Consider the following 144,179-nt stretch of genomic DNA (forward strand, 5'->3'; position numbering starts at 1 on the left):
CAGAGGAGGCCAGTAGCCACCATGTTGGTAAACTGACGTCACCATACCTGTTTTTGACTGACCGCAGCTCATTCAGCCATAGAACAGGTAATTTCAGGCTGCAATTCGCCTGCGGCTTGCAGACAGATTGCTAGGGTTCAGCGCCTGGGGGCTTCTTAAAATCTGATCTTATCGGAGTGAACACCGAGCGCGGGGCGGCCGAGTTCCGGCTCCCGGAACCGTCCCGGAACCGCCCTGGCTCAGGGCTGCGGAGTCTGCAGAGGCTGCTTCTTGGACCCTGCTACTATCAGAGCAAACACCAAGCACTAAGAAGCCGAATTCCAGCTCCCGGAACTGAGCCCGCGGGGACTGCTTCTTGGAGCTTACACTTATAGGAGCTTACACCGAGCACGGAGCGGCCGAGTTCCGGCTCCCGGAACTTCCCTGGACCGGGGCTAGGAGCCCGCGGAAACTGCGTCTCGGTCCGGGTCCTGCTGAGGGCCGGTCAGGACTCACCCGTTGCTTGGGTTGCCCGGCAAGGGGAACGAAATGCTGCCATTCGCATAGGATACCAACATGGCAGAGATCTGATGTCAGCAGAAAGCGGTGGAGGAGAGATCTTCATCAATACCAGCGGTGACATAAGCAGTTGGTCTCCTGGTAAGGGGGGTGAGGCTCAGTCACCCGAGTCTCCTCAATTTGTCCTCGAGCCAGAGGGAAGGAGCCGGGCCGCCACCAGCCCCCGGAGCAGGCCCAGGGGCTCGCCAGTGTGGTGACCGCGTGACCCCAATTGGAGAAGGGGCGGAGCGGAGCCGCCACCCACACCCGCCAGGTGGGCAGACCCACGACCCAGTAGTACATGGGCGTGGTAGGAGGGGCAGGGCAGAGCCGCCCTTCGCGCTTGCAAGGTAAACAGACCTGTGACAGCCTGGTGGGTCAGGCCCAGTGGCCTGCCAGTGTGGTACACACGTCACCCCAACTCGAGTAGGGGCAGAGCAGATCCTTCTCCCACGCCCGGATCAGGCCCTGCCGGTGTGGTGGTCACGTGACCCCAGTTGGAGTGGGGGCGGAGCGGAACCGCCACCCGTGCCCGCAGGGTGAGCAGACCAGTGATCAACCTGCAGATCAGGCCCAGGGGTCCGCAGGCGTGGTAGGAGGGGCAGGGCAGATCCGCCGCCCACGCCTTCAAGGTAGGCAGACCTACAACAGACGGGCGGATCAGGCCCAGGAGCCTGCCGGCATGGTACAAACACCACCCTAATTGGAGTAGTGACAGAGCAGAGTCGCCTCCCTTGCCAGGAACAGGCCCAGCGTCCTGCAGGCGGGGTAGTCACGACACCCCAATTGGAGTAGGGGCAGAGCAGAGCCTCCACCCGTGCCCGAAAGGTGGGCAGATCTGCGACCGACCAGCGGGACAGGCCCAGTGGCCTGCTGGTACGACAGACACGTCACCCCATTTGGAGTAGGGGCAGAGTAGAGCTGCCGCCCGTGCCTGCAGGGTAGGCAAACCTGCAACCGACCGGCGGATCAGGCCCGGTGGCCTGCCGGCGTGGTACACTCGTCACCCCAATTGGAGTAGGGGCAGAACAGAGCCGCCACCAGCTCCCAGAACAGGCCCAGTGACCTGCTGGCGTGGTAGCCACGACACCCCAATTGGAATAAGGAGAGAGCAGAGCCGCCGCCCGCACCTGCAGGAAAGATATGCAAGCAGTATGAAAAGACAAGGAAAGAAAGGACCACAAGCAATGCAGGTCAACGCAACTTTAGAAGAGGTAACAGCTGCAGCAGATGGAATGTCAGATAAAGAATTCAGGATATACATGCTTCAGATGATCTGGAGTATCAAGGAAGACATTAAACAGCAAAATCAGACAATGAAAGATCACTTCGACAACGAATTACGCAAACAAATCCAGGAAGCAAAGGATCAACTATACAGGGAGATAGAGGTTATAAAAAACAAGCAATCAGAAATCCTAGAAATGCAGGAAGCAATAAACCAACTTAAAAACTCAATGGAGAATACTACCAGCAGAGTAGAACACTTAGAAGATAGAACATCAGACAATGAAGACAAAGTATTTCAACTGGAAAAGAACATAGACAGCTCAGCAAGACTGTTAAGAAACCATGAGCAGAACATCCAAGAAATATGGGATAACATTAAGAGACCAAACTTAAGAGTCATTGGGATACAGGAAGGTACAGAGCTCCAAACCAAAGGAATGAGCAGTCTATTCAATGAAATAATACAAGAAAACTTCCCAGACTTGAAGAATGAGACAGAATCCCAAATCCTAGAAGCCTACAGGACGCCGAATGTGCAAAATCATAAGAGATCCACACCTAGACACATTATAATGAAGATGCCCAACATACAGAATAAGGAGAGAATTTTAAAAGCTACAGGAGAAAGGAAGCAGATTACATTTAGGGGTAAGCCAATCAGGATAACAGCTGATCTTTCAACACAGACTCTGAAAGCTAGAAGATCCTGGAATAACATATTTCAAACACTGAAAGAAAATGGGTTCCAACCAAGAATTGTGTATCCAGCGAAATTAAGCTTCAGGATGGAGAATGAAATTAAAACCTTCCACGATAAACAAAAGTTTAAAGAATTCGCAGCTAGAAAACCATCTCTTCAAAACATCCTTGCCAAAGCATTACAGGAAGAGGAAATGGAAAATAACAATGAAAACCAACAGTGGGAGGTAGGACAGTAAAGGGGGGGGAAATAATCAAAGAGGAAAACAAACAATGTTTAGTAACAGAAATAAACAAATATGGCTGGAAGAACAACCCATATCTCAATAATAACCCTAAATGCTAATGGCTTAAACTCACCAATTAAGAGACACAGGCTAGTAGAATGGATCACAAAACAAGACCCAACAATATGCTGCCTACAGGAGACGCATTTGATAGGAAAAGACATACATAGGCTGAAGGTGAAAGGTTGGGAAAAATCATATCACTCATATGGACTTCGGAAACAAGCAGGCGTGTCCATACTCATATCAAATAAAATAGATTTCAAGCCAAAGTTAATCAAAAGAGATAAAGAGGGACACTACATACTGCTTAAGGGAACCATACACCAACAAGACATAACAATCATAAATATTTATGCCCCAAACAATGGTGCAGCTATGTTCGTCAAACAAACTCTTCTCAAGTTCAAGAGTCTAATAGACCACCACACCATAATCATGGGAGACTTCAACACACCTCTCTCGCCACTGGACAGATCTTCCAAACAAAAGTTGAATAAGGAAACTATAGAACTCAATAACACTATTAATAACCTAGACCTAATTGACATATATAGAGTATACCACCCAACATCAAGCAGTTACACTTTTTTCTCAGCAGCACATGGATCCTTCTCAAAAATAGATCATATATTATGTCACAGGGCAACTCTTAGACAATATAAAGGAGTAGAGATAATACCATGCATCTTATCTGATCATAATGGAATGAAACTGAAAATCAACGATAAAAGAAGGAAGGAAAAAGCATACATCAATTGGAGAATGAACAATAGGTTACTGAATGATCAATGGGTTATAGAAGACATCAAGGAGGAAATTAAAAAATTCTTAGAGATAAATGAAAACACAGACACAACATATCGGAATCTATGGGACACATTGAAAGCAGTTCTAAGAGGAAAATTCATTGCTTGGAGTTCATTCCTTAAAAAAAGAAAAAACCAACAAATAAATGATCTCATACTTCATCTCAAAATCCTTGAAAAAGAAGAGCAAAACAACAGCAAAAGAAGTAGAAGGCAAGAAATAATTAAAATCAGAGCTGAAATTAATGAAATCGAAACAAAAGAAACAATTGAAAAAATTGACAAAACTAAAATTTGGTTCTTTGAAAAAATAAACAAAATCGACAGACCCTTAGCGATGCTAGCGAAGAGAAGAAGAGAGAGAACTCAAATTACTAGCATACGGGATGAAAAAGGCAATATCACAACAGACACTTCAGAAATACAGAAGATAATCAAAAACTATTTTGAATCCTTATACTCCAATAAATTAGAAGATAGTGAAGGCATCGATAAATTTCTGAAGTCGTATGATCTGCCCAGATTGAGTCAGGAGGATATAGACAACCTAAACAGACCAATATCAATTGAGGAAATTGAAGAAACCATAAAAAGACTACCAACTAAGAAAAGCCCAGGTCCGGATGGGTATACAGCAGAATTTTACAAAACCTTTAAAGAAGAACTAATACCAATACTTTTCAAGCTACTTCAGGAAATAGAAAAGGAGGGAGAACTTCCAAATTCATTCTATGAGGCCAACATCACCCTGATACCTAAACCAGACAAAGACACTTCAAAGAAAGAAAACTACAGACCAATATCTCTAATGAACCTAGATGCAAAAATCCTCAATAAAATTCTGGCGAATCGGATACAAAAACATATCAAAAAAATTGTACACCATGATCAAGTAGGATTCATCCCTGGGATGCAAGGCTGGTTCAATATACGGAAATCAATAAATGTTATTCACCACATCAATAGACTTAAAAATAAGAACCATATGATCATCTCGATAGATGCGGAAAAAGCATTCGACAAAGTACAGCATCCCTTTATATTCAAAACTCTAGAAAAACTAGGGATAACAGGAACATACCTCAATATTGTAAAAGCAATCTATGCTAAGCCTCAGGCTAGCATCATTCTGAATGGAGAAAAACTGAAGGCATTCCCTCTAAAATCTGGAACAAGACAGGGATGCCCTCTCTCTCCACTTCTCTTCAACATAGTTCTCGAAACACTGGCCAGAGCAATTAGACAGACGAAAGAAATTAAAGGCATAAAAATAGGAAAAGAAGAAATTAAATTATCACTATTTGCAGATGATATGATTCTATATCTAGCAGACCCAAAAGGCTCTACAAAGAAACTATTGGAGCTAATAAATGAATTCAGCAAAGTGGCAGGATTTAAAATCAACACGCATAAATCAAAGGCATTCCTGTATATCAGCGACAAATCCTCTGAAATGGAAATGAGGACAACCACTCCATTCAAAATATCTTCAAAAAAAATAAAATACTTGGGAATCAACCTAACAAAAGAGGTGAAAGACTTATACAATGAAAACTACAGAACCCTAAAGAGAGAAATAGAAGAAGATCTTAGAAGATGGAAAAATATACCCTGTTCATGGATAGGCAGAACTAACATCATCAAAATGGCGATGTTACCAAAAGTTCTCTATAGGTTTAATGCAATGCCAATCAAAATCCCAATGGCATTTCTTGTAGAAATAGAGAAAGCAATCATGAAATTCATATGGAAAAATAAAAGACCCAGAATAGCAAAAACAATGCTAAGCAAGAAGTGTGAATCAGGCGGTATAGCGATACCAGACTTCAAACTATACTACAGAGCAATAGTAACAAAAACAGCATGGTACTGGTACCAAAACAGGCGGGTGGACCAATGGTACAGAATAGAGGACACAGAAACCAATCCACAAAACTACAACTATCTTATATTTGATAAAGGGGCTAAAAGCATGCAATGGAGGAAGGATAGCATCTTCATCAAATGGTGCTGGGAAAACTGGAAATCCATATGCAACAAAATGAAACTGAATCCCTTTCTCTCGCCATGCACAAAAGTTAATTCAAAATGGATCAAGGAGCTTGATATCAAATCAGAGACACGCCGTCTGATAGAAGAAAAAGTTGGCTACGATCTACATTCGGTGGGGTCGGGCTCCAAATTCCTCAATAGGACACCCATAGCACAAAAGTTAATAACTAGAATCAACAAATGGGACTTACTCAAACTAAAAAGTTTTTTCTCAGCAAAAGAAACAATAAGAGAGGTAAATAGGGAGCCTACATCCTGGGAACAAATCTTTACTCCTCACACTTCAGATAGAGCCCTAATATCCAGAGTATACAAAGAACTCAAAAAATTAGACAATAAGAGAACAAACAACCCAATCAACAAATGGGCCAAGGACCTGAACAGACACTTCTCAGAGGAGGACATACAGTCAATCAACAAGTACATGAAAAAATGCTCAACATCTCTAGCTGTCAGAGAAATGCAAATCAAAACCACCCTAAGATACCATCTCACTCCAGTAAGATTGGCAGCCATTAGGAAGTCAAACAACAACAAGTGCTGGCGAGGATGTGGGGAAAAGGGTACACTTGTACATTGCTGGTGGGACTGCAGATTGGTGCAGCCAATTTGGAAAGCAGTATGGAGATTTCTTGGAAAGCTGGGAATGGAGCCACCATTTGACCCAGCTATTCCCCTTCTTGGTCTATTCCCTAAAGACCTAAAAAGAGCATGCTACAGGGACACTGCTACATCGATGTTCATAGCAGCACAGTTCACAATAGCAAGACTGTGGAACCAACCTAGATGCCCTTCAATAGACGAATGGATAAAAAAAATGTGGCATTTATACACAATGGAGTATTACTCTGCATTAAAAAATGACAAAATCATAGAATTTACAGGGAAATGGATGGCATTAGAGCAGATTATGCTAAGTGAAGCTAGCCAATCCCTAAAAAACAAATGCCAAATGTCTTCTTTGATATAAGGAAAGTAACTAAGAACAGAGTAGGGACGAAGAACAGGAGAAGAAGATTAACATTTAACAGGGATGAGAGGTGGGAGGGAAAGGGAGAGAGAAGGGAAATTGCATGGTAATGGAAGGAGACCCTCAGGGTTATACAGTGGAGGGGGTAGAGAGAGAGGAGGGGAGGGGAGGGGAGAGGTGGGGAGGGGGGAGGGTGGAGGATGGGAAAGGCAGCGGAGCACAACAGACACTAGTATGGCAATTTGTAAATCAATGGATGTGTAACTGATGTGATTCTGCAATCTGTGTATGGGGTGAAGGTGGGAGTTCATAACCCACTTGAATCAAAGTGTGGAATATGATATGTCAAGAAATTTGTAATGTTTTGAACAACCCACAATAAAAAATTTAAAAAAAAAAAAAAAAGAAAGGACCCTCTGACTACACAGCACAAGGAAGGAAAAGATGCACATTGAGACATTTTCACATTGTTCATTTTCAAAATATCAAAGATAGAAGATCCCAACAGCTTCCAGGAATAATAAAAACAGGGTCATACACAAAGGTACACAGTCATGTATGAAAGGTAGAATTTCATTAGACTTCTCAGCGATAATATTGGAAACTGTAAGACAATTTTAAGTTCAAAGGGAAAATGTTTAACTTCAAATTACATATCCAAATTATCATGTTAATCAGTGAAGAGATGGAATAAAGGTATTTTCAGACAATTAGGATCTAAGGAAGGGGCTGGGATTGTGGCTCAGTGGTAGAATGCTTGCCTAGTACCCTAGAATGTGTGAGGCGCTGGGTTTGATCCTCAGCACCAATTTAAAAAATTAATAAATAAATAAAGTTTAAAAAAGCTATGATTTATTTTAAAAAAAGATCTCGGGGAATTTTTTACCATTTGTAAAAGAATATTTTTCTTTAATTGCAGATGGACACAATGACTTTATTTTTATGTGGTGCTTACAGTGGAACCCAGTGCCTCACATGTGCTGGGCAAACGCTCCACCACTGAGCCACAAAACCAGCCCAGTTTTTTACCTTCTTACACATTTTTACAGAAAGCTACTGGAGGATGTGCTCTACCAAAATGAGAGAGGAAAACACATGGAAACCAGTACACAGAGAACTCACACAAGAAGTAAAGAAAATTCCCAGGATGAGGATGAAGGGAAATCCCAGAACAAGAGCTGTGCAGTTGGCTTAATGAGCAAAACAGTCAAGATTGGAATGGGAAAGATATTTCTAAGAAAAAATAAAATAGAAGCTGTACCTGATCAGTTTGAATGCATGGAGATATACAGTTCTGGCAGAGTGTTGGGGGCAAAAATTAACAATGGGTATACAGAAAGCTTAACAAAAATGTGAGATAATAATTAACTTCGGGGAAAAGAAAAAAGTCTAGGAGAGGAAATATAATAACCATATATGACCAGACCTATTTGAAGGTATTTTCAAACTCATTATAATATATATTACAAATTGATTTAACCCCCAGTTGTGCCAACCTGACCTTTTGGAGAGGATGAATGAGTGCATAAAGGGAGAGGAAGGGGACAGAATTGGTGCAACAAAGAGGATACCACACTTAGTGGGAAGGACTCCCCTCCCCTTCATAAAGATGAAGAATATTCACCCCAACTTTTGAGCTCCCTTCAGACCGAGGAAAAACATTGAAAAGGGGCGTCCAGAGGGAAGAGTGGAGGATTGATGGAGAGGTTTCTTTGCAACACGGTTGTCACGTTGTGACCCTTACCCACATTGGAGGAAGGGGCAGAGGTGCTACGCTCAACTCCGAGCCCCCAAAGGGGCTTTGGCATCTCTGTTGCGCAAGCTGGGAAAGCTGAATCCTCGGCGCCCGCCCCACGCAGGAAGAGCCACAAGCCGGTGGCGACCTGGGCCTGAGGCCGGGAGAGGCCGACTCCCTGCTCGTCCAGCTGGACCGGGGCTGCAGGCGCCGAACTGCCACGACGAGGGTGGCTGAGGGCCAGGCAGGGCGCAGTGGGACCCAGGCCGCAGGACAGGCCCGCAGGGACCTCCAAAGCTCCTAGGTGCCCCTGCGTAGGGCGATGCCGGCCTCCATCCACTGCTTGGCCTGAGGCCGCTCAATCCAGCCCCAACCCCGGCTCTTGCCTGGGGCTCCGACCTTGCCCTGGACCCCAGCCCGTGGCCCTCAACCTTGCGGCCCCAGCCTCGCCCAGCGACCACCGTCCTCAGACCCCGAGCTCAGCCCGCAACCCACTAGGAACCTGGGACGAGCCTGGAACCGCCGCACCAGGGGGGTGGCAGCAGCTCAGGCCCGGTAGTTTCACGCTAGTTACCGCAGCACTGCGGTGCGTGTGAGCCAGGGCCTGTTCTACATCTAAGGGGGTGGGGGTGGGGGACCCAGCTCCCCACCTGAGCAGCCGGGCCGACATTCCGCGCCCGGGAATGACATACAAAGGAACAGAAGGAGTGGACCATATAGTGGCGTTCGGGTTGCACCGCGGTTAAGTCTGTGCATCACATTGGTTATACGTGGCATCCAGAAATAGGGAGGTAAATCACCAAAAGTAGTTGAAAAGTCTCCACGTGGTTGCACAGAAAAGTTGCAATTCGAAAGAGGGTAAGGTGGTGGTGTGGTTAGGGCAATATTGTTTTTCTTCACAAGCTTAAGAGTACTCTGGCTTTCAAAAGGATGTAATTTTTTTGTTTTTTTAAACAGTCGCCAGTGACCTTTAGTTGCCCCAATCCTAGATTTCCCAGCAAGCTTCGCACCTATTTGCCCTATGATCATGCTTAAGTTATGTCACCCTTTGGAGCCTGATTTGCTTATCTTTTACATGAGGGTAGCAACACTCACCCACAGAGCTGCTTGAGGATTGGTGGTGACAAGGTAGGCAAAATGCTTTGTCAGAGCCTGTGATGGGCACAGACTAGTGCAAAGAACCTTATGAATGAAGTTATTTTAAATGAATACGGGGGTTTGCAGCCAAAAGCGGCCTCTTACCCACAATACCTGTGTGCTGAAGGGCTAGAGTGGATGAGATCCAATTTGAATGTGGGTTTTTGAGCAGACCAGGGTTGTAAAGGAGAGAGCAATAATAGGGCTGCTTGTGTGAACAACTAGAAGTCTTTTTAAATGTTAATTTGTACCTGGACAGCTCCCAGGTTGTGGAGGCTCAGAGTGAGATGGGGGACAAAAGGGGACAGAATTTTCAAAAGAGACAGAATATGTGGTATTGATTATGTGTATCTTATTTGATCTTATAAAAAATATTCCTTACGTGAAAAAAAAATGGATCACTAGTCCCATTAAGGCAGAATTTCCCCAGTGTTCAAAAACAATGTCTAAAAGAAAAGTTGAGGTAACTTGTAAAATGTCAATCAGAAGTTCAGGTAAAGCAAATTTTCATCTTAACACCCTAACTAACCCTAAAAAGATGGTGGAGGTGAAATTTGACTCTGAGTTTAGTGTTGAAGCCTCTTTTTTAATTTTTCTTTTTGTCTCTATTTAAATGGCTATATGGGCTGGGGATGTGGCTCAAGCAGTAGCGCGCTCGCCTGGCATGCGTGCGGCCCAGGTTCGATCCTCAGCACCACATACAAACAAAGATGTTGTGTATGCCAAAAACTAAAAAATAAATATTAAAAAAAAATTCTCTCTCTCTCTATCTCTCTCTCCCTCTCTCTTTCTAAAATAAATAGATAAATAAATAAATAAATGGCTATTGTTTGTTTTTTGTGGTACTGGGGATTAAACCCAGGAAGGGTTTGCCACTGAACTATATCCCCAGACCTTTATTTTTTATTTTGAAACAGTCTCATTAAGTTGCTGAGGCTGACCTCCTGCCTCAGCCTCCCAAGTCGCTGGGATTATAAGTGTGTACCACCACACCCAGCTTAAAGTGTTTTACTTAAATAAAAATTGCAAAAATAATATGCCTTTGTTATATTACTCAGTTATTTATATTGGTTACCACTATGAATGATTTGGTGAGCAATCCTCCAAAGCATTTTTCCCCCTCAAATACACACATACACAAGCTTAAAATGAATTACACAATGTATTGTTTTGCAACTTGCCTTTTTAAAGTTTAACAATGTATAATAGGCCTAGTTCCACCTCATTATGTATGTATGTATACACTCCTCACTCTTTTTTAATAGTTGCATAGTACACCATTGTATAGATATATTATAATTTATTTAACCACTTTTCTAATATAGAATTCAGGAACTTTCTAATTTTTTGCTATTACAGACATTGCTTTAGTGACCCTCCTTGTACGTTTGTGTACTTTTGTAGGATATCTGTAGGACAGATTTGTAGATGTTGGAATTGTGGGGCTTTAAAGCATCCATGTTTAAAATGTTGGTAGCTAATACCAAACTCTGCTCAAAATGAAGCTGTTAGGTTGGGCGTGGTGGCACTTGCCAGTAATCCCAGCATTTTGGGAGGCTGAGGCAGGAGGATCTCAGTTCAAAGCCAGTCTCAGCAATTTAGTGAAGTCCTAAGCAACTCAGCGAGACTCCAACTCTAAATAAAAAATAAAAAGGGTTGGGGATGTGGTTCAGTGGTCAAGCTCCCCTGGGTTCAATCCCAAAGAAGAAGAAGAAGCAGCAGCAGCTGCTGCTGCTGCTGCTGTTAGTCTTAACTGTATGCCCACCACCTCTCAAGCAAAGTAGTAAATACATTTTAAAATAGCTGGCTTTCTCTGAAGTGATGGCAGCTACTATGTAGACCCCTACTGGTGGGCTATTAACGGAACAGGAAAAAGAAAGACTGTGATCAAGTCTTTGAAGCAAAGTTCTTTGAAGCAGGATTGAACCCAGGGGTGCTTAACTACTGAGCTCTTTTTAAAATATTTTATTTAGAAACAGGGTCTCACTAAATTGCTTAGGGCTTGGCTATATTGCTGAGGCTGACTTTGAATTTGTGTTCCTCCTGCCTCAGCCTCTTGAGCTACTGGGATTATTGGCATACACCACCACACTGGACAGAAAGCCCTTTTTCTTAGGTACTTCATGTTTACCCAAGTCAACAGATTCACTGAAACTTGGCAGGGAACTTTGGGTTTGTGGCTCTACTGGTTAATAAAATCCTCACTATTTAAATTAATACGTAATTTGAATTTCTAACAGTATGCTACTTTTGTAATAACATAAATAACTATATGATTGTTCAAAATGACTAACTAGTAATTTACGCTGTAGATCCAGAGTTTTGAATTTATTTAAAAGCAAGTTACATTTATGCCATAAGTGGATTCTGGCTTGTCAGAGGAGTGTGACTTTAAAGAGAAACCAAATAATTCCAAAGAGAGCATTCCTTCCTGTGTTTCCTAATAAATGTTCAAAGCTCCACAGGACATTTCCCCTAGGCTTTGAAGAACTTCTCAAGTGTGTCATTTAGCAGAAAATATGAAAATAAAATACTCTCATTCTTCTTCATGTGGCAGCAACTATATAAACCAAGAATGTTATTTTAATTTGGGTTTAAGGGTTGTAAAGAACAGGGATGCTCCTTTAATGTACCTCAAGCAAGTTGGTTTTGTTGTAAATTGATGCAAACAACAAGGGAGCATAGAGTTTCAAGAGAATTGGATTCATGGGGCTGGGGATGTGGCTCAAGCGGTAGCGCGCTCGCCTGGCATGCGTGCGGCCAGGGTTCAATCCTCAGCACCACATACAAAACGAAGATGTTGTATCCGCCGATAACTAAAAAATAAATATTAAAAAAATATATTTAAAAAAAAAAAAAAAAGAGAATTGGATTCCAGAAAGCTCCAAATGAAACTTGAACTGCAGGAGTTTGTGGCTCCTCACCCCAGGGTGCTCTTATTAATGTGATTCATTGATTCTCCATTTTCTCAGGTACTGTGTTCTTCCTCTTCCCCTTTACTTTTGTAGATATTTTCTATACTTCACAGTTTCTACTTACTTGTAGCTTTTGCTCCCTTCCCACTTTGTCTCATGAGTCAAAATGGTGGAGCTCACCTGTAGTCCCAGCTTCTCAGGAGATTGAAGTGGGAAGATTATTTTTAAGCCCAGGAGTTTGAGACCAGATAGGCAGGCAACATAGTGAGACCCTATCTTTAAAAAAAAAAAATTAACTTTTCCTGTTAGTCAAAACTCCTATCTCTTAACTTACGGAACTTTTTTTTTTTTTTTTTTTTTGGCTTTCAGTCTCATGTCCCTATCATAATTCCTTTCTACTTTTTAAAGATTTTACAGTATTGGAGATTGAACCCAGGGCTTCATGCTTGCTAGTTGGGTACTCTCCAATTGAGCTACATCCCCAGGCCTATCTAGTTCATAAATCAGAGTCCAAAGAGGGAGAGTTAGTTCATCTTTTTATGCCAAGGTATATTGTAGATTTTGGCTAGCCGACAGATTAGTTGATCTTGAGTCAAGAGCTTACTTTTGGTCTGATCAGTAGCGGCAAACTGCCCAGGATCAAGTGTTAAGAAAAAAATAGATCAGTTTCATTTAGGAAGGGTTTGGGGGCATAATAGACATGTGAGTAACTCTTTAACTGGTGGTATTCATGATGTAGAGTAGTTCTTTTTTTAAAAAAAAATGTTTATTGAATGCCTACCTAATGTTTTACAATACTAGGTACTAGAGAATTCAAAGGAAAGTAAAATACTAGTCTCTCTGTCATAGAAGTCACAATATCATGAAGGGTGGACATATAGATTAAAGATTAATACAGCTAGGCATGATGGCACATGCCTGTAATCTCAGTGGCTCGGGAGACTGAGGCAGGAGGATTACGAGTTCAAAGCCAGCGTCAGCAATTTGGTGAGGCCATAATCAATTCAGTGAGACCCTATCTGTAAATAAAATGCAAAAATGGATTGGGAATATGGTACAGTGGTTGAATGCCCTGGGTTAAATCCCAGTATCAGAAAAAGAAAGAAAGAAAGAAAGAAAGAAAGAAAGAAAAGATCAATACAAACCATATAGTACAGCTATGCAAACACTCATTAATTTATTCAATATGTAATGAGTATTACCGTGCACTTAGCTCTGGAGATTGAGCATCAAATAATTTCAACTCCATGGAGCTTATGTTTCAGTGAATTGTGAAGAGAGAGATAATAATCATGTAGTATGTTGGATACTGATCAGGGATGTGGAGGAGAGAAAAATAAGAATAAAGAATAAGGGAGCTGGTGATGTGGCTCAGTGATAGGGCACTTGCCTGGCATGTACAAGGCCCTGGGTTCAATCCCCAGCCCCACCCATAGAGCAGTAAGGATTGTTGAGAGTAAGGGCTACAATTTTAAATAGGAAAGAACTCCCTGAGAGAGTGACATTTGAGAAAGATCTGAACAAAGTAAGGCAATGAGTCACAAATTTATCTGGGGACAAGATCAGTCAGTGAACAGCCAGTGCAAAGGCCCTGAATAGATATGTTGAAGGGAAACCAAAGAGACTGGTTTATCAGCAGTGGAGAAAACAAGGGGTAAGACTGGAAAATAAGGACAGAGAGGAAAGGGAGAAGTAGGACACCCGGTCATATTGGAACTTATATGCAAGTGAAAAATTTTAGTGATTGCTCTGAGTTAAGAAATATTGGAGGGTTTTAAGCAGGGGGAGATGAAGTCTGACTTTTTTTTTTTTTTTTTGATAGTGGAGATTGATCCCAGGAGCATTCAACCACCAAGCCATATCCGTAGCCCTTTTTAAAAAAATATTTTTATTTTTAAAAAAATATTTAGAGATGGGGTCTTGCTAATCCCATCTCTAAATAAAGGGCCTTACTTAGGCCCTTACTAAGTTGCTGAGGCTGCCCCAGCTCCTGAGCCTCTGGGATTACAGGCATGTGCCACTATGACCTGTGAGGTCTGACTTTTATTTTAACAAAATAATTTGGACTGCTGTGCTAAGAATAGACTCTAGGGCTAGGATTGTGGCTCAGTGGTAGAGTGCTTGCCTGGCATGTGTGAGGCTCTGGGTTTGATTCTCAGCACCACATATAAATAAATGAATAAAATAAAGGTTCATCAATATCTAAAATAATAATAATAATAATAAAAAAGAATAGACTCAAGAGGGCCAGAGTAAAAGCATGGGGCCCCATTGGAGACTACTGTAATAATCCAGAGGAGAGCTATGGTGGCTTGGAACTAGTGGTGGTGAGGACTGGTAATATTTTGGCTACATTTTTTAGATCAAGGAGAATTGCTGATGAATTAGATAAAGAGTTAAGGATAACTTCAAGGTTTTTGTCTGAGAAACTGAAAGAATGGAGTGCCATGAACCGAGATGGGGCAGGATTTTGGGTGAGAGCATCAGAAGCTTGGTTTTAGACATAAATGATTTTTTTTCCCCTACCAATCAAACCCAGGACCTGTGCTTGCTAGGCCAGCATTCTACCACGGAACTATACCTTCAGACCCATTCCAAATGTGATGCTACACATTTGGAAATTAGATAGATCAGTGCTGTGATAACCAAAATCTGAATTAATCAAGGGATATTAAAAATCCATTTTGTCACCAAAATTTAAAAATTCAGTTTCTTAAGCTACATTTCAAGTATTCAATAGACACATGTGGCTAATAACTACCATGTTGGATAGCACATATTTGCGATATTTCCATTATCACAAAAAGTTCAATTGAACAGCACTGATATAGATGACACTGAAGTCATGAGCCTGGGTAATACCATCTAGAGTTAGTGAAAGACAATAAAAACAGACTCAAAGTCTCTTTGTATAAATGTATCTAAGTATACAAATTGGTGGTTGGGGGGGTGGCAGAATGTTAAAGGTGGGCTTCCTTTTAAGTTAAAAATTTTTTTTAATGAATTAAACTTACCAAGTGGATAGTTGGATAAAAGACATTCTAGAGACAGGTAACAGTTTATGTTAAGAGGGTAAAAAATAGGGGTGAGGGCTGTGGCTCAGTGGTAGAGCGCTTGAAGCTTTGGGTTTGATCCTCAGCACCACATAAAAATAAGTAAATAAAGTAAAGGTATTGTCCACCTACAACTAAAAATTTTAAAAATAAAAAAGATAGGGGCTGTGGCTCTAGCTCAGTAGTAGAGCACTTGCCTAGCATGTGTGAGGCATTGGGTTCGATTCTCAGCACCACATAGAAATAAATAAATAATAAGTAAATAAAATAAAGGTCCACCGACAACTAAAAAATATTTTAAAAAAGAGAGATGTATAAAATAATTGCATGGTATGGTTGAGAAACTACAAGAAAGCTGGCATTTTTGGAGCAAGGCCATATTACTTTAGTATAGTTACACACACACACACTTTTACATGCACACCCTCTAAACCTCTTCTTTGCTTCAGCAGTTTGGGACTGAGCATGTGGTGCTAAAGCTAATCAGTCCACGTCTAATTGGAAGGCAGAATGAGACTGGAGAAAAAGAATTTTCCTTGTCACTTGCAAATTGTGAATGGGAACAGATGTAAGAATTAAGATTAGAGAAATAGATAGTACCTCCCAAGTTTCTTTCAATGATCAAAATCAAATGTGGTGTTCATTTTCGATTTTTGGAAGTTTTGTTCCAAAAAGATCTGAAAGTTACTTAAGCTGGAGCTGTATTTCTATCTGGATTTGGGCAAACTGAAAAAAAAATTGATGTAGCTAATCAGCTATGGCTTTGATGAAATGTATTCACACACAGACAATCACCAGGCCCCATCCTGGAAGCCAATCATTTCAGAACATGTTTTTTCAAGATGTCAGTTTGTTTTAATAGTAGGTTGTTATACCCAAACTACCATATTCTTGGCTTGCTTTCTTTCTTTCTTTTTGCTCTCTTTCTTCTTTTTCGTTTGCAAAAAGCAGTAACTTAAACCATAGGGGGAAAAAAAAATCACATAACTGCTTTTCACCATTTAAAAGAAAACCTCTCCATTTACATGTGTTTTGAACTAAAATCTCTTAAAACGTGAAGATTTCATGAGAATAAAAAAAATCTTTAAAAAAAATAGAATCTGTTAGAATCTCACGTTGTCATTCTTATGTTCCTGCAGATAAAGACGATGTCATTATTTCCATTATACTTACCTCTTAATTTTCAGAGCTTATTAGCCCTGCTGTAAAAACTTGTTCCAGTTGAAATTTGGCAAGCTGACAAGGCTGCATGCCAGAAGTAATTTACTATCCAGTATGGTTTGCGAAGTAAAAGAAGCTATAAATAATAGAAAAAGAAATGAAAAGTTACTGGTTCCAAATATTTTAATGTGTGTAATGTGTGTCACCTCAAACTTTTCAGCTTTTGTTGTTGGCAATGGGAGATAACATGAAAGGTTTGAAAAGTACAGATGCTTTGCATTCCCATCAAACTGAGGGCTCTGATGTTCTTAGGCATCAAAGACCAGTCTGTGTCTATCACTTCTGCTCTGACTTTGAAGTATACCAGGGCTCTCTGTGTGGGAGAAGCAGGCAGGGGACTTCGAACAAGGCAGGGGGATGGGATTCCAGGTGCTTTACCACTCATTATTGCTGAAATTAGGTATTTCCCTTTATCAAATAACAATAATAGTGGGGGAAAAAAAGAGAAGCATTTTTTAACTACTGAGCTGTCTGTGAATTTAATCTTCAGATGTGACAATGTGAATATTCCAAGGAAAAGTTCAAGTTTACTTTGAAGTTTATGTTTAAGTACTTTGAAGGCAAGAATGAAGTTTTAACTTGGTTTGCAAACATCTGGTTAGTGTTCCTCTGGCAGACTCCTTAAGAGATTTTCTCAGAGCCCAGGCGTGGTGGCATGCGCCTGTAATCCCAGTGGCTCTGGAGGCTGAGACAGGAGGATCAAAGCCAGCCTCAGTGAGACTGGGTCTCTAGGTAAAATACAAAATAGGGCTGGGGAGGTGGCTCAGTGAGTGCCCCTGATTCAATTCTTGGTACCAAAGAAAAAATTTTTTTAAAAAAGAGAGATTTTCTCAGGACCCTAACTGAGAGCCCTCTGCAGTTTTCCCACTGGCTCATCACATCAGAATGGGGGCCAAGTGTTCCTCTAAGCCTTAGGATGATCAGGATCCAACATATTGGGATTAATCTTACCTGATAATCTGGGGGAAAAAATCATACGAATTTATTTTAAAACAAATACTAATATATTGTGGGTTAGAGCACCAAATTCACGTGAACTCTTTTAGAGAGGGGAAGTACTGCTCATTTATTGCAATATTTCTGACTTTGCCACACACATAAGAATAATAAATTGGAGCTCTTGAAGAGAATGATATATTTAGAGTCTGGTAATTAACTTTTACTTCTTATTTAAGGTATGACTTTCATAAAGTGTACAAATCCTAAGTGTATACCTCAGTGGGTAGATTTTTACACATGTATACATCCATGTGATGGTCACCTAGATCAAGTACAGACCATTCCCAGATGCAGAAAGCTTCCCAGTGCTCCCTCCTGGTCAGTACCACCTTACTAATCTGACATCTTTGCTGAATTTTAAAGATAAAATATAAGACTAAAACAAACAAACAAATTTTCTGAGGGACATCCATTGTGCAAATGGTTTCCTCTGCTGTCTTGGGCTTTCTCTAGCAGGTTGTTTTTTTTTTTTTTTTGAGTGCTGAGGATGGAACCCAGGTCCTAGAGCACACTAAGAACTCTCTACCACTGACCTAGACCAGCAGCCCTTAGTAGGTACTTTTTACTTCTTCATGAGCTCCTTGTGTTGATATTTTAAAATATCTGTGTAATGTGATTAGGAGGGTTAATAAATAAAGAACTTAGAGCACATAGTAGCTAGGCATATAGTAAGCCCTTGAGAAGTGGTAACTATTATTATGAGATGAAGAAGTGAAAAGGAAGTTTGCTATTTCCACTATAATTCTTAGAGCAATATAAACATAAAAGCTAAATTTCAAATAAGGGAGGTGAGTATTTATAGTTAGGTTGGCTTAAAAATCATAGTTAGCCAAGTGCAGTGGCCCACACCTGTAATTCCAGCTACTCAAGAGGCTGAGGCAGGAGAATTGCAAGTTGAAGACCAGTCTCCAAGAGTTAAGCCAGCCTGTCTCAAAATAAAAAATAAGGACTGGGGATGTATGTAGTTCAGTGCTAAGTTGCCCAATACCTTAAACAAAACAAAACATAGTTAACTTCTTAAGGTCGCTATCAAATTTGCCTTGAAATGAAAGATTACAATTTGATAGAGATTGCAATCTTCCTTGCACTTAAAGAAACTTTGTAAGTGCCTTTTCTTATTCTCATACATTTTTTATTTAGTAATTATTATATGCTAGACATTGCTCTATCATTTCCAGTGAGGAAAATAGGGGGAAAATCATTTAACTTACTATGTAGTTTATCCCAACTCCTACTGTTAACAGGGAACCCAGAGATTTTACTATTTCAAAAACATTGCCTCTTGGTCTTTTTAATTTTTTTTTCTTTTAATGGGGACTGCACCCAGGGATACTTTACTGGTGAGCTACCTCCCCATCCCTTTTTATTTTTTGACAAAGCCTCCCTAAATTGTCCAGGCCAGTCTTTTTTTTTTTTTTTAAATAAAGTTGTCAATAGACCTTTATTTTATTTATATGCAGCGCTGAGAATGGAACCCAATGCCTCACTCATGCTAGGCAAGCTTTCTACCATTGTGCTACAACTCCAGCCCTAAGGGCAGGCTTGAACTTGCAATCCTCCCCTCTCAGGGCCTCCCCAGTTGCTGGGATTACAGGTGTGAACCACCTATGGCTGGCTGCATCTTTGTTTTTCACCCATAATTCCTTTAATTTCCCTCAAATATTACAACTGAATTAAGAAACCATGAAGCCCAAGCCAACCTTTGTCTCATTTCTGAGACCAGGGGGTAAAATGTGAAATGAAAAAAAGGAAGGAACCTGGTTAATTGCTAAATCTATTCCCCTTTCATAATTCACATAAGATCAAGGTACTAATGCGAATGTTGAAATAAACAGGTTTAGCAAGAATTCCTGCTTTTTTTTTTTAACATCTTCCAGAACTTAAAAAGAATTAAGCCATGCAGTTATTATTATTATTTTTAGGTTTAGTAATTACACCAACAATATGGCTTCCAAGCTGGGTTGCCTGATAGTTTTCTTAGAAATGCTAAGTTGCTGGGGCGGTGGTGTGAGGCGGGTCTGTGTCTCAATACCAAAACCTCCTTTCCTAAAACAAATTATAGTGTCTGATCTACGCAGGGTCACGTGTTTTAAAAGATCGTGTCTACAGAGCTAAGATATTTAAATAACACATTTCTTTCCTTTTTAATCACCCAGTCGGATTCTAATTGGCACGGGAGAACCCAGTGTAATAACTGTTATCACACTATTTTACAATCTAGCAGAAAGCTAGGACTAAGTCTTTTGGGTGGCGGGGTCAGCCTTAGCAGCCCCTACGATTTCCATGACTGATTTTTTTGAAATGTTTACGTCCTTTACATAATATCTTCCTCTATGAGCTTTTTTTAAAATTATTTTTCAGGACCTCGGTGTTGGGAAGTAGGGCCATGGGACCGGAGCACGTTAAAACCAGACAATATCCTGCACCCGCGGGGCTGTCGCCAGGTAAATCACTCAGACCCGGAGGCGCTTTTTTCAATCCGTGCCGGAGTCTGGCTGCGCGCGCATTGGGTCCCACCTCCAGCCTCGCCCCGCCCCTATGCTTGAGTCCGGCCCAAGACCGCGGGGTCTCTCGCTGCAATTCCACCGTAGGCCACAAGGGGGCGACAGCGGCCGCAAGAGCCGAAGGAGTTTTTCCGACGGCGGAAGCGGAAGAGGCGGGACGTAGGGAGCACGTTTTGTCAGTACGTGCGGGCTTTAAGGTTGGGACTGGAGACTAGAAGGTGGGCGCTTCCTGCGCCTGTTGCCTGCTGAGCTTCTCCTGCGGGGCCGTACGGTGCAGACCTCATGGCGGAGATAATCCAGGAACGCATAGAAGATCGAATCCCGGAATTGGAACAGCTGGAGCGCGTTGGACTATTCAGTCGTGCGGAGATTAAGTGAGCGGGGTGGGAAAGGGAAGGGCTGGAGCGGGCTGAGGGGAGGTTGGGCGTGCGTGTGGCCCCGGCCGGGCTGGAGATGCTTTGGTTGTGTTTATTTTTCCTAACGTGGTATAAACCCAGTGCCGGGCTTTGGGGATGACCAGAATGAAATTCTTATCCTTTACAAGGTGTCCATTTACCCATCGGATATACTGACAGCCCCTCATGGAGCAGGGTTTTGGGGATATAAAGGTGATAAACCGGAATCCCTATCCACCAGGAGCTAACAAGGCACTTTGGATGGTGGGAGAATTTCAGGCAAATTAAACATTTCGGTTACAGTTTAAATCGGTGTGTAGAATGTACTTCTGTAGAGATGTCAGCAGAATGCTGCAAGAGCCCGAGAGTGGAAGACTTGGCAGAGGGGGATCATTTGATTTCGTTTCCTATGTACTCCCAATCCTAGCCACAGCGCCTGACACACAGGTTGGCATTCAATAATCTGTCAATCACTTTTAGTAGTTTTAGTGGTTTTCCGTGACTATTTCTTTGGTGGACAATGACTCTGGATGCAGTCATGTGACTGGGAGTCTAAAAGTATTTGTTAATGAAACAGAATATAGCATTGGGGACTCTTAGTGTTCATTAAATGTTATTATTACTAAACGTAAGTATTCTGCACACCTTGCATTAAATTTTCCTAATATACACATGTTGTACATTTAGTCCTTAACTAAGGAATGGTGATTCTTCTCCCACAGATCCGTAATAGTAATAAGCCTTTTTAGATAGAGACAATACAGGTTTCTAAAAAAATTTTACGCATTGAACATATAGGAATAAGAGAATTTTAGTATAGACATTTGATTATTATAAAAACCTAAGTGTGGAGGGCTAGGATATAGCTTCTTGGCAGAATCCTTGCCTAGCATGTGTAAGCCCCTGGGTTTAATTCTGGTCTGCAAGAAATATACACCTAATAACCTTGATTTAGAGGAAAATAAGTCTTTATTAATACTATATGTAAATAGCATAAAACACTTAACATTAATTTTGCTTGTAGGAATATCAAATACCCTGGCAATCAATTATGATGGCTATCCTGAAAATTTTAAAATATATCCTAATCTTAGAAATACAGAAGTAATTGTGTAAGATATTATTTGCCTGTGAAAGAAAATTATATATGGGAATTATGTTTTGGTTATTATGTGTCTTAAATATATCCAAGGTAATTAAAAAAATTCTTTTAAAGCTAAAGTTACTTAAGTTTTATTTTTTTCAAGTGTTGCAGTTTAAATAATTTTCTCTTCAGGGCTATCATTAAGAAGGCTTCTGATCTAGAATACAAAATACAGCGAAGAGCCCTTTTTAAGGAAGACTTTATCAATTATATTCAAGTAAGTGAATAATTTCCTTATTTTTAAATCTCCTTACAAATTTTAAGTCAATTAGAGAATGGTGAGATTAACATTAGTTTTTTGCCAAATTCCAGAATTGCAATTAGATCCATATTTTTGAACAGGATTAGAGGTGATTATTGGGAATTGTATCATCTACTGAGGCTTTAGTCCTAGTGAAACTGAATTTTTTTTCCTCTCTCTTTCTTTCTATTGAGTTAGTAGATCGAGACAATGTGTATCTGGATTTCAGCAAGAGATCTATCTCTTAGCAGGCAAGACAGGGATGTGAATGTGATGATAGTGGATAGCCAGAAAGTCTAAGTATGTCAATTTGTAAAGAAGTATGCGGCAAGATTCTTTTTTTTTTTTGGTACTTGGGATTGAACCTAGGGGCATTCTACCACTGATGCACATTGCCAGCCCTTTTTATTTTTTATTTTGAGACAGGAACTTCTTCCTTCCCTTCCTCCCTTTCTTTCTTTCTTGGTACCACGAATTGAACTCAGGGACACTTAACCACCTAGAGCTATATTCCAGCCATTTTTTATTTTTTATTTTGAGACAGGGTCTTGCTGAGATGCTGAGGCTGGCTTTGAACTTGTGATCCTCCTGCCTTAGCCTCCTGAGGTATTGGGAATACAGGCATGTGCCACTGTGCCCAGTGATTACTTCCATTTTCTAAATAGGTAGAAAGTTTGAAGATAAGACATATAGGCCAAATCACTTTTTAGATGGGGGAGAATAGCTGTTATGTCAGATGACAGAATCAGGATTCAGAAAGAATAAATAAGACAAAATGTTTATTTTGGTGTAATGGTGAACACCTGGGATCCCAGAAACTCAGGAGGCTGAGGCAGGAGGATCACAAGTTCAAGGCCAGGGCTGGGGATGTGGCTCAAGCGGTAGCGTGCTCGCCTGGCATGCGTGCAGCCCGGGTTCAATCCTCAGCACCACATACAAACAAAGATGTTGTGTCCGCCGAGAACTAGAAAATAAATATTAAAATTCTCTCTCTCTCCCTCTCTCTCTCTCTCCCCTCCCTCTCTCTTTAAAAAAAAAAAAATAAATAAATGAACAAGTTCAAGGCCAGCCTGGGAAATTCAGTGAGACCCTGCCTCAAAATAAATAAAAAAAATAAATGACAAAGAACTGGGGATGTAGCTCAGTGGTAGAGCACTCCTGGGTTCAATCCCCAGAACCACACACAAGAACGATGAAATGTTATAGGACTTAAAAATTTGAGATTGAAGGGCTGGGGTTGTGGCTCAGAGGAAGAGCGCTAGCCTAGCATGCATGCAGCACTGGGTTCAATTCTCTGCACCACATAAAAATAAAATAAAGATATTGTGTCCACCTAAAACTAAAAAATAAATATTAAAAAAAATTGAGATTGATTACAAAAAAACAAATAGTTGAACAAATACTACATGAGACTTAGCTGAGAATGTTGTTTTGTTTTGGAGTGGTCCTAGGGTTTGTAGTACATTGCTAATTCAGAATAAGCCATGGGGGCTGGGAATGTTGCCCAGTAGTAAGTGAATTTGTGTAGCATGCACACAAGGCCCTAGGTTTGATCACTAGTAGTGTCCCCCAAAAAAGTCAAGAGCATATTGTATCAACACTATAACTGAACAAGATTGACAAAAATAGTGTGCTGGGTAAAATTGCAAAGGACATTGGCAGGTAGGCACTGAAAACATGTTGACTTGAAAGATAATGTGTTGTGCTAATCAATCCATATCTGTAGTATTGTATTAGACTCAAGACTACGTTTTTTAAATTATTTTTTATTTTTAAAATATTTGTTTTTTAGCTTTAGGTGGACACAATATCTTTAATTTTATTTTTATGTGGTGCTGAGGATTGAACCCAGTGCCTCACGCATGCCAGGCAAGTGCGCTACTACTTGAGCCATATCCCCAGCCTCAAGACTACATTTTAAGAAGGACTCTTAAAGAGGTTGGTTCAAAGGCAACAAATTTGGAAACCTTGTTATTGGAGCAGTCATTGAAAGCACTAGAGATGCTTGAGGAGATATGTGACAAATGATCTCACTCTTTAAATACTTGAGCTACCTGTGGATTAGTTGGATTAGTTTCAGAGAGTATAACTGAAATAAGCACATTAAAAAGTATACACACATACATATGTACCTACCTGCACATTCTTTTATATATATTTTTTCTTGCCTGCACACAGTTGTATAAATTTGTAAGTGACATTTATTTGTTTTATTTTTTGGTATTGGGGATTGAACCCAGCAATACTTTACCACTGAGCTACATTCCCCCCCTTTTTAAAAAATTTCTAATTGTAGATGGATACAATACCTTTATTTATTTTTATATTTATTTTATTTTTATTTATTTATTTTTATGAGGATTGAACCCAGTGCCTCACCCATGCTAGGTAAACACTCTACCACTGAACCACAAATGCATCCCTTACCCCTTTTATTTTTTGAGACAGGGTCTTGCTATGTTGCTTAGGGCCTCCCTAAATTGTTGAGTTTGGCCTTGAACTTGCAATCCTCCTGCTTTAGCCTCCCAAGTCACTGGGATTACAGGTATGCGCCATTGTGGCTGGTACAAATGGCATTTTTAAATCAATGAAGTTTAAGTTTCAATTAGATCTTGTCTTCACATACCTGAAAATAAATTCCTGATGAATTGAAAGTTTTTTTTTTAAAGAGAGAGAATTTTTAAAATATTTATTTATTTATTTTTTAGTTTTTTGGCGGACACATCTTTATTTGTATGTGGTGCTGAGGATTGAACCCAGATCCGTGCACATGCCAGTGGTAGGCGAGCGCGCTACCACTTGAGCCACATCCTCAGCCCGAATTGAAAGTTTTAATGTGGGAGAAACTTTTAAGTATTTTATAAAATCTATGAAAGAATGAGTTCAGGTAGGGAAAGATAAAATAGAGGAGACTGTGAAAGCACAACTCATTTTCAGAGGAGATGTTAAAAACAATAATAATAGTCTATGCAAAAAATATACCACAATTAATGTGAAAAGGTAAGCCACAAAGTGGGAGAAAATATTCATAAGACATATAGTAAGAATGACATATGTACATGTGAATAACTACAAATCAAGAAGAAAGTAACATGGGCTGGGGCTGTGGCTCAGTGGTAGAGCACTCTCCTAGCATGTGTGAGGTGCTGGTTTTGATCCTCAGCACCACTTAAAAATAAATAAATAGAATAAAGGTATTGTGTCCAACTACAACTAAAGAGAAAAAAAGAGAAAGTAACAAAGGACCACAAAGAAAAGTGGGCAGATCTTGTTAACATGCAATTCCCAAAGGGAGAACATCATTTCATAATTCAACTTAGGAAACAATGCAAGCCTCATTAGTAATCAGGTAAATAAATTAAGACCATGCATAGTCTGCCTTATGTTCATCACAATAGTAAACATTTTAAAAATAATTGGTACAATCCCTTTTGAGTGCAGGTTTTAATGATCCATAAAATTGAAATGCATATACCTGTGATCCAGCAATTTCATTTATTCATTTATAGAGTAGTAAATATTGAGGGCCTGCTATGTACATGGCACTGATCCAGTCCAGTGGTGTACAGGGAATCACTTTAAATGGAGAAAAGTCATTGCCTCATGATTGCATGTTAGTGTTGGTAGATAGTGTATACTCTGGAGAAAAGTTCCTGTATTCATAAGAAGATATGTACAAGAATATAAATAGCAGCTTTTTGTAATAGAGAAAAATTAGAGGGCTGGGGACATAGCTCAGTTGGTAGAGTGCTTACCTTTCATGCACAAGGCCCTGGGTTCAATCCCCAGCACCACAAAAAAAAAAAAAAAAAAAAAAAAAAATTAGAAACAGATTATGGAACAGCAAGAAAAAAGGCAAATTCCACATTGAACATGGAATATTATATAACATGACCTTGAATTTTGGGTTTTTACAAGGATATATCTGAAGTCATTTTGAGGTCTGGTCTCAGTGGTAGACAGCTTGGCTGGATTCTATCTTCACCACATGTTCATGAGCACACACACACATAAGTCATGTTGAAAAAAATATGGAGTGATGAATGTAGCGTAATATCACTTATAGACAATTAAAGCATTATAGCTGGGTGCCATGGCACACACCTGTAATCTCAGTGATTTGGGAGGCTGAGGCAAGAGAATGACAAGTTTGAAACCAGCTTGAGCAACTTAGCAAGACTCTGTATTAAAATAAAAATGGCTGGGAAATACATCATTGGTAAAATGCCTCCAAGTTCAGTTCCTAGTATCCAAAAAAAAAGCATTATAATGAAGTTCAGGATCATTCTTGGAAGTGATAAACTCAGGATAGTTGCTAGTTCTGGAGAGTGAGAATGGAATCAAAGATTAGTACATAGGGGGCTTTATGTTTATTTGAAATGTTCTATTTCTTTTTTGGTACTGGGGATTGAATCCAGGGACCCTTTACCCCTGAGCCACATCCCCAGCCCTTTTTATTTTTTATTTTGAGATAGGGTTTTACTAAGTTGCTTATGGCCTTGCTAAATTGCTGAGACTGGCTTTAAACTTGTGATCCTCCTTCCTCAGCCTCCTGAGCTTTTGGGATTATAGGCATGCACCACTATTCCCAGTTGAAACATTTTATTTTTGAAGAGTACTTGAAGCAAATATAGGCTTTGGTGTTACTTTGTGATAGTTGCATGGGATTTTTTGTGCTTGAAATATTTTTCTCAAAGTTTTTTTTTTCCCCCTCTTTTGGAATTTGAATATAGTGTCTCACTCAGGCTAGGCAAGTGTTCTACCACTGAGCTATATCCCTAGCTCCAGGTAAAACAGTTTTTAAATGAACTTGCAATTTTGTGAGATTTCTGTCTCTAGTATTTTTCCAGTTGTGGCTTAGAGAGTGATTATATAGTAGTGCTTTTCTGAGATCTTTGGGATTTGTAAGTGGTATTTTAGAGGTGGTGGTTGGAGAAGCCCATTAGGCTTGTCACACCTGTTTCAGCTAGTACAACCTCTTTATCTGCTTTACTTATGTGTCAGCTCAGACTTACAAGTGGTTTTTTTTTTTTTTTTGAAGTATTGGGAATTTGCCCAGAGGTGCTAAATGGGCTACATTCTCCAGCTTTTTTAATTTTTTAAATTTTGAGACAGTATCTCACTAAGTTGGTCTCGAACTTGTGATCCTCCCTGTCTCAGCCTCCCAAGTAATTGGGATTACACCACACCTGTGAAGAATTCATTTTAATAAAGTTAAATGAATTTTCAGTGAATTATAGACATTTTATTACAAATTGTTTTCATTGATAGCAAAATTTTTCTATTTTACATTTTCGTATTTGATATTTTATCTTTCATAATTTTAATGTATTTCCTATATTTAAAAGGTTATAATTTTTTTCTCCTTTTTTTGTGTATGTTTTCTTTCCCAGTATGAAATTAATCTTTTGGAATTGATCCAGAGAAGAAGAACAGTAAGTTGATAATTTTTTTGAAATTGGAAAAAATACAGAATTAAGTAGTGTGGCTGCTTAGCTAGAGCTTATGTTTGGGCGACAGGTAATGTTGATAAAATTGTTTAATGTGCCTGGACTAAACTGGATATTTGTAATTATTTGCTTTTTTCACTAATACTGTTAAATGCTCAAGTAGTAATGCTACTTTGTAAATGTGAGTAAACTGAAGCTTTGTTTTTTATGTCCCCTTTCAGCGCATTAAATATTCATTTAAGAAGGATGAGATTGAGCATTCTATTGTTCACCGGATACAAGGTGTCTTCCGACGTGCTTCAGCAAAGTGGAAAGTATGTGATAAATGCATCTGTGACTCTAAGAGCTTTGAAGATGTGTATTATACCTGAGTTGAATATTCCAATGCATTGTTCTCCAGTCTTTACTTGGGTGTCCTTTTTTGCGGGGGAGGTACCAGGGATTGAACCAAGGGGCACTTGGCCACTGAGCCACATCCCCAGCCCTGTTTTGTATTTGATTTAGAGACAAGGTCTCGCTGAGTTGCTTAGCACCTTGCTTTTTGCTAAGGCTGACTTTGAACTCGCCATCCTCCTGTCTCAGCCTTCTGAGCCACTGGGATTACAGGTGTGTGCAACTGTGTCCAACTTAACTTGAGTGTCTTAATATTTATTCTAATGATGGTGGTGGTGGTGGTATTATTATTATTATTATTATTATTATTATTATTATTATTATTTTGTGGTGCTGAGGATTGAACCCAGGGCCTCGTGCTTGTGAGGCAAGCACTATTCAACTGAGCTATATCCCCAGCCCTCTAATGATGGTATTACTGATGGAAGCATTCTCAGCTGGGTGCACTGGCACATGCCTATAATCCCAGTGACTCGGAGTGTAAGACAGGAGGATCACGAGTTCAAAGGCCAGCCTCAGCAATGTAGTGAGGCCCTAAGCAACTCAGCGAGACCCTGTCTCAAAATAAAACATAAAAAAGATCTGGGGACGTGACTCAGTGGTTAAGCACCTCTGGGTTCAATTCCTGGTACCAAAAAATAGGGAAAGAAATTGATCTCTTAAACCTTCTTTTGATACTGGGGATTGAACCCAGGGTCACTTTAAGCTACATCCTTAACCCATTTTATTGTTTATTTTGAGACAGGGTTTTACTAAGTTGCTGAGAGTAGCCTCAACTTGTGGTCCCATCTCTACCTCCTGAGTTGCTGGGGTTATTGGTGTGTGCAACTGTGCGGGTCTTTATACCTTCTTGTTTTTCTTTGAGGAAGGTGCTAAAAACAGTGTTATTTGATACATTAAAAATGATAAAATTACCTGGGAGATGTTTGGATGTATTTCTTAAGTGAAGAGCATTGAAGTCGTGGAGGTGGAAGATAAATGATTAGGTGCTGGCTGGAGCTCAGTAACTTGATATTCTTCAAGTTCGGCCTGGGAATGGGCATGTTTCATTGGAAGTACTTTGGATTCCTGGGAATGATAAACTTTGTATTTCTATACTTGAGGCCATTTCAGAACTGCATGGAACAAATTGGATGGACAACTTGTTTTGTTTTGGAGCATGATGGATGGAAGGGGAGAATCTCACTCAATTATGGTTAAGAAATCCAAGACCTCAGTGAGGGAAGAGTTTCAAGGACTGAAGAATGTGCTTAATACATTGGATCTTCTGAAATTCTCCTGTTTCCAATAAAGTTAATTATCGCAAAAATGTATCATATATAAAGATCAAGGCAGCTTACTGCATTGCTTTTCTTGTAGGATGATGTTCAACTTTGGCTGTCCTATGTTGTGTTTTGTAAGAAATGGGTGAGTAAAGCAAAGTCTTGCTCCTCTTTTACTTTCTATTTGTCTACCTTTTAAACTTCTTACTTATTACTGAACTCCATATTTTCCCCAAAGGTGTAGGATTAACAAATGGGAAAAGAACCCCAGAAGGCTGAAGCTGTACTTCATTGTAACTTTTATATATCTGAATGCCTATTTAATTTGCTTCCATATCAGTTGAAAAAAATAGTTTTTGTGCATATTCACAAAAACCTTAAAACATTATAAATTTAGAATGTGTATGTTTAGTAGTTCAAGAAGAAAATGAATGTGTCTTTACTTATTGATATGTCCCTAGCAAGATCTTGCCCTATTAAATTTATAGTTGGTAAGGGTTCAGCAGATACTGTTTATAGATTAATAGTGATGATATCTCTGTGCAGGAAATAGAAAAATTTCTTCCTCTTTTTACAGGCTACCAAAGCTCAACTTAGCAAGGTATTCTCTGCCATGTTGGCTATTCATTCAAATAAGCCAGGTATGGTGAAGTCCTTCTTGTGTTCTTTTTCTGTATTTTATTTAGACTAAAGTCATTTTGGAACTTACTGTGCTTGATGAACTTAAGAGAAATTATCTTGAGGACTTAAGCTTATTAGGCAATTGGCTGCAGCAGTTTTTATTCCTGAAGCTGCCTCTTAGTTTATCTCTGGCTACTGTGTACTGATAGTTACTATACCAGGTGTTCTATCTGTGGACAGGAAGGATTATGTTTCTTTTTAGTTGATGGAAAATAAAATCTGTACAATCCTTTGAGGGACATTTAATTTGGAGGCAGTGAAATGTGAGGGATTTCAGTTTAAAGGGGAAAATATTAACACAGATTTTAGAATGTTGACTGGCACAGAGTAGGTACTCATGTTTTATAAGAGAAAGACTTTTCTTGTGAGTAAGGAGTGGATGGTGTGTTATTCTGTACTGGAGGTACTCCAGTACCAGTTCTCAGGGTATTAGGCTCAAGCAGACTGCACAATAAGGCTACATTTGTCACCTGCTTGCTCAGAGACAGAAGACAACTTGTGGCATTTTTTTTCAGCAAAGTGCTCTTATCAGTTGGGAGGCCAGTCTCTGGTCCCCAAAGTGAGAGTTCATTTGTAAGGTGAAGAGACCATAGGAGTGGGTAGAAGAACTTCCTAAGTGGAAGTACTAAAGATGAGATCCTAGGACGGTCCATGCTCAATTTCAGGAGTCACATGCTCAAGAAATCTCAAAGCAATGGCTCGCCACCATTTGTGGCCTTCCTACAAAGTCCATATGGATAGCAGCCATGGGTCATTTTTTATCAGGAGCAGCCTTGCTTGGTATGATGGTTAACCTTTATTAAATCTGTAGGGAAATAGTTGGAGTAGTAACTTGGGGTTAATTTCCCATGAAGAAAAACAACATTTTTTAAAAAAAATTATGTTCTATTCTAAATGTAGAGAAGAGTACAAAATATATTAATTTGTTGATTCTAAAATACGAATTTTTTCCCAACTTTTAACACCTTTAAAATTAGTGACTTACAACAATCGTAGCTTTAGAGCTGATTAAATATGGTCATAGGCCCTTATGTATCCCACATCCAGGATGAATATATTAGCATTTACCTCTATTTGCTTAGAATACTTTTTCTAATTTTGTTTAAATATTTATTTTTGCAGTACTTGGGACTGAACTCAAGAGCACGCTACCATTGAGCTATATATTTCCAGTTCTTTTTATTTTCTATTATGAGACAAACTCTTGCAAGGTTGCCCAAGCTGGCTTCTAAATTGTAATCATTCTTCCTCAGTCTCCTGAGTAGCTGGGATTACTGGCATGTGCCATACTGTCTGGCTATTCTTTCTAACTTTAGATAGAACAACAAAACTTTGCAGTTAGAAATTCCCTCTGTTTTTGCCTTTTCCTTTTTGGTAAGATTAAAAAATTTTTTTTCATTTGAGTATTCAGTTTGGAGCACTGGTAGTTTCTTGCCTAACTTGATTAATTCACTGAAATGGAAGTCTGGTGTTTTATCATTTATAGCTTTGTGGATTATGGCGGCCAAATGGGAAATGGAAGATCGCTTATCTTCTGAAAGTGCCAGGCAACTGTTTCTTCGGGCTCTGCGCTTTCATCCAGAGTGTCCAAAACTCTATCAAGAAGTAAGTGTGGGGCTGGGGATGTGGCTCAAGTGGTAGCACGTTTGCCTAGCATGCGTGAGGCACTGGGTTCGATTCTCAGCACCACATTAAAAATAAATAAATAAAGAAAGAAAGAAAGAAAGAAAGATATTGTGTCCACCTAAAACTAAAAAAAGTAAATATTAAAAAAAAAAAAGGTAAATGTGTGTGTACATAGAGTGAGAGTGATGTCTCAACATGACTGATTGAGGGCAAATACTATTTAAAAAAAATGGTACATTTTCTCTTTCATTTTCCCTATTGTTGGGCATTTAGATTGTTCCAGTATTTGCTCTTAACCTTTGTATGTGAAAATACAAAGATTTTTTTCCTTATAATTTTTTTTTTTTGTACCAGGGATTGAACGAACCCAAGGATGCTTAAGCACTGAGCCACATCCCTATCCCTTTTTGTATTTTATTTAGAGACAGGGTCTCACTGAGTTGTCCAGGGCCTCCATAAATTACGAAGGCTGGCTTTGAACTCATGATCCTCCTGCCTCAGCCTCCCTAGCTGCTGGGTTTACAGGCGTGGGCCCCTGTGCCCATCATTTCCTTATGATTTATTCCTAGAAGCAGAATTACTGACTTAAAAGGTTAAACATAATAATTAAAAAAAACCCTTCATTTTTTAATGTCTTATAAAATTTCAAGTATTCAAAAATTGGCACAAATTTTTTTAGTAGATGTTAATCATGCATTAATTTATCTTCATAGACCTATAACGATACCATGACTTTTATAGAGTTTGATATTACATATTTGTCATTGATTTTTTTTTTTTTTTGGTGGTACTAGAGATTGAACCCAGCAGTGCTTTACACTGACCGTTTGTGGTTTTTATTTTGAGATTGGGTCTTGTTAAGTTGCCTAGACTGGCTTTGAATTTGCTGATTGAAGTGGACCTCAAACTTAGCATTCTCCTGCTTTATCCTCCCAAGTTGCTGGGATTATAGGCATGTATCAGTTTACCATTAATTTTGTTTTTTTATGTGTGTGCTGGGGATTGAACCCAGGGTCTTGTGCATGCGAGGCAAGCACTCTACCAACTGAGCTATATCCCCAGCCTATTACCATTAATTTTATTTTGAAATAATTTTAGGTTCACTAGAAGACACAAAGGTAATACAATGATGTACTGTGTACACTTCACCTAATTCCTCCCAGTAGTTACATTTTATAAAACTGTAGTACAACACAAAACTAAGAAATTTGTCCTTTATCATTTTTTCATTTTGTTGATTTGTTTAATTCAGTTTTATTTATTGTTTTGTTTTTAAAATTTCACTTAGGGTATTCTATCTCCTGTTTGAGAAGACCGAGGAACCACATCAGACAGTGTTAGAATTTTTGCTTTATGTATCAAACAACTTAAATATTTGTGATGCTGGGGATTGAACCTGTGACCTTGCACATGCTAGGCAGGCATTTTAACATTGAGCCACGTCCCCATTACATAACCCATATTTTTACTCTTTCCATTTTTCTGTCTTCCTAATGTTCCAGAATCCTTTTTAAGCAATAATTTCTTCTATTTTGAGAGCTTTATGTTTTTTTATGATGGGTCTTCTAACATAGATTCTTAGTTTCACTTTATCTGAGAATGTCTTTTGATCTCTTTTGCTTTTTGTGTGTGTTTGTAGTGGGGATTGAACCCAGAGGCATTCTATCACTGAGTCCTATCCCCAGCCCTTTTTATTTTTTATGTTGAGACTGGGTCTTGCTAAATTACCAAGGCTGGCCTCTAGTTTTATAATTCTTCTGCTTCTGCCTCCCAAGTATGTACATTGTGTGCCCTAATTTTCCCTTTTTCCCCCTTGGTATTGGGCACTGAACCTAGAGGCACTTTACTACTGAATTATGCTATACCCCAGCATAGCCTTTTAAATTTATTTTGAGACAGGGTCTTACTAAATTGCTTAGGGCCTTGCTAGGTTTCTGAGGCTGACTTTGAACTTTTATTCCTCCTGTCTCAGCCTCCCTGGTTGCTGGGATTGTGGGTGTTCTCTACCATGCCTGGCTCTTTTTCCTTCTTCTTTTTTTTTTTTGGTACCAGCATTTATACTCTGACATGATCAAGCACTGAGCCACATCCCCAGCCCTTTTTTACGTTTTATTTAGAGACAGGGTTCTTGCTGAGTTGCTTAGAGCCTTGCTGAATTGCTGAGGCTGGCTCTGAACTCACAATCCTCCTGCCTCAGCCTCCTGAGCTGCTAGGATTACAGGCATGTGCCACTGTACCCAGCTCCCTTCTTTTTTGAATTATATTTTTGCCAGATATTTCTGGGGTAACACATCTTTTCTTGTAGCATTTGAAAATATTGTGTCACTTCTTCCTTTTGGCCTCCTTGTTTTCTGATGAGAAATCTGCCAGCAACTCTAGGATATTTAAGTTTTGTTTAGTAGACCTCTTCTGACACTGTTCTGCTTTTTTACTGTTAGATGATTGTGGAAGTCCAGTTTGAATTGCTTTTCTCTTTTAGGTAGGATGTCATATCTCTCACTGCTTTCAAGTTTTTTCTTTGTCATTATTTTTCATAGGTTTGATTATGGTGGGTTTTATCATGATTTACTTGGGTTCACCAACGGTTCTGTCACCTTCTTGAATCTATAGGTTTATGTTTTTTGCTGAATTTGGAAAATCATGAGGCACTTTTTTCTTTTTCTTATTTGGTGCTGGGGATTGAACACAGGACTCAGTAAAGTTATAACTGATGTTGTGGGATACTGTGCTGCCAGGCAAGTGCTCAACCACTGAGCTAAACCCCCAGCACCAAGTCATAATTAAAATTTTCAGCTTTACTCCTTTTTCTTTCCTCTGTAACTCCAATGACACATACGGGATCATTTATCATTGTCTCACCGGTTTCTGAGGCCCTGTTCATTGTTTTCAACCTATTTTCTCTGTTGTTCAGATTGGGTAATTTTTATAGTTATTTTCAGGATCACTGGTTCTTTCCTCTGTTTTGTTCATGTTGCTATTGAGTCCATTCACTGAGTTATTAGTTTCAGTTCTCAAATTTCTATTTGGTTCTTCTTTATGTTTTCTGTTTGCTGATATTTACTATTGTTTCAAATGTATTTATAATTACTCATTAAAGCATCTTTACTGATTTTAAATCCTTGTTGGATAATTCTAACATCTATGTCATCTCTGTTGTTGGTGTCTTTGGATTGTCTTCATTGAAGTTGTGATATTCCTGGTTTTTTTTATATATATATATATATATATATATATATATATATATATATATATATACACACACACACATATATATATATACACACACACACACATACACATATGTTTATTTGATTTATTTATTTAAATGTGGTTCTGAGGATTAAAACCAGTGCCTCACACATGCAAGGCAAACACCCTAACAACTGAGCTACAACCCTAGCCCCCTTCCTGCTTTTTTTAAAATATTTTTTTAATTGTAGACAGACACAATACCTTTATTTTATTTATTTATTTTTAAATGGTGCTGAGGATTGAACCTAGTGCTTCACGCATGTGAGGTGAGCTCTCTACCACTGAGCCACAACCCCAGCCCCTCCTGGTTCTTTTTATGATTGATTTTAGGCCTTTTGGTTATTTTATGAAACTCTGGGAGTTAAATTTTCTGGCTAGTAGAACTTTTTTCTTCTTGGTACTAGAAATTGAACCCTGGGGCACTTAACCATTGGGCTATATCCCCAGACCTTTTCTATTTTATTTAGAGACAGGGAGGGTCTCAGTGAGTTGCTTAGCACCTTACTTTTTTGCTGAAGCTGGCTTTGAACTCGTGATCCTCCTATCTCAACCTCCTGAGCAGCTGGGATTACAGGCATGTGCCACTGCTCCCGGATAGTAGAACTCTTTTGATACTATTCTGCCTATTTACTGCTAAATAGAGGAGAGGAAGACTGAAGAGGATAGAAGTCCAAATTCCTTACTTGGCTTCTGTTGACACTTTTCATATACATGGATGAAATCATAAGTAAAATTACTCATGGAAACCTTCAATATTAGATTACAAACTTATATTCTTCTCAACTGGTTAAGGACATTGAGTGTGTTTGTTGCTTCTTTTGACAATTTAGGGCTAGACTTTATGGTTTGTTTAATTGTGAAGTGATAACCAAGGATATAAAAGCATTTTTAAAGTTTTTGATTCATACCTCTAGATTGCTTTTAGAATAGCATAAAATAATATTTTCACCTTACCTTGTCAATGTTAGCTAGTTTGTTAACAAAGAAAAATATAATACTCCTTCTAAATTTTCCCACATCTGAAAATTATGCATAAAAACAAGGTGTATTATATATCTTGAATTTAAGAAAGTATCTTTAAAGATTTTCAGGCCATTATTTCTCTTCTGTAGTACTTCAGGATGGAGCTGATGCATGCTGAGAAACTGAGGAAGGAAAAACAAGAATTTGAAAAGGCTGACATGGATATGGTGAGATCCTACTGTATTGTCACTGAGTCTGTTTAAGAGATAGAACACTTGTAATATATTTTTCTTTCTAATTTAATGTTATTTTAAAACTTGAAAATGAATAAAAAGTTGGTTTAATTAAATGGGGTTAGTAATAAAAGAAATAAGATTTTCTGCTTTAAAGATAGATATTTAGGGGCTGAGATTGTGGCTTAGCGGTAGAGCGCTCGCCTAGCACAGGCGGGACCCGGGTTCAATCCTCAGCACCACATAAAATAAATAAATAAAGGCATTGTGTTGTGTAAATATAAAATAAAGATAGATATTTAGAGTAATTGAAGTTATAACTGATGTTATGGTCAAATGCTGTTCTTTAATGCTGTATGATTTTAGTAAGTGGTATATTAATGGGTTTAAGAAGCCTGAGAAAGATTGTGGAATGCGAGGTTTCTAGTTTCTTTTTTCTTTTTTTTTATGGTAGGTACTGGGGATTGAATTCAGGAGTGTACTACCACTTCTTAATTTTTATATTGATCCAAGGTCTAGCCAAGTTGCAGAGGCCAGCCTTGAACTTGCACTCTTCCTGCCTCAACCTCCTGAGTAGCTGGGAATACAGTCATGTGCCACCATGCCTACTTCTTTTTTTTTGCATTACAATTCTTAATACACATATATACCACAATTTTTCATATCTCTGTTTGAATATAAGGTGTGTTGACACCAAATTCAAATCTCTACATGTATTTTGTATAATGATGACTATCACATTCCACCATCCTTGCTAATCCCTTTCCCCCTCCCTTTCCCTCCCGCCCCTCTTCCCTATCTAGAAATAATCTTCCCATGTTCTTCCTCCTTACCCCACTTTGAGTCACCCCCCTTATATCAGAGAAAACATTCGGCATTTGTTTTTTGGGGATTGGCTAACTTCATTTTGCATTATCTTCAGTAACACCATCCATTTACCTGCAAATGCCATGATTTTCTTTTTTTAGTGCTGTATAATATTCTATTGTGTATAAATGCCACATTTTTTAATCCATTCATCCACTGAAGGACATCTAGGTTGGCTCCACAGTTAGCTATTGTGAATTGTGCTGCTATAAACATTGATGTGGCTGTGTCTCTGTAGTATGCTGTTTTTAGGTCCTTTGAGTATAGTCCGAGAAGAGGGATAGTTGGGTCAAAAGGTGGTTCCATTCCCAGATTTCCAAGGAATCTCCATACTGCTTTCCAAATTGGCTGCACCAATTTGCAGTCCCACCAGCAATGTATGAGTTTACCTTTTTTCCCACATCCTTGCCAACACTTATTGTTTGTCTTCATAATAGCTGCCATTCTGACTGGAGTGAGATGGTATCTTAGAGTAGTTTTGATTTGCATTTCTCTGTGCTAGAGATGATGAGCATTTTTTCATATATTTATTGATTGTGATTGTATATCAATCAATAAATACAGTCATGTGCCACCATGCCTACTTCTTCTTCTTTGTTTTTGCATTACAATTCTTAATACACATATATACCACCTCTTAGAAGTGTCTGTTCAGGTCCTTGGCCCATTTATTGATTGGATTATTTGTTTTGGGTTGCTCAGCTTGTTGAGTTCTTTATACCCTAGAGATAGTGCTCTATCTGATGTGTGAGGGGTAAAAATTTGCTCCCAGGATGTAAGCTCCCTTTTCACCTCACAGATTATTTTTTTTGCTGAGAAAAAAACTTTTTAGTTTGAATCCATCCCATTTGTTGATTCTTGGTTTTAATTCTTGCGCTATAGGAGTCTTATTAAGGAAGTTGGGGCCTAGTCCCACGTGATAAAGATCAGGACCTACTTTTTCTTCTATTAGACACAGAGTCTCTGGTTTAATTCCTAGATCCTTGATCCATTTTGAGTTAACTTTTATGCATGTTGAGAGATAGGGATTCAATTTCATTTTGTTACATATGGATTTCCAGTTTTCCCAGCACCATTTGTTGAAGATGCTATCCTTTCTCCAGTGCATGCTTTTGGCACCTTTGTCTAATATAAGATAGTTGTGATTTTGTGGGTTACTCTCTGTGTCTTCTATTCTGTACCATAGGTCTACCAGCCTGTTTTGGTGCCAGTACCATGCTATTTTTGTTACTATTTCTCTGTAGTATAGTTTAAGGTCTGGTATAGCGGTACCACCTGTTTCACTCTTCCTGCTTAGAATTGCTTTACCTATTCTGGGTATTTCCAGATGAATTTTATGATTGTTTTTTCTATTTCTATGAGGAATGCCATTGGGATTTTCATCGGAATTACATTGAACCTGTATAGTGCTTTTGGTAGTATGGTCATTTTAATAATATTAATTCTGCCTATCCATGAACAAGGTAGATCTTTCCATATTCTATGGTCTTCTTTGATTTTTCTCTTTAGGGTTCTATAGTTTTCATTGTATAGATCCTTCACCTCTTTTGTTAAGTTGATTCCCAAGTATCTTATTTTTCTTGAGGATATTGTGAATGGGGCAGTTTCCTCATTTCCTTCTCAGAGGATTTGTCACTGATATACAGAAATCCACTTCTTTTTTTAAAAATATGTTTTTTAGTTATTGATGGACCTTTATTTTATTTATTTGTTTATATGTGATGCTGAGAATTTAACCCAGTGTGACACACATGCCAGGCAAAAGCACTCCCCCAGTAATCTACAACCCCAGCCTCTATGCCTATTTCTTTTACTTTTTATGTGATTTTTTAACATGATAGAATATCTTAAAGAAGATTTAGAATGTTAGAGCTAAAAAAGGAACTTCGCTTTTGTCTGTTATTGTGGTTTCCAACTCAGAACTTTTTTTATCCAAATAAAATCTTAAAACAGAAGGATAATTAGATCTTGTACAACTTGACTTGTTAAAAATAGAGATTGAGGCCTTAAATTGTGTGATCTTCCTACCACTCCAGGATCCTGAGAGAACAGAGCTGGAAGATGAGTGTGATCTTGTTTCAGTTTCCCATTTTACAAGAGAGGGAATTGGTTGAGAATAGGGGAGCGGGGACAGACAGACACACAGAGACATGACTTGTAAAGGTAGTGGCAGTCCAAGACTGTTGATTTTCATCCTAGTGCTTTTTTTTTTTTTTTTTTTTTTTTACATTTACTTACCCTACTTCTTGTGCTTAATGTAACACTTTATAGGGGAGTTTTGATCATTCTGAAGAAATCCTTAATGGCGAGTTGGCTCGGATCATCTACAAAAATTCTATAAGCAAGATTAAAGGTAGGTGTCTTTTGGTGCTGGGGTTGTGGCAAAATGGTAGAGTGCTTGCCTATGGCATGTGAGGCCCTAGGTTTGGTCCTCAGCACCACATAAAAATAAATAAATAAAGTATTGTGTTCAACTACAGCTAAAAAATAAATATTAAAAAATGGTAGGTGTCTTTTGAACATTTATTTGTGGTAGGAAAGTGGAGCATTCTCATATTGAGCTAATTTTGTTAGCTAATTTTGAAAATTTCAACTGTAATATGTATAAAACTCTGATTGTAGGGATAATGTCCTGTATCTTTTATTTTTTAAATACTTTTTTGTCAATGGATGGATCTTTTATTTATTTATTTATATGCAGTGCTGAGGGGTAAACTTAGGGCCTCACACATTCCAGTCAAGCACTCTACCACTGAACTACAACTCCAGCCCAGAGTCCTGTATCTTTTTGAAAATGCTTATTTCTTCTAGACTATAATTGGACATTTTTTAGGAAGTGGTTTTTTTTGATGTTGTTGTTGTTGTTGGGGTACCAGGGATTGAAGTCAGGGCCACTTAATCACTGAGCCTCATCCCCAGCCCTATTTTGTATTTTATTTAGAGACAAGGTCTTGCTGAGTTGCTTAGTGCCTTGCTTTTGTTGAGGCTGGCTTTGAACTCGTGATCCTCCTGCCTCAGCCTCCCCAGCCACTGGGATTACAGGCATGTACAACTGTGCCTGGCTTCAGGAACTATTTTTCAAATACTTAACTTATTTAGATATTGAAAAGAAGTAGAGAACTTAGTTTGTTTCCTTATGCCCTCAAGTTTAGAATGAAAGTTAGAAGTGCTTATGAATATCCCATAATATTAATAATGGCTTTGCTTGTTTATGGGGACTATAGGATCTCCCCCAGCCCATTTTTTTCCTCATTCTCAAAAAGAAAAAAAAAAAAAAAGAAAATCCACAACCAAAATAAGCTTCCTTCAGTTGGAGGGGTGTGTAAGTCTGCAGTAGAGGTGTTTAGCATGTGTGAGTCCCTGGATTCAATCCCCAGACCTCTATCTACCCTGCCACTCCCCACCCCCCCCCCCAAAAAAAAAAAAAAAAAAAAAGAACTAGTATTCAGGTGCAAGTTTGGGACCAGCCCCAGCAACTTGGTGAGACCCTGTCTCAAGGAGGAAAAAAAAAGGGAATGGGAGTGTAGCTCGGTGGTAGAGTGCCCTTTGTGAAGAATTTCTCCTCCCCTGCTTTTTAAATTTTAGGTGCAGAATTTCATGTGTCACTTCTCTCAATTGCACAGCTGTTTGATTTTTCCAAAGATCTACAAAAAGAAATTTATGATGAGTAAGTAAAATGGTAGAAAGGTGAATTATATCTATTTCTGATCATATGATAAAAATTTGAGTTTGGTTGTTTGTAAGGGAGGAAAAAGATACAATACTAGATCCTTGGAAGAAAGGCTAAGTTTTTTTTTTTTCTTTTATTATTGACTTTATAGAAAGGTTAAGTTTTAAGAAAAATGTGTATGCTTTACATATTCAAAGAGTATGTTTTTAGAGAATTCTTTGACCTTATTTATTGACTTCCTTTTGGAAATAATTTGTCTATATTCAATAACAAATATATCCTAAGGCTTATATAAAAATCCTATATCCTGCTGGCATGTGGCACATTCCTGTAAGTCAAGCTGGTCAGGAGGCTGAGGCAGGAGCATCATAAGTTTGAGGCTAGCTGGGGTTGTAGCTCAGTGGTAGAGTTAGACTGTGTGAGTCCCTGGGTTCAATCCTTAGTACCAAAAGAAAAACAAGAAAACCTGTGTTCTGTTGTCCTGGCATGTCTTTTGTTCATAAAACAAGAGTTGTATTCATAACTGTTCTTACTGGAATGTTGCAAGTAATTTTATTCTTCAATGCCTGATTATATTGTCTAAGAATTTTTTATTTGTGCCTACTTTATATGTACTTCCATTCTTAGGTAGCACCCTGTGCTTTTCTAGGGTATAAGATGAAATGTGGATCAGTTTGTCCTTTAGATCTGTAGAGTTTTGGTAGAGGATTAGGTTGTGCTTTTTCTCTGCCTCCATTATAATAACAGGAAATCCAGAGTTAGGATATAAAGCTGTCAAGAGCTCTTGGAGGCTTGTGTGGTTGCAGATAACTGCTGATTTGACTTTATGAGTTAACTTGAATGTTAACATTTGTCAGTGATGTCTGAAATATTATGAGACAATAAATCTGTGACAGCTTTGTTCCACTGATTATATAGTGAGTGAAGGTACTCTGGCTCTTAAGGTACTGCAGTTATAAAGGTGTCTTGTGTACATTTTTAGACCATGTGGAACTGTCTGTTTGGGAATTCCGAGTTCCTTTTTGTGGAACAAATGCCAATAAACTGTATTTTTCAGCCTTCAGGCTATGCACACAGATGACCCTCTCACTTGGGATTATGTGGCACGCCGAGAATTAGAGATCCAGTCACAACCAGGAGATGAGCAGCCTCTGACAAAAAAAGCCAGAGCAGCGGAGGTGGGCCGGAGGGAGGAGAGGTGCTGTGCTGTATATGAAGAGGCAGTGAAGACTCTGCCTACAGGTAAACTTCTTTAAACCGCCATGTCGTGTAGAAGTAACAGTATCCTAGTGTGAGCAGACACTCCCCTTCCCATTACCAAAATTGGCACTGGAAATCTCTTTATAGTACAGTTTGCAATGTGCCTGGCTTTCCAGCTTGTTCTTTCTCTGATGGTGGAAGTTGGAGCTTTTGTATACTTCCTCTATCTTTGCGGTCTTTATGTTCATTTGTTTGGAGGAGTTGATACTTAGGAAATGATAATTCAGAAGATTCTTTAGTTACCTTTTGCTAGAGATTTTACTTCTTTTATAATATTGGAGAATAAAATTGGTGAGGATCTAAAACCTGGATAAAGCTTTTGATTTTGAATTTTATGTTTCTATTATTACTCAGATGCTTTCCCCCAGTATTTGAAATATTTGGCTGTAATTCGAATAACTTTTTTTTTCCCAATATTTTTTTAGTTGTAGATGGACAGAATACCTTTATTTTATTTATTTATTTTTGTGTGGTGCTGAGGATTGAGCCTAGTGCCTCACGTGTGCCAGGCAAGCGCTCTGCCACTGAGCCACAACCTCAGCTCCCGAATAATTTTCCATTAAGCTAGTTAAAACTTTTCTTCAGAGGCTTTTTCCCTTTGAAGAAAACACATGTGATGATTATTGAACTAAGAGAATTGGTGATCTTATCAATGTAATGTGATTTTTTTTCCCAGAGGGCATGTGGAAATGTTACATCAATTTTTGCTTGGAAAGATTTTCTAAGAAGACGAGTAGTGAGTTCCTCAGAGGGAAGGTAAGGGCTTGTATTTCATGGTTACAGTGACTGATTAGAAAGTGCCTATCTTCTAAAAGAAGAACAGAAGCACAGCATTTTGCGGGAGGGTCTGGGCCAGCTTTTGGAACTTCAAGCTTAACCACTTTCTCCTGACAGCCAGGAGGGTGGCCTGTCATTTTCAAGGTCTGATTTGGTTTGCCCTTATACTGTACACCAGGGTAGGAGGGGCCCTCTTCTTACTGGGCTGTGCCCCATACAAGTGATAACCTCCTCTAATGATGAGTGACACCATAATGCAGGAGCAACCAGTCCTTTCTCTGAATTGTTAGAAATATGCAAAATTGTTTTTGTTTATATCAGTGGACAGAGGCCTCTGATGAGATCTTGGTAATAAACTGAGGAATTTTTCTGATTTTAGAGACTGGAAAGAACCATGATTTCATTCAGGAAGGCACACGAACTCAAGCTCCTTTCAGAATCCCAGTACAAGCAGTGGGTAAGAACATTGAGAGCACATTCACTGTCAGTTACATATACTTTATTTTTGTTGTTTTGTGCTGTTGTCAGTGTGTTTTGTATGTATGGACTAATCTATCTTACACAACTGTGGCCATTTGGAAGATGGTATTTACGTGTGGTTGTATTTGGTATACACCAAAATTGAAATCTGTGAAGGGGAAGGTATTATACAGTGGAAAGTACTTGAACAGAGAGTCTGAGTTTGTTTATTCACCCATCCTTTATTTATTTGTGATGCTGGTGATCAAATCCAGGGCCTTGTGCATGCTAGGCAGGTGCTCTTCCTCTGAACCTCACCCCAACCCCATTCATCCATCTTTTAATGAACATTTTTTTCCTGGCCCAGAGTAACCATTAAAGCAATGAAATATGTTCCTGTATTTCAAAAGCCGACATTCTAGTAAGAGGCACATTAACCCTCTATACTTTGAGTTGAGGGTAAAGAAAGTCCAGAATACTATACTGTGGAAATATATAGTTTTAGATCAGGTTTTACTGCATAGTAGCTAGATGACTTAGAAAAACCACTTAACTTTGCTGAGTTTATTTGGTTTTAAAATAGTCATCTTTGTTTTTGCCACCTCACAAAGTCGTTGAGAGCATTGCATAAAGTAGTGAATGTGTTAATATAACTGTTCAGCGGGGGGGGGGAAACAAAAATTTTTATATTTATTGAGTTTTTTATTTATATGACTTCTGCCTCTTTTTTTGTTTTTTTTTTTGGCAGGGGATGGGGCAGCATACCAAGGATTGAACTCAGGGCCACTTAACCACTGAGTCACATCCCCAGTCCTATTTTGTATTTTATTTGGAGACCGGGTCTCACTGAGTTGCTTACTTTGCTGAGACTGGCTTTGAATTCACGATCCTCCTGCCTCAGCTTCCCAAGCCACTGGGATTAAAGGAGTGTGCCAACACACCTAGCTTGCCCCTTTTGATCAATATTATTTTTATGTAATTGTAATGAATGTTTTTTCTATTTTGTATTGTGTTGTATTTTGTATTGTGTTCTATTATTTTTGCATTAATATTTCCCTCAAGATACTAGGTAGTATAACCTGTTATATTATTCCAAGGCTGAGATACGCTTCTCCTTTTAAGGCAACTACTCAGGAAAATCCCAAGGCTGGAGTTATTAAGTGTTGGAAAGTCATTCACAATGCATAAATTCAAGTGGTCTTTGAATATTACCTTGGCAGTCCTGTTCTTCTGTTATCATCTTTCTTATGTTGTTTACAACTCTGGCTATTTCAAACATTCTTACAATACTGAAATCTCTGAAGTTGCCTTTCCTAAGACTACCTTACTTTTAAAGAGAATCCCTTAGCATACTGCCATAAAAGTTAAATGCCCAGCTAATTCTACACCCATCCTTTTTCCAGGTTGTTCTCCACAGAATCTCTACTCTTTAACTTGGCCCCTGCCAGTATTTCCAGACTCATCTTCCAATCCTTTGGTGTGTGTCCTACCCTCCAGTCATACTGAACTTGGATTTCCTTTTATCTGAGCCATCTCTGGCCTCTTGCTAGTTGGGAAAGCCTTCTCTTTTTCTGGAGGTCTTGTGTTCATTTGGTTAGTACGTATTTCTGTTTTAAGTCTTGGCTTAAATGCTCCTTTTCTGAGTCCTCTCTGGTAATTGCCAAAGCTCTAGTTGGTGTTTCTGGTTTGTACTCATGTAGCAGGTGATTCTTTTTGTCATGGCACATGTCAAACTGTCTCTTTTGGTAGGCTGTCTTTTTAGGAAGTCTCTCTGTAGGCAGTAGGAGTATAAATTCAATCTAGCATATAATATGGGTGAACTGTTTATATATTGCCATTTACTCACTTTTTCACACTTCTGTAAAATTGGAATTGTTTTAGGGTTTTTTTTTTTTCTCTCTCTCTTTTTTTGGTATCTGGGATTGATCCTGGGGCATTGAACCTCTGAGCCACATCCCCAGCCCTTTTCTTATATTTTATTTTGAGACAGGGCCTTGCTAAGTTGCTGAGGCTGGTTTTGAACCTGTGATCCTCCTACCTGAGCATTCTGAGCTGCTGGGATTACAGGTGTGTGCCACTGCACTTAGCAGTTTTTTTCCTCTATTAAAACTGTGGACGCTAGGGTGCAGTAGTATATACCTATAATCTCAGCTACTTGGGACAATGAGACAAGACGATCACAAATTTGAGGCCAGCCTGGGCAGTTTAGTGAGACCGTGTCTCAAAATAAGTAAGTGCTAGGAATATAGTGCAGTGGTAGAGCGCCCCTGCTTTCAATCTATGGTACTACAAAAACAAAAATATAGCCAACTAGTGTGGATATAAACCTTTGAACAGATAAGGTTTCCTTCTTTTTTTTGTCAGGCCATATTTGTTAAAGTTCAAAACTTTTAAAAAGATGAAAACTTCTATGACTTGTTACACAGTGCTAAATTACGTTTTAGAAAAATTGTAATGTAATGTATCCAACTCCATTTGATTGAATACATCTATTTAATTACTGTGCCCCAAATACTTATTTTATCTTTATTGACTTATATTCTGGTGGGTGTGAGCACCAGTCTAAATCCCTGCCCCATGCCATGCTAGGGAGTTACACCACTGAAGTACATCCAGTCCCCCAGCGGCCCCCCGAGTATATTTGATAAGTCTTTGGAATTAAGTCATGATGGCCCAATTTGTGTTTGTATATGTGTGTGTGTGTGTGTGTGTGTGTGTGTGTGTGTGTGTGTACTGGGGTTTGAACCCAGGGGTGCTCTACAACTGAGCTAAACCTCAGCCGTTTTTAATTTTTTATTTTGAGATAGGGTCTTGCTAAGTTGCCCAGGCTGGCCTCAAACTTGTGATCCTTCTGACTCGCCCATCCTAGTAGCTGGGATTATAAGAATATGCTCCTGCACACCAGCTTTTGTCCCTGTTTTTTTTTTTTTTTTAATATTTTTTAAGTTGATGGACCTTTATTTATTTATATGCAGTGCTAAGAATTGAACTCAGTACCTCACACATGCCAGGCAGGCGCTCTACCACTGAGCTACAACCCCTGTTCCTGTTTTTCTTGATTGTCTTTATTTGTGGGAGTAGGAAAAGGAAGAGGAATTCCAAATTGTTCTCTTTGGGCCTATGCAGCAGCCAGGGTAAAAATTTTAGTGGAAAGGCTGTTGAAATTATTGTCTCACATGAGGTCTTTGTCTCTATTTACATATGTTATTTATGTTTCAGTAATTAACTTTTCAGTAATTAACTTTGTCTTAGATTGAGTTGTTGCTGCCCCGTGACTTCTTTACGGAAGCTCTGGAGGTGGCAGAAGCTGGGATTGAATTGTTCAAGGACTCCGTGACAATGTGGCAGATGAAGCTGCAGGTGCTGATTGCCTCAAAGAGTCCTGACATAGCCATGTTTGTTGAAGAAGCCTTTGTGCACCTCAAACCCCAGGTCTGTGAGTTGGGTCTTTCATGTTTCATTCTGTTTGGGAAACCTGTTAAGACTTTAGCCAAAGCTCCTTTGAATACATATTTGCTGAGAGCTGACCCTAGAGTGACATTTATTGTAAATGGTTTGAGGGATCAGTAGTGGAATTCATTTCATTTCTTTCTTTCTTTTTTGTTTGATACCGGGGATTGAACCCAGGGGCACATCCCCATCACTCTTTTGAATTTTATTTGGAGACAGGGTCCTAAGTTGCTTAGGGCCTTGCTGAGTTTCTGAGGCTGGTTTTGAACTTACCATCCTCCTGCCTCAAATTCCTGAACTTTTGGGATTATAGGTGTGCACCTGCCACCATGCCCAGCTTCAACAGCTTATTTCTAACCCTTATTTGAAAATTGGCTATATTATATAAAACTTTCTATTCTGTTTAGATATCTTGGAACAAGTGATAAATTTGATACAATATTATTCTCACTTGCATCTAAAGCTGAACATTGACCTGACTTTTAATTGAAAATGTATTTCTAATCTTTAAAGATCAAAACTTAAAACTATACAGTAAATCTTTTTATATCAGTGAGGAAAATGTACTCCAGAAGGTAAAACGGGAAAAACACTATTTTTCTGCTCATTTGTGTTTGCTTTTGGCAAGTGAGTGAAAAATCAGCCTTGATTAGTTAGTTCTTGTGTTGTAGGTCCTAGACAGCAGAGCCATGGCCTGGGTAGCTGTGGGTTGGGCTGTCTGTCTGCTGTTAATGGTTTAAGTAACTGAATGATGATTGATGATGCCAACTACAGGAAGTATTCCCCAACAGAAGGGAACTAAAATTAGCAGGAGAGGATTGCTCTGGGTGACTTAGAAGGCTGTCTATGTTCTGACATGCCAATTCCTGCTGGGCAGAAATGAATCCATAGTTTGCATATTGATTGTCTTAGGAGGAGCCCATCTTTATAGTGATAAATTTTCAGAGCATAGTGCTGAACGATCATTTTCTAACTTTTTTTTTTTTTTTAATTGGGAGTAGGTTTGTTTGCCCTTATGGATTTCATGGGCAGAGTGGAGTGAAGGTGCCCAAAGCCATGAAGACACAGAAGCAATCTATAAGGTGTAGTTCCATGTTCTAAGTCTTGTGGTTTGGGGAATGGGCTCACTAGTTGGAGGGTTCTTTCATCAGCATATGTCCTAAAGCCCCATTAAGTAGCCTGAGGTGGTTCTGGGAAAATTTGTTTTGTTATCTATAAATTTTCTCATACAACTTGTTTCTTTTTTCTTTTACATTGTAGAAAGCTATTTTAGCTATCACAGGTACCAGCTCAGTAACTCTGAAGGATAAATACTTGGATTGGGCATATCGAATTGGTGGCAACAAAAAGGCCAGAACTGTGTTTAAAAGGTACTCACAAACTTTTATAGCCGTTTCTACTCTCTCTACTCCATGGCCCATCATAGCCAAATTGTATGTATCACAAATAGTATCTGGGAAAGTAATCCAAGGGATTTTTTAAAAAAGTAATGCTTCTTTTTACTGCTTTTGAACAATAAAAGCAATTAAACCTCTTTGGCAGAGAAAATCAACAGGTGATTCATTGTAATCCCATCAAAAGAAAAACCACTGTTAATATATTTTAGAATTTGTTTCTTATGTAGTTGAGGTTAAACTATAATCATAGTTTTGTGTTCCATCTTTTCCTCTTTCAGTATACATTCTTCATTAACATTTATTAAAAACCACTCTGTGGATTTGGTATAATTTCTTTGGTCATGGTAATACTGCTTGATGAACATTTCCTTGGCAGTAGTATTTGTCCATAAGGGAAATTATTTCCTTAGGATGTAGTCTTAGAAATGGAACTATTGGCCTCCAAAAAGATCTTAAGATATAGTTGGGGAAACTTTAGACTCCAAATGTGAGAAAGAGGAAAGCAGAAAGAAAAGTGAGTAGGAAAGACTTTGGTGGTGAAGGGGAAGTCACTAAAGGTTGAGAGTAGTCACTGGGTCTAGACCTTGCATGGAATTACAGCAAAGTCTTTGTTAAACCCCCTCTTTTGGAGGCACTGCCCTGGGTATTTATTTTTATTTATAAGAAGTAAAAGGCATCCTATCACTGTGGAAGATGACATTTTTACATTCTATTTTAGTTTACAGGAAAACCGGCCATTTTCAGTAGATTTTTTCAGGAAAATGATCCAGTTTGAAAAGGAGCAAGTAAGTATTCTAAGCATGACTTGCCTGGGAAAATGGGCTAGTAGTTACTAATCTATGGCAGCATCTCATTGTTTTAAAAACTTATTATAATACAGTATAAATTTCTGGTATAGTATAAATTTCTGGTTCCACTGGGTGTGGTAGTGCATACTTGTAGTCCTAGCTACTTGGGAGGCTGAGGCAGGGGGATTGCAAATTTGAGGCTAGCCTGGACAACTTTAGGGAGACCCTGTATCAAAATAAAAAATGATGTAGCTCAGTGGTGGGGCACTCCTGGATTCAATCCTCAGTACTGTGGAGGGAGAAAAGATATTTCTGGTTTCTTGGTCCAACCCATTTTCTATAGAGCTAGTAGGAATGGTATCAAGAAAGTACCTGTTTGGAGAGTAAAAAACTTGGACGTCACCTCTGACAGGAAGCCTTACCTACCATTCTGGATGAGGGACTGCTTCTGCTTTGCTTTCATAGTGTGGATGGTGAGGTACAGAGTGAAGACTCAATTACTATTCCTGGTGTTTTTAAATGGAACTTGTGAGCCAGGAGAAAGGATAGGAGAGTCGCATTTAAAAATAATTCACAAAAATCCTAATGTATCTGTAATCCCATCACATTAATATAGCCTACTATTATTTAATATTTTAATTCACATGCACTTGGTTTTGTACTGTTATATTTTGGACTTAGGTGTCAAATGAGAGATCTCCTTTTATAGACACATTCCTGTGTTTTTATATGTTTATCACATTTTTAATGGTTGTAATCCTTTTTTTTTTTTTCCTTTTTTCTTTTGTTACTGGGTATTGAACACATGGGTGCTTAACCACTGAGTCACATCCCCAGTTCTTTTTTATATTTTATTTTGAGACAGGGTCTCACTGAGTTGCTTAGGGCCTCACTAAGATGCTGAGGCTGGTTCTAAACTTGTGATCCTCTCTCTTCAGCCTCCTGAACTGTTGGGATTACAGGCTTGTGCTACCTGTGCCCTGGTGATGAGGCTTTCTTTGAACTTGCAATCCTGTCTGAGGCTCCTGAGCAGCTGGGATTATAGGCATGTAATGCTGTGCCCAGCTCTAATGTAATTCTTAAACCTGTAATTTTCATATCTATTCCATTATATATATATAGATTCTTATCTCTTTTTTTTTGTATATTGAAAACACTGCTGCAGAGATTGTCTTTATGTAGCTTTTTTCTACATAAATTACTGATATAAATTTCTGGATTGGGGGCATATTTTGTATGGTTTTATTATATTGCCATATTATAGTTCTCCAAAAGAATTAGGCTTGGGCTGGGTTGTGGCTCAGTGGTAGAGTGCTTGCCTAGCATGTGTGAGGCACTGGGTTCGATTCTCAGCACCACATAAAAATAAACAAGTAAAGCATTCTATTCATCTAAAACTACAAAAAAAAAAATTAGGCTTATTTATAATAAGATATACTGCATCCTTGTTTCCTTTTAGCTTCTCCAAGTATCCAATTTTGCTTTTTCTCTTTTATTTTGGTACTTCACTTGGTGTTTTTTTTATTTGCATTTTCAAAGTTACCTGGGCATGATGGCACATGCCTATAATCCCAGCCACTTGGGAGGCTGAGGCAGGAGGATCAAGAGTTCAAAGCCAGCCTCAGCAACTTAGCCAGACCTTGACTCTAAATAAAATATAAGGGCTAGGGATGTGGTTCAGTTCCCCTAGGTTCAATCCCTGGCACCCCCCCACCCCCCCAAAAAAAGTTACTAGTGCGGTTGAACTCCTTTTTTCATAGTTTGACCATTGTTGTCTGAGTCAAGTGTCTATTCATGTTCTATAGTATGTACAGTCTTATAATACTAGAGATAGTTTAATATCATCAAACAGCCAGACTTTGTATTAACATGTGCCTTGGGCAGACCACTTAGTTCTAAGCCTCACATCCTCATCTATAAAAGGTCCTTATACCTTTTTCAGTTGTATGAGAGTTATAGGGCCTAATTGGGATACTACGTAGAAAGGACTTTGCATAGTGCCTTGACCATTAGGAACCCTCAGCAAAGTATGATTCTGTTTTTTTTTTTTTTTAAAGCATATGAGGTTAAATTGACTTCCTGTAATATAATACAATCTCAGTGAAGTGAGATTTGAATTAGGAAGATTTTGGTTTTTTTTTCTGTGCTGCTAGGAATCTAACCCAGGAATTATATATGCTAGACAAGTGCTGTGCCCCTGAGGTAACTCCCCAGCTCAGGAAGTAGTTATTTTATTATACAAAAGGATTTTTAAACTGAAGATGTCAAGTCTACTGTGAAAAGAAAGCAAAAGGGGATGTATTTTTAAAAATAGATGAAGAATTAGCAGTTATTGATTGTCTAAAATTAGCGGTTCATCATTAATCATTACCTTAATACTTATAGTTGCACTAAGAAGTACAAACTTTGTTTTCCATGTGAGAAAATATTGACAGAGGGTTTAAAACACTTGTTGAAGGTTAGCCAGGTATGGTGGTACATGCCTATAAGCTGGGCAACCAGGGAAATCAGCTGAAGCAAGAGGATTACAAATTTGAGGCCAGTCTCAGCAACTTAGTGAGCCCCTATCTCAAAATAAAAAGGACTAGGGATTTGACTCAGTGATAAAGCACCCCTGGGTTCAAAAATTCTCATCCCCCCCCCAAAAAAAAACCACACTAAAAAAACCCCCAAAACTTGCCAAGGGTCATATAAATTTGTTTCTTTATTTTACTCTTACTCATCCCCCAAGCCTTTCAAATGTTTCCTGTGAAGCCTTTCATGTTTCCCATTAATTTTTTTTGTTCTTTTTAGTTATATATGACAGTAGAATTATATATATATATATATATATATATATATATATATATATATATTAGAGAGAGAGACAGAGAGAGAGAATTTTTAATATTTATTTTTTAGTTATCGGCGGACACAACATCTTTGTATGTGGTGCTGAGGATCGAACCAGGGCCGCACGCATGCCAGGCGAGCGTGCTACTGCTTGAGCCACATCCCCAGCCCTATATATATTTTTTTTAATATTTATTTTTCAATTGTTGTTGGACACAATACCTTTATTTTATTTATTTTTATGTGGTGCTGAGGATCGAACCCATGTACTAGGCGAGTGCTCTATCACTGAGCCACAACCCAAGCCTCGAGTAGAATATATTTTAACATATCATACATACATGGAGTATAACTTCCCATTCTTTTTTTTTTAATATTTATTTTTTAGTTGTAGTTGGACACAGTACCTTTATTTTATTCATTTATCTTTTACGTGGTGCTGAGGATTGAACCCAGGATCACACGTGTGAGGCGAGCACTCTATTGCTGAGCAATAACCCCAGCCCTAACTTCCCCTTCTTATGGTTGTACATGATGTAGAGTTACACTGGTCATGTATTCATTTATGAACATAGGACAGTTATGTCCGGTTCATTCTATTGTCTTTCCTATGCCCAATCCTACTCCCTTCTCTTCATTCCCCTTTGTTTAATCCCTTACTGAAAATTTATTAGACTTTTTTCCATGCCACCAGAGCAAGGTGTTTTTACGAATTGACATTGACTTCACTCTGGTGGGTAGTGCATTTGCCTTTTTTCTGGGTAAGTTGACAACTAGGCTGATTCGTCTTATACCCTGACCCTCCTTCCCCTTCAAATATCTAACAGATGGTAGTTGTTAACTCTAAGTTTGAAATGAACTTGTGATTTTATAACCAGGCTTTTGTGGCAAAATTGTCTGATTGTTTTTGTTAGGAATCTTGTAAGATGGCAAACTTAAGAGAATATTATGAGAGAGCTTTGAGAGAGTTTGGATCTGTAGATTCTGGTAAGTAAACTTCAGTTATGGACACATAACTGAAGAAGTGTTGGCTTCTGCAGTCTGTGACCTGTGAATAAGTTACAACAGTGTTTAGCTTTTTTGTATCATGGCCTTTGAATAGCACTTGATTCCTTCCCCTGCCTTCTCCCTTGCCTTGTGTACAAAAACTTATTGGACACATAGTTTTACTTAAAATTTTAAGTTTCCAAGAATCCATAAGTTCTTCTCTTAAGAACTCTGGGTTAGAGAAAGATATGCTTGGTTAGGTTTTCTTAAAAAAAAAAAAAAATTTTAGTGGATGCATGTCTGTAATTCCAATCACTTGGGAGGTTGAGGAGGAGGATTGCCTTGTTACTTGGTGAGTCTCTGTCTCTAAAAAAAAAGAAAGAAAAGAAAAAAAAAAGAGGGCTGGGGATATAGCTCAAGGATAAAATGCCCCTGGGTTCACCCCCCAGGGCTAGGAACAAAAAAGGTGGGGGGAGGGGTAAGGAATACTTATTTGTAAGGAATATGTTCATAATGGAGGTGATTAGTCATAGTAGTGGGGAGGGAGGATAGGGCAAGATTGATCAATGGGTACTAAGTTACAGTTTGATAGGAGCAAGTAGTTCTGATGTGCTGTTGCACAGTAGGGTGACTATAGATAATAGTAATGTACCACATATTTCAAAAAGCTAGAAGAAACAATATTGAAAGTTTTCACCATAAAGACATGACAAATGTTTGAGAAGATATGTATAACCTCATTTAAACATTGTACAATGTATGCATGTATCAAATGTTCTGTTACCCCATTAATATATACAGTTTTTACATATCTATTTGTTTAAAATTTTAAAGTTAAAAAAAAATAACTTGTCAGAAGAACAAAAAGGTGTGGGAGTTAGAGCTGATGGTAACATGGCTGTCAACTACACTGCCCACTTGTAAGAATTGCCCAACATACTTCTGGGCATAGTTTTGTCATGTAGAATATGGGGCTTTAAAGTTTTCCCCCATTTTTTAATGGTGCGATTTGTTGTTACATATTCATATATGCACATGATATGACAGTATAATTTGGCCAATATCATACCCCAGTATTTCCCTTTTTCTTTTCTTCCTTTCCCAAGTCTCTTTCCTTTCTTCTACTGATCTCACTTCAATTTTCATGAGATTCCACCTACTTTTCTTTTTCTTTTTTCTCTCCAGCTTCCCCATATGAGGGAAAACATGACCCTTGACCTTAAGTTTGACTTATTTTGCTTAAATTCATGGTTTCTAGTTCCATCCATTTTCCAGCAAATGACATAATTTAATTTTTCTTTATGGCTGAGTAAAACTCCATTGTGTGTGTGTGTGTATTTTCTTTATTCATTTGTCTATTGATGGACTCTTAGGCTAGTTGGTTTCATAGTTTGGCTCTTGTGGATTATGCTGCTATAAACATGGTTATGCAGGTATTGCTGTAGTATGCTGAGTTTAATTCTTTAGGATAAATACTGGTTAGTGGTGTAGCTGGGTCGTATGGTGATTTGAGGAACCTTCATATTGATTTCCATAGTGGTTGTACTAATTTACAATCTCACCAACAATTCCTGCTGGTTTTCAATAGACTATATGTGGTGAAATGGATGAAAGCAGCATTTTTTGCTAACACAAACAAATTTTATTTAAGCACAGTAATAAGGTTATTTGTGAATTGATTGAGGTTACTCTTGCCTTAAAAGAGACTTCAACAAAATCTTCCCTTTTAAAAAATCTTAGTATTTTTAGTTGATTAAATAACATAGGCTGTCATGATTAATGGGAAGGTTTTCTATTAACCAGAAAACCCTTTTCCTATACCTTCATGTAAAAAAGCCATGAGAAGTATTGCTTCATATAGGGCTCTAGGGAAATAACAGGAGTTAAGTTTCTTAGAAATTTTGAATCAATATTAAATAATTGCCTAAAAAGCCTTATTAGTTGTCTAACTATGTTTACAGTATTTTTTTTTTTTTTCATTCCTTTTTAAGATCTTTGGATGGACTACATCAAAGAAGAATTGAATCACCCACTTGGTAGACCTGAGAATTGTGGGCAGATCTATTGGCGAGCCATGAAGATGTTGCAGGGAGAGTCAGCAGAATTGTTTGTAGCCAAACATGCTATGCATCAGGCTGGACATTAGTGAAGAGAAGAATACAACGAACTTTGTAAAATCCTCTTGCAAGCCTCCTGGACACTTTTGTATTATGAATCAGTCTGTAAATTGAGGTGACAGATAAAATGGCTGATTGATTTTGAGATGTTTTGTGTTGTGTTAATCTTTAGTTTCAGGAAAAAGAACTGCTTCTTGAATGACTATTGGTTGAGGCCAAATCTACTAGTTTTTTTTTTTCCTCCTTCCTCCTGTACTGGGGATTGAACTGGGTGGGGTGGGGGGGGGGAGAGATACTCTACCATTGAGCCACATTCTGAGCCCATTTCCCTCCCTTTTTAAACAAAAATTGAGACAGGATTTCACCAAATTGCTCAGGCTGACATCAGATTTGTGATTCAACTGCCTCAGCCAGGATGCTGAGTAGCTGGGATTACAAGCATGTGCCAAGATGCCTGGCAACCATAGTTCTTAAATGTTTTTCAAAATATATGGAAATCCTGCACTGCATTGTATTTATTATTTCAGGTCAAGCAGACATACTTCTAATCTAGACCTAGCAGCCAGTTAAAATGAAAGAGGACATATGGTTTTATCTGTTCTCTCTTTACTGTGAAACTATATGTGATACGCATTTGAAATATGGATGAAATAGGATAGTGAGAAGTTGAAAACCTCCTGTAATCCAGCTTAAGTTGGATTTAGTAATTTGATTTTCTTTTTCAGAATTGGATTTATATTTTTAGATCATTCCAGAAGTATTTGAGTGCTTATCATTTGCACAAAAGAAGGAAGGCTGTGGGGGATAGAGGTAGGGGTTGGAAAAAAGCATATCCAAAGAGAGCTGGTTGGAGCAGCAGAGATGAAGGTGCTGGAATTTGAGTGGGGCAGGGGGAAGTCCTTTAAGAAGGTTAAAAACTATAAACGTGTTTTATCTGTCCTAAGGATAGATAAGCAGAGAATTGTTTGTATTTGTATTGGGGAGGCAACCAAAGGGCAAGGTAGTGGATTAGAGTGGCAGAGAAGTATCTCACTGGGGAGACCTGGAAAGACGGCTTTGGGCAGAAAAGGGCATTCTGGGAGCAGGGGAGAGAATTGTTTGAATTTATATCATTTAACTTAACATTGTGATATCACTGGGAGAAGCATTCAGTGCAGTCTCACTTAATAGTACATTATTATCCTATGTCATTAAATACCTTTAAAACATTTTAATTAATTTGTAACATTCCATTATAAAAATAGCCTTGATTTATTTTATTAATCCTCTGGTTGGACCTTGTCATTTTATATATATATATATTATAAATGCTTCTGATAGAGATTTTTGTCATTCTTTGTTCACATCTATGATTGTTTTCTTTAAGAGACTGAATTTCTGGTATGAGTGGAATTTCTGGATCAAAGGATATATTGTAGAGAATATTGATATGTATTGCCATTTTGCTCCTTTCAAGCAGTATGAAAGTGGCAATGTCCTTGTTTGCACTAGATATTATAATTTATATTTTTGCCATTTTGAAAAGTGATAGTTTTGACATGAGTTTTTCTGAGATTAATGAAGTTAATGTGTTTCTCATCTTTCATAATATTTTTAAATTACTTTTTCTAACTAATTTATAAGTTTAAGAAATATTTTTATTAGTTGTTCACGGACCATTATTTTATTTACTTTTTTACATGTGGTGCTGAGAATCGAACCCAGTGCCTCGAACTTACTAGACAAGCGCTCTTCCACTGAGTCACAACCCCAGTCCTAACTTATAAGTTTTTTAATATGTTGAATGCCAATCTTTCCTTTGTTCTTTGTTGCAAATAATTTTATGTGCAGTTCTGTTGTTTTAGAAATGCGTTTAACTAGTTTTCCAGCGCTGTTTGGCCATTTTTCTCTCTGCTGATTTCTGATACTACCTTTAGTATATATTGAATTTCTATGCCTGTTAGAGTGTTTTGGGACATATTTATTTTGGGCTTTTGTGCTCTTACATGTTGTTTGCTTGTCATTTCCTTTAAGAAAAATTTATTTCTCAATAAATTGGGAAGTTTAACTTTCTAAATTTTACATGGCATCCTTATTTTAAGAGAGATACATGCTAACCTATAAGATAGGGAAAAAAGAAGTTGGGTTACCCTGAGATCATAACATCTTTGTATATGGCTCTCAGTGTTGCAGGTTATGAAAATGCTAGTTCACCTAGAGTTGTATGTAGGTGTGGTGGCCATGTGTGACAAAGTAATTCAGATTCTCATCCATACTGGCCATGTCTTTCCTTTTTTTATATATTTATTTTTCAGTTGTAGGTGGACACAATATTTTTATTTCATTCTTATGTGGTGCTGAGGATCGAACCCAGTGCCTCATGTGTGTTAGGTGAGCACTCTACCACAGAGCCACAACCCCAGCCCCATACTGGCCACATTTCAGGAGCTTAGTAATTTCTACCATGCAGAAGATGCTGTTGAGCATTGCTGACTAGAGCCTGTGCAGACTCACGGGTCAGCAGAACAGAACATGTGTTGATTAGTTGCATTTCCTTTTCTATGGGAAAGTATATAAAATAATATTGAATATTATGTGTCAATTTTAAGTTTTTTCAAATGCTTTATGTCACTTACAAACATATTGAGGGAGATGAAGAAAGGCAAATGTCCCCAAAGACTGTCATAATGTTGCCTGGTAACTGAGCTGGGTGTGGTGGCACATGCCTGATCCAGTGACTTGGGAGGCTGACGCAGGAGGATGGCAAATTGAGGCCCGCCTTGGCAACCTAGTGGGACCATTTCTCAAAAAATAAAAAACACTGGGGGACTTAGCTCAGTGGTTTAGCACCCCTGAGTTCAATCCCTAGTACCAGAAAAAAAAAAAAAAAAAAGGTGAGCAAGGAATCCAATTTTCATGTTGACTGGTAATGTGATCACTCCTTGCATTGATTTGTTAGAATTTAGTCATTGCTGGGGGGGGGCAGGGCGTGGTGGGGGGTCCCAGTGAAGGCTGCTTTATAGTTGGGTTTTGGGAGGGGGGATGTCAGGCTTTGCCCGTTGCCGAATACCACCTTATTTGCTCAAGGGATATAGACTGTAGACTACCAGACTTTGGGCATTAAAAGATAGGACTTCCTGTCAGATTCTGCTGTCACAGGAGCCGGTCTAGGGTTTTCGGGCCTCTACTGTGTCCAGACATTGTAGGAATTTGTTGTTTTGGTCATCTATCCTGGTTTATAATGGATTAGCTTTATTGACTAAACTCCAAGTGAGGACTTACTGGGCTGCTGAATTGCCTTATTTATTTGTGGATGGATAGGTGACAGTACAATTCTAGCCTGAAGTCTAGGGGAGACCTGTGAAGGGATATGGAGTGAAATGTGAGCCTCAATGGCATTAGCAGGTTGTGGGGTTTTTTTTTTTTTTTTTTTTTTTGGTACTGGGGATTGAACCTAGGGCCTTGCACAACTGAGCTGCATCCCCAGCTTAATAGCATTAAGTGTTTTGACAGCTGGGCTTTATGTCCTATCTGGTAATTTCGTGTTCTAACGGGAATGGAGGTGTTGAAGCTGAAATACATCCAGTATGGTTGGGCAGGGATAACACTTGCCATGTCGGACCCAGCTAGTAGTCCATCCCTGCTAGTTGTTCCCAGAATCTGCACCCGGGATTGGACTGTTTCTGGCTCCGCGTGGGGTAGGTGGGCAGTGTCTACCCCCGCGGCGGGCCCCGCCCCCTGCGCCGCCCAGCCCCTGGCTTCCTGGTGACCCCTGTCCCGCCCCGGTCGGGAACACCCGTGGCTGATTGGCCCTTCTGCGGCGTATCCTCGAGCTGGCAGTCGGGCCGGCGCATCACGTGGCCGCGCCGCGTCCCGGGCGCTGAGCCGCGGGCAGCCGGGCATGGACCTTCTGGCGGCCGGGTCCCAGGCTCTGGGGGCCGCTGGGCCGCCGCGGGGCCCCCAGCTGCAGAGCGCGCAGGAGGCTCCCCCCAGCCCGGAGGTGAGCTCCCCGCCGGGACCGGACGCAGCTACTGCCAGCGGCCCGGGGCGGGAAGTTGCGGGGCTCGCGGGGCGGTGCCGGGCGGCGACAGCGGAGCCTGGGAAGCGCCTCGGGCGCTCCTGAATGCTGAGCGCCGTTTGGGCGCGCGCTAGGGCTGGAAACGGCCGGTGGACTGGCTGCCGGGCGGGGAACCCCAGGGCGTGGGTGGGCGCGTCGCAGGGCTGGGAAGGCTGTGGGCTTCGGGGAGCCTTCACATACTTGGTAAATGGGAGGTGATGCTGATGAACCAGAGCTGGGGCCCGCTGCCGGGGGCCTGGGCCAGGATCTGGTGAGGACAACGAGGAGAGGGGCTTTACCTTGGGAACCTCTGTCCATTGGTGGGCATGCTCAGCTAACCTAAGCACCTGATGATGTCACATGGGCACTCTTTTTTTCTATTTAATGAAATCAAAGGCCCGTTTGACGCAGGCTTTCCAGAAACTTGTTTTCACGTGCGCGCCAGAAAGCACCGTTTTTTCCCCCAAGACCATTCTTATAGTTATCACCTGCTTTTTGAGGGTAGAACCCTCTCTTTAGGGCTCTTTACCCAAGCAACTAGCATTGTGCCTGGAACATACAAACGTATATTAATTGGGTGGATGAATGGAATGCTTATCTAAGCATCAAAGGTGGTATTTAACCAAAGATATGAAAAATATAGCCATAGACATACAGCAGATTACTTTGCATTACAGAATAGAATGAGACTAATTTTGTCAAGACAAAGTAGGAAAAGATGTGCATTTCCTCTCAAAGATGAGAGGATAGTGGTGCCTGCAAAGGCCTGGGAATGAGGAGGTGCAGGACAAATGGTTGGAGCTTGGGTCGCAGAGCAGGTAGAGAACTATGTTCAACAAGTCCATGGTGGGGAGGAGAGGGGGAGTGTGAATGTCATGGCTGATCTTGCACTCTGCAGTGGAGGGCTGTTGAAGGTTGTAATTGTGATTAACTCTGTAAAGCTGGGCAAGCTGGGTGGGTTCAAAGGTAGTTAGGAGACTATGGCAGTGGTTTAGGTGAGAGGTCCAACTCCTTGATCAACAGTGACCAGTGGTTGTCACTGACCATAGGAGGTGAAATTGAATTATTAAACCCAGACATAGGTAGTGAATGCTAGTTGGGGCAAGTGCCAAGTGCAATTTGGGTGTAGGATAAAAGGTGAATTTAAATTCAAGAAATGTTACATTTCTACAACATACTAGGTGTTTGTATAAATGTTATGTCATTATCGTAAGCCCCCTGCAGGGTCAGAACAGTGACCCCCAATTTCTAGGGGGTCATATTCTGAATGAATGGTGGAGCTAGGATTGAAATCAAGTCTAATTATACAGGTTGTGAACATTTCTTTTTTTTTTTAATATTTATTTTTTAGTTTGTAGGTAGACACAATATCTTTATTTTTTATTTTTATGTGGTATTGAGGATTGAACCCAGCGCCCCGCGCATGCCAGGCGAGCCTGCTACCGCTTGAGCCACATCCCCAGCCCAATATTTCTTGTTTCATTAGAAAGCGGTCTTGGAAGCCAGGTGTGGTGGTACGTGCTTGTAGTCTCAGCTACTTGGGAGACTAAGGCAGGAGGATCAGAACTTCGAGGCCAGCCTTGGCAATTTAGTAAGACCCTGTCTCAAAAAATTAAAAAAAGTGCTGGGGATATAGCTCAGTGGTAGAGGAATCGTGAGGAGACAGGAGTTCGATAGAAGGAATTGTTAACTAGATGTGAAGTATTTTAAGTATTTGAAAAGGTAAAAGGTAAAAAGTGCACACAGAAGCAGCAACTGCAGGAAATAGCTGCCAACCCTGTGACTGAGGGAACAGGGATAAAGTCGAAGATTAAAATTTATAAGTTTAGAGGATAGGCTTTTTGGGGAGTGGGTACTGGGGATTGAGCTCAGGGGCACTCGACCACTGAGCCACATCCCAGCCCTGTTTTGTATTTTATTTAGAGACAGGGTCTCACTGAGTTGCTTAGTGCCTCGATTTTGCTGAGGTTGGCTTTGAATCCGTGATCCTCCTGCTTTAGCCTCCCAACCCGCTGGGATTATAGGCGTGCACCACCCGGCCTAGAGGATAGGCTTTGCAGAGCTGCAATGCCAGCCTTTGGTCATGGGGCATTGCTTCAGCTGGTGCTAGGGTCCCTGAGCTTGAAGGAGAGGTCTTGGGATGAGGCTGGCTCTGCAAACCTGGCAAAACTGGCAGCCGGATTCAGTGGCTGCTTTGGGCTGGCACTCCCACTGCCAGGGGAGAAACAAGGTGCTTCTCTTGCCATCCCTGCTGAGTGTACCAGGACAAAGCAGAAATGTGGGTTGAAGGTCCCAGCCCTGCACCAAGGTGGGGAGTATTAGAGGGTGACTTTGGAGCTGGGAGGCGGTGGCTTTCTACTGGGCATGTCCAGATACCCAAGTCCCTGGTAATTATTTCTTCTTCCTCAGGCTGGCTTTGGCACAGTGGACCACCCTGATCAGGAGAGAGAGACTGATGCTGCCATGGATCGACTAGGCAAGTAGACAGCAGAGACGGGTGGATGTCGGGAGAGAGGGAACAAAGGAGAGAGGACAGTCCCTTGTGTCTTGTTTGCCTTTCCTGTTAGCCGGTCCTGTGGGCCATTGAGTTGCCTTCTCTGCCCAGTGTTTCAGCAGTGTCCTCATTTGGAAGCTATTACTAGAGCTTCCATGAGGGAAGCTTCTCAAGTTCTATGTCCTGAAATATGTCACTGAGCCTCTCTTCATCTTTAAAATGGGGCTAATAGTACCTACCACCTAGGGTATTCTGAGGAGTGGGGAGAGGATCCCAAACTATCCTGTCTAATATAGTCCACTGGCCACTGATACTCGGTGAAGGTAAGTTAAATAAAATGAGAAATTCAGTTCCTTATGTACACTGGCCACATTTCACGTGCATAGTAGTCACATATGAGTAGTGCTATTGAGCAGCACAGATAATAAAACATTTCCATCAATGAAGAAAGTTCTGGTGAATGCTGCTGATCTAGATCGAGCTCATAACATGTATATTCACATTTAGCACAGTGACAGTGTTGTACAGTCATTACCATTGTCTAGTTCCAGAACATTTCATCACCCCAAAAGGAAATCCTGTAGCCATTGAATAGTCAGTCTCTATTCTTCCCTTTTCTGAGTCCCAAAGCATTAATCTGCTTTCTGTCTCTATCAATTTACCTATTATGGATAGGCAAATGTGAGTCAACTATAAATGGAATTACAGAACATGTGGTTTTTGGTGTCTGGCTTCTGTCAACGCATCGTAATATTTTCAAGGCTTGTTCGTGTCGCAGCATGTATCAGCACCTCAGTCCTCTTTATGGCAGAATAGTTCCACGCATGGATAATACCACATTCATGTATCATCGTCTGTTGGTGCACATGTGGGGTGCTGTCTACCTTTTGGTGATTGTGAACCATGGTGCTGTGAACATTCTTGTTTTGTTTAAAACCTGTTTTCAGTCCTTTGGGGTATATATTTAGGTGTGGAATTGTTGGATCATATGATAATTCTCTGTTATTGAGGAATCAGCTAAGTACATTTTGGCTCAGTTACACATTTAGGAATTGGCAGATGAGATTTGAGCCCAGGCAGTCTGGCTCCAGATGCCATATTGTGAATATTACCTTGTTGCTTTTAGCAGTTGTTCTTTATTTATTTATTGCATATATATTCAGTTGTAAATGGACACAATACCTTTATTTTCTTTCTTTCTGTCTTTTTTTTTTTTTTTTTTGATGCCAGAGATTGAACCCAGGGCCTTGTGCATACAAGGCAAGCACTCTACCAGCTGCCGCTGGGATGCGTTCTGCTTTTCTGCCTGCATTTTCCCAGTGCCCCTTGTACCTGCACTCACCCCTGCCATGCTCTTTGAGGCTGAGGGGAGGAATTGAAAAGCAAAATTCAATGTAAGCTTGTATTGTGAAAGCGTATCATTTGCCAGAGTTACTTTGGTGTGGTGACATGTCCACCACCTGCTACTGTGAACTGTGCTCAGCCCCCTGTACCAACTGCAGAGCATTGATGGTCTCATTGAAGACAAAACATCGACTCTGCTTCTAAAAATATAAACAGAATAATATTTTTGTAGGTTCCCAGGTGACTAAAGAGCCCCGTACCCTTGTTTTACTACCCTCTTAGTAAGTCTGCCAAACATTTTTCAAGCTCACGAGCAGGTCTTCTCTGGTTTGTCAATTTTAAGACTTTCCTTTTGTGGATTTCTTAGCCAGTGGAGCACAGAGCATCCCTAATGACATTCCTACCCATGGTGAAGGCACACATTCTGAAGAGGAAGGCTTTGCTGTGGAAGAGGAGGAGTCTGATGGGGAACTGAATACCTGGGAGCTGTCAGAAGGAGCACACTGTCAGCCCAAGGAGCAGACGGCTGATCTTTTCAATGAGGACTGGGACTTGGAGTTGAAAGCGGATCAAGGAAATCCTTATGGTAGGTGTGGAGTTTCTGGGGTGCTAACAATTTAAAAGAGGAGTCCATGTGTAAGAATTCTGTCTCTGATTTGTTACAGGTCTGAAATTTTTGTGACAGCTGCTTTTTTATATCAACTACCCCCCTAATTTTTCAGTGGACTCCATAATATAGCACTTTATTTTCACATGGAAAAAAAAGTTCCTCTCTAGAAATCTTTGTATGAATTGAGCAGCTGTGATACCCACCCCCTTGCTTCCTCTCCACTGCTTAGAACCTTGTTTGAGAAGCACAACCATGGATTGTTCAGAATGACCGTGGGTGCACTTATTCAGAAGGGTGCAGTGTGTGTGTGTCTGTCTGCACTTATGTGTTATTGTAGAAAACAAATCAAGTGTCTGCCCCCTAGGCATTTTTTTTTTAATTTGTTTTTACCCTCCCTCTTTCCTTTAGTCTGGATTATTTTCTTTTGGTACTGGGGATTGAACCACTGAGCCACATCCCCAAACCCTTTTATTTTTGATTTTTATTGTGAGACAGGGTCTCATAAGTTGCTTAGGGCCTTGCTAAGTTGCTGAGGCTGGCCTCAGCCTCCTGAGTTTCTGGGGTTACAAGTGTGCACCATCGTGCTCAGTGTTTAATCTTTTTTTTTTTTTTTTCTAAATATTAGCTGTAGATGGACACAATACCTTTATTTTATTTATTTATTTGTATGTGGTGCTGAGGATCAAACCCAGTGCCTTATACATGCTAGGCAAGCACTCTACCACTGAACCACAACCCAGCCCTTAAGTCTGTTTTTTGAAACTGTCTGCAGATGCTGACGACATCCAGGGGAGCATTTCTCAAGAGATCAAACCTTGGGTATGCTGTGCCCCACAAGGAGACATAATCTATGACCCCAGTTGGCACCATCCACCTCCACTGATACCCCACTATTCCAAGATGGTCTTTGAAACGGGACAGTTTGATGATGCTGAAGATTGAATGTGGAGCTTTCTGCCTTATGGGTAGGTGGGTCCTCTCAATCAAGATCTCTCTTCCTGTCTTTGAGGTGAGATGTCCTAATTGAGACAATGTTCCCAATGGTTCCTGAGCCTGGGGTACGCAGACTGGTATAAAATAAGGTCCCACTGTTCTCCCCAGCTCTGTTGTTTCTGTTGTTGTTTGTAAGACTCCTCCTTGGGATGTGCGTGTTTTCGTGTCTGTGTCAGGAGGACTTGTGTTCTTTATAAATAAAGGTAGGAAAAAAGTCAATACGCTTTGTCTCCTTTCTTCCTTTAAATTAGGTGCTTCTGAGCAAGGCCCTACTCACTTTATTTGAAGTCCCCAAAAGACATTTTAAGGATTGACTATCCGGGAACTTAAAAAAAACTATTCTAGGAAAGAAAAAGAATTTTAGTTTTGCTTCTGTAGATCTGACACTTAAAAAAAAATATTTATTTTGTAGTTATAGTTGGACACAATACCTTTATTTCACTTATTTATTTTTATGTGGTGCTGAGGATCGAACCCAGAACCTTGTGTGTGCCAGGCGAGTACTCTACCACTGAGCCACAACCCCAGCCCCTAGATCTGACAGTTTTGATGAGTGGTTGGAATCCAAGAGACATTGTGACTTTGCAGCTGATTTCTTTTGGGAAAATGGAACACTGACTTAGTTTATAAGGATTTTTCTGTAGGCTGAGAAACTAAATGGCAAACTAAGTAAGCCAACAATTGTATAATCCTTAATTGGCAGAAAATTTTGTTTTTCATTTAATCTTTCTTTTTAAATTGTTTTTTATTTAGTTGTCAATGGGCCTTTATTTTATTTATTTTTATGTGGTGCTGAGGATCAAACCCAGTGCCTCACACATGCTAGGCAAGCGCTCTGTCACTGAGCCACAACCCCAGCCCCTCTATTTAATCTTTTTTTTTTAATATTAATTTTTAGTTGTAGTTGGACACAATACCTTTATTTTTATTTATTTTCATCTGGTGCTGAGGAGTGAACCCAGTGCCTCACACATGCTAGGCAAACACACTGTCACTGAGCCACAACCCCAGCCTTCCATTTAATCTTTAGCCTTTTCAATTATATGAAGTTACCCTCCCTCCCACACACACATAAGTTTTTTTTTTTAATTTTTAAAATTTATCTCATTTCAGAGTTGAGGATGCAAGACCTCCCTAAGAGGTCTTGAGTGGCCTAACAGGGACCCAGATGCACACAATCTGTTCTCACGGGCCTGGCATATGTGAGAATGTAGCAGGGGAGTCTGGACCCCACCTAGGATTGTTTCTCATCTGTTTGAGATCTAAAATCGAAGTAAATATCAAAGCAGTTAATTAAACATATGACTATTTGAATTCTTTGACTTAAAAAAGTTTTTTTTTTTTTTTTAGTTGGAAACAATATCTTTATTTGGCTTATTTATTTTTTTATGTGGTGCTGAGGATTGAACCCAGTGCCTCACATGTGTAAGGCAAGCTCTGCCACTAAGCCACAACCCCAGGCCCTGAACCCTGAATTATTTTTCTTTCCTTTTTTTTTTTTTTTCTTTTTTGTAGTACTGGGGATTGAACCCAGGGGTGTTCTTCCGCTGAGCTATATCACCAGACCCTTTTATTTTTATTTATTTATTTAAAGTTTTTTTCCTTTTAGTTGTAGATGGACACAATCCCTTTATTTATTTATTTTTATTTTTATATGGTGCCGGCGATCAAACCCAGAGCCTCATGCATGCTAGGCAAGCACTGTGCCACTGAGCCACAACCCCAACCCCAGACCCTTTTATTTTCTGTTTTGAGACAGGGTCTCATTTTCTCAGGCTGGCCTCAAACTTGGAATCCTCCTGCCTCAGCCTCCCATGTTGCTGGTATCACAGGCATGTGCCACCACACCCAGCTAAACATTTTTCAAATCTGATTTAAATATTGTTTTGGTGTCTACCATGTAAAGAGAAAGATGTAGAGAACATCATTAATCACAGAGGCAGGAATGAAGAAAAAGAAGTATGGAGTTGGAAGTGGAAAAATACTAATGACATGATCAGTGCCAATGTAGACTAAAACTACTCTGAGAAGATCATGTATAATTGCATGAGCAAGTGATAAAACTTCAGAGGTAATCAAATTGGTTTCCTTTGTTCATTATTAGGTGATGAATGTGTAGGCAATTTTGCTCTTATACATAATATTTCTGCTTTTTTTGTTGGAGGTTATTTTGGGGATTGAAGCTAGAGTCTTGTGCATGCTTAGCACTTGCTCTTCTGTTGAGCTATACCCCCAGCCACTGCTTTTATATATTATTTTAATATAGATTTTACACTCAGGTATTTAAAGCAGACAGAAAATGTTATTCTAGAGCAGAATGTGTCCTATGTCTAGTCTTCCTTTTCTGACTAATTAGGAAACTTGCCTTACTCTGCCTCGGTGGTTGGTCTATGGTCTGCCTCCCTCTTTGAGGTCAGGACCGTGGCTCACCTCTCAGCATCTCTTTATTGGCCAAGCATGACAATGTTCAGTTAATATTGTTCCAAACTCAGTTCCCTTCAGTAATGGGTATAATATTTGCCTTGTCTGATCATATACTAGACTGGTGATGGAAAGGAATCAGTTTTTTGTTGTTATTAGTGTTTGGTACTGGGAATTGAACCCAGGGATGCTTTACCACTGAGCTATATCCCAAGACCCTTTTTAAAAATATTTTTTGAGGCAGGGTCTCACTAAGTTACTTAGGCCAGCCTTGAACCTCCTGCCTTAGCCTTATGAGTCCTTGGGATTTGCGGGTGTGGGCCACCACACATGGCAAGAACCAGTTTTTGAAGAACCTTTAAAAAGTCTTTGTGCTCAAATTAGATTTAGATTAATTAAATTAGGATTAGTTAGAATTCTTTATTAATTTACCATTTTAAAAACAGTACATAGGACCAGGTGTATGGTACACTCCTATAATCTCAGCAGCTTGGGAGGCTGAGGAATGAGGATTATAAGTTTAAAACCAGCTGCAGCAGCTTAGTGAGGCCCTCTGCAATTTAGGCCCCATTTCAAAAAGGGCTGAGATGTGGCTCAGTGGTTAAGCACCTCTGGGTTCAATCCCTGGTACCAAAAATCTAAACCCCAGAAAACCAACATATAGGAGCAGAGGAGAGAGATGTCCAGAAATGGTGAGTTTACTGCTGTACTTTAATCTGCAAACCTTTGATTCAAAATAAGTAAACTTTGTTCTCTAAAACTAGTATATGTCTGAGAAGACATGAATTTGTAAAGGAGATTATTTATTTGATAAATAACAAATCATGGTTATTTAAAAAACAATTGGCGGGGGTGGCTGGGGTTGTGGCTCAGGAGTAGAGCACTTGCCTCACGCCTATGAGGCACTGGGTTCGATCCTCAGCACCACATTAAAGAAATAAATACATAAAGTTAAAAAAAAAAAAAGAATTGGGGGGCTGAGGTTGTGGCTCAGTGGCTTGTCTCTCACATGTGAGGCACTGGGTTCGATCCTCAGCATCATATAAAAATAAATAGATATTGTGTTCATGTATAACCAAAAAATATTTTAAAAAATTAGGTATGGGGGTGTAGCTTAGTGGTAGAGTATGTGCTTAGCATGCACAATCCCTCACACACACACCCACACACACACACACAGTCGAATTAAAGGAAATACCACAATGATTTCTAATCAGCTTTTTATAATGAAGACTTAACAATTTAGATATTCAACAAAAATGAAAAAAATCTTCTGTTTATCCGAATCTCTGGTACTAAGTGTTTTAGTTGGCTTTTTCGCTACTGTGACTGTAGGACCTGAGCAGAGCAATTTTAGAGAAGGAAAAGTTTATTTGGGGGCTGGGGTTGTGACTCAGTGGGAGAGCACTTGGGAGACCATGGGTTCAATCCTCAGCACCACATATAAATAAAATAAAGGTATGGTGTCCAACTACAACTAAGAAATAAATATTTAAAAAAAGAGTTTATTTGGGGGCTCACGGTTTCAGAGGTCTCAATCCATAGGCAGCAGACTTCACTCCTCAGGGCTCAAACTGAGGCTGAGCATCATGGCAGAAGAGTGTGGCAGAGGGAAGCAGCTCACATGATCAGAAAGCAGATCTCCACTTGTCAGATAAAAACATATACCCCAAAGCCATGCTCCACCCGCCGTGCCCCACCTGCCTTTAATTACCACTCAGTTAATCCCATTAGGTGATTAATTCACTGACTGGCCAAGGCTTTCATAATCATTTCTCTGAACCTTCTTCCATTGTCTCACATGTGAGCTTTTGGGGGACACCTCATATCCACACCATAACACTAAGCTAAGAAGCCTCAGTCTCAGAATTGAGGAACGTGGCTGTTGCTTACTGGCCTTAACACTGTCTACAAATCTTTTTCTGCTATTTGTTACAAGTCTTGCATTGAGCTGCTCTCTACCCATTTGACCCTAGTCAGCTCTGTGGTCCTGACGCTCAAGTACTGGAAATTAGCAATCTTCTCTTCTCTCTGGCTGCTTATTTTCTGTATTTGAAATAGTGAGGGGAGAGATGAGATGCTGGAGGTGCAAATCTGGGACTTTTGGAGGTTTCTGTAGGTTTCAGCACTGAGGGAGGTTGACATTGGTGCGTGAGGCTGGGTATGTTGAGAAAGAGAGCTGAACTTGAGTAGGAGGAAGGATCTGACCTCCAGGGCCATAGTGGCAGCAGAGGGTGAAAACCAGGTGAGTGTAGGTGCCACTCTTCCCAAGTCTAATAAGAAAGTCTTAAGGAAGAGGAAATGGCTGTCTTTTATAAAGTGAAGCCAAGGAAGACAAAGCCTAAAAGTCCTTTTTGGACATGGGAATCAGAATGTTCACATGATGTGATGATTGGAGCCACGGCATTTGTGTGACCACTGAGCTGCTGCCTGTGGCACTGTTATCTCACGGTCTTGACTGGGGCGGTGGTGACTTCTGGCCAGTTTTTCTCAGAATGTGTGAGGGGAGAGAAAAGGAGGGAATAGAGAGAGGGACAAAAGTGTACAGAGGCTGCTGAAAAATATAGGTACTAAGGGGCCGAGAAGAACAAATGAGAAACATTTATTCTGATACTTCTTTCAAATAATATTGTCTTACCAAGAAAGAAACTAGGGCTGGGATTGTGGCTCAGCGGTAGAGCGCTCGCCTAGCATGTGTGAGGCCCTGGGTTCGATCCTCAGCACCACGTAAAAATAAAAGATATTGTGTCTAACTACAATTAAAAATAATAAATATTTTTTAAAAAAAAAAGAAAGAAAGAAACTGGCTAGGGGTGGTGGCGCATGCCTGTAATCCCAGTGGCTCGGGAGGCTGAGGCAGGAGGATCTTGAGTTCAAAGCCAGGCTTAGCAAAAGTGAGGCGCTAAACAACTCAGTGAGCCCCTGCCTCTAAATAAAATACAAAATAGGGCTGGGGATGCAGCTCCGTGGGCAAGTGCCCCTGAGTTCAATCCCCAGTACCAAAGAAGAAAAAGACCCACCATGACTGTGGCCAAAGTCTTGGATAAAGGAAGGGAGAGTAGATATGTGTTCATCAAGTGTGTCTGGACGACATTGGAGATGAGCCATTGCTTATCTTCTGTCGTTTGTCCATTTCCCTGTGCAAGCAGACCAGTGGGCGTTGTGCTCATCACCTTAGCAGAGGCATGTGGCAGGGTACAGAATACCAAAAAATCTTTTACAAAAGGGATTTATTTAGGGTTTTGTGTATCCTCTTAAATTTTTTTCCCATTCTTTTATTGGTGCATCAGAGTTGTACATAAAGGTCAGATTCATTGTGGTATATTTGTACATGCAAGCAATATCACTGTATAATTTGACCACATTGTTCCCCAGGCTTTGTGCTTCTTGAGGAGACTTGGAGGGATAGTGTTTTCCGTAGGGCAAAGGAAAAAAGCCTCTGGGGAGTCAAGTCCTCTGGGAGGTACCTCTGGACAGCAGGACATCTTTCAAGAGAGGCTCATTCCTTGAACTTTCCAAGAACCTGATGGACCAGATGGGCCCTGAGAATATGGCGGACCTTTTAAGATGGACATTAGAGGACTTGTTGTCCACCTGCATGTGCCTCACTGCATGAGGCCCTGGCACAGCTCTAAGGCTGTGACAACTCTAGACAGTGAGTGGGAGCTGGGGACAGGAAATTAGGATGATTGGAAAGAATGACAGTTTTGCTTCTTGATCCCCAGGATATAAGAGATACAAAGTTACAGATGCCCGGATGTAAACTCCTTTCTGCCAGGGGCCTGGGGACAAATCATCAATGAGTTAGAAATGGTGTACTTGAGGTATCATCATTGGTTGATCAATACCAAGGTGCTCCTAAGTCTTTATTTTTATTTTCTATCTTGATGAGAAACTTACAATTTTTGTTCTGTGATAGTACAAACAGAATTGTGCTAGTCACAATTTTTTGAGGGGTGTGTGCTGCAGATTGAACTCAGGACTTCACTCATGCTAAGCATACACGCGATACGATTGAGCTACACCCCAGCCCTGGCTGTTTCCAATTTGTATAGGTAATTTTGTGTATGTTTCATGGCTCCCACTTGTTTCTGTCTTATGGCTTTCTTGTTTTGGGGTGGTTCTGGGGGAATGTACCCCTTCACCCCATCCCTTAGTTTGTCGCTTTGTTACTGTGGCTGTCGGGGCATCATGAGACCCTTGCATAAGAGGTTGCACAGGGCAGGGCTTCCCCTGCCTTCACTCCCAGACTTCTGTGCCTGGGTCTAGAGGAGCCTTTCCCCCCACCTCAGAAGTTAATTGTAGGGCTGTGGTTGTGGCTCAGTGGTAGAGCGCTCGCCTAGCATGCGCGAGGCCCTGGGTTTGATCCTCAACACCATATAAAAATAAATAAATAAACAAAATAAAGGTATTGTGTCTAACCAAAAAATAAATATTAAAAAAAAAGTTAATTGTAGAGGCTGTGTAGAACATTCTTCAGGTACGGAAGCAACTGGCTAGACTCCTTTAAGCGCTGTTGTCCCAAGGAAATCTGAGACTGCCTCTCTGGGAGTAGGAAGCAAACTCATTGGCTAAGTAAATACTCGTCACTGCTCTGCCCTTGGTTTTCTGAAGTTTGCATTGTTTTCCCAGGATGGCTGGAATATGGAGAAAGAGAAAAACTAACCCTGGCTGCAGCTCATGTGTGCCCCCTACACAGTTCTTCCAGACAACTGGGAATGGTGAATCTGGAGTGCTCTGTGTGTAAGCATGTGTGTGTGTCCTGGTGTGAGCGTGGCAGACCAAGGAGAACCAGCTTGGAGGGAGAAGTAGTTGGAGGGTGTAACAGGAAGGCAAGAGGCAGGGCTGGCTCCCACTTTGTTGACTTAGCAAGTCTGACTGCAAAGCCAAGGCCTTTGGAAAGAATGGCCTCCCTGCTTCCGGCAGTTTCTTTTGAGCTGGTTCCCAGACTGAGCTAGATTCTGACTTGTTGATGTTCAACTGGGTTCCAGAGCACTCAGGTTTGGAGAATTCCACCAAGATTTGTACTTGGTGATGACCTGGGGGGTAAAATAGGGCTGTGTTTTCTTCTAAGGAAGATCTTTCCCTCCACTTCACAGGCTTCTTGGGTCCTTCTTTCCTGTGAATCGGAATTTATCCCAGGGGCATGCTTCCACTTCCTGATCATTGCAAGGTGAAGTAGGTTTTCTTTTTCTTTATTTTTTTTTCTGGTTAGGTGGTTTTGATTTCAAAAGCAATCTCCTCTGACAACTTTTCATTAGCTGTTGAACAAATGTGGCAGATATAAGTTAGAGCCATGTGTTTGGCAACTCCAGGCTGGGGCCTGAATTTCTCCTGGCTGTGGCCTCTGGTTTTATTCCACTCATCCAGCAGGTGGCACTAAAGACCCACTGACTCCACAGTCTCCAGCGTGTCCTATGGGGAAATTCAGGCCAGCTCAAGTTTACTTCCCGGTTTAGTCAGTTTCTTGCTAGTTGACAGACTCACCTGTGCATTCTTAGTATTTATTCCAGATTTTATACCTAAGTGTTCTCAGAAAAGGTTACTGTAAGATCTTAGGTAAGGGACATCAGATACCCTGCCTCCAATACCTACCTTCAATTCTGACTTCAAAGTGTGTGCAGATGCAAAGAATGGTAAACGTAATGCTCTGTATTCCTCTACCACATTATATGCTAGGTGCTTGTTCTAATGAAGCAGGTTTCACAGAGGCTTGGGGAAGGCCAGATAGCTAGCCCAAGGTCACAAAGGTAGGATAGGATGGAACTCAAGTTTTCTGATGCCAAGTTTTTGGGCTTGTGTATTTGTGCTACCAAAGTGGGAAACATTTAGATTTAGCAGAAGTCTAGGACTTTCACACAAAGCAAAAGGACTTCTTTGTAGATTTGGTCTTTATTCATTCATTTATTTCTGAACTTCTGCTATATACTGTGTACTCAGGGTGAAGAGGCAGAGGCCCCACCTAGTTCTTGCTTTTAGGGAGTTCAGACTCTAGAGGGGGAGGTGATAGCACACACAAAGGCCCTTAAAATACTGTGGAAGGACCATGATAAGAGTAAACTCAGAGGAAGGGCTGGGAGGTCAAGGAGAGCCCTCAAGGGAGACAGCCTCTAAGCTAGTCCTTAAGGACTTGGTCAGGCAAGTGGTGGGGGGGACGTCACCCAGCCTGAGGGAGCAGTGTATACAAAGACCTCAGGTATGAGAAGACTTGACGTATTAGGGAGAACTGGCAAGGTACAGAGTGGGGAAATGAAGTCCCGTAAACAAGGCACCTTGAACGTTATGCCAACAGCTTGAAGGTTTCTTAATAGGAAGGCAACACAGACACATTTTCACTTCAAGAAGATTCTTCTAGTTTCTGGTGGGGAGAAGTGGTAGGAGGCTGAAGGCAGGGAGGCCAGGCTGGTGGGGGCTGTCAGTTGTCCAGCAAGAGAGGACAGTGATGGAGGTGGAGGGTGGTGGGCTGGTTGGGACTCCGTAGAGAAGGTAGGGCTGACAGGAGTGGGAATGGATTGCTGGTGAGAGTGGGGCAAGGGGAGGAGCCTCTGGGATGACCTCAAGACCCTGGCTCCTGCAGCCAGATGGATGGAACAATCTGTTAAGTGTGAGTGATCTTCATCATTCAAAAGCACTTCTACAGCCATTATTTCAAGAAGACAGTGTTCCACATTTCAGACGCACATCTGTGTTCTCAGAGTTTGGGGTCTCCCAGGACTTTGTAGCCCTGCACCCTAAGATGTGAATGTTATGCCTCCAGAGAACCCTCTGCTTGCCCTGTGCTCTCTTTTCTCTTAGAGCAGACACTCAGGATGGTGCCTTCCTTGCACAGGGTGCCTGCAGTGGACACCCCAGGTGCCTCCTTTACACCCTTTCTCCTTTTTTTGGTGACTAGACCTTACCCATAAAGCCTGTGGGCTTTGGGAAAAGCTCATCCCATCCCCCGATATAAGAGCCGGGCATAGTTTCAGGCCTAACATAGTGCTTATAATTGCATTCTTTGGCCATTATATCTGTTTCCTAGGCTTGCCAAAGCAAATTACCAAAAAGTTAGTGGCTTAAGACTGCAGAAATATGTTCATCGTCAGTGCTGGAGGCGGGGGCCAGAAGTCTGAAATTAGGGTGTCAGCTGACTTTTCTCAAGTCTGTGTCTTGTCTGTCTATCTTCTGGTGACGGTCATCATTCCTTGGCTTGTGGCTGGCTGCTCTTTCCGGTCATTGCCAGTGTTCACATGGCTTTCCACTTTCTTATAAGAATGCTTGGGATTAGATTTAGAACTCACTAGATTAATCTAAGATAGACTTTTCTCAAGAGCCTTAATGGCATTTCAAAAAAGGTCACACTCACTGGTTCCAGAGGTGGGAAGGTAGCATAATGTTGCCTCTAAATGGCAGAACAACAAAATTGTAACCAGGATGATGTTGTTGAGCCCCAGTCCAGAGGATGGCCTGCTCCTAGGCTTTCTGTGACAGAAGTCAGCAAACCCTCTTTATTGCTTTAATCCAATTTGACACAGTTTGACCCCTGCCCACCCCATCGCTAGCTGCTGAAGGTGCCCTAATTGACACACAGTGTCCATCTGGAGTCCTGTCTAAAGGCTGTTGAGTGTGGTAGAGAGATGGTGGCAAAAGCCCGGAAGCCTTGGGCTCTACGTTGGTACTCTGAGTGACCTTGGGCAAGCCACCACTTTGCTGACCATCAGTTTGAATATAAATGGGCCCTTGTCCTTGCAAAAGGCTCTTCAAAATGGAAGTCAGTGTGGTTTCTTTTGTTATGGCCTCTGCATTCCAAGAAAGACGTAATAGAACTGGAAAAGGGCCAGACGCTGGAGTGATGAAGGGCTTTGACCATGAGGGCAGGAGCTCCAGATAGAATTGTGCAGGCTGAGGAGGGAATGTAATCCAAGTCCTCTGTATGCTAACGCACCCTGGCAAGGCGGAACAGGCCTTGTTCACCAGATTCCAGGGTCCTTAGAAGCTCAGAGAGGTACTTCTAAAAGTTTGAGAAGTTGTTTTAGGGCAAACAATAGAAAGCGCTGTTTTACAGGGTGGAGAGGTGAACTTGAGGTGTACTTCCCGCTCCAGCCTCGTGATCGTGAGCAAACCTTTTCACCGAGTCTGAGATTGCTCATTAGTAGTTTTGGGGGTTATAAATCTGTTAGTCAACCAGCAGGGAATTTATGCAGACTAACCACTGCTCTACCCACCCACCAGCACGGGCACCCCTCTGACTCCATTTCCTGCTTTTTACTATAGACGATTTACTGCAGACGGGTGAATGCATGAGGTCTCATTTTCTGTCCTTGCTCCAGGACTGCTCAAGTGACTCTCCTGTCTCCTGCATCACCTATTACCCGCTCTCTACCAGATAGTGCTCAGGTGTTTATCTTAGTTACTTATGTTATTTCGTGCTGGGGATTTAACCAGGGAAGCTTTACCATTGAGCAACATACCCAGCCCTTTTTGTGTTTTGAGATAGAGTCTTGCTAAGTTGTTCAGGCTGTGGCCTCTAACTTCTAATCCTCCTGCCTCAGCCTTGCAAGTCTCTGGGATTACAGGAGTGTGCCACTTCCCCCAGCCTCTGAAATGTTTCAAAAATGCTATCATTTTTCCCATCTTAAAATAATTTTCCCTTAATTCTACTTTCCCCTCTAGCTACTGCCCCACTTTCTCAGCAAAACTCCTTGAAAGAATCATCTGTACTCATTGTCTTTTCTAGCTCAGTGAATTTTTTTTTTTTTTTTTTTGCTTAGTGAATCTTCACAAATTGAACATACCTATATAACTACTACCCAGATTTTATAAAAGAATATTACCAGTACCCCAGGAACTCTACACCCCTTCATGCCCCAATTAACTACTATCCTGATTTATTATGCCATACATTTGGTTTATGTTTTTAATTTTACTGTAAAATATATACCACATGGGGCTGGGGTTGTAGCTCAGTGGTAGAACGCTTGCCTAGCACACATGAGGCACTGGGTTCAATCCTCAATACCACATGAAAAAAATTAATAAACTAAAGATATTGTGTCCATCTACAACTAAAAATATCTTTAAAAATGTATAACATAAAATTTATCATTTCAACTACTTTAAAGTGTACAATTTACTGGTGTTTTGTACATTTACAATGTTGTGCGACCATTACCATTCACAGTTTCAGAATGTTTTCATCACTTCAGAAGAAAAACCCAAGCCATCCCAGGTACTCAGGAGGCTGAGTTAGGAGGATCACAAGTTTGAGGCCAGCCTCAGCAACTAAGTGAGACCCTGTCTCAAGATTTAAAAAATGCTAGAAATGTAGCACAGTGGTAGAACACTTGCCTGGCAGCTTGCATGAAGCCCTAAGTTCAATTTCTTAGCACTGCCCCCTACCCCTGCAAAAAAAGAGAAAGAAAACCCATACTTATTTGTAGCCATTCTCCAGTCCCCATTCTTTTCAACCTCTTGCAACCTCACTAGTCTGCTTTGAATTTCTATGGACTTGCCTATTCTGGATGTTTCATATAAATGGAATCATGTCATATATGGCCTTCTGTGTCTGGTTTCCTTCACTCAGCATATTTTCAAGGTTCATCCATGTTGTAGAATGTAGCAGTACTCCATGCTTTGTTAAGGCTGAATAATATTCCTTGTATGATTGTACCATATTTTGTTTAACCGTTTCTCCATCCATGGACATTGGATTGTTTTGACCCTTGGCTATTGTGAATAGTGCTGCTATGAATATTAATGTCCAGTTTTTTTTAATATTTTATTGGACACACCTTTATTTATTATTTATTTTTTTATGTGGTGCTGAGGATTGAACCCTGGGCCTCGCACGTGCTAGACAAGTGCTCTACTTCTGAGTCACAATCCCAGCCCCTTAATGTCCAGGTTTTTGTTTGAATACTAGTTTGGTCTGTTTTTAAACTTTAAACAAGTTCTTATATTCTTTTTTTGTCTGACTTTATAGTCTGCCAATATCAAAATCATTGTATGCGACTCCTCCATGTTGTTGCACGTAACAGTAGTTTGTTCATTTTCGTTCATGTCACTATATGACTGTGTGGCCATTTGGCTAATCTGGTTTTTTTTGTGTGTGTGTGGGGGGTACCAGGTATTGAACCTGGGGGCACTTAACCAATGAGCCACACCCCCATTTTATATTTTATTTAGAGACAGGGTCTCCCTGAGTTGCTCAGGGCCTTGCTAAGTTGTTGAGGCTGCTTTGAACTCACAGTCCTCCTTCCTCAGCCTCCTAAACTACTGGGATTACAGATGTGCCCCACCACACGTGGCTAATCTACTGTTGAAGGGTTCTCTGCAGTTTGGAGTTATGCTGCTATGCTAATGCTGCCGTGGATGTTCTCCTTCGTGTCTTCTGATGAACCCAGGTATAGCTTGCTACTGGAGGGATGCTACTAGGAGTGGAATTGCTGGCCACAGATTGTGCATGGTACCTTTTGTAGGTACCGCTAAAGGATTTCCCCAGGCCTTCCTATTTTCACTCCCACAGGAGTGTGTGGAAGTCACGTTTGCTGCCCATCTTTGCCAACACATGGCTTTTGGTCTTTGCTTTTGATCTTACTTTGCTGGCATATGGTTGTCTCCTCTGGGTTTACCTTGATCCAGGTGCTCCCCTCATCCATTGCACCCTTGCTTTTGCCAGTGGTCAGCGCTCAGTCCCCATCTCACTGACCAACCTATAGCCAGTGGCAGATTTGCACACCCACCTGCCTCAGCGTAGCTCCTAGGGCCCCCTCTCCTGGCCTTCCTTCTCCATACTGGCTGCTCCTTCTCAGCCACCCCACTTCTCCATGGTTGTTCTTTTCTGACCTCTGACTGTTAGGTGACCCTCAGGGCTCAGGACCTGATCTCCCTTCTCTCTAACTCATCCCTCCAGCGATCACAAACAGCACCACGGCTTCTCGTACCATCCCTATACTGGGATCACCCCATTTATATAATTGCAAACTTGACACGTCCCCTCAGATGTTTAGTAGATATCTCAAATTTGGCAGAACAACTTCTCTTTCTCCAAAACTGCTCTCTGTCTCAGTTGATGGCAACTTTTCCAGAAAAGTCATCCTGAGCTTCCCTTTTGTTCATACCTCGCAGCCAATCTCAGGAGCCTAATTGCTCTTGTACTCCAATGCGTCCAAATATGGCTGCATCCCACTCCTGCCTTCCATGCCAGAGCCGCCAGCAATTTTCACCTGGATTTTTGGAATAACTTGCTGTCCAGTCTTCCTGCTTCTTGTCATGAATTTCAGCCCAGAAGCCAGGTGGTGCTTTTCGTGTTAAGGCCATCTTCTTCCCCTGCTCACTCTACTCCAGCGGCTCCACATTTCAGAGGAGGAACTAAGGTTTGCAATGGCCACCAGGCCTCGTGCAGCCGCCTCCTGTATTTATCTCCTGCTTCTCCTTGGCTTCTTCACACCACACCCTCAGGCCTTCTCCTGTTCCAGGACCAAGCCAGGCATGTCCCTGCCTTAGGGCCTTCAAGGTGGTTCTTCTCTTGCCTGCCTGGACACTCTTCCCCCAGGTCTTCTCATAGCTAAATCCCTTTCCCCCAAAGCCTCGCTCAACGGCCTTGAGGATTTCTGCTTAGTATCTGTGATCTTGAAAACTGGCTTGTGGTCTACATGAGGCTCCAGTGTTTTTCTTTCCTTCACTTTCAAAGTCTGACAGGGGCCATTTTCCTCATGTTTTTTGAGGATGTGCATTTATTTCTGACCTGCCATTGAAGATGTGTCCTGACTCTGTTGGCGGGTTCTCCTGGTGGGTTCTCCATCTTGGTGGGGCTTGGGTTCATCTCTCCCATGCGCTGGGAGGCCTCAGATGCTGAAGTTCGAGATCACTTGGCCGTGGTGCATTTCTTTGGGGAGAAAGCCAGCTTCCACATCCTCCCCGAGTTCCCTTCTTTTTTTGGCCTGTGACTATTCTTTTCTTTTTTTTTAAATACCTTTATTTTATTTTTATGTGGTGTTGGGGATCAAACTCAGTGCTTCATGCATGCTAGGCAAGCTCTCTGCCACTGAGCCACAATTCCAGCCCCTGCGACTATTCTTAACCCTTCTGTCAGCTCATTTGCTGCTGTGAAGGATTAGAAACTTTTCATCCAGCATTTTTAATGTTTTCAGCAGGAAGCAGATCAGAGTGTCCAGTTTGTTCTGTTGTCAGAAACAGGAGTCCGTTGACTGTGTGCTGGAGGAAGGAAGTGTGTGACTGGAGAGGTGGACAGGTCCAGGACGACTCAGCCCCAATCCCAGCTCTGCCTTCACCAACTGTGGTCTTAGGAAAGTCCCTGTCCCCTCTGGGCTTCAGCTGCCTACTTGGTAAAATGAGGGCTGGGGGGTAGGGTGGCCTCAACGAGGCTGTGATTCCTGGCTGTGGGTTTTCTGTGTCTCTGTCTTGAGGGAGTTTATGCATGTGTGAGGAAAAACTCTCAGTTCAGGTGGCCTTTCGGGTATTCTCAGTGACCTGCCAGGCCCTGCGTCTGGTTCAGAAGAGATGGCAGCTGGGCACCATGGCACACACCTGAAATCCCAGTGACTCAGAAGCTGAAGCAGGAGGATCACAAGTCCAAGGCCAGCCTCAGCAACTTATCAAAGCCCTGTCTCAAAATAAGAAAGAAAAGAAGAGCAGATTTAGAATGTCAGAGGTAAAAAATATAAAATAAGGAACAATTGATTCCCAAAGATCTGAGAGAGGAAGCCAGGTGTGGTGGTACATACCTGTAATCCCAGAGATTTGAGAAGCTGAAGCGGGAGGATGACAAGTTCAAGGCCAGCCTGGGCAACTTATCAAAGCCCTGTTTCAAAAAATAAAAAGGGCTGGGGTGGAACTCAGTGGTGGAGGGCTCCTGGGTTCAATCCTTTTTACTGCAAAACAAAACAAAACTAAATACAACTGGGGTGAGAGGGACATAGAGAAAAGAGATGTGACACATGACACGAGGGTCCCTGTTTTGGGTTGATACTTGGGAACAGGAGTTTGGACACAGTGAGTTTGTGTGGGGTAAGGATCTTCCACTAAATCTCTGGAAAGGAGGATCCTAAAGATAGAAATCATTGCCTTCCTCCTTCCTTTCTTTAGTCTCCTTTGTTTGAAAAATATATGTGTGTCTACACAATTTTAATAGATTTTATTAAGTAGATGCACAGCAATGTGAAATGTACTCACTGTCACTGAAATGTGAGATTAAAAATAGTACCATGGTAAATCTTATGTCATGACTGTTTTGCCACAGTATAAAAAAAATCAAACAAAACAGAAACAACTGAGAAAAATCTGAGAAACCGCCACAGTTTCCATATATGCCTCACCAGGTTCCCTATATATGGGGCCAGTGTAACGAAGAATAATAAAAATGAATCCCCATGCACAGAACTCAACTTAACCCAGATAATGTTTATCATCCTAGAAACCCACATGCTCCCTCCAATGTCTCTTTCCCCTCACCCCTTGCAGATAACCACTATCCCAAATGCTGTGTCATTTTCTTGCCTTTCTTTAGAGTTTTATCGCATAGGCTTATATCCCAGATGTCAGAATGTTATTCAGTCTGGAGAGTTTGGGTGCTTCTATTGAAGGAAATCACATTGCATATATCAGGTCATAATTTGCTTTTTTTCCCACCAACATTGTGTTTGTGGGATTCCTTCATGCAACTGTAGTTCTTTCACTTTTATGGCTGCAGACTAAGGTCTGGATACAACATACATTTTCTAATCCAGTCTCATGTCTATGGGTGTTTGAGCTGTTTGTGGTTTTTATTTTTATGAGCTGTCTGAGCCTATGTTGTAGGAGAGCTTCTCTAGGTACATTATGGAGAGTAGAATTAGTGCCTCATAGAGTGTGTGTACTTGATAATGCCCACTGTTTTCCAAAGGTGTGGGGCATCTGCACTCCCACCAGCAGTGTATGGGACGTCCAGTACTCCATCTCTTCAGAGCTCTCTGGTGCTGGCCTGTGTCCCACCTCAGTTGTGTGTGTCCATATCTCAGAGGCCCTTGGCCATACTCAGGCCTCACTTGGCCTCTGTCTCGAGTACCTCTGGTTTGTTTAGCCAGCCCAACACCAACCCCTGGCTGACCCGAACTTCCTGCTTTCCTGAGAGTTTGAGCCCTTGATTGGATTGTTGGCTGAGGCTCTGGGTCCAGGCACAGAGCTCCAGCCATGGCTCTGAATTCTGGGTTCCAGGAGGGCCCTGTAGACCCGAGGGGGTCAAGGAGGTTAGACGTCATTTTCTCATGCTAAGCCAGGTAGCATTGGAATTTTCCACCATAGAGGAGATGTGTTGTCCGTCTTCTCCTCTGGCTCTTCCCACCCTGCTGATAGGAATCCTTAAGAGAGATTTAACAACTTTTCTTGAGGCCTTTTGGCAGGTTAGCACCGGCACTGTCAGTGCTGGCAGGAGGACATGACATCTGTGCTGGCCCTAGGCCAGGCCACATGGACGTCTCTGTGCGTGATGCCAGCTCATCCTGGCCAGGGCCTCAGGTGTGCTGGTGTACAGATCCAGGGCCTGCCCGGCTCAGGACAGCCCCAGAGCCCACCTCCTATTGTCTTCATCTTCCTGCCAGACATTCCTTTTTAGATCTTGGCTACCCTCTGTCCCAAGCTCAGAGTTTCTGGGTTTTTCCTCATGGTAATCAGGACAGCAGTATGGCTACCCACACAGACCAGTGGCTACAACACCAACCCACCTGGCTTAGAATCTCAGTTCTACCTCTTTCTGCCTTAGGCATCTAGTGTGACTTGATAGCTTAGCTGCTATGTCCTTGTGGGCCTTATATACATGCACTGGGTTATTAAATGAGAAAATGGGTATAAAGTGTTAGTATTCTTTCTGATACATGTAGGACATCAAGAAATGTTTTGCATAGTTACGGTGATGTGGAAAGAACTGAGCTTAGAGCTGGGAAGACCTGGTTTTCAATCATGCTACTGCCACCTCTTAGTTGTGTCTTGCAATCTGTCTAAGCCTCCGTTTTCCCTGTTTGCCAAATGGCAGTAAGGATTTCTACTTCATTTGGTTGTAAAAGACAAAAAGTGGTTTGCTTGATAAATATTAGTGACTATTTCTATATGAGATGCAGGGGCTTTATTTCCTAAAAAAGGATAGAGACAAAGTGATATAAAAAAAGAATCAATTTCTTGGGATAGCCCAGACTTCATAGTTTAAAGTACATGGACATTGTTTTAAAAAGAGAATATATTATAAACACTTTGGAAAAGAAAAAGGAAGATAAAATGAAACCCCCTCACAATCCCACCATCTAAACACGAGCACCCCGCCTGTTGGTATCCTTCCCAGGTTTTTCACGTGTATTTTATTAAGAGATCATAATTATAGGATACATGCAGTTTTGTATTCTTTCTCTAGTACTAAATGCTGTATCATAAACATTTTCTCATGTTTCTACGTGCTATTTGTAATTGTAATCTTTTATGGCTGCATACTGTTCTTAATTAAGATCTTTATGCATAAAGTTCTCCACTATTTCACATTTTTTTTCCCCCCTGAGGATTCCAGAAGTCAAATTGCTGGGTCAAATTACTTTTTATAGCTTCAGAATCATATAGGCAAATTGCTTTTCAAAAAGGTGGTATCCATTTATAATGCATTCAGGCCCAATATTGCTCATTCAGTGGCAACTTCATTGATATCGGGTATTACAGACACCATTTTCTTTGGGTTGATTTATGAGCATTGTCTCATCTTCATCAGAGCAGTTGCCAGTCAGAAGAAGTAAAGAGGAGTTAAGAAACCACAAGAAACTTTATTGATGCAGACTCATGGAGTTCAAAGAGACCTTGAGCAATGCATTTCCTTCTTATTTTCTCTGATTTTACTTGCTGCATTTGGATTATAAAGACATATATAATAATATATATATGTAATACTATAATAATATAGTCTATTATTTATTTTTTATTTTTTTGGATACCAGGGATTGAACTCAGGGGCACTTGACCACTGAGCCACATCCCTAGCCCCATTTTGTGTTTTATTTAGAGACAAGGTTTCACTGAATTGCTTAGTGCCTTGGTTTTGCTGAGGCTAGCTTTGAATGCCCCATCTTCCTACTTCAGCCTCCTGAGCCACTGAGATTACAGGCGTGAGCCAGCCACTGTTCCTGGCTTCAATCTTGTTTTAAAAGAAAGTTTTTCTTAAAAGAAAGGCTGAAAAAAAATCTTTCAAAGCCACTTGCATTTTGTTTACCCTGAGCTGAACAAGACATCATTTGTAATTGCTGAAAGATACTCTGTAGAGAGGACTTACCACAGTGTATCTTGCCATTCTTTTATGTTCTTTCTAAATTTTCCTTATTATTAATAATACTATAGTGAACATCTTTTTGCATAAACCTCTAATTTTTTTGGATTGGTTGCTTAGAAACAATTCTTGGAAATGAAATTTATGGATCAAAGGGCATTCATATTTTACTTTATTTATTTTGGCATTTTAAAGACAGGGTGCCAAATTGCTCTAAGGCTTATGCTAGTTTATGACCCCACCAACAATGTAGAAATGTGTTCAATTCACTTTCCATTGCCAGCAGTGGCTTCCCATATTTAAAAAAAAAAAAAAATCTCCCAGTATGCAGCTTCTGTAGATTTATGTCGTGCTCTAATCCAGTGTTAATCTAACCTTAAAAGCTAGGAGACTTTTCCCCCTTTGAGTTGCAAACCAAATCCTTCCTGTCAATTTGAGGCTTGGCTTTATTCTGTAAGGACTTAGAGTTCTGCATTGGAGATGTCAACTTCTATTTTCCTTTCTTTGTAAAACCTCATGGCCAAGTTTGCATGAATTGGTATAGAAGAAAAACATTGCCATTGTTCCAAGAAGTGCTTCAGTATTTCTCTGCTGGATTATGGGTTGGAAGAGTTATCCATGGCCATGGAAGGGAGGGGCAGCTCAGGTGTTGGGCTCTGCCATCTGATTCACTGACTGGGATGTGACAAAATCAGTGAGGGTGGCCTTGGGGAAGAGTTCTGTGTGTTGGGCTGTGTCAGAACAGGTACTACCTGGAAGAGTAGATATTTTGTCTCTCAACATCTCTTTTCTTTTTCTGGTAATCAAGGGTTCTCTCTCTCTCTCTCTCTCTCTCTCTCTCTCTCTCTCTCTCTCTCTCCAACTACTGTATCCTGATCTAACCCTGGCCTTTCCTTTTTGGCTAGAAATCCCTTTTCCTCTTGGCTAGAATGATTGACTCATGAGTGGGCACTTGACTCAAGAATGACCAGCCCAGTCCTTCATGGGATTTGACCTAGGAATGCTGACATACACTATATTCCCATGAAGCTTGGTAAACCGGGATGATTTAGGTTGAAGGCTGTGGTACTTCTCTAGTCCCATCATGTGGAAAAAGTGACTTGCACCTGCAATTGAAGCCTGGGACTATGAAACTAAGGAAAAGCAAACAAAGATGTGGCAGGGGAGGTGGAAAGGGATGGTCTCCATGCCAAGCCATGAATGCTGGTCTGGATTGGATTTCATTTTGCCTTTACAATGGAAAAATTCTAGTGCACCTGGAGGGGCCAGAGAGCTTATATGTAAGAGATAAGCACAGAAGGTTCTAGAAAGAGGGAGCCAAGGGTTTGTATTAGAGGAAAATATCGGTTGTCAGATTCAAACATTGCAGGTATTTGAGACGATAGGCTGGAGCAAGGTAAGAATCGGTTGCTGGGAATATGAGGAGCATGTCGGGAAGTACAAAGCTAAAGAAGAGAAGGGCGTTTGCTGCATTTATCTGGGTACGTGGTGATCTTGAGCCACACTGGCGGTGGGATGGAGAGGGAGCGATGGTTGCAGGAGAATTGCAGAGGAAGAATTCTTAGGGCTTAGTGACCTGTTGGCTAACTGTGTTCCTCTGCTCATGTTGCCATAACAAAATACCACAGATGGGGGCCTGAACAGCAGAAATTTGGTTTCTCACAGTTCTGGAGGCTGGGACGTTCAAGATGAAGGTGCCGGCAGGGTGGGTTTCGGATGAGGCCTTTCCGTTCATCTTGCAGATGGTGCTTTCTCATCCTTACATGGCCTTTTTCCACCTCTGGTCATGTGGGAGAGCAATCTCTGGTGTTTCTTTCTAGTTCCATGGTAGACACCAGGCCTGTGAAGCTAGGACCCCATCTTTTTTTTTTTTTTTTGAAAGAGAGAGAGAGAGAGAGAGAGAGAGAGAGAATTTTTTAATATTTATTTTTTAGTTTTCAGTGGACACAACATCTTTATTTTATTTTTATGTGGTGCTGAGGATAGAACCCAGTGCCTCACACATGTGAGGCAGGCACTCTACCACTGAGCTATAGCCCCAGCTCTAAATATATTCTTTTTAAAAAAAGTTTTTAGTTGTAGATGGACACAATACTGCCGCAGTCTGGCTGGGCACAAATCACGAGCCACTCAAGAGGAACAAACTTTATTTCTGAACTCCACCAGCACACTCCACACACGCTCCCCAGGAACTCTCCCGAACGCCATGCGGCTCCTCCAGGAACCACCAACTAGAAATCCCTCCTCTGGCACTTCCCCAACCAATGTGAACTCTTCAGGAATCCCCGCGAGAGCTCCTTGAGAACTCAAAAGTCATCATCTTAATGGCTCGCTGGTGTCACCTCTCAAACACTACTTCTGGCAAAAATGCCATGCGTCATCCCGACTCTGCTGTGGCCCTCAACACAATACCTTTATTTTATTTATTTATTTTTATGTGGTGCTGTGGATTGAACCCAGGGCCTCGCAGGTGCTGGGTGAGCGTTCTACCACTGAGACAAACCCCAGCTCCTAAATAAATATATTCTTTATAATATAAAATATATTATAAGCATTTTCTCATACTGCTATAGTTTTCATAGCTACCATTTTTAAAGTATTTTTTTAGTTGTTGATGGACCTTTATTTTTTATTTATTTATATGTGGTACTGAGAATTGAACCCAGTGCCTCACACATGCCAGGCAAGTGCTCTGCCCCTGAGCCACAACCCTAGCCCTTCATAACTACCATTTTTTTAAAAAAATATTTTTTGGTTGTTGATGGACCTTTATTTTTTTAAAATTTATTTTATGTGGTGCTGAGAATTGAACCCAGGACCTCACATGTGCAAGGCAAGTGCTCTACCGCTGAGCCACAACCCCAGCCCCATAACTAGTCTTTTCAAAGGCTGCAGTGCACTCCTGATTCTATTCTAGTATTGCTCGTCTTTCTCTTACCTAGTTGTCATTGGCTAGCCAACGAGTCAGTCGTAAGCCCCATCCACCTTCCTTCGTTCCTTGTCACTGCATCTTCCCCCCCCCCCCAGCCACCTATCTTAAGATCAGGTCATTGTGTGATGGGGGCTTCCTCACTGGCCAACTGTCTCCTGCCACTAGTAGTACCCACTGCATTCACCTGACACAGAGGAGACAATGAAATTTAAGGCTGTGTTTTTTAATGGTACTCATTCACTCTTAACATTGACAGGCTCTAAAGTCACACTCTTCAGCTAGGCACTGGAAGTCTTCCACAGTCCAGCATTAACGCAGCTTATTTACTCCCACCCTTCCACCTCACTCTGTTTCTCTCTTCTATCCTTTCTTCCTCCCTCCCTCCTTCCTTTCCATCCTGTCTTCCTTCCTTCTCTCAGTACTAGGGACTGAACTCAGGGGCTGAGCTATATCCTCAGCCCTTTTTATTCTTTGAGACAAGGTCTCACTAAGTTGCCAAGGCTGATCATGAACTTGGGATCCTCCTGCCTCAGCCTCCTGAGCTGCTCAGATTACAGTTGTGTGCCATGGCTCCTGGCTATGATTATCTTTTAGAAAAATTATTTATTTGGGGATGGGGTTGTAGCTCAGTGGTAGAGTGCCTGCCTCGCATGTGTGAGGCACTGGGTTTGAACCTTAGCACCACATAAAAATAAATAAATAAGCTGGGTGCAGTGGTGAACTCCTGTAATCCCAGTGGCTTGGGAGGCTGAAGCAGGAGGATTGCGAGTTCAAAGCCAGCTCAGCAACAGTGAGGTGCTAAGCAACTCAGACCCTGTCTCCAAATAAAAAATATAAAATAGGGCTGGGGATGTGGCTCAGTAGTCGGGTGCCCCTGAGTTTAATCCCTGGAATTCCCCTCCGCAAAAAAAAAATAAAAAAAAAAGAACTAATAGATGATGTTTAAAAAATGTTTATTTAATTTGGTGCTATTTATATAAATTCAGTGATTTTTGTATATTGATTTTTTTTATTAAGTAATATACAATAAAACTAATAATTTCTCCATAGATTTTTGTGTTTTCTATGAAGCCAATATTATATATGAGTAATGAATGTTTATTTCATTTTTCTAATTCTTATACCTTTGTTTCTCTCACCTAATATAATGTTGAATACAAAGGCTATAGTGGGAATTATTTTCTTTGGTCTGAAAGGGAAAATATTCAACTCTTCACCATGAACTGGAATTATTGCTGCTGATATACAGTTTAGGAGGTAAGAGATTCTATTTTAGCTTCCTAAGGATTTGTTTTTATATTTCTATTTGTTATAAATGGATAGTAAAATTTATTTTAAAAATTTTTGTTTACTAAGATATGGTATCTCTCCTTTAATCTGTTAAAGTAATAAATTAGTGTTTTTCTTTTTCTTTTTCTTTTTTTCCCCAGTACTGAGAATCTAGCCCATGGATGCTTTATCTCTGAGCTACATCGCTGGCCCTTTTCAGTTTTTGAGACAGGGTCTTACTAAGTTGCTGAGGCTGTCTTCAAACTTGGAAATAAGCACATAAAAAGATGCTCAGGACTGGGGATGTGGTTCAGTAGTAGAGCATGTGCTTAGCATGCAAGAGGTCCTGGGTTCCATCTCTAGCACACGCACGCGCGCGCGCGCACGCACACACACACACACACACACACACACACAAAAGCTGTTAACATCATTGGTTATCAGAGAAATTCAAATAGAACCACAATGAGCAGCATTATACATTCACTAGAATGGCTCAGATTTAAAAACTGGCTAGGCACATTGGCTCATGCCTGTAATCCTAGTGGCTTGGGAGGCTGAGGCAGGCAGATCACAAGTTCAAAGCCAGCCTCAGCACAAAAAGAGAAGCTTCAGCCTCCTGCATTGCTGGGATTACAGGCATGCACCACTGCACCCCGCTCCACTGATTATTTAACCCATAGCTTTAAAAAATGTGCTTCTTCACTTCTAAACCCTTGGATTTTTTTTCTAGGTTTCTGTTTGTAATTGACTTCAGTTTTAATTCTATGGTGGTCAGAGAAAGTGGTCTATATAGAATACCAGTCCTTAGAAGTTTGTTGAGATTTGAATTTAGTTACTCTCTGAAATGTTTCATGTTTTTCTAGGAAAAACACATATTCTGAAATAATTGGGTACAGTGGTATCTATCCCTTTAAAAAGTTAAATATCTTATATATGAAAAATCTTCTAAACTGTTTTCCAAAGAGTCATCATTTTACATCCCACCAGCATTGTATGACAGTGCTAGTTGTTCCACATCCCTTGTCAACACTTGGAATAGTCAGTTTTTAAATTTTTTTTTGTACCAGGGATTGAACTCAGGGGCACTTGACCACATGAGTTCACAAACAGTTCCACAGTGGTAATGTTCTTTGGTCATTGATTGGATCAATGAAGTTGCTGCTGGGGCCTTACAGTATCTGACAGAGCCTCCATTTAGTGAGCACATACTCTGTGCAGAGGCACTTTACATGGTTTCTCTCAGGCCTCATAACACCATGAAGAGATGGGGAATATAATTCCCATTTCCCAGCTAGGGAAACGGAGGCTCAGAGACATGAAGCCACTTGCTTAAGCCAGGTGTGACCAGCTCCAGACTCATGCCCTGTTGTCTATGTTGGAGTCAAACTGAATTGGAGGCCATAATTCTGCCTCATTTTCCCCAGCATTCCTATTCCTGGGCTCCCTGAGAGGGTCTCAGCTGTCAGCCAGATGGTTCTGAGGCCCAGGGCCTGCAGCTACCTCTGTAACCAGTTCCTTCCTCCTTGCAACATGGTGAGTAGGTGATATAACCTCAGCATGGAGAGGACTATGTGTGTACACGTGTGTGTCCGTGTGTGCTGGCAACAGCATAAAGGAAACAGCATTAGTCTTCTCCATTCCCACCATCACAGCCTCATCGACTCTTCCTTCACATCTCTCAGGAATGTGGACCCTTTCCACCCAGGGTACAGCACATTTCTGAGAGGAATCATAATATCCCCCTTGTCCCTGTGCATTGCCAGAGAGGTTTCTGGAAGCCATTTTGGGGACTTGTCCTCAAAACACATAATGTCTATATAATATGGTAACAACTAGGTTAAAAAAATCTTTTTTTTTTCCTCTTGTGTTGGAGATCAAACCCACTGAGTATACCTCCAGCCCCATTAAAAATAAGATTGTAAAGGGGAAAAAAAAAAGCAAAGAAATGTGGTTATGAGTGTTTTTTTTCCTTTATTTTCAAAATTTTCTGTACTGTGGCTTTCTTATTTTTATAATTAAATTTATGAAAAATGCAGTGGATCGAACAAATAATCTGTTGCTTCTCTGTGAGAAACAATAATAATACTGCATTTCCAAGGAGGTTTTTAAAAATTACCTTTATAATTAAAATTTTGGTAGAATCTACATAAAATTTACCGTCTTAAACCTTTTGAGGGTACAGTTCATTGTCATTAAGTACTTTCACGTGGTTGTGAAACCATCATCACTGTTCTTCCAGACTTTTTCATTGTCCTAAACTGAAATCCTATATCCACGGCTGTCCTTGCCCTCCTCCTTTAGCAGCCACCATTCCGCCTCTGTGACTTTGAGCATTTGATACCTCTTGTAAATGGGATCATACAATTCTTGCCCTTTTGTGTGTGTGGCTTTTTTTACTTGACATAATGTCTTCGGATTTTACCTTTGTCATGGTATATATTAAGGTTGGCTTCCTTCTTAAGGCTGAGTAATATCCCAATTGTGTATATCTATCTATAGCTCTATCTTTCTCTCCCTCTATATCTATACCTTTACATTACATCTTGTTTTTCTCCATTCATCCATCAATGGCCAGTTGGGTTGTTTCTGCCTTTTGGCTATTGTTTAAACTAATGCTGCTAAGAAATTGGTTTACAGATATTGAGTCCTTGCTTTCCATTCTTTTGGAATTGAAATTCTAAATCCCAAATTGGAATTCAATTTCAAATTCTTTTGGAATGTGCTTAGAAGTGGAATTGCTGCCAAGGAGCATTCTAGAACTCATTTCTGGAACTTTTGATAGTTTAAATGGTTACTGGGGATTGAACCCAGGAGTGCTTAACCACTGAACCTCATCCCAGCCCCTTTTATTTTTTATTTTTTTTAGTTGATGGATACTATACCTTTATTTTATTTATTTATTTTTATGTGGTGCTGAGGTTTGAAACCAGTGCCTCACACTTGCTAGGCAAGCACTCTGCCACTGAGCCCCAACTGCAGCCTCCCCAGCCCTTTTTATTTATTATTATTATTTTTATTTATTAATTTTTAAAGTTTTGGATATTTATTTTTTAGTTGTAAAATAAATATTATTTATTTTTATGTGATGCTGAGGATCGAACCCAGGGCCTTGCACGTGCTAGGCGAGTGCTCTACCACTGAGCCACAACCCCAGCCCCCTTTATTTTTTATTTTGAGACAGGGTCTCACTAATTGCTCAGGGCTTTGGTAAGTTGCTGAGGCTGGCACTGAGGTTGGTTATCACCTCCAACAATCTTTTACTCTGATTCCACCTCTCCTTCCTGGAGGACCTCGAGCGACATCAGGAGTCACTATTGATGAGAAGATGGGTGAATGTTTCTGAGATTTTGTTTAATCTTCAGAAAGTTATAGTTAATGATTTCCACATCAAGGGTTGCCCAGCATACCACCAATTTTGAATTTAAAGCAGAGCAAATAAATGTGAACAAATAAATGTGTTTTGTTCATAAAAATTGTGCTTATAATTGTGGTATATATACACAATGGAAAGTTACTCAGCCATAAAGAAGAATGACTTTATGACATTTGCCAGTAAATGGATGGATCTGGAGACTGTCATGCTAAGTGAAATAAGCCAGCCCCCAAAACCAAAGGTCAAATGTTTTTGCTGATGTGTGGATGCTAACCCACACTAAAGTAGGGGGGGAGAGGAAGAAGAGAAGTTCATAGATTAGACAAAGGGGAATGAATGGAAGGGAGGGGGATTAGGCAGAGGAAAGACAGTAGAATAAATCTAACATAATTTTCCTATGTACACATATGAAAATACCTAAGTAACTCCCACCGTCGTGCCTACCCACAAGAATGAGGTCCTAATTAGAATAATATATATCCCATGCTTGTATAATTTTATCAAAATACATTCTACTGTCATGTATAAGTAGGAAGAACCAATAAAAAAATGGAATTGAAATACAGGGAAAAAATCATGTTTACTACTCAGTAATTATGTGATTTTACTTAATCAAATAATCTTTGCTTCAAGTGTTTCCTAGCCAAGTATAAAATGTCTTGAGAAGTACAAAAATGATAGAAGATGTGAAAGAACTCTGAGAAACGTAGAAGAAACACCAATGAAAGATTGGAGATGAAAGACTGCAATGTGGAAGCCAAGCCATACATTAAGAAAGATGGACAGACGGTGTTGGAAAAAGAACAGCAACTCCTGGGTACAAGATGACTGTTCCCTAGAAATGCTGGTTGGGTAATCAGTAGTCTGACTAATGTGGAAGATCACAGCCCAGTAAAAATGTGTTATGGCTGAGTGTCTTGCAGTGCAAGCTGGTGCAAATTAAGTGCTAAACACATAAAATAAATATATGAAACTAGTTGTATGTGCTGTAACTCACACTGCTGCAGGAGCTTTTAAAAGTTGCTAATAAAATAATAATACATTTTATTTATCTGACTTTGTGTTTGAAAGGGCAACAGACTGTTTCCAGGTGGCCATGCGTCTTGCCTCCCAGGGTCCTGGGGGCCATTCTGTCAAGCGTGGGCTATCTGGGGCCTTCGCCTTTTGCAAGTTGCCCTTGTTCCGGTAGCTAGGGAGGTGTCTCAGGCTGAAGGAGGCGTCTTGGCCCTACAACAGCCGCATGTCTAAGGCCTTGCCTGGGACATCTGCAGCTGCTGTTGGGAGGCAGAGGCTCCCTCTGCTCCTCTCATGAGTTCCCTCAGGCTTGTGTCTTGGGCCGTGCAGACCACAGCCCTGAGCATTGTCCTTAAAGGTTCATTTACTTCCCTGACCCCAAACCCCTCACTCGCACTCCCTCCTCCTGTGTCCCATGTCCAAGCGCTTCATCTCTGCCTGGCTGGGAGTTCTCGACCTGGCAGCCCATTCACTTACTGAGCCCAAGCACTCCACTCAGGTCCCAGGGATCACAATGGGCAGCTCAGGCTGAGAGTCACTGGCTCAGCCAAGTGCATGTCCTCGATGGAAGGAGAAAGGAAAGGAGTTCTCCTTGCACATTTCAGGCGTCTTTCACTGGCCACCCCGCGGCCCTTAAGGACAGAGTGGGTCATCTTCTACCTGTTCCATCTGCGGTGCTGCCATAGGTACTGCTGTGGAGCAGACACACAGTCTTGTCAATAAAATAAAACTTAAATTTCTGATATTGGTCCAGGAGATTTAATACTCTGCACTCTCCTACCCAGACCCTCAAATGAGCCAAAGGCATAGAATTTAGAGAAAAACAAACAAAAACAGGATCGCAATCTGTGTTTGATGGCAAATGGCCCGGTGCTTCACTTCTGTGAGACTGAGACTTCCCAATGTGAAAATGGGAACAGGCGCTTTGGCACATCAGTCTTCCTTTGGTGGGAGCCTGGCGCTAAGGCTTGACATTTATCGTCCCCAGTTCTCTCTACAACCCTGTTAGGCAGATCTTTTGTTGACTTTTTTTTTGGTACAGGGGATTGAACCCAGGGGTGCTTAACAACTGAGCCCCAGCCTTTTTTATATTTAATTTAGAGACAGGGGCTTGCTGAGTGACTTAGGGCCTTGCTAAGTTGCTGAGGCTGGCTTTGAACTTGAGATTCTCCTGCCTCAGCCTCCTGAGCTGCTAGGATTACAGGCATGGGCCACCGTGCCTGGCTTTTGTTGCCTTTTTATCAAGGTGAAAGGAGGTGAACTAGAGGTACTTATGGAGGTAACACAGCTAGCTACTGTCTGAATGGGGATCTGCACCCCCACATGGTGATTAAACAGGGGCAGCTATGGAATCAGAGGAGGTTCAGATCCCGGCTCCACCTGTTGCCAGTTGGGTGATCTTGGGTGTGGCATGTCACCCCTCCACTCTCCTCTATTGCACCCCTGAGAATGCTCTCTTCTCCCTGAACTTCTTTGAGGTGTTAGAAGAGGTCAGGAGAGCAGGGCAAGAGGCCACGGTGGCAGCTGCCCAATCCCAAGCTGGGAGAGTGAACTTCTACCCCTTTCCAGACTGGGATTTCCTCCAGGTGGGGACTCCAGGCAGGAGAACACGTCTGACTGTGGATAAACAAGTCCACGGTTGACCAGGCACATAGACTTTGATCAACCTCAGCGAGAGAAGCAGCAGAACCACACATTCCCTTGAGTGAGCAGGCTCCAGTTAATCCTTTATTATAGGCACTTCAGACGATATTGTGCCACAAACTACTCTCAAAACCCTCCCCAAAGCTTCCCCTAGGGTAGAGTCACCTATTTTAAAGCCCCGTTTGGAAGGATTACTTTATTTGCATGTGGTTTTCCTCATTGGGGTACTGAGCCGTACGTTGGAGGCACCTGGCCAGCGCTACCAGATGCAGACACTAAGATTTAGCCTCTACTGACTCCTAACCCTGTTGCTTAAACTTCCTCTGTTCCAGGCTGCTCCAGATGGTCACAAAACCATAATGCGTTGAGGTTCCTTTCTTTTTAACCTCTGGATCTTTACTTTGAGTTCACTAACCTCTCACTTTATATTTCTGTTGATTTATTCCCATGCCCTCCCCTCGTTCCGGATCACCAGCTGCCCCTTCCTAGCAATACTGTCACCCAACACCTACCTTACAGGTTGTAGTGAAGAGTAATTGAGATAACATGTGTAAGTACCAGGCGCACAGTAAACACTTATACAAATTAGCTATAATTATGTAAACAGCAGTCATCCTGTGTGTGTGAGCTATAAATCAGGAAGTTCAAAGTACACAGAAAATGCCCAGTAAGCTGAAAATTATTAAACAGTGACTGGTTACTACTATGGCCTGTCTGGGAGTCCAGCGTCCCTGCCTATCACCTTTATTTACTTATTCACCAAACATTTGTTGAGATTGGCAATGGCTGTTTGTCATATCCACAACTGCCCAATGTCTTATTTGTTTTAGTTAGCCTTTTAACAAAATCTTAATTGTGTTTAAATATGCATATTATAAAATATACCGTCTTAATTTTTTTTTTCTGTTCTGGGGATTGAAGCCAGGGGTGCTCTACACTGAGCTATATCCCCAGCCTTTATTATTATTTTAATTTTGAGACAGGGTCTTGCTAAATGGCTCAGGCTGGCCTCTAACTGGCAATCCTCCTGTCTCAGCCTCCCTAGTAGCTGGGATTGCAGGTGTGTGTCTTTCTTTGGAGAGGTACCAGAGAAAGAAAGCACAGCAGGTTCCCCCCGGGTTACTTCCTGACCTGCGAAGGCCTTGGCACCCTCAGCTTTCCCTCTGCAGGATTGGGCCTGGCTTTCCATTTCATACCTCCCGTGATGACTGAGCCCCTTTTCTGTGCCAGGATCATCCTGGAAACATGAAGATTAGTAAGCAGGACTCAGCCAAGGGGAAGTGAGCAAATAGGGCGGAGCCTCAACTGGGGAGCTTCTGAGAGACCATTTTTTTTTTCTCCTTAATATTCTTATTGTGGTCTCTTAAGCCTTATCTCACATGTCTTCTCTCAATTTTGGGGACTCTCCAAGAGAGGCTCACATGTTCCATACGGGTTGCCATTTGTCATTCCCACCATCCTGCACAGGACATAGGCCAGCAGGCACATCATGCCTTCTGGCCCAGTCAGTGTGTCCCCTACTCCTGCAGACTTAGCAAAGGAACTTCTTTCCCTTTCAGATGAATATCTGCAGCCCCATTCTTCACATCCTGGGATGACCAGAATGACAATGGGGATGTCCACTCCTTGTCCCCTCCTTGGTGTGTGTTTGCTTTGACAACACGTCATGACTGTCCCTGAAAACTCAATGGTCCAGCCTCAGCCATTGTGGCCTCAGTCTTGCGTAGCACCTTGGGGTGGGGGTGGGGGTGCTCTAGGTGTCACTACACTGACATCCATCCCGGGGTCCTTGTACTGTCTCTTTTTCGGTTCTAGGTGAAGACCAGGCCTGCCTCAGTTTCTCGTCTCCTTGAGTGTTGCCTACGTGAGAGGACATCTTCCTGGGCCCAAGGAGATGGTTCTCTGGTGCAGGACAGTCCAGACCCAGGCCTAGTGCGAGAAGTGTTTTCTGCTTGCACCGATACTCTCTCTCCCGGCATCTCCTGGACTCATTTGGTCCCTGGGAGCCAAGGCTGTCTCCATCGTCTCCATAGCTACAGGGGCATGTGCCTTACATCTTTAACCACAGAGAGATACAGGAGTGAATTTTTCCTAAAATAAAAGGCCATCTTCTCCCAGAGGTGAATTCAATTCTTGTAAAAAGAGAGATCAGCTTGAAGCTGTGAAAACACAGTTTCCCCTCCCACACCCAACCTGCAGAGGTTTCAGGGGTCTGGAAAAGAATTTTCTGTTAGTGTTTGCATCTCTGTTTCCTGTGTTGCCCTCTGCATGGACCAAATCGTGCCCACCCCCCACCTCCCACCTGATTCATATGTTGAAGTCCCAACCCCTAGAACCTCCCCATGCGACTGTATTTGGAAATGGGGGCTCTAAAGAGGTAATAAAGGTACAACATGGTCATTACCAAATTATGGTAGGTCCTAACCCAATGTGAATTTTGTCCTTAGAAGAGATTAGGACACAGAGGAAAGACTTTGTAAAGACACAGGGTGAAGACGGCCATGAGACAGGCCTCAGGACACACCAACCCTACTGGCACCTTGAGCTTAGACCGCCAGTCTCCGGAACTGTGGGGAAATGACTCTCTGTTGTCAAGTCGCTCAGCTCTGCAGAACTTGTTACAGCAGCCCTAGCAGGCGACCATATCCTCTCCTTCAGCAGTCTTTGCAAAAAGCATCTCCCCATGAAACACTGTGCACATCTGGAGACCTGGCACACTCTCCTGCCAACAGTCTGGAGGGTCCAGGAAGGGAGCCTGCTACTTCTGCATCTGTTCCCATCTGGGAGGGCATCTTGGCCATCAGAAGGGACATGTAGGAGTAGGAAGGACAGAAAGGGACAAACACCATTCTCTTTTTTAGGGGGGCAGTACCAGGGATTAAACTCAGAGGCACTCGACCACTGAGCCACATCCCCAGCCCTATTTTGAATTTTATTTAGAGACATGGTGTCACTGAGTTGCTTAGCGCCTCATTTTTGCTGAGGCTGGCTTTGAACCCGTGATCCTCCTGCCTCAGCCTCCTGAGCCGCTGGGATTACAGGTGTGCACCACCATACCCGACCAAACACTATTGTTGTCGGTCATAAAAGTTGATTCCACTCTGGCCTCAGATGAGGAGGGATCCTCATCTCTCACAACTATAAGATGCCAGCAGATCAGACACTCTAAAATCACCTAACATGGGAGTTGTCAGTCACATGTGCCTATTGAGCACTTGAGATGTGGCTCCTCCAAATTGAGTCGTGCTCTAAGTGTAAAATACATGAAGACTTTGGTGGAGAAAAAAAAAAAAGCAAAAAATCGTATTTATAATTTTTTTGATATTGATTACATGTTGAAATAATATTTTGGCTACATTAGGTCAATTAAAATACACCTTTAACATGAACTTCACCTGGTGCTTTTAATACCTTTTTAGTGAGTGGTTACTAGAAAACTGTCAGTTCCATAGATGGCTTGCAATATGGGCGGTGCTGCTGTAAAGAAGGTCCGCACCCAGACACCTGGCTGCATAGATCACCTCCTGCATGCGCCACCAGCACTCCTGAGGTTCACAGGAGGTTGCCACATGCTTAGGGCCAAGAGTAGAAAGGAGACTTGGCCCCTGCCCCATGGGGATCTAAGTCCCCAGTGCAGGTGAGGAATGCCCTGGCGAGGGCCCCGGGGTGCAGCTCATTCTTGTTTGGTGATGCCCCCAGCCCCCTGCCCTTGCCTGTTACATTTTGCCCTTTCACATTGCTGTGGTCATCAGCTGCCCTCAGACCTCTGGCTCCTGTTCTACAGCCTGTTATTGCTCTCACCACTTTGCCTCGGCTTCCCTGAGGGAACAGACTCTGGGTTCCTTCTCCTGGGCTCTCCTGGCCCAGGGCTGCCCACCATGCTCATGGCCCCCACAGTTTGCCTCCATCAGACTTCACCCAGGACCCCTGGGGATCTGGTCCCAGGTCACCCGGTGCTCACCGAGCTCTTGTTTAGGATGCAGGATGTTGACCTCAGCCCACGCGATTGGGAGAGAAGGCCGGGAAAAGCAGAAGCACCCTTCCAGGAAGGGGCCTGTGATCTATGTTGAAGGAATTCTATAAAGGAACAAATTGAGGGCCAAGTCACCCCAGAATAGACCCTTACTTAACCTCCTGACCTTGCATATGGAACTCTGTCAGGCCACTGCTCAGCACGGATAACTCAACTTTCATGTGATAAATTTCAGAAGCCCAGGGGAAATGTTGCAAAGACTTTTGGGAATGTGTGAATTGATGAAATTGAATTAAGAAATAAAATCTAGAAAATGTGGAAATAACAAACAAAAAGAGGCCAGACTTCTGGTGGTCACTCTGGGGAGCCAGGAAGGTGAAAGAGGACACTTCAGATTCCTGCCTGAGTCGTTCCAACCTCCAGACACTTTGCTCTTGGGCTTTGAGCCAGGCTGTCACCTTTAGACCCTCCCACACCTGCCTCTGTACCTTTACTCACACTGTACCCTCCTCCTGGGATACCTTTCTAACCCATGTCTGCTCCTTCAGAGACATTCAGGGGCTGCATAATGTCTTGGTCAATGAGGGATTGCATATACGCCGTTGGTCCCATAAGGTGACATCACCTGGTGACATGGTAGCCATCTTAGTTTGTGTTTGCACAGTGAGGAGACTGGCTGAAGATGTGCTTCTCAGAACATGTCCCCATTATTAAGCAATGAACAACTATATGCAAGTCCTCCCTTTAGGTCGAAGCGCCAATGTTGATGTCTCAAAATGGTTGCTGATCCCTTTCAGGGACACCTTGTTTCTGTTCACTGAGTGTCTTCACCCTTTTCCCCTTTGGCCTTGTATCACGGTTGTTGCTATCTACCTCTCCCAGATGGGGGACTCTTCTGGGGGCAGCATTGTGCTTGATCCCTCTCTCTGTCCTTACAGGGTCAAGCACAGTGTCTTGAAAATAGTTACATTTTCATTTCTGTTGTTAACATTCACTTCTATCATAGCATTTCTTGCTCTGGGTATCGTTTTAATGTCTTCCTGTCCTGATGGACTTTTTACCTCCATTGAGTGACGACTAGGTACAGGGAGAAGCAAGCACAATCCCAGATTGTGCAATTCTGCAGGAGAGCTTGGAGTAGTAGAAGAGACCATTATTGTGAGAGTTATTGTAAATGGATCAGCAAACATGTGTCCAGGATGATGGGAGGACAAAGGGTGGAGGCCAGTTCTACTCTTAAGGAGAGTCAGCTTGGAGTAGGGCTTTTTTTTTTTTTTTAACTGGGGCTCAAACCCAGAACTTTGCACATGCTAGGCAAGCACTCCACCACCGAGCCATATCCCCAGATCCATCCTTCAAGACCTTGAGAGTTGTAGGCCAAAGGATTCTTGGGTAGGCACTGGAGATGGGCTACTTGGTGAGGTGGACCAGCCCTCATAGTCAGAGAAAAGTCAGGGGCTTGTATCTTGTCAGCCTGTATCCCAGATATTTGCAATTTTTTTTTGTGGAACAATGTGCAGAAAAGGTTTGTTGACGGAGTGGTCACTGAACAAACGTGGTCTTTCTGTCTTTGAGGGTCGGAAACCAGATTGACTCATTTATCTCTTGGTTAATTTTAGATGACCTCCTAGGGTTTACAGTACTTTAGCTCTACGCTAGAGTAACCATGGAACTTGTTATAGAATGTCCTTGGGTCCCTCTCCTAGAGATTCAGACTCAGATAGAGTCTGAAGTGGGATCTGGAACCTAAATCTATGCTTAACAAATGTCTTAGAAAAACCTGTGACCAGGCAAATTTTGGAGACTGCCATGAGCAGGAAGGTAAACGTGGTCTGGGTGCTTATTAAAAACACAGTCCTGGGGCTGGGATTGTGACTCAGTGGTAGAATGTTCGCCTAGCATGCATGAGACCCTGGGTTCGAACCTCAGCACCACATAAATGTAAAATAAAGATATTGTGTCCACCTAAAACTAAAAAAGAAATATTTAAAAAAACATACAGTCCTAAACTGGGTGAGGTACACCTCTGTAATCCCAGTGACTTGTGAGGCTCAGATAGGACAATGCTAAGTTCAAGAACAACCTCAGCCGCTTAGTGAGATTATGCCTCTAAATAAAAAAGAAAGAAAAAGAAAGAAAGAAAGGCAGTGGGAGGGAGGCTGGGTATGTGGGTTCAGCAATAAAGCACCCCTGGGTTCAATCTCTAGTACCAAAATAATAATAATAGTAATAGTAGTAGTAGTTGTCGTCCTGGGGAGATGGCTCAGTAATAGACTAGGTTCAATTCCCAGTACAAAAACAAAAATAAAAACAAAAAAGTCCTGGAACTCACCTATAGCTATTACAGAATCTTTGGGTGGGTTGTAATCCTGGCTTCTCATTAGAACCTCTCAAAGAGCATTAAAGTGGTCTGGGTAGGGCCCCATTATCTGTTTTCCTTAAAATCTCCCCAGAGCTGCTGGGATGTACTTTGGGCTGAGACCTGCTTGGTGAATCTTGAGTCCTGGCCCTTCCCTCACACTATAGGCTATTTCAGCCCAGGTGGGACTTCAGTATCCCTCAGGTGACATGCTGAAGATCAGCTTTTCTCACATGGGCCCGCACACCAGAGTCACCTTGGGGAGCTTTCAAGTCCTAATACCCAATGCCCCTGGGCCCACTAAGGTAGAACCCACATGGTGGGGAGCAGAGCGGAGAGGCTGGGAACTGTCATTTTAAAATAGCTTGCTAGTTATTTCTAACAGGTACCACAGGGCGAGGTCCTTGGAAGGTGGCCCTGAGTGGGCAGGTAGGCGGGCGATACCAGAGTACTCACAGCTGATGGCTTCGTGAACCTCTGATGACAGGCAGTGAGATTTGGGCCTCGGTCACAGCCCCAGTGTTGAGTTGGGGATCAGCACACCCTCCAGGCTCAGTAACTGTGCTTCTGCCTTTAAAGACGGGCCAGAGCCTGGGGGTCAGGGCCCTCTCTGCGCCATCCTTTCCCCCATGAGCTGGTATTTTCACTGCAGATCCCTCATCCTAATGGCAAGAGTGCAGAGGAGGAAAGTCTCTTTCTTGGCCAGGCCTCACTTTGGCTCTGTCTCCATCATTTCTGGGGACCAGCAGGTACTTCGGGTCTCGCTGCTCTTCTGAGCAGAGCGTCCTTTCTTCCAGTTACTTCAGAGGGAGCCTCAGTCTTCTCATTCTTTCTCCAGGACTGTTGTGTTCCTTGCATCGAAGGCCCAGCCTCCATCTGGGATTTGGGACCTTGGCCAGAAGGTCCAATTTAGGAGTCTGCTCATGCACAAGTTGGTTTGCTCAGCGAGTCTCTGCTGAGTGTCCTCTGCACGCTGTGATGCTGTGCAGGGCATTAGAGATGAAGGGTGATAAGTGGTATTTTGGAGATACTACAGAACACTAATGAAAACTGAGAAGGAGGAATTAATTCTGGTGTGTGTGCCTTGGGAAGTCCTCTCCAAGGAGGTGACATTTGCCCTGGGTTTTGAAAGGGGACTAGGAGCCATGCCACAAAGGGAGCATCACCTTATGGTGTTTCTCAGCCCTTCCTTGCATTAGAACCTCCAGAATCCCCTGGGGAGCTTAGGCTACCTCCAGACCATTAAATAAGAACCTGGGGCTGAGATCAATAGGTTTTTTAATTATTTATTTATTTATTTATTTTGTACCAGGGATTGAACTCAAGGCCACTTAACCACTGAGTCCCATCTCCAGTCCTTTTTTTGTATTTTATTTAGAGACAGGGGTCTCACTGAGTTGCTTAGGTCCTTTCTAAATTGCTGAGGCTGGCTTTGAACTCATGATTCTCCTTCCTCAGCCTCCCAAGCTGTTAGAAACCATGGAATTAGGGGAATGAAAGTTGAGGCCACTTTTAAAAAAAACAAACAGCACTGCTTGAAGGTCACCTTCCAAATTGCAAGCTCTCCTCCAGCCTTCCCTTCCACGCTCATTTATTTGGACCACTGATAATTCAACAAGTATTTACGGAGTGCCTACTATCTGCTAGGTGCTGGGAACCCAGCAGTGAATAAGATAGCATCCTTGCTCTCAGGGACTTATTGCCTTGTGAGGAAGTAGGACACACATTTCTCATGCAATATTAGGAGTAGGAACGTACACTCAGGGTACCCAGTGCCATCTTGCGAAATTAGGGATAGTTTCCCAGAGGAAGTGGCCTTAAGGAGTGTTATGGTTTGGCTCTGGAACGTCTCCCACAGTCTCAGGTATTGAAGGCTTAGTCCTCAGTGCAGCAGTGTTCAGAAGTGGGGCTTCTGAGAAGTGATCGGATCATGGGGCTCTGATCTCATCAGTGAATTAATCCATTGATAACTGGATTAATCCATTGACTACTGGGAAGTGGTAGAAATGGTAGGTAGTGGGGTATGACTGGAGGAAGTAGGTCATGGGGATGTACCCTGGAAGTGCATTTCTTCTCCTCAGTGCCTTCCTCTCTCTCTCTCTCTCTCTCTCTCTCTCTCTCTCTCTCTCTCTCTCTCTCTCTCTCTCTCTCCTTCCCAGCTCCCATGAGCTGAGCAGCTTTCCTCCACCACGTCCAGCTACCATGATGTTTGGCCTCAGCTCAGGCCACAGCAACAGAGCCAGCTGACCAGAGATTGAAATTTCTGAAACTGTCAACCAAAATAAACCTTTCCTCTTTTTAAGCTGTCTGTCAGGTATTTTGTCACAATGACGGAAAGCTGACTAACACAAGGAAATATCTGGAAGAGTTGGCGAGGCAGGGGGTTGCAAGGAAGAGATGGAAACACAGATAGAGGAAACTGTGTTTGCAGAAGCCGAGGCAAGAATGGGCATGGTGAATTCCAGGAATTGCAAGTATTTACTCTGTCTGGAGTGTGAAATGTGATGTGGGGAGGGATAAGAAAGAAGAGGAAGAAACAAGCTGAGCCTCAGAAGCTAGATGTGGAGGCCTAGGTGTGGAGGCTGCGCTTCATGCTCAGGACGGTGGGGAGCTCCTGAGGTGTTTGGAAGCAGGGAAGTGCCCTCCAGCTTTGTGTGCACCTGTGTAGTGCCATTCGATTGCAGATGTGCTGCAGAAATCATCGTGGGAGATGGTGATGAGCTTCAGCAGGGCCACTGGGAGGGAGAAACGGATGGGGGCAAAGAAGAGGCTCTTTGGAGTTTTTGCTCTGGGTGGCTCTTCCCTCTCTGGGATCCTGTTCTGCAAAATCTAGCTGCTCCAGTTTTCCTGGATGGTCAGCCTGCTCTCCTCAGCCCAGGGCTCTGCGGGGCCTCTCTCTGCTGTGTCCTGAAACCTGTAGTGATGAGGTGTTCCCTCAGCTCAGGAATCACTGTCCTTTGTTAACGGTGTCCAGTGTCCTAAAAACTCTTGTTTCATATGCTTCATCTGCTTTTGAGTTGCTTCAGGCAGGAGTGTAGATCCGGTTTCTATAGTATTCCATCTTGATTGGAAGTGGAAGTCCTGTTTTTTTCTCTGGATCATCCTTTCTTTTTCAATGCAAGAATTACTTAGGAAAGAGTCTTCACATTGCTGTATGGCAAGACCCTTCTTGTTTTCTGTTGCTAATGCTTAACTATTATTTATTATTAGCTTTGTGGCTAGAGAATGTTGTCAATCCTATTTCAGTTTTGCCAGATTTAAAAAGATATACCTTGAGACTTAATATGTGGTTCATTTTTTGTGTGATTTGAATTTTAAAAAGACAGGCTTGATTTTTAGAGTACAGGGTTTGAGGTGGTCAGACAAACTATTTTATTAGTTCTGTTATTTGGGTCTTCTTGGTCTTTACTTGTTATCCACTTGATCTGACATGGACTGAGAGGTCATTTAAATTTTATCACACATGGGCTTCTCTGAGTTTTTGATTTATATTGATGATGTTTGTTATTTTGAGCATAAGTATCTTTTCATGATTTTACCCTTTACCATTATAAAACACCCTTTTAATTTCATTTGTTTCTTTGTTCCACCCTAAAGCCAACCTGTTTAATATTATAATCTTAATTCTTCTTTTTCTTTGCCTTTGCCTAGTAATCTTTGCTTTCTTGCAAAGATTTTCTTCCATTCTATAAACTCTCTCTTTAGGTTCTTGATTATTTCCTTTGCTGTGAGGAAGGTTTTTAGTTTGATACCATCACATTTATTGATTTGGGTGATGAGGGGTGGGTACTGAGGATTGAACTCAGGGGCATTCAAATACATATATTTGATCTCTCTCTTTTTCTCTGTTTTTGGTAGTAGAGATTGAACCCCAGGGGTGCTTAACCACTAAGACATATCCCCAGCCCTTTTTAATATTTCATTTAGAGGCAGGGCCTCGATAAGTTGCTTAGGGTCTTGCTAAATTGCTGAGGCTGGCTTTGAAGTTGCTGTCTTCCTGCCTCAGCCTCCAGAGTTTATGTGATCACATGCGTATGCCACTACGCCCAGCATATCTCTTTCTCTCTCTCTCTCGTATGTTGTTTTAAAAATATTTTTACTTGTTCTTTTTAGCTATACATGACAGTAGAACACATTTTGACATATCATATACAAATGGAGTATAACTTTCCATTTTTGTGGTTGTACATGATGTGGAGTTACACTGGTTGTATATTCATATATGAACATAGGAAAGTTATGTCAGGTTCATTCAACTGTCTTTACTATTCCCATCTCCCTTTCCCTTCCCACAAAGCCTCTCCTGGCTCATCTGGTAGAACCCCATCCCCTTGCCTATTATGAGTCAGCATCTGCATATCAGAGAGAACATTCAGCCTTTGGTTTTGGGGGGGATTGGCTTATTTCATTTAGCACGATAGTCTCCAGTTCCATCCTTTTACCAACAAATGCCATAATTTCATTCTTTATGGCTGAATAATATTCTATTGTGTATATGTATCACATTTTTTTTTATCCATTCATCTGTTGAAGGGCACCTAGGTTAGTTCCATAGCTCAGCTATTGTGAATGGAGCTGCTATAAACATTGATGTGGCTGCATCACTGTAGTATGCTGATTTTAAGTCCTTTGGGTATATATATGGAGGAGTGGGATAGCTGGGTCAAGTGGGTGTTCCATTCCAGGTTCTCTGAGGAATCTTCATACTGCTTTCCAGAGTGGTTGCACTAATTTGCAGTCCTACCAGCAATGTATGAGTGTAACTTTTCCCTCCACAGCCTTGCCAATGTTTATTATTACTTGTATCCTTGATAATTGCCATTCTGACTCAAGCGAGATGAAATCTCAGTTTAGTTTTGATTTGAATTTCTCTAATTGCTAGAGATATTAAATATTTTTTCATATATTTGTTGACTGTATTTCTTCTTCTGTGATGTGTATGTTCAGTTCTTTTGCCCCTTTATTGATTGGGTTATTTGCTTTTTTTTTAAAGATTTTTTTAGTATATATTTTTTTAGTTATACATAGGCACAATATCTTTTTTTTGTTTATTTATTTTTATGTGGTGCTGAGGATCGAACCCAGGTCTCACACATGTGAGGCGGGCGCTCTACCACTGAGCCACAACCCCAGCCCGGGTTATTTGCTTTTTGATGTTAAGTTTTTTGAGTTTATATATCCTGGAGATTAATGCTCTGTCTGAGGTGCAGGTAGCAAAGATTTTCTTTCATTCTGTAAGCTCTTTCTTTAGGTTCTTAATTATTTCCTTTGCTGTGAAGCTTTTTAGTTTGATACCATCACATTTATTGATTTTGGTGGTGAGGGATGAGTACTGAGGATTGAACTCAGGGGCATTCGACCCCTGAGCCACATCCCCAGCCCTTGTATTTTATTTAGAGACAGGGTCTCACTGAGTTGCTTAGCACCTTGTTATTGCTGAGGCTGGCTTTAAATTTGTAATCCTCCTGCCTCAGCCTCCCAAACTGCTGGGATTAAAGGCATGCACCACCGTGCCCAGCTCCATTTATTGATTCTTGATTTTATTTCTTTTGCTTTAGGAGTCTTGTTGAGGAATTTGGTTCCTGTATCAACATGATGGAGATGGGCCTACATTTTCTTCTAGTAGGTGCAGTCTTTCTGCTCTAATGCCTATGTCTTGATCCACGTTGAGTTGAGTTTTGTGCAGGGTGGGAGATAGGGTTTCAATTTAATTCTGCTCCATATGCATTTCCAGTTTTTTCAGCACCATTTATTGAAGAGGCTATCTTCAATGTATGTTTATGGCACCTTTGTCTAGTATGAGATAACTGTATTTATTTGGGTTTGTCTCTGTATCTTCTATTCTGTACCATTGGTCTACATGTCTGTTTTAGTGCCAATACCATGCTGTGTTTGTTACTATAGTTCTGGTATTGTGATGTTTCCTGCTTCATTTTTCTTGCTGATGATTACTTTGGCTATTTTTCCAAATGAATTTCATGACTGTCTTTTCTATTTCTATGAAGAAGGTCATTGGAACCTTGATAGGAATTGCATTAAATCTGTATAGTGCTTTTGGTAGTATTTTTATTTATTTATTTATTGTGGTGCTGGGGATTGAACCCAGGGCCTTGTGCATGCAAGGCAAGCACTCTACCAACTGAGCTATATTCCAGGCCCTAGTATGGCCATTTTGACAATATTAATTCTGCCTATCCAAGAACATGGCACCCAGCATATCTTGTTTTGATAAACAAAATTGTGATTCTCTTTCAGATATTAAAAAGCCCAAGGTAACTTCATAATTTGGAGGTACCCCCTTCCACCTCTGTTGCACTTTTTCCTTTCTCTCTCCCCTTACTTCATGAAACCACTGGATACTTTCAATCTTCAGCTGGTACCAGCTGTTGAGGGTGATGGTTTTTGGACTGGTTCTGTACCCTTGGGTGAGTTCTGCATGGTCATGTTCAGCGCAGTTCTTCAGAATGAGGAGTAGAGGTTTTCTGTTGTTTCCAGCACTGAGTCATTGTCCAGAGATCTGAGGTCAAAGTCCTAGCCGGTTCCTATTCCAGATGTGGAGCAAAGGGAAGCAGTTGGTGCTTCTAGTTCTGTCCAAGATCGGGAGAGATTAGCTCCTCATAATTAGTACTAACCATCTAGACAGTAATAACCCCAGAATGTGGAAAGAAAATGGAGTGATTCAGCATAACAAGCACCCATCAGGAGCTCCATGTGTGTAAGGCACTGTCCTTTGTCTGTGAGGATGCGAAGATGAAAGGAGTGGTTCCTGTCCTCAGATAGAGACCTCATGCACAGAACCAGACCATACAGTGCTGCTTCTGCTGTGGCTACACCCTAGGTGCATATAAAAAACAAATAGGGATCCTGAGAAATGGGGGGACTGGGGTGGCTGGGGGCTTGGACAAGTGGTGCAGGTCGGGTGTGGTGGAGATGGCCAGGTGTCCATGAGAAAGACATGCTCCCGTTCTGCAAGGTAAAGCCAAAAGCCAGGGATGCCGTTCCCTCCTTGAATCCAGAGTGCCCAGCTGGTTGCTCCTGCCAATGAACTGTGACAACAGTGACATGAGTCACCTCCAGGATGGAGCTGCGAAGAAGGGAGTGTGGCTCCACTTTCTCCTCTATTGGCTGGAAGGAGAGGCCACCAGGTAGCAGAAGCCCAGGTACCAGAATCATCCCAAAGAGGGAAGCTGGGACCTGGGGACTTCACTCAGTGTTTGAGTGTTTACCTGGCACGCGTGAGGCCCTGGCTTCAATCCCTACTACTGCAAAGACCAAGGAGGGAAGCTGTCTGCTAACCAGGCACACCTACTTTGGACTGTTACTGGAGGGGAAAAAATAAATTCTTATTTTTGTGAGAAGCCACTGATAGACAGGCCTGGGAAGAGTGAGGGTTACCCAAAATAAAATGGAAGAGTTCATGGAGGAAATCTTCAGCTGATATTTGCTGCTGGGGTTGATATGGAGGAAGTAACATTTGACCAGGCATTACCACTACAGAGAATTTTTTATTTTTTCTTTTTGGTACCGAGGATTGAACTCAGGGGCACTTGACCACTGAGCCACCTTCCCAGCCCTATTTTGTATTTTATTTAGAGACAGGGTCTCACTGAGTTGCTTAGCGCCTCACTTTTGCTGAGGCTGGCTTTGAGCTTGCAGTTCTCCTGCCTCAGGCTCCTGAGCTACTGGGATTACAAGCCTGCACCACTGCGTCTGGCACTTCAGAGAATTTTGAGAAACAGAAAGGAGGAGAAAGAATTCTAGATGGAAGAGACCAGGGTAAGCAGAGGTAAGTCTTTTCCGGAGAGTATCCTCAGTGGGGCTCACAGAGGAAGACGGCAAACTGGGTTGGGACAGATGTTGGCCCGTCTTGAAAGAGAGGCAAAGAAATGTGAAAGAAATGGGGAGCCACAGAAGGTGCTCAGGCACTAGAACAAATGCAACAGGGAGTTTTGACAGACATGAGAGTCAGATTCAGTGTACCACAAAGGTCCAGTTTTAAGACCGACTTGAAATTGAGAAGTATCTTTAAACAATTGGCAAAAACAAACAAACAAACAAACAAACAAAAAAACCCTCTCTTTTTTCTTATAGAAAATTTCAAGCATATACAAAATTACAGAGACTTAAACAATGAGTCCCCGTGTCTCTGTCACCCAGCCTCAATACTTACGACCTCGTGGTCAGTCTTGCTTTGTCTATAGTCCCACCCACTTACCTTCTCCAGTGTTGTTTTGCAGCAAATATCAGGAATTACCTTATCTGCAAATACTTACATGTTTCCCAAAAGACAAGGACTGTTTTTTATATATATTTATTTTTTAGTTTTAAGTGGACACAGTATCTTTAGTTTGTATTTATGTGGTGCTGAGGATCGAACTCCATGTCTCTCAAGCATGGTAGGCGAGCACTCTACCATTGAGCCTCAACCCTAGCCCCAAGACAAGGACTCTTAAAAACAGAACAAACACACCTGTAATCCCAGCCAAGCAGGAGAATCAAGGCCAGCCTCAGGAATTTAGGGGAGACTCTGTCTCGAAATAAAATATAAAAAGGGCTGGGGATGTAGCTTAGAGGTAAAGCAACCCTGGTTGCAATCTCCAGGGTCACAAACACAAAAAATAAAATAATAAACAAACAAAATGTACATCATTATTGCAACCTAGAAAAAAATGAACAGAAGCTGGGCTCCGTGGCGCATGCCTGTAATCCCATTGGCTGGGGAGGCTGAAACAGGAAGATCACGAGTTCAAAGCCAGCCTCAGCAACTTAGTGAGGCAACTAAGCAACTCAGTGAGACCCTGTCTCTAAATAAAATATATTTTTTAAAAAATTAGTAGTTATGCACTTCTGGGTTCAATTCCTGGTACAAAAAAAAAAAAAAGAACAGATATTTTTTGGGGGGAGGTACTGGGGAGGATTGAACCCAGGAGTGCTTAACTACTAAGCCACATCCCCGAATCTTTTTATTTTTTATTTTGAGTCAGGGTCTCACTAAGTTGCTTTTAGCCTCACTAAGTTGCTAAGGCTGGTCTTGATTTTACAATCCTCCTGCCTTGGCCTCCAGAGTCTCTGGAATTCTTTAATATCATCCAATCTCCAGTAAAATGTTCATATTCTAATTGCCTTATAATATTAATAATTAAAAAAATAGAATGTATATTAAAAAACGTTTAAAAGATGCCTCCTTCCATCTGGAAAGCCACCTCTATTATTCAAGCGACCACGTCAGGGTCTGCTGAGAGCATTGCAGGTGGCACTAGTTTTCCAACCTCTGGTCACTTGATCCGGTGTTTCCTTGGCAGTGGTGGAGGGAACCAGCTGCAGCTCTGGCTCCATCTCGCAACCAAGTCAAGTTCAGATAAGTCTGCTGAGCAGGTGGGGCCCCGAGGCAGAGCCCATCAGAGGGAGGGAGGCATCAGGAGGGGCATCTTGGTTCTCGTGCCCTCATGGGTGAGGGAGGAGCAATTCTGAGCACCCAGTGGTCACTATTCCTCTGACTTGTCTTCTGACGTAGTCCCATTTTGAGTGAGAACTGGGAGGTCAGAGTGTCTCACAGCTCTTTAAGATGTGAAGGGCACAAGCTGACCAGAGCTGGTCCCTCTGTAACAGAGTGTAACCTGGGCAAGGGGCATGGCGAGGTGCTCTCTGCAGGGGTCGTGGATTAGAGGCTGACTGTGCAAGGCAGGATTGGGGACAGGGTTCCTTGGGGGGAGGGCAAGGTTGTCATGAGGTAATCCCCAGAAACAAAGGAAGGGAAGAACCCTCAAATTCCACCCAGACAGTGACCCCACGTGTTTGTGAACCCTCTGAGATGGCCTTAGGGGACCACAAGCTGCTGAACAAGGGTGGAAAGAACGTAGACTGAGACTTGCTTAGTGCGCAGAAGCACCTCTGAGAAGGTTAGATCCCACCCTCCATGCATGAGAACTGAGGTCAGAGGGCGAGATGTCCCAGCTGCCCACATTAAGGGGGTTCTTTGGGGGAACAGCACTCACACACTGTGTCTGCCTGGGACCTGCTGGGGACCATGAAGATGTTGCTCATCTTAACCATTCGACCACCCCAGAAGGAACTTCAATCCTACTCCACGGGTAGGGAAATGAGGCTTTTCAGTTTTACTGATTCCAAAGCCCATGATCAAGGTCAAAATAGTTTCTGTGGCTATTTTCTGGGAAAACTTGGCTTTGATTCATGGTTCAGGAAATAGATTGTGTGTGGAGTTTCATTTCAGGGTTCAGAGCGTCAGCTTGGTTCTTTCCCATTTGGGCTTCTAAATTTTAGTTTCAGCCCTTGCTCCTGGAAGTCCCTGGTTCTTCATAAATATTAAATAGGTTGAATGCTGTGAAGGCAGCTTGTCATTCTTGGGCATCTGGAGGCGGCCAGCATTCTCTGACCTGTGGCTCGGGGAGGGTGATGGCCCGTGTCCTGTGAGAAGGACAGCAGCTGTGGGGTGTGACCGATGAGCCACCACTAATATTAAAGGGGCTGTGTCTGAAAACGACTTTTGCTTGGAAGCCTTTGGGTGGCCTCCTATGCAGGGTGACATTCCACACACACAGGCAGACAATTCCTCCGTCTCCTCGGCTCCTTCCAGTTCCAGGGCTGGGACTGGGCCAGGAGGCACTTCTCAGCCAGACCCCCTCGGGCGCCTTCAAAGGAGTCTCTCCATCCAGATCTGACTCAGAGAGTGGGGAGAAAAGCCAGAGGAGGAGCCAGACACAGGCCTGGGCAAAACTGGGAGAAACTGGAGGTGACCCAAACACCCACCGGTCAAAGAGGAAAGAATGACAGCACCCAGGCACGTTCCCCATGCCCTGAGAGTGTGTCATCGCAACAGCACCAAAATATGTGTGGATGAGAAACAAAGTCAGCCTGGGAGTTTGGGGGTGGGGGGACTTGCCCTGCTGTTCCAAGGCTCAGGCATATTTGTGACCTCTGGCTTTGGTGTGACTCACACATACTTATGAACATTGAACACCAGCCAAAGAATCAACCATCCCAATCAACCAGTCCAAAGTCACGTGGCTGGTTATACGCAGCAGGCTGATTTGAACCCTGCTCTGCCTTGGCTTCCTTTCTCTCCATGGCTCTTCCTTAGTTTAGAACCCTCAGCTTTTCTTGCTGGAACCCTGATGATAATCTCCTAATTTCCCCAGAATTCTCCCCTTCCGTCATGCATTCACTTAACACATATCTACCAAATACTTATTCTGTGCTGGAAATGGCATGTTGATTGTCACTTGCTCAACCCTCTCCTTTCATTCCTCTGAGACCCTCCAACTTTCCCTGAAACCATCAGGCAAACCTTCCATGCCACCACTTCCTAAAAGCAGGCTCCATTCTGGGTGGCCACAGTGTGCCATCCTCTCCACCGTACCCAGCAGCCCTATGTCACGCACCCTTGATGTCAGCCTTGCTGCACATACAAGTACTTTGTAAACTGTACAAATGCTAGTATATTCTTGCTATCATTGCATGGAAAGACTGGGACTTTGTTTTAGAAATGTCCTTGTCATTTCTCTATAGATCCCCCAGGGAAGTCCCTCCTTAACTGAAATTCTCTGCCATCAATAGATTTACCTTCCAGGAGTTTATACTCAACCCTCCTCCCCAGCCTCTCCCTTCATTTCCAGTTTCCACACAGGGGAAGGTAAGGGAGCCCACTCTTGGAACCTTTTATGTGTCACGCCTGTGCTGAGAGACTTACCATGAATATTCCATGTAATCTGCAACAATGTTTTAGGAGAAATTGGGGCTTTTTTTTTTTTAAGGAAGAAACTGAGGCTCAAAGATAGGAAATGATTTTCTCAAGATCATGTGCATGTGAAGTGGCAGACTCAGGATCCAAACTTAAACTTCCAAACCCTGGGCTCTGGTGGTCAGGCTGCTTCCTGCTTCTCTGCCGGCTGCTCCCCTGCCTAGTTGTAAGCCCCAAGTCTCTTGGGATTTCTCTTTCCATCTTGGAAAAAAATAGGGGTGAAAAATCATTCCTGCCTCTTTGGGCTGTTTGGAGATCAAAGGTGTTAAAGCAAGTAAAATGCTATGTTCCTGGCACCCCCGACAAAGTGTGTGACAATTACTATCATGTGATCACGACTCCCTCTCTGCTACCCTTGCATGACTCTGTGGGTGGTCCTTAGGTTTATGGAAACAGCCCTGGGATTGAACACTTCCTTGTCTCAGATGCCTCGGGCCAGTTTGAGAACAAGAGCCTTTGAGTATCCAAGCATGGAGAAATATCTAGAATCACCTCTTCCCCCATGGGGCAGTGGAGATCTGTTTCTCCAGGCTCATGAGGACTTCTGGAGCGAGGTGAGATGAGGGCATTGCTGATGATGTCTTAGGTCACAGAGGTCTCATGTCATCTCTGCAAAAAATGAAAGGAAATTGGATTGGGAAGGACCTGGTGGGTCTCCAGAGGGAGCTCTGCTTCTGGTTTGGAAATCGTATCCAGTTTTCAGCGATCTATTGGTTTTGATGAGGGCCTCCTTAGCAGGGGAGTGGATTGAATGCCTGGTCCCTGTGCTGTTTCTGCTCTTTCCCTCAGGGCTTTGATATAACCTGTTTCATGTCACAGTGACTTCAGTGAGTCACACCCTCAGGGGCCCATGCTTGATGCTGGTGAAAGGCTGTAAATCTATTGGCAAAGCCCTGGGTTTCCCCACCCAGGCAGATGGTCCCTGGGTCTTCCCATCTCCTCTGGAATTATCCCAGTGACGGGGAACCAGGATCTATGTAGGTGCTACATGTTGGCATCAAATTCAGTTTTTCCCCCTCTGGACACTCAGAGGACCATACTTCAGTGTGGTTCTGGCCAATGGGCCGTGAAGAGGAATGACGTGTGTCACTTCCAGAATGAAGTATACCAGAGCAGGTGCACCCGGTTTCCTTGTCTCCTTCTCAGCTGTGACAGTTTGCTGTGGCTCAGGTCCAAGACAGAGCAGCGTCCATCAGCCTGAATCCCCCTGGGGGAGCCCATGAGTGAGAAAGACACTTGTGTTCTGTTGGCTGCTGAGGTTTCTGGTCACTTCTGCAGTGTTCCCCCATCTCTCCTAACCACATAGGGTCCCTCCTCTGGAGGACAGCTTCAGGGGTGTCCAGCTCCACCTGGCCCAAGCATGGCTGCCCAAGGCATGGTGAGAAGAGGGGACCCTGTGCATTCAGCTTAGACCTGTGCCTTCACCATACATCATCTGTGCCATTGGTCCTTGCCCTTTGCTCCACAGGGAAAAGTGAAGTTACTTTCTTTAGTTTCTTTTTTTATTTTGAAAAATTGATTTAATTTAAATTTTTATCAAAGGAGAATAAGTACCTGGTTCAAAAAGTAAAACAGTATAGCATTACTCCCCACTCCCGACGCCAACCTCCTAGAGCCCAACCCCTTGAATTCCTTTAAGAGGCCTCCATTTGGTATTTCTTACCATGTTTCTAAACAGCCTGTCTAAACTGTGCTTTCTTGATTGAAATTTTTTGATATTATTAACTGACCTCCCACAAAAAAATGAACTGGCTCTCTTACCCCACCTTGGCCACGCCCCTCTCCCCACTTCTGATTTCCCGTCTATCCTCTTCATCCTCCTATTAGAGTTATATTGTGATTTTTTTATTTGAATCAATCTCCAGTGTGTCCTGTGACGATGTAAAGATTGTTCATGGATAGATCGCAGGAGGTGCAACAAGTACATTTATTTTATACAACATGATTAAAATGATGCTATGTGTTCGCCTCACTGTTTTCTGGAACAGAGAGAAATGCCATTTCTCAGCCTCTGTGGTTCAGCGGAGATGGGAACATTTAACTACGTTCTGGCCAATGGCAACACAAGTGGCAGTGATGTGGCCCTTTCAGCGCAAGGCAGCCCAGGGCCTTCCCACTGTTTGTCTTTCCTCTCCAGGTGGAGGGGACTCAGCGTCCTGAGTTGGAGCAGCAGGATGGGAGTCACCTGGGTTCCTGAGCCACCACTTGGAGGAAAGCTGCCAACTGGCATTGATCTGTGAGATCACTGAGATTTCAAGATGTGTCTGCTGGGACAGCTGCCGTTAATTGCCTAATTCTTTCAGCATTTTAAAAATTGTTTTCCAGTTTGCTTAGAATTCTTATAATCATCCTAATCCATGGCCAGACTCTCCCACAGAATTATACATTTACTGCCAGTGAGGTCAAACACCAGGGCTCTTCAGTTGTGCTCCTAACTAATTCCTTTGCCTGGTGATAGGACCTCAGGATTTTCTGTGATTGACTGGGAGGCAGGAGGCTGGTCAGAAGGGGCAATAGATTATATTCTGGGAGAAGCTGTGTAACTTAATGGTTAAGAGCTCAAACTTGTTTTCTCAACCTCTCTGAGCCTTAGTATCATCATCTGAAAAGGGGGAATTATAATCCCAGCTTGGCAGGGCTGTTGTGAGGATTAAATGAGATCATTCTTGTGAGGTGCTCAGCGGGAATTTCAGTTTGAGGATGTGCCGATAAGGGTCAGTTATTGTCATCACTAAGACGAACAAAGACGCTCTGCCGAGTGACCAGTCTCTCCAAACACCAGGGAATTTAACACCAGAGTGAGTTCTGATTTGGTTCTCACTATGGACAGCCACCCCTCAACTCCAGAGACCAGCCAAGGAGGGGCCCACATGGAGAGATCTGTCCCGGGGTGTCACAGCAGGAGCCTCACCAGGAACAGGACCACAAGCCATAAACCTTCTTTTGGGTTCTCAGCATGGGCTGAACTGGCCAGGCTGGGGCTCCCCACATAGCATACCCCTCCCTTCACCCTTGGGTTAGGAGGTGCGCTGTCAGATACCCTTCCTTCCCTCAGAGTGGAGATGGGGTGACAATGAATTCAATAACAAATATTGATTGAGCACCTGCTCCCTGCCGGGCACTATGCTAGGCAATGGTTTGGAAGTGTTAACCAACAGATTTTGCTTTTACAGAGTTCCCAGGGAAGTGGGGGGAGAGGCAGATGGTGAACAAAAAAAGGCAGTGGATGCCAGGAGGGAAAGCAAGGGCTAGAAGGGAGTACCCAGGGTGGTCTCTCAGGAGGTTTGAGTGGCCACAGCTGAAGGATTCCTGGGCTGGCCCAGCTGCTGGGAGCAGCGTGTGCCAAGGAGGGAACATGTGTGGCTAGTTAAAGCTCCTGACGCGGCTGGGGATGTGGCTCAAGCGGTAGCGTGCTCGCCTGGCATGCGTGCGGCCCGGGTTCGATCCTCAGCACCACATACAAACAAAGATGTTGTGGCCGCCAAAAACTAAAAAATAAATATTAAAAAATTCTCTCTCTCTCTCTTAAAAAAAAAGCTCCTGACAAAGGCTCCGGGGACAGTGAGTGGTCCCTGTCAGCAGCATGGAGCAGGCCAACAATGAGGAGTTTGGATCTTATTTTAAGTGGAAAGCAGAGGAGCTCCTGACTGGTTTGGAGCAGGGGACTCGTCTGGGAACAGATTTGTTTTCAAAAGGCCACGTTGGTTACCCACCCCTTCCTCTGTGCCTCCATTGTCACAGGAAACCAAGGTTGGAGGAGGAGAGAGGGGCAGAGGAGGACCCTGATGGAGGACGAGACGCCAGCAGCCTGACTCTGGCCTGGTTCAGTTGCTACATCATCGGGTCCCATCCTGCACTGGTGGGGGTCACCATGGCAACATGAGTGGACAGACATTTTCGGCTCTAAGGAACGTGTGTGTGTGTGTGTGTGTGTGTGTGTAGCTAATGCAGCAAGGGCGTCCATGGGGATCCATGATGATGTGCATACACGTCCATCCCCACCAGACCCCTTTCCCCACACACCAGGAGGCGTTTCTGATTTTGAAGCTTAGTTGGTTTCTGTTCAGAGGAGAAATAAGTTGAGGTGAGCGATCATCATGTCTTGAAATTCCTCTCTCACTTAATACCCGGAAGAAGGCCTGCATGAGATGGAGCCATGTGGAAGTGTGGTCCTTGGATAAACAGAGGCAGAAGAACAATGCCGGTGTATGCCCCCTGTTCTGGTTCTCTTTGATCAGAGTGGCACACAAATATTATCAGTAAGCAAAACCCTGAGAGTCCACTACCCAGCCCCTGCACGGCTCTGCTCCTTCCTTGAGTTATGCTTTGAATGTGCCTCTGTTACGGCATTGATTATGCTTTAGGCACTTGCTGGTTCATTTACCAAATGCTTATTAAACACCCAGTAGTCAGGTATCATGTCGGGCATGGGGAGGAGAGCATCGACAAGCCCTCTGCTCACCTGGGCTTATCTCGAAATGGAGACAGATGGACAATGGTCCAATAAACAGTGGAGCAGGAGAGCCACAGCCAGTATTTGGTTCTGAAATAAGTGGAAGAGGTGAGGTGCTGGTGGTGGGGAGGTGGGAGTCCTCAGCTTGGCTCGTGGGGAAGGCCTCTTGCAATTTCTTGACATGCCACCTTGATTCACTCTTTAGGACCTATTGACTGCTGACTCCCTACCGGGAGATCTCTCCTGGATTTTCCCATGGTGGTCTACTTTGGATCACTTAGGTTTCAGCTCAGAAGTCCTTTCCTTGTGCTAGGGGACAGCCAGACAAGTGTGGTAGGAACATGAGGTTAAGGGAATAATTCCAGAAACTGGTCCCACTGTGCTGACCCCTACATGCTTTTGTCTAAAAAGCAATTTACCTGCAGCCTGACCTGGCTGAAGTTGACAGGATAATGTTACATTCCTGAGGAAACGACCTGGTAGCTGCAAGGGAAATGCAGGCCTGAAATGCTGATAAGAAGAACACAAGTTACCTTGAAGGGGGGAATTTTGTGACCCTTACACAGACCAGATCCCAGAACTCAGGGAGATAACTCCCCCTAACCATAAAGTCTGTAAGAACAGGTTCCATTTAGAACCAGTCAGCCTGGGCCAAAGTAATTTAGGGTTGTTTCAGGGTATGGTGACACACGCTTGTGATCCCAGCGACTCAGGAGGCTGAGGCTGGAGGACAGGGACTTTGTTCTGTGGGCTGTTGGTTGAATTGGAAAAACAGAATCCATTCTATACACTCCTCCTCCTGCAGAAGGTTTTGATCTGCGGAATTAGAGGCCTGTGCGGTTGGCCAGCTGGGGAGGAGTGAGGGTCAGGGGAGTCATTGGCCGTCACCTGGGCTTGCCACAGTGGTGCTGGTGTTCTCAGTCTTAATCCACAGCAGCAAGGGAAACAATTCTCAAGAATTACAGAAGCCGCTATGAGTCTTCTAGAACGTCCCGGAAGGCCCCACTGCCAGCTGACTTGCCTACAACTTCTCTGGAAGTTGCTGCAAACTTCACATCCATCATGAAGTCAGAGAAAAATGACTTCTCATTAGCCTTCCAAATCTCATGTAAATACCTCCTATGTTGGCAGGGCCTTACTCCTTCCGGAGGCCCTAGGGGAGGATCCTCACCTAGAGAGTCCTTCTGGAGGTGGTGGCCCTTGGGGGAGAGAGAGAAGTACCTTGGTTGCTCCAGGGGGCCATTCCTAAAGGCAAAGATGGGTTAGTACCTCCCTTTTGTGGTCTGGGCATCCGGTTGGAAGTTTCCTTTCTGATGTTAAAATAATTTAGAAGTCTCTTATTTTACCTTTTAAATTTTATCTAAATTTTGCATTCTTTCCTATGGGGGGTCTAATTGCTTTATAAAAAAAAATCTTTTTCGGGCCGGGGATATGGCTCAAGCGGTAGTGCGCTCGCCTGGCATGCGTGCGGCCCGGGTTCGATCCTCAGCACCACATACAAACAAAGATGTTGTGTCTGCCAAAAACTAAAAAATAAATAAATACAAAAAGATAAAAAGGTATAAACACTGCATCTTTTAAAAAAAAAAAAAAAAAATCTTTTTCGATTCATTTTTGAGTCATGCTGATGTCACAGGTCACGTGTTTCATTTAGTGGTGGTGGTGGTGGTGGCAGGGTGGGAGGCCTGGTGTCTACCAGGCTCCAGAGTCAATCACTGTGGGGTTTAGTGCAAAATCAAAACGTGGGGCCCCTTGTTCAGAAATCAGAATTACGAGAAGCACCTGCAGAATACTGAACCAAGCGTGGAACCCTGGAACCCTGCGGAGCATGGGCCTGTGCGATTGATTGGTAATGAGCCACCACAAACAGAGTGTTTCAAACAGCCCAGACTTGTTTTCTCATAGTTCCAGAGGCTGAAGATCTGAAAAGGGCTCTGCAGGTTGAAAGAAGGTGTCAGCTGGGCTGCACCCCCTCCAGAGGCTCTAGGGGAGAATCCTTGCCTTGCAGGACTCTGGCAAGATTTGGCTTGTGGTCTCTTCCTTCTGGTGTCACATTCCCTATGAAGTCAAATCACTTTCTCTTGCACGAACACTTGTGATTGCAGTTGGGGCCCACCTGGATAATCCAGAGTCATCTCAAATTTCCAAACCACGTCTGAAAATTTCCTTTTGCATATATGGTTCATATTCACAGTTATTCCATCTCCCTCAAAGCCAGCTCCATTGGGGCTCAGAGCTAAATTCTCTGTTTTTATTTTGTTATTTTGGTACTGAGGATTGAACCCAGGGGCTCACAGGTATGTGAGAAAGTGAGGGCAACATCAAGCCTGGAGCCCTGATACTGGTCCTAGTGAAAGGAGGGGCTTTGGGGATCCAGAGATTCATGGCTTTTGGGCTGCCCCCCTGGTTAAGGTTGCCTGATCTAGTAACCTAAAATAAAAATAAATGACATCCAGATATTTTATCTGGTCACCTTGTCCCTGATTCCTGCTGGCACAACACACTGCCTCCTGGGGGTGTCACTTAGTCCTAGCTTCCTGGTACTAGATAAGGGCCCTTTGTCCCCCCAGCCACTCCCCCACAAATGCTACTTGGGTGTGCAGCCAGAATCAGAGAAACTGAACCTGAGAGTTCAAGGGCAGTCAGAGGGGACTTCCAGAGTGACTAGGAAGAAGCACGGGTTTGCTAATCTATTTTGGGGGGGTGTACTGAACTCAGGGGGACTCGACCACTGAGCCCTATCCCCAGTCCTATGTTGTATTTTGTTTAGAGACAGGGCCTCACTGAGTTGCTTAGCACCTCACCATTGCTGAGACTGGCTTTGAACTCATGATCTTCCTGCCTCAGTCTCCTGAGCCGCTGGGATTACAGAGGGTTTGCTAATCTTAAGGAAAACAGTACTTCCTTATAAGAAATGCAGAGATAGGGCTGTCTTCCAGCCCTGGGGGACCGTGGGCCTTGAGTCAGTGTGTGGCCTTTAAGGGTCAAAGGCAGCTCCCTCAGGCAGGCACAAAGCTGAAGGAATAAGTGCTGTGTTTTACTTCCTCTGCAAACATTGCACATCCAAGAAAGTAATTTCCTTTTCCAGACACATCTTGCCCAGCCGTGCAGGCCCTTGGTGGGCAGGGGTAGGACTTAATAAAATAGAGACAATCAGGGCAGCAGGCTTTAAGCAGGGTTAACGCCCCTCCTCGATTGCACTTTACCAGGAGAAGGTCGCTGCTCTCTGCACAGAGGCAGATCTTTCTGGAGACAGATCACAGAGAAACAGACCAAGCAATTCTCGTTCTTCTGCTCACAGTATTTCAAAGAATCCAAGATGCCACTGTCATGATAGTAAGAAGTAATTTTTATGAACCTCCTGAAAAGGAAGAAAATATGCTGGCACTTGTGATATACTGTGGACTATAAAATGGCCCCTGTTTTCAGAATTGTTACAATGTGAACAGGTGGGCCTTTAAGAATCAATACAATATTCAATGAAATAATTATTATTTCCTTGTTTTATAATGCCATAGTAGGTATTATGGTGTGTTTATAGTCAGCTCTATGCTAATGAAAAACGGCCATGGGATGAAAATCAACATAATAAAGTTATTTCTTTTTATCTATGACTTGACTCTAGCCTTGGGGCACTATCATATTCTGTTTTTGTTTGTTTGTTTGTTTTTGGTACTGGGGTTTGAATCCAGAGGCACTCTACTACTATTGAGCTACATTCCCATCTCCTTTTTATTTTTTATTTTGAGACAAGATCTTGCTAAGATGCTAAGGCTGGCCTCCAACTTGTGATCCTCTTGCCTCAGCCTCCCTGGGCAATGGGATTATGGGCACATGCCATCACACCTGGCTATCCTTCTCCTTAACAATTAAGAAAAAAAAATGGTTGCAAATTCAGTGCACTTGTGATGGGATTCTTGGGTTCAGCTTTCTTTTAGGGATTTTGCTTTGCTTTGTAGTTGACTATCCCCCCTACCCCCTCAGGGAGATAATAATTTCCACTTCCTTTTCCTTTTTTCCTTCTACTTCCTTTTGTAGTGCTAGGGATTGAACCCAGGAGTGCTCTACATCCCCAACCTTTTTTTTTTTTTTTGAGATAGAGTTTTGCTAAATTTCTGAGACTGGCCTTGAACTTGTCATCCTCTTGCCTCAGCCTCCCAAGTACCGGGAATTACAGACAAGTGCCACCATGCTCAGCTTATTATTTTTTTGTAGTAAAATATACATCATATAAAATTTAATATTTAAGCCATTTTAAAGTGTGCTGTTCAGAGGCATTTAGTACATTTATTTCCTTTGAATTCTTGATCTTCCCTCGTCTCTCCTTCTGTGAGTGGTTTCTTTTCTCTATCCTGAGTGGACTCTAAAGAGTAACCAGGCATTTCCTCCTTGGGCCTCCATATCAGCTGTGAATCCAGGGCTGTCTTCTGTGGCAGAAACTCCCTGAGAGTATAAGGGAGTCGGAGGGGTCCAGCCAGCCCAGCCTATGGCCACCTTGATGGCCACCTTGATGCTCTCTCCCTCCAGCTCTGGGAGGCTCACTGGCTGCCTGTGGCCTCCATCCCATCCAAAGTGCTCCTGCCTTCTCCTCTCTTCCTTCTCTGTCCTTGCTGCCAGCTCCTTGGTGGGCTGCTAAAGTCCTCATCTTATCACGCAAAGTAATTTCCTTCTCTCTCCTCCCCAATTCATTCCTGCCCTTTCACTATTATTCTCCACACAGAGAACCACTTTGCCTGGAGAGCTACCATTGTGCTGTTTCCGCAGCCAGGGAGGAGCCTTTCCCCAGTCAGTGGTTTGCCATCTGGTTGCTGGAGACCCAGTGGGTTGGCTTCCCTACCCTCTGCAGCTGGGGTCCCATGTGTACAGACAAGTGCAATGTGGGATTGCCACGCTCTGGGAATGAGGCGTTCCTGCCTGCCAGGGCAGGGTAGGGGGCCTCATCTATCCAGGCTTCCTGCTTCAGGTTATTGCAAGTTCCCATCCCCTCATTTCCTTTTGGGATCCCTCCACCCCATTCTTAACCCACTGGGCTGGGTAGAGTGGACATGCCCCAGGTCTGTCTAGCCCATCAGCACTCTGTTTAGAAAACTGGTTTAGAGGTAGGCAGGGGACCCAACCCAGGCCAGTAAAAATAAACCCGCCTGCAAGAAGACAACTCACAAGGGCTAAAGGGACACCCTGGGAGACTGGACAGTAAGCTTAAAGCCCACTTTCACTTTGGAAAGCCCCGAATGTCACTTTTCTGCATAAGGCTGTTTGAGTTAAGCTTTTGTAGATTGCAACCCTACGATCCTTGGCCAAGGGGAAGGCTGCAATGGGGAGGTCACAATTGAGTTGGGCTTTGAAGGCTAAGTACGAGTTCACAGGCAGCAATGACAAATGTGTTCTGGGCAAAGTGGGCAACGTGGGTGTGCAGGTAAGCATGGTGACGAGGTAGGGGACTGGAGATAAAGGTGGCGGCTGGGTGACAGACCTTCAGTGTAACCCTCAGTTGTTTAGATATGGTCCTGGAGCTGGCTTCTATGCCAAGGTCTTTCTCCCGTGAGTTTATGATCCCCATTTTGCAGATGAGGAAACTGGGGATTAGTGAGGTGCTGGGGGAGGGTGAGCATTTCAGTGACCTCTGAGTGCATGACACTTGGGCTGAGCTTCTCCAGGGATGCAGGGGAAAGGTTTTCCCAGGAGGCTGCAGGGCCAGAAGGGCAGGTATTGAAGGGATGAGGTACTGACTTTGAGGAGGCATGTGCTCAGTCCCAGCTCCATTTATGTGTCCTTCAAATTTAGTTTTCTGAGAGTGGGGAGGGCTTGATCCTTTTGTTTGGGATCAACCTGAGGGTTTTCAGCCATTAGAATTACCGGGGGTGCTTTTAATGGACAGAAGTCTGGGCCTTCTCACAGACTGATTCAATTAGAATTTTGAGGGAGGGGTCGTGAACTGTTATGTGGCAAAGCCACTCCAGGTGATTTTAATGGGCATTAGAGTTAAAATCCCGTGGCTCAGGGCCGTGGTTCCCAATCACCTGGTGAACTTGTTAAAACATAGAGCTGGGTTCATCTTATATAGTCTGATTCAGTGGGTCTGGGGGAGATGTGAAAATTTGCAATTCTAACATGTTCCCAGGTGATGCTGATATTGATGATCCTGGCGGCTGCACTGAGTCTCCTTAAAAGGTAGTTCAAGGGAATGTGGGTTTGGGACCCCTCCCGGACTTGGTTCTAGGCTTCTGGATCTAGTTCTCGCTTGGCCCTGCCTGGTTCTGCACTGGTCATGAACTTCTCCGAGGCTTCAGTCACAGTCACTGGACAAATGCTGTTAAGTTCTAAGGATCTTCGGTGAGTCGTGGCTTTCAAACATGTTAATTTTGGTAAAACTTGAGGAGCTGGTATGGTCTGGGGACAAGTGTGTGTGGGGGGTAAGCTTGGTTCCTTCTGAGATGGACCATATTATAGGGCCCTGAACCAGGGGACAATGCAAATGGGCAAGAGAGGACTTGCTGGTTCTTTAAGTGGTTTAGAGGGGAAGGAAAAAAAGAGACTGAGTTGGGGTGTTCCCAGGGATCCACAGCTGCTGTGTGCCACAAGGTTGGGGCTCACCTCCTGCGCCAGTTCGCACTGGAGATAAGGAAATTCAGAGTAGGAGGAAAACTGATGCTGTGAGCCTTGTTGATGAGTAAACCCTGTGCTGGGTGGGTGCTGTGCAACCCGTGTTTTGCTTGCTCTCACGTGGAGTCTGACGTGGTTTGGTTTCCTCAGTGCTGGGCCTGTGAGGATGAGGAAGAGGAGAGATTTGTGGGTATCCTGCCTTAGGAGGTGCTCCTGCGGAAGGCCGCAGGGTCCCTGTGCAAAGTCTGGTGATCTCTAGTGAGGAGGAAGGGCCCTGGGAAAGATCACAGTCCTGGAAGCTGCAAACTTGGGGGAGGATGGACAAAGAGGCCCCCTTGGTTCTAGCTGCTTACACTCGGGACACTGTGGTTGTCTAACCACAGGAGATGTTGGTGTGTAGCCTCTGTGGGAATGTAGGTGTGATGTCTTAAGTTGTATTGACATTAAAGAATTGAAGAGGGAAATGTGGGGTTTAGCAATATACGAAGATGTTATGAATGTAAGGGTTTTGCAGAGGTCTTGGCATGCCTGGGGTTTGAGAAGTGGGGCTTTGACTTCACAGAGGCACAGGTGTGCCCGAGGAGGTGGGGCGTGCATGGGGGTGGGCAGAGAGGCTGCAGGTGTGGCTGGGTGTTTGCCTACACCGAGGAAATAAATTAATAAATTGAGGCTATTGGGAGCCTAGTGTGTCTTAGAGAAGTGGTTTGCAAATGTGGCAAGGCGGAAGTCTAGAAGGAACACCAGGGAGCTGGATAGGTGTGAATTCATCTCTGTAAATGGCTAGACTTACAGATGCTTGTTACATATGAAAACCAGAAATGTGATGTATGAATACATGGGAGAGAAAGGAAAGTGTTTTTTCATTTTTTTGTGGGGTCGGGGGGTGGCGGGGAGTGTTCCTGATATGATGTATGGCCTGAGTCTCGTCACAAGGAAATGACAGCTGGCTACAGATTGAGTTATTCTATGAAACGAAGGACAGTGTGTTTAAACAAATGCAAAAAGAAAACCCCCCCAACTACCAAGGCAAGTCATGAAAAGCAGAGAAACAGGAACTCTTCCAGTTTGGAGAAGACTGGAGTGACATGACAACTAAATGCCATGTGTTTTTAGACTGGCTCTTGGCTCCTGGTCTGGAAGAGGAATAAAGACCCTGTTGGAACTGTTGGTGTACTTTGAGAATTGTAGGTTGGATGAGGACGTTGGGTCATTTTTGTTTTTGTGTTTGTGTTTTCCCCTTAATTTGGAAGGCTGGGTTCTGTGTCTTTGTTTGTAGAGAATATACCCTGGAGTATTTGGGCATAATGAGTTATCATATCTGAGGCTTGCCTTCAAATGGTCCAGAAAAAGACTAATGCTTACATATTACGCATGGAGAGGGAATGACCCCACGTCCCTGCAAAGACAAAAATGTGGAAAAATATTAATAGTTGGGAAACCCGGCTGAGAGAAATGACAGTTTTTTGTATTCTTATAGCTTTTTCATAAATCTGCAATTATTTCATAATGATTAAACGTAAAAACAACAACAACAAAAAAAAACCCCATTCAGAGCCTGACTAATCCACAGGGAACTATGTAGCATTTAAGAGCATTTCTTTCTAGTCTTTTATGGGGATTTTTATGTAGTTAAAATGGTGCTCTACATACAATTTTATATCCTCCTGTATCATTTAACGTGGTAACATAAACATTTCCCTGAGTGTTACCACAAAGTCTCTGTAAACATGGTTTTTAATGGCCATGAGATGCTTCCCTGAGAGGTTGTATCAAAATTTACTGTGCCAACTATCACTGGGCAGTATTCAGGTTTTTACCTTTTTTAAAAAAAATCATAAATCACACTGCATTTAGTATCTTTATGATAAAGCATTTTATGTTTGCCTTGGGGTAGATTTCCAGAAATGGAATTGTGAAAGGATATGGATACGTTAAAGCAGTCGGTACACACCACTCCTTTGCTTTCCTAAAGCACTTTAGCAACCGAACCATCCCAGCAGCAGTGGGGGAGAACCAATCTCAGTAACTCCTCACTAGCATTTAAAATCTTGTGCTCCTCCAACAGGTGAAGAGGGATGGCTTATTGTTCTATCGTGTGTTCCTTCAGTTCCTAGAGGCTGAAAATTTTACTAGTTGTTTGTACACTGTGACTCCTCATTGATGAAACTGTTTTTCTTCAATATAGCTAGCCAGATGCTTCTCTGAGGGCTGCGGCCACTCTATGCTAGACTGTTGTGTCTAGAGCCCTCCTAAGACCACCAGCCCATGCCTGGTTCTTTCTGGAACCATCTGACTTTCAAGTTGCTTGTGTGCCTAATTGACTTCCTCCTTCTCAGTGAGAAGGGAGCCGTCTGGCTCAGCCTGGGCCATTTCCCAAGTAGTCCTTCTGGTTAGTTCTAGCACCCTGGTCTGTAAGCACCTCTCATCCATTTCATGAGGATATTTCCTCCTTTACATCTTTTGAAAAGTAAAAATGGGATTATCCATTTCTACCCCTCTCATTATAAAGGCAATTTATACTTGCTGTAAAAAAAAAAAAAATTAAGTATTATAGGAAGGTGTCATATTTAAAAAATAAAAAACTCACTTCATAGCTACATAATCCAGTACTGTTTTTTTTTCCTATACCTATAGGTATACATTCATTTTATAAAATGGGTTTACTTTTTAACGTATTAAAATTCAATTTTAAAAGTTGGAAAGTAGCTCTCAGACTGATAGTTTGCATTCAGTACTGTTTTGGGTGTAACGTGAACATTAATATGACCAAGTATTGACTTCATTCCACTTTTGTGTTTAAAAAAGTTTCTGGGCTGGGGGTGTAGCTCGGTGGTAGAGTGCTTGCCTAGCAGATGCAATGCCTTGGGTTTGATTTCCTCAGCATTTGGGGTGGGGGGAATTCAATTGTAATGCACAACATTCCAGAATTGTTGTGAAAACTTTTCTTGGAATCTGTGCATGTATGACTGTTTGAAAGGAAATATTGCTTAATAAATAATATTGCCCCCAAGATGAGGAAAATGGGGGAGGTTTTTCAGTTCATGTTTAGTCCTCAAAACCTTTAAGAATTGAGCCTCTGGTTGCCACCATGTCATATCCATATACCCACCTACTTGTCTAGCTAAGCATTTGCTGAAGGCTTGAACTACCCTTCTCATTTGCAAAATTATGTTTGCCACCCATAAGTTTTGATTAATTTTAACATTGCAACAGATTAATAAGTCATTACTGACATGGGACTTTTAAATTGCTGGAGATTATGAATTTTAAGTGGAAGGAAATGCTTTTCTAGTAGACAAACAAATCCTTAGATCATGCCACATGGTGTCTCTTCAAGTAAACTTGTGACTCTTGAACTAGAAACTAATAATTAGGAATCTAGTGACCAAGAAAGACCCAATCACATTCTTCTTGGTATAGGCCGAAATCTGTACTTAGGAAAATGGATGATTAGTTGAAATAGTACAGATGGTAGATAGGTAAGAATGTTTCTCAGCACTCACTGTAAAATTAGGATCACAGACAGATGAAAGAGAAGGGTATTAGAGTAGAGTAGTCTCATTCACATAAGAAGGCATCCTAAGAGCTGGACCTACTTTTGATAGAGAGATCCCAGGACTCTTATCAGTGACTAACTTGTGATGCTGACTTAGAAAGGACATTGAGGACAAAGGTCCTGTGTTATTTTAGGCCTTGGATAGCCAATCTCCAAAACACTAGATCTGAAATCTAAATTATATTACAACCAATAATTGCAATAGATTTTTGACACAGCATCTTAAAGGTTTAGAAATTAAAATAAGCTTTCATGAAAACTGGAAGGAAAAAGAACCATAAAGAAAATAACAAAGTAGATGTGCAGTATTTATTAAATCTAATGCCTAAAAATTAAAAATTCTTGGAATATGATATAACAAATGTGTTCAGCCTAAGTACAAGACTGACTACTAGTGAAATGCAAAAAATATTCCAAAAGATGTTGAATAGGAGTCTTTCCATCTCATTCCTTGTGTGGTATCTAAGAATCTTTCTCCCAAGTATAAGGCGGCTCAGTAGACAGTTGCCATCTGGGGCCTGATTCAGCAGAGAGTGGCTCTATGCAGGGTGAACAGGCATATTTTGTAGTTACATTTCAGAAGCCCTGTTTAAGTATGTGTGACAAAATTCTGTTTTTTTTCTCCCCTTCTTCAACCTCTTCCCTTCCCAATGTATCTTACTTGGTTATTTGTTTTATTTGGGTTTTATTTTGTTGAATTCCAATTATCTTCCTTGGATTCTGTACTTTTCATCTTATTCTAACAAAATGTTGTATGAGTAAGCTCTGGGTCTTTTGCACACCTGTGGGCTGAGCCTGGACAGTATCTTGCCTGTACCTTCCTCTGTAGACCTCTTTAGTGAGGGGCCTCCCAGACTAAAGGTTGTTACTGCGTGAGGTCACAGAGGGACTTCATCTCATTTTGTGCCCCGTCATCCTAGTGGGGCTGAAAGGGCCTCTGGGCTCATTTTGTAGCTTACATAAGTATTTGAGTTTTCCTCCAGGAAAAAAAAGTATTATTTCATCCCTTCTATTACAAAACAATGTATGTCAACTTTTCGTTGGGTACCAAGCATTCTTCTAGGTGCCCAAAGGTGTTACTGTGATGTATTTCTATAACACTGATGTCAACATTATCCCTGCCTTACAGAGTGGTTGGTTTCCTCTGTTTCTATGCTCACAGCGGGAGAGCTGAGACTTGAGTTCTTAGCACTGAGCAGGTAACTTGTCTGCAGATGATTGACAGCAGCATTTTGGTGTGGGCTTTTTTGGGTTGGGTGCACACACAGTTATAGTTTTATACTGTTCTGTAGCTTGCTATATGTTCACTAACCCACTTGAAGATGGGGTAAGAAGCGCAAAAGAGGTGATCTCCTAGCCTTGTTCAAATTGGGTGGAGCCTCCCAGGCCTGTCTTTGCTCCTAATAGACAACGGAGCACGAATCGCAATGGAAAGGTCTAGAGAACTTCTTCAGGGAAGGCCGTGTGATCACTCACAAGGACAGAATCTGAACCTTGCTTGTGTCCCCAGAGCTTGCTCCTGGGAGCCCTGGAGTGGCACTGGGGAACCACACCTCGACTGAGTCTCAATGGCAGTGGGAGTTGGTGCCCTGGCTGCCCAAAAGAACTGCTCTTCCCAGGCTCCTTCTCCTCCATGTCTTCATTTCCTCAGGAGAGGAGTCCAACCATGAACATCATGTTTTTTTTTTTTTTTTTTTTTTTGCTTTTCCCTTTCCATAGAGTTTATTTTCTTCCACTTATTACAAAAATGTAAGACACTCTAGAAAATGAGAATGGCAAGGAAAAAATACCGCAGAGCACCTGCGCCCACAACCATCGTTGACATTTCCCTTCTGATGGCTGCTTCCTGGTCCACAGAGGCCTCCGGGCCACCCCCAGGTTGAGGGCTCTCTGCACACAAGGGCTTTGTGGCTGCCTGGATATTTTATTTACATATATTCTTAGAAGTGGAATTAGAGGATCAGGGATTTTTGGGGGGGTGGGGGAACATTTGACCAAATGGAAGATTTCTATCAATGTGTGTTCCTATCAGAGATCTAAGGAAGGATGACTTCCTGACGGGTAAGACAGGTGATGTTCTTATTGAAAACATCCACACGGGTTACTGAAGTGGCAATTCGAGATAGGGTGGCATCATTTTTTTGTGGAATGGGGGGTTATTTTCCGTTGTTTTAGGGATTGGCGGTCAACTCCTGCCATTTGGGAAGGTGAGCCCTACTGTGTGGGGGAGAGGTCTAGGTAGCAAGAAGCTTTCCTGTCTCCTCCCAACCTTCGAATGCCCTGCAAGATAATTCATGTATGTTAAAAAACAGACATGCAAATCAAAACTACGCTCAGATTCCATGTCACCCTAGTCAGAATGGCAAGGATCAAAAACACAACAGGGGCCGAGGTTATGGCTCAAAGGTAGAGTTCTTGTCTAGCATGTGTGAGGCACTGGGTTCGATTCAATGCCATATAAAATTTAGTTATAGGTGGACACAATATCTAAAAAAAAAAAAAAAAAAAAAAAATTAATACAAACAACAAATGCCAGCAAGGTTGTGGGAAGAAGAGAGCGCTGACACATTGTTGGTGGGATGGCAGACTAGGACAACCACTGTGGAAAGCACTTTGTAGACTCCTCAAAAAAAAGATGGAGATGAAACCACCCTATGACCCAGCTCTCCCACTCCTGGGTATTTTCCCCAAGGAACTAAAATTGGCATACTACAGCAATACAGCCACCTCAGTGTTTATAGCAGCACAATTCACAATAGCAAAATCATGGAATCAACTTAGATGCCCATCAATAGATTAATGGATTAAGTAAATTGTGATACACACACATACACACGCACACAAACACATGCACGTGCAATGGAGTTCTACTCGGCTATTAAAAAGAATGAAATTGCATTTGCTGGTAAATGGATGGAAATGAAGAATGTCATGCTAAATGGAAAAAAGCAGAACTCAGAAACTCAAAGGTGGAATGTTTTCTCCCATATGCAGAAGCTAGAATAAAATAAAGGGTGAGGGAAGGATAGGACAACATAAAGAACCAAGTACAAACTAATAGATGAGCTAAAGGAAGTCTAGTTTAGAAGGTGAGGAGGGCAGGAGGGGAAAGGGAGGATCGTGAACTTAAATCGATTTTCATGTGTGTATACTGTGCTGGCATGAACTAATATGTATAACCGCTAAGCTCTAATAATAAAAGGAAAAAAACAGCCTGCACCCCCCCAACACACCAAAAGCGCAGAGGTGCTGGGGCTGTAGCTCAGTGGTAGACTGCTTGCCTATCACAGGTGAGGCTCTGGGTTAGATCCTCAGCATCACATAAAAATAAATAGAATAAAGTGTGTGTGTGTGTGTGGGGGGGGGTGGATCTTGGGTGTCGCGGGGGGGTGGCTATCTTGAGATCCATAGGAAAATGTTCAGGACAAATTAGGAAAAGGTTCAGGGGTTCGCAATCGGTTGCTCAGAAAGGCCCGGAGCTGATTTTTAGGGCTCGAATGAGAAGCGAATGGAATACCATTGGGCGGTGAGCGAGCTGCATGACAGGACTCCCCCTCCCGTCCTTCCCCGCTCTCCTCTCCCCAGAGTGAAGCTTGTGAAGTTCGCCGCCCTCCTCACCCTCCCCCTCCCCCAAGCAGGTACAGTACAGGACCCTGGTCATGTGCAAGGCAGCCACAGTAGCCAAAATGCCACAGCCCCGATGTGGGAGCATCGGGGGTATTTATGTCTGAAAGTACAATTTGGGGCCATTGGCTGGGCTTCGATTTTAGTTAATGAAATGGTAATCACTCAAATAAGAATGATTTGTTAATAAGAATTATATTTCAAAAGATAGTTGACTTATTCATAGAATACTTTGCCAGAAAAAATATTCCTTAGCAGTAAAATATTTCTTTGGAGAAAAAATAAAATGCTATCCAAGCCATCATGCCCATACAGTTACTATAACTGGGCTCAACATTTGACTCTGCTCCCTGATGGCCAAAGGGAAAAGGGAAATACTGGCAGTTAACATAAATTTTACCTTTCTTACCTGGAAAAAAAAAATTCATCCTAGTATCTCGGGGACAAAATAAAACTTTCATTAACCTTTTTTTTTTTTTTTCTTTTCCCCTTCTTGGGTACTGGGGATTGAACTCCGGGCTGGGGATGTGGCTCAGTGGTCAAATACTCCTATTTTGTATTTTATTTAGAGATGGGGTCTCGCTGCATTGCTTAGTGCCTTGATTTTGCTGAGGTTGGCTTTAAACTCGTGATCCTCCTGCCTCAGCCTCTTGAGCTGCTGGGATTATAGGCATGTGCCACCATGCAAGGTTTCATTAATGTCTCTTTAAAAAAAACAAATCTCCCCCAAACCCATCGATAATTTTATGATCCCAGAAATGAATACTATTTTATATACGAATGCAATATCTTATTTTTGAACTTTGAAAACATTAAAAAAAAGAAATTCCACAAGTGCAAATACTGGGTGAAACAAGAAAGATATATACTTAGCAAACAATACAAACTTGTTAAAATTGTACAATTTTAACAAGCAGGTCATCATTTGGAAAATAACAACCATACGATGATGATGCTTGAATCACCAACATTTGTAGCTGGCGACTCCTGGTAACCACCCATCTTCATGGGTAGATTCGTGATGGATAGATTCAGTTTCTGGAGAGAGGCAAAGGTAGTTTTTCTCCCCTGAACTTGTATTTTAGATGTCAAATATTAGGTTGAATCATGTAAAATTACCATCTCATGGATGCAATGAATTTCCATATCTGCAATTTCATGTGATTCAATTTAATTTTGAATATTATCTACTTCTGAATCCAAATCTACTTAGTCTATGCAAGCATGTCACTACCACATATCCAAGCATAGACATATTGAAATATTAATTTATTGCATCTTATTTAAATTGCTGGTAGAATGCTATATGAGCTCTTGCATTTTGCATATAAATGGTTTATTTTATCCTGAACTTAAGAATGGTCAAGGAGGCATTAAAAAATGCTTACAGGGACTGGGGTTGTGGCTCGGTGGTAGAGCACTTGTGTAGCATGTGTGAAGTGCTGGGCTCGATCCTCAGCACCACATAAGGTATAAAATAAAATAAATGCTTTCAAAAAATGCTTATAGAAAGGGAGTTTAGATCTGAGATGTCTGAGAAGTTTGGCTTCTTAAGATTGGACTCACTGGGCTGGGGTTGTGGCTCGAAGGGTAGTGTGCTCACCTAGCATGTGTGAGGCACTGGGTTTGATCTTCAGCACCACATAAAAATAAAATAAAGGTATGTGTCCACCTACAAGTTTAAAAAAAAAAAATCCAATTAGCAAATGTCTCCCTACTGAGTTCTTCAGTTCTTCTAAAACCAGGGCAGGGAAAACATAGGGGATCGTCTATCTACTTTGTGCTCAATATTTTTTTGCATGAGGTATTGAGGATCCCTCTCTGGACCTTGTGTGCGCTAGGTAGCGCTATCACTGAGCTACATCCTCAGTCCTGTGCCCAGGACTTAAGAGGCATCATCTGCTCTGATCCTCCCAGCACCTCTACAGCAAGGTGGGCCCATTCATAATCTGCAAACTAAAAAATTTGAGGATTACGGGAAGTCTTGATCAGTTCAGGCTGATATAACGGAATACCTTAGCCTGGGTGCTCACAAACCAGAGAAATTTCTTTCTCACAGTTCCAGAGGCTGAGAAGTCTCAGATCAAAGTGCCTAAAGATTCGGTGTCAGGTGAGGGCTTGTGACCTGGTTCACAGATGGTGTCTCTCACTGTGACCTCATGTGGTGGAAGGGGTGAGGGAACGCTGAGTCTCTTTAATAGTGACACTGCTCTCGTGATCCTGTTCACAAGCATCTGCCAGCATGATCTGATTACCTTGCAGTGGTAATCATCATTCAAAATTCATCAACGTGAATTTTTTTTTTTTTTTGTACTGAGGATTGAATCCAGGTGCATTTTACCATGGAGCCTAGGCCCTTGTTAAAATTTTTGAGACCAGGTCTCACGAAGTTGCTCAAGGCCTCATTAATTTGCTGAGACTGGCCTTCAACTTGTAGTCCTCCTGCCTCAGCCTCCTGAGTCCCTAGGATTACAGGCATGCACCTGAACATGGCTCAACATGAATTTTTGAGGAGTACACAAACATTCAGACTAAAATAGAGTGGTTAAGATCCTTGCGCAAGATTGTACAAGAGCAGGAGTGTGAGCTAATGTCTGTGGGAGTTTGCAGATGAAATTCAAGATGCCCAGATAAGTTAGAATTCCAGAAAAATGATGAATCATGTTTAGTATAAGTATGTCCCCCAAATTGCATGGGACATACTTACACTAAAATATTATCTGTTGTCTATCTAAATTTCCAAACTTTTTTTTTTTTTTTGACTTATTAAATCTGGCAACCTCACTGTAAGGCCTACACCCTATTTCTCTTGCTCTTATTTAGAACATTGATCCATTGATCTCTGTTTGAAAGCGTCTTTTGGACCTGAGAGTGAATCCTACAAGGAGACAGATCCTTCCTTGAGGAGTCATGGTCCCTGGGAATCATGGGAGAGGCCCACCTGTCTGGGCCATGTTTTTCCTCACCTGTGAATTGGAGAGTTGAACTGAACCATTTCAAGGGTCAGAAAACAAATGTACCATGTGCCAGGGCATTGTTCTGGGCTCTTGGTGCTGTATAAAACTGACAAAGCCCCCTGTCTTTGGGGAGGTTACATTTTGGGGGGTACCAGGGATTGAACCCAGGGGCCCTCGACCACTGAGACGCATCGCCAGCCCTATTTTGTATTTTATGTAGAGACAGGGGTCTCACTGAGTTGCTTGGCACCATGCTTTTGCCAAGGCTGGCTTTGAACTTGCGATCCTCCTGTCTCAGCCTCCTGAGCCACTGGGATTACAGGCGTGCACCACTGCGCCGGGCTGGGGAGGTTACATTTTAATGGAGGAGAGACACAATAAATAATACTACCAGCTACCCTTTGTTCAGCACCTCCTGGGAGTCAGGTGAGGGGAACTTTTTTTCCCTTTTTTTTTTTCCATCCTGCCCTGTGTCCAGAGTTTGGCATGGTGCTGATGCACTGGTCAGCAGAGTTGGGTCCAGGTTTTGTGGAGCTGGGGATTCTCCTTAAGTAAAGTCTATCTGATTACTAGGCCCCCAAACTTAAGTTTCAATAGCTTTATCATAAATATGCCTCTGGGTTCAGTCATCAATTGTTAAATGAACAAACAACCATGTAAGGAAGTTTCTCCATTTTTAACAACTACAGCTATCAAGGCCCAGAGAGGTGAAGGGACTTACTCCAGTTCATGCAACTGGTAAGTGGCAGAGCTGATCGTGATGTGGTTCAACGTGGAGGGAGAGAGAGACTGTGACTGTGGAGAACTGGGTTTTGAATCAACAAAATTTTACTCTTGCTGGGTAAATGTGGTCAAATGGTTTAACCTCTCTCTTTGTGTCTTCATCAAATGGTGAACGCAGTCCTGATCCTGCAGGATGACTGCAGGGGACCAACTAAGGCTCCTTTGGAGCTCTCCTGATGGAGGGGGAAACTAAGGTGGGAAGCCCTTCCAGGGCTCCCAGGACTGCTCAGGGGACTGCCGTAGAGCCTTGGAATAGGCACCGAGGACCTGTGGGGACAGGATGAGCACAGGCAGCCAAGGAGCAGCATAGTTTCTAAATGACGGCTTTAGCCCCTCTTTCTGGAGGACTTGGCCCAACCAGCTTCCTCCTTGCTCCCTGGAAGCACCTGTTGATGTCAGGAGGGGACGGGCAGGAAGGACAGGAGGCTCCCACCAATGCTGGCATGTCCAACCCGGATATTTAGGAAAAAATCCAGGACAAACACCATTAACAGTTTCTCTGAGTCTTGTACAGGAGGAAACTGGAGGGGGGGTGAAGGGGAAAGTGCTCTTTGTGAATTCCCTACCAGGTGCCTGGAGTTCATGCACATCTCATAATAGTTTTTTCTTTTTTTGTACCGGGGATTGAACTTGGGTATTCAACCACTGAGCCACATCCCCAGCCCTATTTTGTATTTTATTTAGAGACAGGGTCTCCCTGAGTGGCTTAGCGCCTCACTGTTGCTGGGGCTGGCTTTGAATTCACGATCCTCCTGCCTCGGCCTCCTGAGTAGCTGGGATTACAAGTGTGTGCCACTGTGCCTGGCTTCATAATAGCTTTTTAAAACAACTTGAATACTTCTTGTGCATGACAGACGCTGCTCAGCATGTTACTCATGTTAATTCATTTAATACCTACCACAACCCACCATGGTAACTACTTTCCCCATTTTACATATAGGGGGAGCTGAAGCACTCAGGTTAAGTGCCTTGTTCAAGTTCACATAGTTGAGAAGTGGCAGGGGCGGGCAGTTTGGCTTCAGCATTCACAAAGGATAACACTTGTCCCACAGGCAGTACCATGCCCCTTTATCAGATGGGAAAACTGAGGCTCCATTGAGGCCATGCCCGGGTGGCATAGCCAGTGGCAGAGTCTGAATTCCAACTTTGGGCTGCCTGACTCCAAAGCCTCCAAAGCATTTTCTGTTCTATCAAGAGGTGACCCAGCCCGAGGCAGGATGTGACCCTCTTACTCTGTGCTTTTGTGGGATGTTTGGAGGCCATTTCTTGAGACGTTCAAAGTTTAATTCTGGCCTCATCTTGACCCCAGCCTTAATGACCTTCACCCTAGCTGGCTGCAGCTCAAAATTCAGTGGAAATCAGGCCTGGTGGTAGCAGAGGCTGAATGACTCTCAGGCACAGCACCGTCAAGGTTAATGAGAAGACCCAGTGGCGGCCTGAGGGCCTGGGAGCCTCCAGCTGTGCTGGACGCAGGTTGGGGATGGTGAACCCCTTACTGCCACCTCTGAGTTCTAGTGAGTGATGGGGACCAGGCCTTTCCAACACGTCCTCTATGGAAGTGTCCAAATGGCTGTGGGGCTGGGGATGGTTCCCTGGAGGCCATAAGCCTTGGTTGGAGCCTCTGTCACCACTGAATGGCTTTATGACCCTGGACCAGCCACTCTCTGAACCTCAGTTTGGTACCAACAGTTCCTACTCCAGGGCCATTTTGAAGACGAATGAAATGACACCGTAGAGAACCCAGTGCTGGACTTGGCCTCTGGTGGGGACTCCATACGTATTCCTGGCTCCCTTTCCAAGGTCTCGGGGTCTCCTTCTTTTACCTCTGTTTCTCCCTCCTCCTTTCAAAAATCATTGTAAAATAGAGCATAACATCATTTCGACCCTACTTGAGTGCACAGGTCAGTGGCCTGAAGTCTGTTCACATTGTTCTGCCACCACCGCCACCGCCCATCTCTAGAACTTCTCCATCATTCCATACGGAAACACTGAAGCCTGCCCCCCTCTTCTCCAGCCTTGGTAACTAACCACCATTACGCTCTCCATCTCTCTGAATCTGGCCTTTCTGCTACCTCAAGTCGGTGGAATCCTACTGTGTCCTAGTGTGTGACTGGCTTATTTCACTTGGTCCTGAAGCCCACCCTGTGGGGAATAGTGAGCCACTCACTGGCTGTGGACCCTGGGAATGCTCCTTTCTGAGGGTGGGGGAAGCAGGCTTTTTGTTTTTTGGCTTGGCCACTGCTTATGACCCTGGGTGATGGGATCTCGGGCAGAGCTGCTCAAATCTGACAGGATCCCTCAGCAGCTGCCTCCTTGGGCTGGCCGTTAGAACCGGAGGTGATTCTTCTAGAAGATGGTCTTAGTTCCAGGAAGAAACTTGACCTTGAGAGTTGCATTCTCATGCTGAATCCCAGCTCTGCCTCTTCCTGTGCCATCACTTGGCAAGTGGCTCCACCCCTCTGAGCCATGCTCTCCACATGTATAGAACGAAAATGACAGTCGTCCCTACCCCAAAGACTGGTTCTGCAGGTACACAGAGGATGCTGGTGCAGTGCTCTGTCCCATGGAAAGGTCAATATGCCCTTTTTGGTGACAGTTCAGAAGACTGGCTGGGGGAAGGCAGGCTAAAGTCCCTGGCCATGTCGGCCTCTGAGGCTCTCCATCTGTCTGTCTTTCTCATCCAGCATCTGATCTTTCAGACAGTTCAGAAATGGTCCTTCGGGGTATTTTAATAAAAAAATAAAATCCCTTCTGGGAGATTGGCAGATGGGTCATCTTGGGGACATTCTCAGTCTTGACTCTAGGACAGCAGTTACCCCCTGGGGGCTGGACAGGCCCCCTACTGCTACTTTGAGCCCCCATGCATGCACAGAGGCCATGGGAGCAGCTCACCCCTCTCTGTGCTTCTCCATTTTTTTTTTCCTAAATATAATTTTTTTTTCTTTAGTTGTTGGTGGACCTTTATTCATATGCGGTGCTGAGAATCCAACCCAGTGCCTCACGCAAGCTAGGCAGGCGCTCTCCCACTGAGCCACAATCTAGTCTCTGCTTTTCCTTATAAGCCTCCCTTTTGCTCTGTGAGGGCTGCTCAAGTCTCTGGGAAGGCTGTTCCCCAGCGTGGCGTGTGTAACTAAAAGCGCGCAGGTTGGGGTGGAGGCCAGAGGAGGTCATTAGCTTCTGATGGCTCTGCAGGCCAGCGCCTCTCACAGAGCGGAGCGTGCCCATGTTTGGCGGAGGCATCCTCTGAAATACAGGCTCTGAGTTGGCCTGAGTTTGGACCCTCTGACCAGCTCCCCCGTGGTGCTCCTGCTGCTGGTCTGGCAGCCCCACTTCCAGCAGCAGGGCTGATCTCCTTGTCCTCGGAGGTCCGGTGGCCCCTGGGGTTTGTGGCCGGCTGCCTGGCTCTGCAGGGTGGCAGCCGTGCCCGCCCCAGCTCCTCGCCCTGCCTTTCCTTCCTTCCTCTCGCCCCTTCCCTCACTCTATTATGCATCCTGATTCCGGTTTCTGCAGCAACGGCTCCCAGAGCCTGCCCTCGGCCCTCAGCTGTATTTCTAAACTCAATTACTTTCTGAGAAATCGGGCTTTTTTTCATTGAACTATAATAAGACCAATATTCGCCCATTACGGGAAACTTGGAAATCATTGAAAAATGTATGGGAGAAAATGAAAACGATCCAGAATCCTCTAGCCCAAGGAATACTACTGCTGAGACTTTACTTATGGTGCTGGGGATTGTGCCCAGGGGTGCTCTACCACTGAGCCACATCCCTAGCCCTTTCTTTTGCCTTTTTTTTTTTATTTTGAGACAGGGTCTAATTAAGTTGCTTATGATCTCCCTAAGTTGCTGAGGCTGGCCTTTCGACCCTCCTGCCTGGATTACAGTCAACTGGGATTACTGGCATACACCACCATGCTCAGTTTATTGCTGAGATTTTGATGCATTAATTTCAAATATCTTTTCTTGAATATTTATATAGTTTAAGACATAATTGAAATAATAGAAAATAACTGTCCAGTGCCTCCCTTTACAAAAGGATGCTCTATCTTGATATTTTTTTCTGTTACTGGTTTTCTGAAAATATGTAAAAATGGCTAAATAGTTGACAGCCACTAGTGATTGCTACTGTTCATTGAATCCTTAAGATGGGAGGCCTTGGGGTAGATACATACTCATTATTTCAAATGATATTTGTTTTAACTGGTCTTCTACATAAATAACACTGTAATGAACATCTTTGTGCATGTGTTTTTATCTTATTTCTTTAGGCCATGGGTTGGCAAACTTTCTGTAAAGACCAGATAATAAATATTTTATTAGTGGGCCACCTCTGTCATTGTCATGGAAGCACAAAAACAGCGTAAAAACTAAAGATGGTGGCTGTGTGCCAAGAGAAGCTTATTTACAAAAAACAGGTGGCTGGAGGGATTCCGTCTCTGGCTTGTAGTTTGTTGACTCTTCTTTACACTAGGATCCACCAAGGACTGGAAAAATTTCCTTCAATAAAAGGCAGATAGAAAATATTTTCCAAAAAAAAATTTTCAGCTGTGCCAAATACAGTCTCTGCGAGCCGTGACCCCTCCTTCCTCTTTCCTGCCCCCCTTTTCTTTTCCTCCTTCATCCTCTTCCTTCCTGGTCTTCATTCTCCTTCATTCCCCCCTCCCCGTACTCCCTCTTATCTTTTCTCCTTCTTACCTTTAAAATAATGATGATGATGATGTACCCTGATACAGTGGCACACACCTGTAATCCCAGTAGCTTGGGAGGCTGAGGCAGGAGGATTGTAAGTTCAAAGCCAGCCTCAGCAAATTAGTGAAACCCTGTCTCTAAATCTTAAAAAAAAAAAAAAAAAAAAAAAAGAGAGACACAGAGCTGGAAATTCATCTCAGTGGTTAAGTGCCCCTGGGTTCAATCCCTGGTTTAAAAAAAAAAAAAAAAAAAAAGTAGAACTATACAACACCGGACCTTTGCTCACCCTGGAGAACATAAATTGAGTTCACAATTGTGGTGGTGTGCGGTTTTTGAAGTCTCCCTGTATGTGTGGTGGAGTCACTTTCTGGCTTGGCTGAAGTTCCAAAGCAGGTACCCACCCTTCCCATGACAGCAGGACTTGACTCAATCTGGACTAATTCAGTAGGTGGAGATCTCTCATTCTAATTCATGTTGCTCTCGTGGCTAACTGGCTGGGCATTTTTCTCATTAGTTTTTCACTTATATTTCCCATTCTGTGATTTTTTCTGTGTTCTTTGTCTTTTTGTTGGAATTTTACTTTTTGTTTTGATTTTTTGCATGGCCTTTTCATAAAGGATTTTAAGTCTTGTCATGTCAATTATTTCCCCCAGTCTTTTATTTTTTTTTAGTACTGGGGATTGAACTCGGGGGCACTCTATCACTGAGCTACATCCCCAGCCCTATGTTATATTTTATTTAGAGACAGTGTCTCACTGAGTTGCTTAGTGCCGCACCATTGTTGAGGATGGCTTTGAACTTGCCATCCTCCTGCGTCAGCCTCCCAAGCAGCTGGTATTGCAGGTGTGTGCCACCACACCCAGCTCCCCTCGTCTTCTATTTTGCCTTTTAGGTGTATTTTATAATTATGTTGATGAATAGGTGTGCTTAATTTTTATTCACCTTTTCCTTTGAGTTCCTTTTCCTCCTTGAAATGTTACCATTTGGTTTTTGTGACCTCTAAGTATCTGAATTTGCTCTCAGCTTCTCTATATCCCATAAACTGGATGTGGTAGAGAAATGTCTGAGTTAGAAATGCTTTCCTTCCCTGTCTTCATTTCTTCATTCCTCACTGAAAATCTGATAGTGGTTTAAGGTAGTGATTATAAAACTGTTATAGTCCGCAGTGGCGTACACCTGTAATCCCAGCAACTTGGGAGGCTGAGGCTGGAGGATTGTGAGTTCAAAATTGGCCTCAGCAGATTAGCAAAGCACTTAGCAACTCGATGAGACTCTGTCTCTAAATAAAGTATTAAAAAGGACTGGGGATGTGGCTCAGTGGTTAAGCACCCTGGGTTTAATTCCCAGTACAAAAAAAAAGCTAAAACTTTTTTTTTTTTTTTTAATCAGTATCACTTGGAGGCTCTGGGTTCAAGCCCTAGCACTTGGGGGGAAAAAAAAATCACTTGAGGGCTTTGGTAATACTCAGACTACAGGGTCCCCCACCTACCACCACCAAAGCTTTAGGTTCTGTAGGGATAAGATTGAGTTTCCTTCCTGATACTGGTACACACTTGAAGAACCACTGTCTTAAGCAGTTGAGACACTAGATTATCTCCTAGAACAAAGAGTTCAAGATGTTGGAGATCCCAGGGCTGGCTTAACATCTTGGTGATGTAAGGCTCCCAGCAACTCACACGAACACCAGCATTCTAAGCAGGAAGAAGGTAGAGGGTGGAAAGTAGGCATATGGGTGCCTTGACCAAAATCTGCATACAAATACCTAGTAAGAAGGAAGAATGGATTTTGGGTAGTAGACAGACTCTGCTCCCTCAGGGATTCCCAGCATTAGTTGAAAGGTGGACAGTCCTGGCCCTTTGACCCTCAGGCCCAGTGATCTGTCTTCTCAAGAACTTTTTTTTTTGTTGTTCCAGGAATTGAACCCAGGGTTGCTTAACTACTGAGCCACATCCCTAGCCCTTTTTAATTTAACTTAATTTAGAGACGGGGGTCTTGCTAGGTTTCTCAGGGCTTTGCTAAGTTACTGAGGCTGGCTTTGAACTTGAGATCCTCCTGCTCAGCCTCCCGAGTTGTTGAGGATGACAGGTGTACGCCACTGAGCCCAGCTCAGAACATCCTTAAGAAGGACCCAGTTTCGAGTTAGCTTGGCCTCCAAGCTGGTTTTGATCTTGGCTTCCCTGACTAATTGAATTTCTGATCCATAGTTTGGACTGGTCCCCTGTTCTGGTATTTGGATGCTTTCATAGCTGAATTCCTCACTAAAAAACTGGCCTGGATCTAAGTTGGAGAAATGTTGGCCTGGTGCTGTGAGGCGTTGCTCTGTGCTGACGGTTGGGTGAAGCACATCCTGTCTGGATTCCCCAAGATGCCCCTCAGCTCCCTGTCAACTTCCCCTGCTCTGGAGCAGTGGACCTAAGTGGGCCCAGGCCTCTGAAGGGTTGCTTGGGTCTACTGAGTGCTTCACTCTGCCTATTTATCCAGGGTTCTTCTATTGTTCATATCTGGAGTTTGAATGATTGCCAACCTTCCTGGGAGGGCCAGGGTAGGTCCACTAACTCCATCTGGGATAGGAATTGGGAGGAAGTAGTCTTGGTTAGGAAATACCAAGAACCTGAGGGAGTGAGCCATGTCTGGTCTATAAATGCCCAGGTGGAATGCAGGAGAGAATGAGGTCACTTACTGCCCGAGGGCTCAAGGTGGCTTATCAACTAGGATTTTTGACAGTCCTAAATCAAGAAAACTGGACCCAAACTAGTTTAGATAGAAAAGCTAACTAGTGGGGGCTGGGGTTGTGGCTCAGTGGTAGAGCACTTGCCTAGCATGTGTGAGGCACTGGGTTTGATTCTCAGCACCACATACGAATAAATAAAGGTCCATCAACAACTAATAAAATATTAAAAAAACAAAAAAACAAAAAAACTGGGAAGTCCAGGATGCAGCTGGCTTCAAGGTGGCCCATCACATCCAGGCCATTCCATCTTCCAGGTTAGTGTCTTCCGGGTTCATTTTCTTCTCAAATGGCTCTGCCCTCCTGGTTGCAGGAGCTCTAGGGGCTATATCTTTCTCATTTTCTTTTCAGAGGAGAAAGAGAAAATCAACTTTCCTGATAATAATACAAAGGAAAGTCTCAGAAATGAGGTTTGCTAGCCCTGATTGACCTGATGTGCCCTTCCCTGAAACCAACCCCCGAAGGCCAGGGAAAGGTGGTATGTGGACTGGTCAAGGGTGGGATCATAGGATTCAACCCTAGAATTGGAAGAAGCACCCCTACCCAAACCACCTGGCTGAAAACAGGGTGCAGCCGGTGGGAGGAGGAGGGACTGGGGGTGGGGATGCCTCCTAAGGCTGCCCCCCTGCCCCCCCTCCCCCGCTGTAGGTAGCTCTTCCAGGACCTGGGATGAAAGGGCCATCTTCCTACTCTGTACTCAGTCAACCAGTGTGTTTATTCTTCTGGTAATAAAGATGCTGTTTAGAACATTCACTGCCACTCGGGGCAATGCCTCCTTCAACAGTCCTTTGGGCTTCCTGACCTTTGTTATTCTCTGTAACTCAAATATTAATTTGTCAGCCACATGTGAGAGATTGCAACTTGAATTTAGTTGGGGGGGGGGGGGACGGAGTTTGTGGCCACAGATGTATTTCAATGCTTTCTCTATCATCAGAAGAGAAAACCAATATAAAGTTAATATTCTCCCACATAGGGCCAAAGACAGTATCCAAGCTATAAATCAGTATTAGGTGCCTGTTGATGTCAATTCTTTCTGCTACCTTTATGATTTTTTTCCCCCACTAATTATCATAGTCGCCATTGTGTTTAGGCTTGGGAGCCTCCTAAATCCTTCTGGAATCAGAGTAAATTTAAGGGACATGCATAAATAACATGTGATTTATTGGTTGGTTTTTCCTTATGTCTTTTTTTTTTTCCAGCACAGAAGAGAAAAATGTAAAGTACACATATAAACTTGGTCTGATTAACATCAATGAGGTCCTCACATTTGCTCTGTTTTTGTCTTTGTTCCCCTCCCTCCCGCCCTCCCCCACCCTCCCGCCCTCCCCCACCCTCCCTCTCCTTCCATTGTGAAAAAAGCGTTTGATCCTCTTTCTGAAGTGGGAGGAGGAGTGTTGGAAGCTCAGAAGTGGCTGGTAGAACATGCCTGTTTCTTGACTTCCTCTGGGGTGGAAATTCACTTAAAACTTGCAGTTTCCAAAGTGGCTGCCAAAGCCACAGCGCTGGGAGGGGGGTGGCGGTGCAGGATCTTGAAGGACAGGCTGGAGCCAGGCGGTGGGGGTGGGGAGCAGGCTGCCTCCAGAACTCATCCCTTGAGAATATCCTGCAGGCCTAAAAGGGAGTGTGTGTCTGAACTGATAAGAGACCCTGTCTGGGCCTCTGGATTGCTGCAGGGAGTGAGCTGTCCCTGTCCCCTGAAACTCGCTGAAGGAACTGGGGGTGCGGCTTAGTGGTAGAGAGCTTGCCTAGCATGTTCTTACCTGGGTCCCATCCCTAGCACCTCAAAAACTAAAGAAACCCCACAGAATCTCCCCCTTTCCTTCTTCATTAAGTGCAGTTTCTGTTCGCGAAGCTCTCCATCATCTAGGTACAACCTACCTGTCCTTTGTCACCATTAGTCTCCAGTAACACCCCTGGCTTCCTTCTCCTCCTCCTCCCAAGATACGTATGTGCTCCTCATTGGATTTGAGCAGAAGATCTGAACTTGAGGGCTCCATCCATTTCCTGCTGTTCTGGATCTTGGGCCAGTCCTATTGCCATTCCCAGCCTTGGGTTCCCTTTAAGCAAAGCAACAAGTGGCTATTTACTGAGTTCCGGGAGTGTCACATCTGTTTCCATCCATATTGTCTCTTTGGTAAATGTGAGTTGATTTCCTCTGGGAACATCCTCACCTCCCTTGTGGTCCCTGGACCCTTGGGTGAAGTAAGGTCTGCTCCCAGCTATAGCAGCACAACTTGTGGTCAAGCCTGAGATTAGAGTACAACACAGGGTGTCCCCCACTCCGCCCCACTGGTTCCCAGGTGGGCAGGGACCAAAGCTGGTCCCAGTGGAGTGAATCTCAGGACTCCTGTTGGAAATGCTGGACCCAGACACTGGTTCCTTTGGCTGGATTTGGTTTGGAAGGATGTGGTTGCCATGACTGAGCTCAAGATCCGGCCTGGGGATGGCCATCCTGAGGGAGAGCCAAGTTAGGGGGGAAAGACACCTGGTCCCAGTGAGCGCTGGGTGCTGTCTCATGCCTGGGATGATTGCTACCTGGCTTCCTTCTCCTGTCCCTCTGTCCAAGTCCTTCCTGATCTTCCAGACTGGCACAGAGCTACCTCCTGTGGGACCCTGATCACTGCCCTCCGGCCCTCACTGGTCTCCACTGCCTAGGACACAGTGACAGGTCAACTCCAGGTTATCTTGGGCCAGTAGACGCCATGGTTCTTTCCAATAGAGCAAGTCTCCTCTAGGTCTGCCTCTGGGAAGCCCTGGAGCGACAGATAACATTAACTGTGTGACAGATAAAATTAACTCTGACTAAAGGACCCAACCAGCACAGTTAGAGGTTTCAGAGGCCTTAGTTCATAAAAGGCCAGCTCCACTCCTCAGGGCTGGAGGTGAGGCTGAACATGATAGCAGAAGAGTGTGGCAGAGCAAGGCGCTCACATGATGATCAGAAGCTGAGAGCCATGCCCCAGTCCCCACCTTCTCCAGCCGTGCCCTATGGCTTCAGTTACCATGCACTAATCCCTGTTGGGATCAATTCACTGATTGGGTTAAGACCCTGACAACCCAATCATTTCTCCTCTGAACCTTCTTGCGTTGTCTCACACATGAGCTTTTGAGAGGACCCCACATCCAAACTGTAACTCCGACAGATTGTTCTTTGGTTGTGAAGCATCTGGCAGGCAGGCAGGGCCACGGAAGCAGCAGTGGCTTTCCATTCCAACCCTGGCGCTGCCCATATAATTGTGCCACCTTGGGCAGGTCCCCTGTGTCTTACTGGCTCCCTTTTGCTCAACCGTGAAGTGAGGCTAAGCTGTTTCCAACACGGGCCTTGTATTTATAGAAGCAATTGGAACAGAGGTGCTAGGGGGACACGTGCCCCCAGCCCACCTCCCCAGGGCTGCTGGAGGCAGGTGTTACCCAAATAGATAGACTGTGGAGAGATGGATACATCGGGGTTTGGAATATTTGGGGAAAGCCACACCCTAGTGTAGGTCAGTGACGCTGACCTAGAGCCCTCTCTGCCGCAGTGGACCCAAGCTGCTAGTAAATGACTAAATAACTGAGCCAAGTTTCATGTGGATACGGCAGTGGACACGTCCAAGTCCCACTCCAGAAAGGCTTCTCTAGTCCCAACACTCAAACATATCTCCATTGGCTCTTTTTTTTTTTTTTTTTTTTTAGTGCTGGGGATTGAACTCTGGGGCACTCAATCACTGAGCCACATCCCCAGCCCTATTTGTACTTTATTTAGAGACAGGGTCTCACTGAGTTGCTCAGCACCTCGCTGTTGCTGAGGCTGGCTCGGAACTCCAATCCTCCTGCCTCAGCCTCCTGAGGCCCTGGGATTACAGGCATGCACTATTGTGCCCGGTACTTCCTCCCTTGTGGGGAGCATCAGCCAGGTGA

General features: G+C 42.6%; 2 protein-coding genes and 1 long non-coding RNA gene across 5 annotated transcripts; all 3 read left to right on the top strand.

The window, feature by feature from the left end:
- Positions 1 to 20,312: 20,312 nt before the first annotated feature.
- Positions 20,313 to 54,537, top strand: Utp6 (UTP6 small subunit processome component). 3 transcript variants are annotated; one of them, XM_058572520.1, is made up of 20 exons: positions 20,313 to 20,522; positions 21,820 to 21,904; positions 27,322 to 27,363; positions 27,600 to 27,692; positions 27,883 to 27,984; positions 29,131 to 29,178; positions 29,611 to 29,674; positions 31,201 to 31,319; positions 35,705 to 35,782; positions 38,927 to 39,008; positions 40,241 to 40,322; positions 41,383 to 41,567; positions 42,262 to 42,341; positions 42,742 to 42,819; positions 46,074 to 46,253; positions 47,273 to 47,353; positions 47,532 to 47,641; positions 48,387 to 48,453; positions 52,203 to 52,275; positions 54,267 to 54,537. In XM_058572520.1, exons 1-20 carry the CDS (start codon positions 20,431 to 20,433, stop codon positions 54,419 to 54,421), a joined length of 1,896 nt encoding a protein of 631 aa, XP_058428503.1. In that variant the 5' UTR covers positions 20,313 to 20,430; the 3' UTR covers positions 54,422 to 54,537. The 3 variants fall into 3 exon arrangements, with proteins under 3 accessions (XP_058428503.1, XP_058428504.1, XP_046279988.1); XM_058572521.1 differs by lacking the exon at positions 52,203 to 52,275; XM_046424032.2 differs by lacking the exon at positions 27,883 to 27,984.
- Positions 54,538 to 58,229: 3,692 nt separating this feature from the next.
- On the top strand, positions 58,230 to 64,088 carry Coprs (coordinator of PRMT5 and differentiation stimulator). The gene is made up of 4 exons (XM_058572522.1): positions 58,230 to 58,371; positions 60,838 to 60,908; positions 62,638 to 62,852; positions 63,649 to 64,088. The coding sequence occupies exons 1-4, from the start codon at positions 58,273 to 58,275 to the stop codon at positions 63,816 to 63,818; spliced, it is 555 nt and encodes a 184-aa protein (XP_058428505.1). The 5' UTR covers positions 58,230 to 58,272; the 3' UTR covers positions 63,819 to 64,088.
- A 5,138-nt stretch (positions 64,089 to 69,226) lies between these two features.
- LOC124078931 (uncharacterized) lies at positions 69,227 to 91,158 on the top strand. The gene is made up of 5 exons (XR_006847107.2): positions 69,227 to 71,290; positions 71,390 to 71,463; positions 86,658 to 86,752; positions 88,192 to 88,300; positions 90,774 to 91,158. It is a non-coding gene; the product is annotated as an uncharacterized LOC124078931 (long non-coding RNA).
- Positions 91,159 to 144,179: the final 53,021 nt, after the last annotated feature.

Source organism: Marmota monax, unplaced genomic scaffold (assembly GCF_021218885.2).
Source record: "Marmota monax isolate L192 unplaced genomic scaffold, Marmota_monax_Labrador192_F-V1.1 WCK01_AAM20220418_F8-fsc00296, whole genome shotgun sequence".
Lineage (NCBI taxonomy): Eukaryota > Metazoa > Chordata > Mammalia > Rodentia > Sciuridae > Marmota > Marmota monax.

Bases quoted from the DNA above. Each gene is read 5' to 3' on its own strand.
- Utp6 (XM_058572520.1), top strand. From the start codon at position 20,431: ATGGCGGAGATAATCCAGGAACGCATAGAAGATCGAATCCCGGAATTG. The intron at 35,783-38,926 runs GTGAGATCCTAC...AACACTTTATAG, and splicing joins AAAAGGCTGACATGGATATG to GGGAGTTTTGATCATTCTGA. The intron at 42,342-42,741 runs GTAAGGGCTTGT...TTCTGATTTTAG, and splicing joins GTGAGTTCCTCAGAGGGAAG to AGACTGGAAAGAACCATGAT.
- Coprs (XM_058572522.1), top strand. From the start codon at position 58,273: ATGGACCTTCTGGCGGCCGGGTCCCAGGCTCTGGGGGCCGCTGGGCCG. The intron at 58,372-60,837 runs GTGAGCTCCCCG...CTTCTTCCTCAG, and splicing joins AGGCTCCCCCCAGCCCGGAG to GCTGGCTTTGGCACAGTGGA. The intron at 62,853-63,648 runs GTAGGTGTGGAG...AACTGTCTGCAG, and splicing joins GGATCAAGGAAATCCTTATG to ATGCTGACGACATCCAGGGG.